General features: G+C 40.6%; 1 pseudogene; it reads right to left on the reverse strand.

The window, feature by feature from the left end:
• Positions 1 to 42,846: 42,846 nt before the first annotated feature.
• On the reverse strand, positions 42,847 to 43,953 carry LOC114506973 (annotated as a pseudogene).
• Between the last annotated feature and the right edge of the window lie 100,226 nt (positions 43,954 to 144,179).

Below are 144,179 nucleotides of genomic sequence, written 5' to 3' on the forward strand. Positions count from 1 at the left end.
GTCGGGGGAAGGTTTGGCGCGAAATCGGCACAAAAGCCATCGGGCGCGCAAGAAGGCAGCGGTGATCCCTGAGTACGCAAGCTGCGGCTGGCGGACCCAGAGGGGCAGCGATTGTGGACCAGGGCAGAGCTCGTGGCCCGGAAGCCCAGACAAGGGTCTGAGTCCAGGAGAACGGAACTACCGCCATTGTTTTCTCCCGCCCCACTCCCGCTCCCTCCCCGACCCCACATATAACGTCACAATCTAGTGACGGGGTGCCCAGCCCCGGTGAGCACCTAAGGCTCCACCCCCCCCACCGTAACAAGAGCAACCAGGCCAGAAAAAAAAAAAAAAAAGGAGAGAAAGGGGAAAAAAAAAACAACAACAACCATGTTTTCAACAGAGCAAATCAGTCCCCCAGGACTCATCCTTTTGAGCGACCAAGAATTAGCCAATCTATCAGATGCGCAGTTCAAAACACTGGTGATCAGAAAGCTCACGGAACTGGTGGATTTTGGACGAAATTTAGATGAAAGAATGCAGAGTACCATAAAACAAATGCAGGAAGACACACGGAGGAGAGCCAATAGTGAAAGGAAGGAATATGAGTCTCAAAACAATACAGTGGACCAGAAGGAAGATAGAATCAACCAAGCAGGAAGCATGATGAAATAAGAATTCAAAAAATTGAGGAAAAGATTAAGAGCATCCAAGACACCTTTAAACGTTCCAATATCCGAATTATAGGGGTACCAGAATCGGAAGGGGAAAAGCAACAGATTGAGCACGTATTTGAACAAATAATAAAGGAGAACTTCCCCATTCTGGCAAAGGGAACAGTCTTCCAAGAAATCCAAGAAGCTCAGAGAGCCCCAAAGAAGTTGGATCCAAGAAGAAACACACCAAGGCACATCATAATTACATTAGCCAAGGTAAAAACGAAGGAGAGAATCCTTGAAGCAGCAAGACGTAAGGGGACAGTCACCTACAAAGGAGTTCCCATCAGACTGTCAGCTGATTTCTCCAAAGAGACCTTACAGGCAAGAAGGGGCTGGAAAGAAATATTCCAAGTCATGAAAGACAAGGACCTACATCCCAGATTGCTCTATCCAGCAAAGCTCTCATTTAGAATGGAAGGGCAGATAAAGTGCTTCTCAGATAAGGTCAAGTTAAAGGAGTTCATCATCACCAAGCCCTTATTCTATGAAATGCTAAAGGGACTTATCTAAGAAAAGAAGATAAAGGAAAGACATGTATAGTAAAAGGACAGCAAACTCACAAATATCAACAACCACACCTAAAGCAAAACCAAAAGAAACTAAGTAAACAATTAGAACAGGAACAGAACCACAGAAATGGAGGGCACCTGGAGGGTTAGCAGCAGGAGGGTGGGAGGAGGAGAGAGTGGGAAAAGGTATAGAGAATAAGTAGCATAGAATGTAGGTTGAAATTAGATAGGGGGAGGGCAAGAATAGTACGGGAAATGTAGAAACTAAAGAACTCATAAATATGACACATGGACATGAACTATAGGGGGAAATGTGGGTGGGAGGGGGTACAGGGTGGAGGGGAGAGAAGGGGGGAAATGGGACAACTGTAATAGCATAATCAATAAAATATAAAAAAAAAAAGAAAAAAAACATTTCATATAATAAGGGCTTGGTGATTATGAACTGTTGGGAACCACCCTGCCTGGTTTCAGGAGCTATAACCCCACCATGGCTAAGGCTGAGTGAGTGACCTTCAGACCATAAGCCACTAAAGAGGCAAAGCTTATCTCCCAGGCAGGAGCACCGCTTCTGCTCCTCTTTTCATAACTGGCCCCCAATGCTTGATCAGTTAGCCCATGATGGGTAAGATTCCCCAAGTGGGGAATGATCTAAGACAGGCATGATCACTTGGAGGTCCCAGGGAAGGACTTGGGGGCTATGGAGAAAGGGAGTGATGGACCCTCGCCCCTCAGCTTTGACAAAGCCTGAGTCCTCATTCTGCCTGCAAGAAATCTCCTATCACTTGGCTGCCTTACTTCCCCTGCCTGAATTAATCCTAAAACAATGACAGAGGGCAGTGCAGCCCTGTGCTGGAAAGGGCAGGTTCCCCAGGTGATCAGGCCTGAGAAAGAATACATAAACTCCTGTGAAACCTGCTTCACTAAGAATGCTCTTAATTAAATGGTAAATGTCCAGGCAGGAAATGAGTTTGCTTCCCAGAGTTTTGTGGCCTGTTAGCTAACAGACCCTGGCTCAGAATACACCCTCAGAGTTCTTTGTATGTTGTCTATTGTTTGATCCTTACTGTCTGACAATGAATAATGAACTTTACCTGTATTCCTGGGCAAATTAAAAGCCAATAAAAACCCTGTAAAGGAAGGATCAGGGTGCTCTCCTTTGAGAGAGTGGCCAGGCCGCTCTGAGGCACTCTCCACTTGAGAGGGTAGCTGGGCTGTCCCTTTTCCTTCACAGAGGAGTTGGTAGTCCATGTGAATGTCTCATGTCTCATCCATGACACCACGGACAGTGTGGGTCTGTGTCTACATCAATGAACTTTTCAATTTTACCTTAACTAGGAAGCACTTTTTATCTGTCCTTCCATTCTAAATGATAACTTTTCTGGATAGAGTAATCTTGAATGTAGGTCCTTGCCTTTCATGACTTGGAATACTTCTTTCCAGCCCCTTCTCGCTAGCAAGATTTCTTTTGAGAAATCAGCTGATAGTCTAATGGGAACTCCTTTGTAGGTAACTGTTTTCTTTTCTCTAGCTGCTTTTAAGATTCTCTCTTTATCTTCAACCTTTGGCAATTTAATTATGACGTGTCTTGGTGTGTCCCTCTTTGTGTCCAACTTCTTTAGAACTCTCTGAGCTTCCTGGACTTGCATGGCTATTTCCTTTGCTGATTCAAACCCTGGCTTGTGGGGTCTGTGACATTGTGGATGATATATGACAAATTCACATGGACTATGGAGTCCTGTGGAGGAAAAGGGATGACACAGCCACTCTCTCAAGGGGAGAGCACCCTGACCCTTGCCTTAACAAGCTTTTATTGCTTTTCTGGGTACATTACATGATGGTCCTCATTTACTATGGAGGGATTTGCTTTAGGTGGTTACCTTTTACAGAAAACAAAGGAGAGGATGCCGCTAATCACATCACAGAAGAAGGATATTTGCAAATGCAAAGGGAAAAGTGGTTGAACTGGTTACACTTGTCTTTGGAAGGTTTAGCATGGATTTTAGGAAGTTACTTTGCACTAAATGTTTGCTGCCTTAATTCAGGGTGAGGGAGTTTTAGCAAAAGCAAGTCTCATAGCAGTCTAGGTACAATGCAGGCCTGATTCCCATGGGAGAAACTATCTATGGGAGTGGGTCCTGTCAGGGCCCAAACCACACAGAATGATTGCCTACACTTCGCCAGATTGGGGAAGTTTTCCTTCATTATTTGTTCAAATAAGTTTTCAATTTCTTGCTCTTCCTCCTCTCCTTCTGGCACCTCTATTATTTGGATGTTGGAATGTTCAAAGTTGCACTGGAGGTTCCTAAACTCTCTTCATTTTGAATTCTTGTTTCTTCATTCTGTTCTGGTTGAATGTTTATTTCTTCATTTTGTTCCAAATCATTGATTTGAGTCCCAGTTTCCTTCCCTTTACTGTTGGTTCCCTGTACATTTTCCTTTACTTCACTTTGCATAGCCTTCACTTCTTCCTTTATTTTGCATCTGTACTCAGTCATTTTGTGAGTGTCCCGATTACCATTGTTTTGAACTCTGCATCTGATAGGTTGGCTATCTCCTCATCACCTAGTTCTTTTTCTGGGGTTTTGATCTATTCTTTCATTTGGGCCATATTTCTTTGTGTCAGTGCACCTGTTGTGTTGTTAGGGGTGGAGCCCTGGGTACCAGGGTGGGGTAACCCACTTTGTTGCATTTTGGTGCTTTATGTGTGGGAGGGGTGAGAGAAGGAACAATGCCACTTGCTCAGCTCTCGCCCCACTTTCAGACACTTTCCCCACTACCCACAGGTGAATTGGGCCCTTCTGGTACTGATTCCTGGGTGGGTAGGTTTATGTACGTCTTAGGACCCTGTGGGTCCCTACAGTGGACTCTCCTGTGAAACTGGGAGTTTCTCCCTCCATTGCAACTCCCACAGATTTATCTCCTCACCAGAGGTTTTGATGCTTTATTTCCCCATACTGGAACCCTGGGTTTTGTGGTCTGTCTCACTCCCCAGTTGTTCCTCCAGGTTTATCTGCATGTGAATGTGGGACCACCTGGTTCACCAGCTGCTGCCTCATCCACCCAGTCCTCTAGCTGCTGCCTTGCCATTTGTCCTCTCTGCCTTGGCTGCCTGTCTCCACCCCTCCTAGACAAACAGTCTAGACAATTGTTTATCCTTTAACTCCTTGGTTGTTGAACTTCCATAGAGTTCAATTTTTCTTTAAGTTCTGGTTGTTTTTTGTTTTTAAATTGGTTGTTGCCCTTCTTTTGGTTGTGTGAGGAAGCCAAGCATATCTACCTAAACCTCTATCTTGAAGGGAAGTCTGATAAGAGCTTTTTAAAAAAAATTACCACAATAAAGTTATTGCCCTTTAAAAAATAATAATAATTACTTAATAATATAAAGTACATAGTCAGAACTTGAATATTCCTGATTCACAATTCTCATTTTACATCCTATGTGTTTGAAGTATTATAATGGGCTGATAAAGTTCTTGGATTTCTTTTAATCCATGCCACTCCCTTGATATTTCTTGCAATTTACTTGTTGAATTTTACTAATTTGCATCCCTGTGGGTTAAAAAAAAACCAAGTTCCTCTATTTTCCCTATTTCCTGTTAAGTCCCCATTATATCCAGGTTTGATTTTTGAGGGTTGTGGTAAGAGCCATAGGTAGTGCTGTGTACTTGCCCCAGAGGCACATAATGTCTGCTTGTCTCTCCTTATGTGATGTTAGCAGCCATTGATGATAGTTGCCTGGACCTACCACTAATGATTGCACTAATGTTTGTGATTGCACAGTGATGGTATTCTAATTCTGTGATTCATTTTTCATTCATTAGCTAAAATACTTCTATCAGGATACACTTCCAGCCCTGACCAGCATGACTTAGTTGGTTGGGCATCATCCTAGAAAGTGAAAAGTTGCTGGTTTGATTCCCAGTCAGGGCACATCCTAGGTTGTAGGTTCTGTCCCTGGTTGGGTTGCATAGGAGAGACAACTGATTTATGTTTCACTCTCACATTGATGTTTCTCTCCCTCTCTTCCTGTCTCCCTTCCCCTGTCTTGTTCTCTAAAAAATACACTTCCATTCATCAACTATTTTATTGCCCCACAATGAAGGTTATATGACAAGGAGAGGATAAATGCCTCTTTCTTTTCATTTGCCAGTTTTCAAAATAACAAGGTGGTTTCCTAGTGCTCTCCAATGGTGATAGGTTAGGTGGTGATGGTTGTTAAGTATTGGACCTGAGATAGAAGATACCTACTATTAAGGGCTCCTGGTGACTGATTGAGCTCAGATTAAGAAGCAGAGCTTAACAACCTTTTATAAACAGGGGCCTTTCATGCAAGTTATGCTATAGGGAGGACCTGCACTAAATTGCCTACCTGTACTCTGTTCCTGCCACCTGAGCCAGCCCTTACAATGGAGTTCCTGGAACTTTATTTCAACCAATAGGACTTGAGGCTTTTGCCCTGTTCATTTGGAACTGCACAACTATATTCCCATCAGCATCTTCACTGACAAATCAGAGTGGCTCCACTCTGACTAATTTGTAAGAATTTGGAGCCCTCATTTGCATGAGAATAAACCAATCAGGGACCATGGGCAAGAACTTCTCTCTATATATAAAGTCAGCTCCTCTCTGGCTTGAAAAACACATTACACCCTTTCTGCAGAAGACTCAGTACTGCATTTTCTTGGTGTGAAGCTGAAACAGAAGACATCTCCAGGGCTAGAGAAAGTTGGCACAGAGCAGGGTGTATTGGACCAGAGCAGGTGGAACATACCAGAGCAGAACTGTTTAGCCCAAAGGGGCATTGTTGCAGGGACTGCCTTGCCCCCAGGACCACATCACAGGCACAGTTTCATAGCTGTGCTATATCACAATTGAGCTATTTCCATTAAAGTTTCCTTCTTCACCACACCACAAACTGGGGATTCCTCTTAGTGTTGAATTAGTGCCAGTCACCACTGGTTGACAAATATCATTATGAACTCATGGACTTAGATATATTTGATGAGAAAATAAAATTTTTAAAAAGTTTAAAAATTATGAAATATGTGATCAAGCTTCCAGAAAAGCATGGAAAGTAATACAGTGAGTATCCCCTGTATACCTACCTCTCAGCTTTGTAATATATAAATTTTTTTCCATAGTTGCTTTGAAGTTTCTCATTTTGAAATAAAATACTAGGTATGAGAAATAAATTAATGAACTAAATATCAAATAAGCTCCATTCCCACTATCTAGAAAAAAGCTGGTATGTACTTGGTTCTCAAAAGGACAAAAGGTTTCTTGTATAACAGGACTCACACCCAAGCCCTCCAGAAAGAGAAACTGTCAACTGGAGTGTGGAGAGCATTGTGGAACCTGGTGCAAGGGATTCCACCAGTGCCAGACAATCCTATCACAAATGCCTCTTGTGGGCTGGCCAGGAAGGCTGAGCAACTACCATCCACAAACCTATTCACCTTTTAATTCATGCAGTTATTCATTCATTTATGATTCAAGGGAGGACACTGAAGGTTTGCAGTTGGAGAAACCTGTCTTTTTTATCTTTGCTTTGATACAAACCTCCCCAAACTTCAGTTTTCTCACCAATAAAATGAGAATAAGAATTCCTACTTCATGGGGTTGTTGTCAGAGTTAAATAATAAGGAAGTTACAACCAAGATAGAGGTGTAGGTAGAAACCCTTCACTTCCTTGCACAACCAAAAGGAGAATGATAACAATATAAATACAATAATAACCAGAAGTGCCAGAAAATCAAACTGCAGGCAGCCCTGACAATCAAGGAATTAAAGAACAACCAGACCAGTAAGAACCTGTGGCAAAGTGGCATATTGTGTGGGCAAGGCTGACTGAGAGAAACTGTGGTGAGGCAGTGGACTATGTGGGAGCGCAGGGGCTGGCTGAATGGGAAACTGAGGCTCACAGCTGACTTTGGACTACAGTGGTTGCCAGAGTGGGAGAAACTCCCAGTCTCACAGGAGCCTAGAGCCAAGCAGGCAAGCTGCATTGTTCCCTCTCTAGTCCCTCCCCTATAGGCAGTGCCACAACACAGCAAAGAGGATTGCCCTGTCCAGGTGAATACCTAAGGCCTGCCCCTTACTATTTATCAGTTGCACCAAGACAAATAAATATGGCCCAAATGAGAGAACAGAGCAAAGCCTCAGAAAGAGAGCTAAGTGATAAGGAGATAGCCAACCTATCTGATAGAGAATTTCAAGCCCTGGTAATCAAAATGCTCACAGAGCTGACTGAGCTTGGTCGCAAAATGGAAGAACAAATGAAAGATACCCAAAATGAGATAAAACTAAATATTCAGGGAATCAACAGTGACAGGAAGAAAATCAGGACTCAAAGCAACAATTTGGAACAAAAGGAAGAAATAAACATCCAACCAGAACAGTATGAAGAAACAAGAATTCAGCAAAATGAAGAGAGGCTGAGGAATTTCTGGGACAATCTGAAACATTCCAATATCCTAACTATAGGGGTGCCAGAAAGAGAAGAATAACAGCAAGAAATTGAAAAGTTGTTTGAACAAATAATGAAGACTTCCCCAATCTGGTGAAGGAAAGAGTTCTGGGAAGTCCAGGAAGCTCAGAGAGATCCAAAGAAGTTGGACCCAAAGAGGAACACACCAAGGCACATACATCATCATTAAGTTACCCAAAATTAAAGATAAAGAGAAAATTCTAAAAGAAGCAAAGGGAAAGGAGAGAGTTACCTACCGAGGAGTGGCCATAAGGCTATCAGCTGATTTCTCAAAAGAAATCTTGCAGGCAAGAAGGGGCTGGAAAGAAGTATTTGAAGTCAGGAAAGGCAAGGACCTACATACAAGATTATTCTATCTAGCAAAGCTGTCACTTAGAATGGAAAAGCAGATAAAATGCTTCCCAGATAAAGTCAAGTTAAAGGAGATCATCATCACCAAGCCATTATTATATGAAATGTTGAAGAGACTTATCTAAGAAAAAGAAGATAAAAAATATGAACAGTAAAATAACAAACTCACAACTATCAACAAATGAACCTAAATAAGAAAAGACAAACAATGAAAACAAAAACTAAGTGAACAACTAGAATAGGAACAGAATCAGAAAAATGGAGAGATTTCAGTGGGAAGGGGGAAGGAAGGATTAGCAGAGAAAAGGTACAGGGAAGAAGAAGCATAACTGGTAGGCATTAAGTAGATGGGGAGAGATAAAAATGGTATAAGAAGCAGAGGACTCAAAGAACTTGTTTGTGCAACCCATGGGCATGAACTAAGGGGGGAAATGCTGGAGGGTTGGGGGGTGCAGAGCAGAGGGGGGATAAAGGGAGAGACATTGGGAAAACTGTAATAGCATAATCAATAAAATATACTTAAAAAAGAATCAAATAATTTTTATTTCACACACACTGAGTATCTACTTTGTAAAAATGAACAGGTGCTGTCTCTGTAGCCTAAGACACTCCCACTCTCTTTGGAAAATAAGTCCCAGAGGCACAGAAAGTCAGTGAATGAAGCCAGGCATGTGGATCTGAGGTAACTGCAGGGACTATGGTGGGATGAGCTCCACTCCATTTTATCATATGGAGATCCAGTTGACAGGCTCAACCCTCTTCTAAAGGGATTTTTCAAGGTTGTCCCAGTGCATCAGTAATGTCCACTTTGACAGAAAGTAGAGGAATGGGATGAAGGCTTTTATGGGTGGGTAGTATCACTTCTGGCCCTGTTTCCTTGCCCAATACTTACTTTCATGGCCCATCTAACTGCAAGAAAGGCTGGAAAATAGAGTCAATCCAGTGTCCAGGAGGACACACAGCTGATGCAGACCCTGGCTTGTGGGGTCCGCCACATTGTGGATGAGATACGAGATATTCACATGGACTACTGAGCCCTGTGGAGGAAAAGGGACAGCAGGGATTTTCTCTCAAGGGGATAAAAAGCCTCAGCCCTTGCCATGACCAGCCTTTATTTCTTTTCTGGGCACATTACATGATGGTCCTCATTTACTATGCACAGGTTCGCTTTAGGTGGTTACCTTTTACAGAAAACAAAAGAGCTGATGCCACTAATCACATCATAGAAGGATATTTGCAAATGCAAAGGGAACAGTGGTTGAGCCAGTTACACTTGTCCTTGGAAGGTTTAGCATAGATTTTAGGAAGTTATTTTGCAGTAAATGTTTGCTGCCTCAATTCAGGGTGAGGGAGTTTTAGCAAAAGCAAGTCTCAAAGCAGACTAGGTACAGTGCAGACCTGATTCCCCATGGGAAAACCTATCCGTGGGTGTGGGTCATGTGCATCTTCAAGTGGGAGCTGGGCCCATGCCACACAGAATGGTCTCCTATACACAACTCAAGTATACCAGAGTCTCTTTAGTGACCAAGGCTAACAGGCAGCCAGTGGAAGGTGGATGTTGGAGTGCCTTGGGCCTTTTGTTGTCCTACCACCAGCCTTAGTACTTAGGGAAGTCAGTGATCATATGCAGCTTGGCTCTTCCCACAATTTCCCAGGCCCAGCAGAAGCCACAAACTGTGAATTGCTTTGTAGCTCACAACAGGTAGCCCAGGGCCAGTCACAGGCAATGTTTGATATTGACCTGCATTGAACTCCTTCCCAAGAGGCAACAGAACCAACACACCCAATGGTGCACCTCAGACCACATTAGCTCCACAAGTGCCTCCACATTAGCTTCCTTTTGGGCACATCCAAACGAAGATCTCAGCAGGCACTAACCCTGCTTGGTTGAATTCTGCTTCATGGGGTTAACCCCTACATAGTAGCTCATACACTGTGGTCAAGGTCAATCCCCAAGCTGAGGATCAACACAACTGAAGATGGACCAACAGTAATCAATAATTGGTTAGGATAAGAGGGCTCACATAGCACACAAAGGAATATTCTTGGAACACCTAGCTCAGGTGATCATGGAGACTGTGCCATTGAGCACAACAAGACAGCTAGTATAGAAGGCCACCATACCAAGACTGGGATACATAGAAGGTTTATATAACACAGAGGAAAAAAATAAAGAGCACACAGCCAAGATTGTGAGACAAAGAAACATACACCAAATAAAAGAACAGGAGAAATCCCAAGAAAAAGAACTAAATAAAATGGAGGCAAGCAATCTACCAGATACAGTGTTCAGTGCTATGGTTATAATGATGCTCAAGAAAATTAGAAGAAGAACAGGAGAACTCTATGAAAACTTAAACAATAAGAAAATAAACATTAAAATACACAGGCACCATAAAAACTATCAGAAATAAATAATACAATATCTGAAATGAAGAACACACTAGATAAATCAATAACACATTAGATGAATAGTAAAAAATTGAACCACTAAGTTGGAAGACAAGTAGCAGAAAACACCCAATCAGAGAAACAAAAAGAGAATAGAATTTGAAAGAAATGAAAATAGTTTAAAGAGATCTCTAGGAAACATGAAGCATAAAAACATTCAATTATAGGAGTACCAGAAGAAGAAAATAAGAGCAAGGAATTGATAACCTATTTTGAAGCATAGTGACTGAAACTTTCTAACCTGATGAAGACAAACAGACACAACTCCAGGAAGTCCAGAGTATACCAAACGAGATGAACCCAAAGAGTCCTACACTAAGACACATCATAATCAAAATGGCAAAGGTTAAAGACAAAGAGAATTTTAAAAGCAACAAGGAAAAGAGTTACTTTTTTCATTTTTTATTGTTGTTTAAGTACAGTTGTCTCCATTTTCACCCACCACACCCATCCCTGCCTCTCCCCCTCGAACCTATCCCCTTTGGCTTTGTCCATGTGTCTATTATACATGTTCCTTGATGACCCTTTCCCCTTTTCCCCTGTTATCTATTCCCACCTCCCCTATGGTTACTGTTGGTTTGTTCTCTAGTTCAATGTCTCTGGTTATATTTTGCTCCCTTGTTTGTTTTGTTGATTAGGTTATACTTATAGGTGAGATCTTATGGTATTTGTCTTTCACCACTTCGCTTATTTCACTTAGCATAATGCTCTCCAGTTCCATACAAACTGTTGCAAAGGGTAGGAGCTCCTTCTTTTTCTGCTGAGTAGTATTCCATTGTGTAAATGTACCATAGTTTTTTGACCCATTTACTGATGGGCACTTAGGTTGCTTCCAGCACTTGGCTATTGTAAATTGTGCTGCTATGAACATTGGGGCACACAGGTTCTTATGAATTGGTGTTTTAGGATTCTTAGGGTATAATTCAGGCAATGGAATTGCTGGATCAAAAGGCAGTTTCATTTTTAGTTTTTTGAGGAAATTCCATACTGTTTTCTGCAGTGGCTGTACCAGTCTGCATTCCCACCAACAGTGCACTAGGGTTCCCTTTTTTCCACATCTTCTCCAGCATTTGTTGTTTGTTGACTTGTTTATGATGGCCATTATGACTGATGTGAAGTGGTATCTCATTGTGGTTTTAATTTGCATCTCTCTGGCTGGCTAGTGATGCTGAGCATCCTTTCATATGTCTCTTGGTCCTCTGTCTGTCCTCCTTGGAGAAGTGTCTGTCTTTTAAATGTAAATGTAGTAAATGCTTCAATGAAAAGACAGGTAGCTGCATGGATTAGAAAAAAACATATACATGTTGTCTACAAAACCCACCTCATAATGAAAGACACACAGAGACTGCAATTACAGGATGGAAAAAGATATTTCATACAAATGGAAATGAAAAAAAAAAAACTGGGGCAGCAATACTTATACCAGACCAAAAAAAAAAAAACTTTTAAATAAGGCTATAAGAAAAGACAAAGGACATTACATAATGGTAAATAAAATACTCCAACAAGAGGATATAACCCTGATAAACATTTATGCACCCAACATACAGGCACCTAAGTATATAAAGGAAATATTGATGGGCCTAAAGAGTAATACAGCCTTCATAGTAATTTTAATACCCCATGAAACTCAGACAATCACAGCCAGAAACATATTTGTTTCTGGGGCAATGCACCAACCACAAGGAACATTTCCCAAAGCAAATTGGTGTTCAAGAGCAGGGCTCTTGGCTTTGAATTCAAGATAGTAGAGGAGGAAAATCCTGAACTTTCTTCCTCTCATTGACACCAAAACTACAACTACATATAGAAGAGCTATCTCTGAAAATGACCTGAAGACTAGTAGAACAGATTTTCTACAATTACTAAAATAAAGAAAAAGCCACATTGAAATGGATATGAGAGGTCTATGCTTTAGCCTGGGGGACCTCAACCAGGAAGAGGAGACCACATAACATCTGGCTTTGAAAACCACAGGGGCTTACATCTGGAAGAGCCAAAGAGCTGCAGGAAACCCAGATTGAGCTCTTTTTGTGTACTGGCACAGAGACAGCATTTTGAAAAGCACCTAGGTCACTTGTGAAGGTGATATTTTGACTAATTTTAAAGTGTGTACTGGTGGTACAGAAATATGTTGGAATGTTCTCCTACATCAGAGGTGCTGTTAGTGCCATTTTTCCCATTTCTTTAATCTTGTGGGTCTGACCATGGCAGGTGCCATTTCCAACACTCTCAATGGAGTTAACCTTGCTAACACTGTTTACCAACCCTGATGTTTTGCTGAGGACCCACCTAGGCTACCACCCTTCCAAAGCATCTCCTGCTCTGCTACATCCAGTGGGCAGCCTCAGTCAGTATCACCATGTAGCAGTGTGTCTGCAACAGTGTGGCTGGGTCTTGGAACCAGCCACACCAAAGGTTTGCCTCACACACCAGTGACCCTGCAACAGTTGTGCCCAGGCCTCACAGCCAGAAGGCGACGGACCAGCCTTGCCTAACTGTGTATTCATGTAAATTGTGGCCCAGCCATGACAAAAGGTCACACTGGTCCACCCAGAGAACACTTCTGAAGCACTTGGCTCTGGTGTAAATGGAGATTACCCCACTGCCCACATAGGACATTTTCTAAATAAGTCCACTTTTTCAAGACTGGGAGATTTAGCTGACTTACCTAATACACAAAAACAAACAGGTAACATGAAGAGAGAAAGGAATATGTTCCATACAAAAAATGACACCCCCCCAAAAAAACACTACATGAAAGTGTCTACTAGATAAATAGTGCAAATTAGTAGCCAGAAACATGCTCATCAAACTCAGAAAACAATTGGATAAACTCAGTGATAACATCGACAAAGAGATAAAATTTATGTATATTAAAATTGCCTCGGGCCAATGTGGCTTAGTTGGTTGGAGCATGGTCCCATAACCAAAAGGTTGTGGGTTCATTTTCTTATCAGGGGTGCATACTTAAGTTGCAGGTTTGTTCTTCAGTTCAGGCACATATGATCCTTGGTCCAAGTGTGTACCATACCTGGTCCTGGAACATGTGGGAGGCAACCAATCAATGCTTCTCTCTCATATCAATGTTTCTTCCACTCCTTTCAGTTCTCCCTTCCTTTCTCCCTAAAAAGCAATGAAAAAAGAATGAGAATAGCATAAGGGACTTTTGGGACAACATCAGGCATGCTAATATTTTAATAGTAGGAGTCCAGGAGAAGAGAGAAAGAAAAGGATAGAAAATCTATTTGAAGAAATAATAACTGTAAATTTCCTTAACCTGGTGAAGGAAACAGACATCTAAGTCCAGAAAGCACAGAGAGTTCCAAACAAGATGAACCCAAAGAGACCCACACCAAGACACATTACAATTAAATTGTTAAAAATTAAAGACAAAGAGAGAATCTTAAAAGCATCAAGGTAAAAACAACTAGTTACATACAGGGGAATATAAGACTAGCAGCTGACTTTTCAACAGAAACTTTGCAGGCCAGAAGGGAATGGAATGATATATTCAATATGATGAAAGGAAATACACACATACACTGAAATACTACTCAGCCATGAAAGAAATAAAACCTTGCCATTTTCAACAACATGGATAGATGAAGAAGGTATTTTGCTAAGTGAAATAAGCCAGAGAAAGAAAAATACTTATCATTCCATTTATGTGTAGAATAAAAAACTTAAAAAATGAACAACAAAACAAACTGACTCATAGATACAGAAAAACTGATAGTTGCCAGAGAGTTGGATAGTGGGGGCATGGGCAAAGAGGTAAAGGGGATTATGAGATACAAACTTATAGTTATAAATAAGTCAAAGGGATGTAAAGTATAGCAAGGTGAATAAGTCAGTAATATCACAATAATTTTGTAGAGTGACAGATGAATAGGGAACCTTTTGTGGTGATCACTATGTAAGGTATAGAAATGTGAAACTTCACTACATAAAACACCTGAAACTAATAAAATATTGTATGTCAACTACACTTAAATTTTAAAAATGTTTTACATTACAGACCTTGGCTGGTGTGGCTCAGCTGGTTAAAAGATTGCCCTGTACACCAAAATATCACAGGTTCAATACTTGGTCAGGAAACATACCTGGGTTGTGGATTCAGTCCCTAGGTTTTCCCCTGGTCAGTCTCTGGTGTGTCTGTGGTCAGTTCCTAGTCGGGGTATCTCACATTGATTTTTTCACTCTCTCTCTTTCTCTCTCTCATATGTATATGTATATGTACATGTATATGTAAGTAAATGTATATTTACATATGTATATAAAGCTCCACATTCAAGAATTTTAAAAAATAACTCATGGAACTCAATAGTGGATATTCCACATATAAAATCAACAAGTAAACATTAGCTTTCAATGACAAACTAGACAAGTTGTATTTAACTAACATTTCAGACCATTAAACCATAAACCAGCAGAATATACATTTTTCTCAAGTGCACATGAAATATTTTCCAGGGTTGATCACATGTTAGGACAGAAAACAAGCCTCAAAAATTTTAAGTTTGACATCAGATCCAGCATCTTTACTGACCACAGTGGTATGAAACTAGAAATCATTTATAAGAAAAAGAAAAACTAAAAAAACATGCAAACACATGGAAGTTTGCCGCAGTCCAGCCGCAGCTAGGTCCAGGGGTTCCTGAAAGGTGGGTAAGGCGTCGGCGATGGGAGACAGACAACAACACGCCTCAGAGGACAGTGATGCTCTGTTCCATTTATTGCAAGTACAAGCAGGTTTTATACTTTCATTTTTAGCAGTGATTGACACTTGCAATTAGGTAAAGCAGAAAAAAATTAATACAAAGGTAACCAGGAAAAATACAGAAATTCCCATAGATTCAGTTATATTAAACAAAGATTATTTTAACCAGGAGAGCCATAAATTAGACAATTAGAAATAGCTGTACATACAAAGTGTGAATGTCTTATTGTGTATTAAAGTTCTCAGAATTTGTCATGGGCCAAAAGGATACGATAAATTGAATAGAGGTTATAGGAAATTTATCATAAGGCCTTTGTGATGTCTAACTTACCCATTTACCTTTTCTGTCTAAAATATTTCTCTATGTACCATGGACTCTAACTCCCTGGTAACTGTTTCTACGTGCTTAATTTATAATAGTTAACCAGCTTTTCTTATTTCTTTGCCAGTCTAATTCTATTTGATATATATTCCTATTCAAGGTAAATGTGGGGCTGTTACTCCAACAACTTTTAGACACTCAGGGGCTATTTCATTAGAGGGGATTTTATTCTTTGGTCAAGAAATTATTTTATACAACTTCATTGGAATTATGCAAATCAATAAACCTGAGATTCAGATATCTAACAATCCCACCACCTTTTAATCTCCAAAACAAACAGGTAAGGAGAGATAAACAGGAAATTCAGCTACAGTAAACTCTTTTTATTTCTTAGTTAATAAACACCAGGGAGGTCTGCTTCAAGCTAGCCTTTCCCTGAAATTTAGACTATTATAAGGCACTTGAACTTCATCCTTATTGACCATTCTAATGCTACCCTCATTATATGCTCCTGTATAAGGCAATGGGAGATCTGGAACCCTCTGGAGACCATTAGCTCCTTTTGGGGGGATGCCATAATTTGTCAATAATCTAATATGCTACCCAGGGGTATCCCTGGGCTGTGGGTAAGGGTCTATATAGTTTTTTCTTGTTTTCTTGAAAGACTCTTTGTATTAATGGGTAAGGAACAGGTGTGGGAAAGTCTGCCAATAATTCAACCTATTGTAACTGATTTATGAATTCTTTTATGGGAACAATCGGGGAAAATTTCTTACTCAGGTTTATAAACACCTTATTTCAAACAATCTGGGCATGATTCAATAGTCTAGGGAGAACTAGTTGTCCCTTCAGAATTTCCCTCAAAATCAATATTGACTCTTTTCTAGCCTCTTTCTTCTCATGGCTTGCTCTTATGGGAATCAGGGTACAAAGTAAGACCATGATTAATATTAGCAAGGAAATTATTAAAATCAATCCCCAGAAAAATTACCGCCCCTCTTTGTATGCCACACTCTCTTCCAGGAAGATGGATTACTTGAATGCCCTCTTTCCATGTTCAGACCTTGTCAAAAAACATGGTTGGAAGAGGGCGTGGCAGAGGTTAAATAACATATTACTGAACAATAAATGGGTTAACAATGAGGTCAAGGATGAAGTCAAAAGATAAATTGAGACAAATTAAAATGAAAACATAACAACCAAAACTTTATAGGACACAGCAAAAGCAGTCCTAAGAGAGAAACTCAAAGCAATTTGGACCAACTTCAAGAAACAAGAAAAATCTACACTTCAATAATTTATATGGAACCACAAATGACCCCGAATAGCTGCAGCAATTTTGAAAAAGAAGAACAAAGTAGAAGGGATCACAATACTTGATATCAAACTGTATTACAAGGCCACTGTAATCCAAACAGCCTGGTACTGGCATAAGGACAGACACATAGACCAATGGAACAGAACAGAGAGCCCAGAAATAAACCCAAGTCTCGATGGTCAATTAATATTTGACAAAGGGGGAAGAAGAATAAAATGGAGTAAAAATAGCCTCTTCAACAAATGGTGGGGACAGTTGGAAAGCTACATGCAAAAAAAAAAAAAAGTGAAACTTGACCACCAGCTTACACGATACAAAAAATAAATTCAAGGTGCATAAAAGACTTAATATAAGTCATAACACCATAAAATTCCTAGAGGAGAACATTGGCAGTAAAATCTCAGACATTCCACACAGGAACATCTTCGTAAATATGTCTCCCAAAGCAAGGGACATAAAGGAAAGAATAAACAAATGGGACCTCATCAAATTAAAAAACTTCTGCATGGTTAAAGAAAACAGCATTAAAGTGAAAGAGAGCCAACTTTATGGGAAAACATATTTGCCAATGACACCATGGACAAGGGCTTAATCTCCAAAATATATAAAGAACTCACATAACTCCACTCCAGGAAGACAACAACCCAATTTAAAAAATAGGCAAAAGACTTGAACAGACACTTCTCCAAGAAGGACATACAGAGGGCCAGAGACACATTAAAAGATGCTCAGCATCATTAGCACATTAAAACTACAATGAGATATCACCTCACACCCGTCAGAATGACTAACATAAATGAATCAACAAACAAGTGTTGGAGAGGATACGGAGAAAAGGAAACCCTAGTGCACTGTTGGTGGGCATGCAGACTGGTGAAGCCAGTGTGGAAAACAGTACGGAATTTCCTCAAAACACTAAAAAGGGAACTGCCTTTTCATCTGGCAATTCCATTGCTGGGATTATACCCTAAGAATCCTGAAACACCAATCCAAAAGAACCAATGCACCCCAATGTTCATACCAGCACAATTTACAATAGCCAAGTGCTGGAAGAAATCTAAGTGCCCATCAGCAAATGAGTGGATCAAAAAACTATGGTAATTTACACAATGGAATTCTATGCAGCAGAAAGAAAGAAGGAGCTCCTACCCTTTGCAACAGTTTGTATGGAACTGGAGAGAATTATGCTAAGTGGAATAAGCCAGGCGGTAGGGACAAATGCCATATGATCTCACCTTTAACTGGAATATAATCAACTAAAGAAAAAGGCAAATGAAATATAACCAGAGTCACTGAAAATAAGAACAATGTATGATAGCCAGAAGGAAGGGGAGAGGGGATGGGCGGGGGGGTTTCAGAAACTACTATAAAGGACACATGGACAAAACTAAGGGGGAGGGTGGAAGCAAGGGAGGGAGGTGGGTTTGGAGGGGGTGGGAGGAGGGGTGGGGAGAAAATACAGACAACTGTAATTAAACAACAATAAAATAATTTAAAAAGAAACAAGAAAAATCTGTTCAGTCAAGATGGAGATATAGCTAAACATGCTTCACCTTCTCACAAAACTACAGCAAAAATTACAACTAGACTACCAAACAAATATTACCCAGATTCTTCAGAAAATCCAGCTCTATGGAAGTCTGACAATGAAGGATTTGAAGGAGCCACATTCATCTATACTGGTAGGAGGGGCAGAGATGAGGAGAGGCACAAAGAGGAGAGCTATGGAGAGGTGTGAAGACATGGAGTGGCATGGAATGGTGGAATGGGTGGTCCCACATTCATGTGAGGTGAATAATAATTAGGAGGGATACCTTGGAGTGAGCCAACCCAGCCCCAGACCAGACCACCTAAACAAGATTCCAGATCCAAAAAGGTAAGTCTTCATAACTTCTGGCTATAAAATCCAGTAGGGGTTTGGAGCAGCAGAGGAAACTACAGGAGTCTCAGGAGACTCCTCTTTTTTTTTTTTAAGATTTTATTTATTTATTCATTTTAGAGAGGGAAGGGAGAGAGAGAGAGGGCGGGAGAGAGAGAGAGAGAGAGAGAGATCAATGTGCTGTTGCTGGGTGTCATGGCCTGCAATCCAGTCATGTGCCCTGACTGGGAATCGAACCTGCAACACTTCGGTTCGCAGCCTGCGCTCAATCCACTGAGCTATGCCAGCCAGGGCTAGGAGACTACTCTTAAAGGGCCATAAAGGTCTCAGGACTTATGCAGATGCAATCCCTCTGGGATTCAGCACCACGGCAACAGCTGGAAAGTCACAAGTGGCATATAAAGAGAAAGTGAAATGACTAGCCACATGGTGAGTGCTAGGAGACAGCTTCATCCCAGGCATATTACCAGAGGACAGCAGCAGCACTGCCCCCCTTTGAGTCTTCCCCCATACAGAGCCACAAAGTGGTGAAACAGATAGCCCTACCCTGGTGATTACCTAAAGCTCCACTCCACAAAATTTACAGGTGCCTTTTCTACAGTGGGCCATGCTACTGAGTCAGGGAGTCATAGCAGCTTTACCTAATACACAGAAACAAACAGGGAGGCTGCCAAATTGAGGAGACAAAGAAATATGTCCTAAATGAAAGAACAGAACAAAACTCCAGAAAAGGAACTAAATAAAATGGAGTTAAGCAACCTATCAGATGCAGACTTCAAAACACTGGTTATCGGAATGCTCAAAGAATTCACTGGGTATTGTAACAGCATAAAAAAATACCCAGGAAGAGATGACTGGGAAGATGGCAATGAGGTAGGTGGGAGCAGAGCCCAGTTCTCCCTGTGCCCAGCTGCAATGCCCAGCCAATCTCTTGAGGAACAGAGGGAACAGCCAGTGGAATCCCAGCTCATATGAAGTTTAGAGGCAATAAATTGCAGAGGACACTGAAAAACAGATGGTTAGGAGATTGTTCTGGGACAGTAAGGTCCCTGGGATCTATGCTGGTACAAAGGCTGCTGCAGCCCCCAGCTTGGCACTGCTGCAAGATATGGGAGAAGAGTTAGATCACCAGCTACCTCCCCTACCAGAGCAGGGACAGCAGTCTGGCACCAGGAGGGATCTGGATACTGGAAGTCGCTGGGGAGAATAGAGATGAAATGGGAGACGTACAGAGGTGGTACACATCCACTGGGACTGTGGGTGCCTGCACTAGAGAAATTGGGGTGCCAGGTGACACCTGGAGAAGGGAGGAATTGGGCCTTATTAGACCCTGACTCAGATAGTCTCTGGACTGGTTGGAAAATGGGGCTGTGTGAAAAGCCATGCAGTTATTGGGAACTGCAGGCAGCTGCTTCAAGGAATGCTCCAGCAGTGGCTGGCATGCCCCGAGGTTGATTTCAGTGGCACGCACCCAAAGTGAGTGGCTAAGCAGGACCATGCACCCTGCTTTTCTGGCACTGTGTGCCCAGAAACAGGAGCTGAGCTGAACTGTGTACCATGCTTGTCTCACACTGCATGCCCAGAGTGAGGAGCTGGGCAGAACCATGCACCCTGCTTGTCTTGGGCTTGGTGCTGGAGTTTGACTCACACTGTAAGCAGCTGTGTGGCTGATTTGACCCTGGAAGCTCACAAAGACCTGGACCAGAGTCTGAGAAACTGTGAATATCATGACCCAGACCTGGTGCCCATCCTTTCAGAACCAAAGGAACAGAGAAAAGCAAAGCCCAGCCCCCCTCTCCCTATGGCATCTGGGAAGACCAACAGAACTTGCTGAACAGATTTAAAGTCAGCAGAAGGGTTTTTTTTTTTTTTTCCTTTTTGGATCCTTTCTCTTTTTTTTCCTTTTTTTTTCTTCCCCCAAATAAGACAATAAAATGTGGAGTTACAAAGGGTCCAGAGATGGATCAAAAGAGGGAACAAGGCTATCCCAAAAAGTGAGAAACTGAGACCAATGTCACTTTGCTGTCCCATATAGCTGGCATTTTATTGTGTATGTATTATTATTATCTTGTCATTATTTTTACCACTTTTATTTTATTAGTTTTTTAAAATTCTCTTCTTAAAAAAATTTTTCTTCTTTATGTTTAGTTTTCCTCATTTTATTTCCCTGTTTAATTGCATTGCATGACTGATTTTCCTTATTCTCTGTTGTATTTTAATTTTCCTTCTTTCACTTCACCTGTGTTCCAATAACACATTGGTTCTTCATCGGGTACTTTCTATTCTGGTGATCCAAATCATATATGTCTTGTCATATTATTGTTCTTCCATTACTACTGTAAATAATTGTTGTTCCATACAATTGTACATACAACACGCCAACACTCCCTGGTCTGAGCCCACTTCATTCAATCCTGAACATTGTTATTGCTGCATTTAACTCTACTCTCTCTTACACTATACCTACTTTCTATACTTTAATCTCACTATATTTCATCATCTAACCTTGCACAAGCACTCTGCCTTCTGAATTCAGCTCACATTCATCCTCCCCTCTAAAAAGAGTTTTATCTCTCTTTCACCTTTTATAAAAAAGGGCTACTTGGGTGAAATATCACAGTTAACTCTATACTAATCCAAAGAATCTCCTATCGCTTCTCTACTTGCTGGTACTTAAATCCCATAAAATACTCTCTTGCTGTTTTAATCCACTTTGCCTACCCACTGCCACTGAGCAAATACAAAAATAGGTGGGAGCTGTGAACATCAATATACCTGCTGGAAGAGAAAAGCCACCAATAAAGCAACCACCCAAAAGTAAAAATCCAGGTACAAGACAGCCCACACAAACAGAAGAAAGGGCAACTCTAGAGTGTCCAGACAAGGAGATAAGAGACTACACCACTGAACTTCATAGATTCCTACCATAGACATTTATACCCTACAAAGACAGCAAGCAAAATGAAACATCGGGAAGCCCAGAAAAAAAAAGAGTCACCTAAAATGGGAAGACAAAAAAAAAAAGAATATACAATCAAAAGGAATGGAAGACTCCCCACTAAAGGAGCTAAACAAAATGGAGGTAACCAAACTATCAGATATAGAATTCAAGTTAATGGTTATTAGGACGCTAAAGGAACTCACAGACAACTATAAGGAACTGAGAGAGAACTACATCAGCATGAAAAAGGAAATAGAAACTACAAACAACAAGCAGAAAGAAATGAACAATAAAACGTCAGAAATAAAAAACACACTAGAAGTGATTACAAACAGGCTGGATAAAGCATAGGATCAAATCAGTGAGCTAGAGGACAAAGTAGAATAAAACACCCAGAAAAAGTGGGAAAGGAAAGAGACTTAGAATAAATGAAGATATGGTAAGGAAACTGCAGGAAAACATGAAACATAATAATATCTGTACAAAAGGGATACCAGAAGGAGAAGAAGAGCAAGGGATAGAAAATCTATTTGAAAAAGTAATGATGGAAAACTTCCCTAATTTGATGAGACAAAAAGTCACACAAATACAGGAAATACAGAGAGTCCCAATCAAGAGGAACTCAAAGGGGCCCACTTCAAGACATATAATAATTAAAATGGCAAAATTCCAAAACAAAGAGAGAATCTTAAGGGCAGCAAAGGAGAAACAGGAAGTGTCATACAAGGAACCCCAATAAGACTAGCAGCTGACTTCTCAATGGAAATACTCCAAGCCAGAAGAGAATGGCAAGAAATGTTCCACGTAATGAAAACCAAAGGCCTGCAACCAAGATTACTCTACCCAGCAAGGCTCTCAGTTAAAATAAAAGGCCAAATAAGGAGCTTCCCAGACAGAAGAAATAAAAAAGAATACACTCCCACCAACCCAGCTCTGCAAGAGACGCTAAAGGGACTGCTTTAAGAAAAGGGGGGAAAAGGAGTGAAAGAGAGAAAAACACAAGTATGAAGGCTATAAAATGGCAATGAACATGTACCTATCAATAATAACCTTAAACATAAATGGATTAAATGCTCCAATCAAAAGACATAGAGTAGCCAAGTGGATAAGAAAGCATGACCCACACATATGCTGCCTACAGGAGACCCACTTCAGAACAAAAGACACACACAAACTAAAAGTGAAGGGCTGAAAACAAATATTCCAAGCAAATGGACGGGGCAGGGGGGAGCCGAAGTTAAAATACTCATATCAAACAAAATAGACTTCAAAAAACAAAAGCCATAAAAAGAGACCCAGAAGGTCACTTCATAATACTCAAAGGAAGAATCCATCAAGAAAACATAAACATTATAAACATATATGTATCCAACATAGGAGTACCCAAATACATAAAGAAAATCTTGGAGGACTTCAAGAAATATATTGACAGCAACACAATTATAATAGGGATTTCATCACCTACTGTCAAAAATGGAGAGATCTTCCAAACAAAATATCAACATAGATATTGCAGCATTGAACAATGTCCTAGATCAAATGAACTTAACTGATACATATAGAGCTTTTTGTTGGGAACTTCTGTGCCTGCTATCAGAAGCTGTAACCCCCCAATAGCTAAGGCTGAGTGAGAGACCTTAGGACCATAAGCCACTAAAAAGACAAAGCTTCTCTCCATGGCAGGGGCACCACCTCTGCCCCTTTTACTTCACCCTGCTTGGCCCCCAGTGCATGATTGGTTAGCCAGTGTTGGGTAAGATTCCTCAAGGGAGAAATGACCTAAGACAGGCACTATCACAGAGGGGCCCCAGGGAAGACTTGGGGGGCTATAACAAAAAGGGGTGATGGACCCTCACCCCTTGGCTTTCACATAGCCTGAGTCCTCATTCTCCTTGTAAGAAGTCTCCTAATCTCTTGGCTGCCTTACTTGCCCTGCCTGACTTAAGCCTGAAACAATGACAGAGGGTGGTGCAGCCCTGTGCTGGAAAGAGTGGGTTCCCGGGGGTGATCAGGCCTAAGAAAAAATACATAAAACCCTGTGAAACCTGCTTTGCTAAGAATGCTCTCAATTTTCTGATAAGGGTCCAAGCAGGATATGAGTTGTTTCCCAAAGTTTTATAGCTCTTTAGCTAACTGACCTTGACTCAGGATAAACCCTCATAATTCTTTATATGTTATCTATTGTTTGATCCTTACTGCCTGACAATGAATAATGAGCTTTACCTGTATTCCTGTGCAAATTGAACCCAATAAAAGCCCACTGAGGAAAAGGCTCTTGGCCCTGCTCCTTTGAGACACTGGCCACATTTCCTTCCCAAGCAGATCATGTCTTGTTAGACTTATTCTCATCTGTGGTGGCTGGCGGGGGGGCCTGTGGGCAGAGCACCCCCCCCCATCCTTTTATCCCAAAGAAGAAATATACACATCTTTTCAAATGCACATGGGACATTTTCAAAAAAGGACCACATGATAGGTCACAAAATAAGACTCAACAAATTCAAGAAAATTGAAATCATAACAAGCATTTTCTCTGACCACAAGGGACTGAAAATAGAAAATAACCCCAATGAAAAAACTCAAAAACACTCAAACTCATGGAGATTTAATGACATTGTTTATGTCGTTACACAATGAGTAGGTCAATAATGAGATCAAGGAGGAAATAAAAAAGTTTCTGGAAACAAATGAAAATGACCTTACAACAACCAAAAATTTATGGGACACAGTAAATGAAGTCCTCAGAGGAAAGTTTATAATGATACAGGCCTATGTAAAACATATAGAAACATTTCAAATAAGCAACCTAACTGTACCCCTACAAGAACTTGAAGAACAACAAAGACAGCCATGAGCAACTAGAAGGAAGGAAGTAACCAAGATCAGAGCAGTCAAACGACAGACAGACTGAAAGCACAATATTAAGGATCAATAAATCCAGGAGCTTGTTCTTTGAAAAGATAAATAAAATTGACAAGGCTTTAAGCAGTCTCACAAAGAAAAAAAAAAGAGAGGACCCAAATAAACACAATCAGATTAAAGAGGAGAGATTACAACTGATACCACAGAAATACAAAGGATTGTAATAAATTACTATGAAGAACTATATGCCAAGAAATTTGAAAACCTAGGTGAAATGGATAAATTTCTAGAAAAATATAATCTTTCAAATCTCAATGAAGAAGAAGCAGAAATCCTGAACAGACCAATAACAGCTGGTGAAATTAAGCAGTAATCAGAAAAACTCCTGACAAACAAAAGCTCTGGACCAGACAGTTTCACAGGAGAATTCTACGAAGCATTTAAGGATGAGCTAACCCCTATCCTTCACAGATCATTCCAAAAAATCCAAGAAGATGGAAGACTCCCAAACTCTTTTTATGAAGACAGCATCATTCTAATCACAAAACCAGATAAAGACACAACAAAAAAGAAAACTGAAGGCCAATGTTGCTGATGAACATAGATGCTAAAATCCTAACAAAATATTGGCAAACCACATCCAGCAATACATTAAAAAGATCATACACCATGACAAAGTGGGATGCTTCCCAGGGATGCAAGGATGGTACAATGTTTGCAAATCAATAAACGTAATACACCACATACACAAAAGGAAAGACAAAATCACATGGTCATACCAGTAGTCGTGGGAAAAGCATTTGATAAAGTGCAGCACTCATTTATGATAAAAACATGCATCAAAGTGGGAATAGAAGGAGAATTTCTTAACATAATAAAGATCATATATGAGAGACCTACAGCCAACATCATAATCAGTGGGCAAAAACTAAAATCTTGACCACTAAGATCAGAAACAAGACTAGGATGTCCACTTTTGCCACTTTTATTCAACATGGTATTGGAAGTTCTAGCCACAGCAATCAGACAAGAAAAAGAAATAAAAGACATTCAAATTGGAAAGGAGAAAACAAAACTGTCACTGTTTGCAGATGACTAGATAGTGTACATAGAAAATCCTATAGACTCCACCCCAAAACTGCTCGATCTAATAAATGAAATACACCAATAGCATATTTCACAGACATAGAACAAACACTTTAAAAATTTATATGGAACCATAAACAACCATTAATAAATCATTAATAAATGATTTGGCAAAACAGTGGGATATAAAGTCAATATTCAGAAATCAAAGGCATTTTTGTAGACCAACAGTTAAACATGAAAAAAAATCAGGGACAAAATCCCATCTCATAAAGCAGCACGAAAAATAAATACCTGGGAATAAACCTAATCAAGGATGTAAAAGACCTGTACTCAGAAAATTACACAACACTGAAGAAAGAAATCAAGGAAGACACAAACAAATTGGATACATACTGTGTTCATGGATCAGAAGAATTAATATGATGAAAATGTCTATACTACCCAAAGCAATTTACAGATTCAATGTAATACTATTAAAGTACCATGGCATATTTCACAGACATAGAACAAACACTTCAAAAATTTGTATGGAACCATAAATGACCCCGAATAGCTGCAGCAATTTTGAGAAAGAAGAACGAAGTAGAAGGGATCACAATACCTGATATCGAACTGTATTACAAGGCCATTGTAATCAAAACAGCCTGGTAATTGGCATAAAAATAGACAGATGGACCAATGGAACAGAACAGAGAGCCCAGAAATAAATCCAAGTCTCTATGGTCGATTAATATTCTACAAAGAGGGCAGCAGCATAAAATGGAGTAAAAATAGCCTCTTCAACAAATGGTGTTGGAAGAGTTGGGCAGCTACATGCCAAAAAATAAATAAATAAATAAAACTTGACCACCAGCTTACACCATAAACAAAAATAAATTCAAGGTGTATAAAAGACTTAAATATAAGCCTTGACACCATTACAGTCTTAGAAGAGAACATAGGCAGGAAAATCTCAGATATTACATACAGCAATATTTTCACTAATATGTCCCCTAGAGCAAGAGATATAAAAGAAAGAATTAACAAATGGGATCTCATCAAAGTAAAAAGCTTCTGCACAGCTAAAGAAAACAGCATTAAAATTAAAAGAGAACCAACTGTATGGGAAAACATATTTGCCAATGTTACCTCAGACAATGATTTGATCTCAAAAATATATAAATAACTCACACAACTCCACTCCAGGAAGACAAGCTACCCAGTTAAAAACCGTGCAAAGGACTTCAACAGACAATTCTACAAGGAGGACATACAGAGGGCCTACAGACATATGAAAAGATGCTCAGCATCGATAGCCAGCAGAGAGATGCAAATTAAAACCATAATAAGATACTTCACACTGGCTAAAATGGCCATGATAAACAAAGCAACAAACAATAAGTGTTGGAGAGTTTCTGGAGAGAAGGGAACCTCACTGCATTGTTGGTGGGATTACAGACTGGTGCAGTCCCACCAACAATTGACCAGACTTGTCAATTTCCCTATTGTGGAAAACAGTATGGAATTTCCTCAGAAAACTAAAAAGGGAACTGCCTTTGGACCTGGCAGTTCCACTGCTAGGACTATACCGTAAGAACCCTGAAATACCAATACAAAAGAACCTATGTACCGCAATGTTCATAGCTGCACAATTTGCAATAGCCAAGTACTGAAAGCAACTTAAGTGCTCATCAGTAAATGAGTGGATCAAAAACCTATGGTACATTTACACAATGGAATACTACACAACAAAGAGAAAGAAGGAGCTTCTTCCCTTTGGGACAATTTTTATGGAACTGGAGAGCATTATGCTAAGTGAAATAAGCCAGGCAGTGAAAGACAAGTACCACATGATCTCATAATTAACAGGATCTTAATCAACAAAACAAAGAAGCAAGCACAATATAAGCAAAGACACTGAAATTGACAACAGGCTGACAGTGACCAGAGGGAGAGCAGAGGGGATAATGGGGGGAAATGGTGAAGGGTTTACAGGAACTATTATAAAGGACATATGGACAAAAACAAGGGGGGTGGAATCAGGGGAGGGAAGTGGGAAGGGCTGGTGTGGTTGGAGGGGTTGGGGGAAAAAGCATAAAAATGTACTTGAGCAACAATAAAAAATGTTAAAAACATAAAGAAAACAAACAAATACCCAAGCATAAATGAAGGTTGTATTAAATGAAATAAAAAATATATACAAGGAACCAACAGTGGAAGGGATGAAGCCAAGAATCAAATCAATCATTTGGAATATAAGGAAGAAAAAAGCATTCAATCAGAACAGCAAGAAGAAAAAAGAAATAAAAAAGAAAATAAGGATAGGTCAAGGGGCCTTTAGGACATCTCCAAACATACCAACATCTGAACCTTAGGGGTGCCAGAAGGAGAAGTAGTAGAGCAAGAAATTAAAACTTATTTTAAAAAATAATAAAGAAAGCTTCCCAAATTTCATGAAGAAATGGACATACATGTCCAGGAATTACAGAGAGTCCCAAAGAAGTTGGATGCAAAGAGAACCACAATAAAATACATCATATATAAAATGCCAAGTGTTAAAGAAAAAGAGAGAATCTTAAAAGCAGCAAGAGAAAAGCAAATAGTTACCTGCAAAGGAGTTTCCATAAGACTGTCAGCTGACTTCCCAAAAGAAACTGCAGGCTAGAAGTGACCGGAAAGAAGTATTCAAAATGATGTAAAGCAAAGATCTACAAACTACCATACTTTGCCATGTATGTTGTGCACTTTTTTGCCCAAATTTTTGAGAGAAAAATAAGAATGCACATGATACATGGGTAGTACTAATTCTGTATCTACATAAATGTTTTATTGTGTTTATTTATGCTTATGTGTCAAAAGTGCAACTCTAGAAAGCAGTAACAATATCTGTATGCAAAATAATACTCTGAAATATGATCATCTGATTTGTCATACCAAATTTCTTGTACCCTGTATCTCTTCTTGTGTTTTGTAATTATTTGTTACATGAAACTTCTGGTACAATCATATGTTGAAAAATAAATGATAAAACTTCTTTATTATACAAAAAACAAGTATCTAAATATTAATTAATTAAAATTAAAATCATTTTAAAAGATATTATCTATTTATTTATAGACAGAGGAGAAGGGAGGGAGAAAGAGAGGGAGAGAAACAACAATGTGTGGTTGCTTCTCGCATGCCTTCCACTGGGTACTGGGGCACCCCGGCATGTGCCCTGACTGGAATCAAACCGGTGACACTTTGGTTTGCAGGTTGGCACTCAATCCACTGAGCCACACCAGCTGAGGCAACATCATTATTATATAAAATGTGAAAAGGACATACATATTTAAGAAAAAGAAGATTAAAACTATGGATAATCATAGCAGCACAATTTACAATAGCTAAGTGCTGGATGCAACCTAGGTACCCATCAGTAAATGAATGGATCAAAAAACTATGGTACATTTACACAATAGAATTCTATGTAGCAGAAAAGAAAGAAGGAGCTCCTACCCTTTGGGACAACATGGATGGGACTGGAAAGTATTATGTTAAGTGAAGTAAGCCAGGCAGAGAAAGACAAATATCATATGATCTCACCTTTAACAGGAACCTAAACAACAAAACAAACAAGCAAAATATAGTCAAAGATACTTAAATAGAGGACAGGTGACAGTGACCAGAGGGGAGAGGGGAGGGAAATTCAGGGAGAATGGAAGGGTTTACAGAAACAAATAACAAGGACACATGGACAAAAACTAGGAGGGTGGCAATGGGAGTGAGGTGGGGAGGGATTGGTGGGTGGGCTGGAATGGGATAAAGGACAAAAACTGTATTTGAACAATGACTAAATAAAATTTTAAAAACTATGGACAATAAAATGGCAAAAAAAAATACATATCTGTCAACAATCAATCTAAAAGACAAACTAGCAAACAAAAGAACAGAGACAGATCATGGATATGGAGAACATTTTGATGGTTGCCAGATGGGAAGGGGGTGTGAAAGACTTGGTGAAGGGGTGAGGGCATCAAGAAGTACAAACAGACAGTTATAGAATAGCCATGGGGATGTAAAGTACAGTATAGGACATGGAGTAGCTAAAGAAGTTAAACACATGATCCATGGACAAGAACTATGATGGGGAGATTGTCTGAGGGAGTACAGGGTGCTGAGTGGAGGGTGACAAAGAGGCAAAATCAGGACAACTGTTATAGCATAATCAATAAAATAAAGACAAAAATAAAGCAAAAATGCAATTACACAAAAATAAAATGAAAATTAAAATAAAAGGGTTTTTTTTTCCTGAAAGTTGGAACCAACAATGTGGTAAGCATTATACACAGCAAAACACAGTAGATTACTCTATCCAGCAAAGCTATCATTTAGAATGGAAGGGCAGATAAAGTGCTCCCAGACAAGGTAAAACTAAAGAAGTTCCTCATCACCAAGCCATTATTATATGAAATGTTAAAGAGAACTATATAAGAAAAAGAAGATCAAAACTATAAACATTAAAATGGCAACAAATTCACAACTATCAACAACTGAATTTTAAAAACAAACCAAACAATTAAGGCCAGACAGGAACAGAATCATAGATATGGGAATCATTTGGAGGATTGTCAGCTGGGAGGGGAAAGGGGGAAAATGGGGGGAAAGGTGCAAGGATTAAGAAGTACAAATTGGTAGGTACAAAATATACAGGGCAACATTAAGAACAGTATAGGAAATTGAGTAGTCAAACAACTTATATGCATGACCCATGGACACAAACTGAGGTGATGGAAGCAGATTGCTAGAGGGAATGTGGATACCAGGTAGAGGGCGACAAAGGGAGAAAATTGTAATAAATGTAGAAGCATAATCATTAAAATATATTTTAAAAAAGAAAAAAGAAAGATCTAAAACAAACATTCTAAACTCGACACACAAAGGACTACGAAGAGAAAACAAGGACAGCTCAAAGTGAACAGAAGGAAGAAAATAATAAGATGAGAGTGGGAAAAATAGTCTAAAATAATAAACAACTGATCAATGAAACAAAAAACTGATGCTTTGAAAAGATAAAAGAGATTGATTAACCTTTAATCAGACTCTTCAAGAAAAAGAGAGGATCTAAGTAAATAAAATTAGATATTGAAAGAGGAGAAGTGACAGCTGGCACAATAGAAATACAAAGATTTAAACAAAAATATTATAAAAACTATATGCCAACAAACTGGACAATCTGGAAGAAATGACTACATTTCTAAAAACATAGCATATAATCTTCCAGCACTAAATTCTTTTTTTTTTCAGGTATAGTTTCTTTTTTTTTTAATTTAATCATTGTTCAAGTACAGTTTTCTCCCCCCTTCTCCCATTCCCGCCCCACCCACCCAACCCTCCCCCTTCCCCCCATTATCCCCACCCCTAGTTTTTGACAATGTGTCCTCCAAATTTGTTCCTGTAATCCCTACCCATTCCCCACCTGAATTCCCTCTTCTCTCCCCTCTGGCCACTGTCAGACTATCCCCTATTTCAGTGTCTTTGGTTATATTTTGCTAGTTTTTTTTGTTTTGTTGTTTAGATTCCTGTTAAAGGTGATATCATGTGGTATTTCTCTTTCATTGCCTGGCTTGTTTCGCTTAGCATAATGCTTTCCAGCTCCATCCATGCTGTTGCAAAGGGTATGAGCTCCTTCTTTCTTTCTGCTGCATAGAATTCCATTGTGTGAATGTACCATAGTTTTTTGATCCATTCATTTACTGATGGGCATCTAGGTTGCTTCCAGCACCTAGCTATTGTAAATTGTGCTGCTATGAACATCGGGGTGCAAAGGTTCTTTTGTATTGGTGTTTTAGTGTTCTTAGGATAGAGTCCCAGCAATGGAATTGCTGGGTCAAAAGGCAGATCCATTTTTAGTTTTCTGAGGAAGTTCCAAACTGCTTTCCATAGTGGTTGTACCAGTCTGCAGTCCCACCAACAGTGCACTAGGGACCCCCTTTCTCCACATCCTCTCCAATACTTGTTGTTTGTTGCTTTGTTTATGATGGCCATTCTGACTGGTGTGAAGTGGTATCTCATTGTGGTTTTAATCTGCATCTCTCTGATGGCTAGCGATATTGAGCATTGCTTCATGTGTCTTTGGATTTTCTGTATGTCCTCCTTGGAGAAGTGTCTGTTCAAGTCCTTTGCCCATTTTTTAATTGGGTTTCTTGTCTTCTTAGAGTAGAGTCGTGTAAGTTCTTTATATATTTTGGAGATTAAACCCTTGTCTGAGGTATCATTGGCAAATATGTTTTCCCATACAGTTGGTTCTCTTTTTATTTTGATACTGTTTTCCTTAGCTGTGCAAAAGCTTTTAATTTTGATGAGGTCCCATTTGTTTATTCTTTCCTTTATGTCCCTTGCTGTAGCAGACAAGTCAGTAAAAAAGTTTCTGTATGAAATATCTGAGATTTTCCTACCTACGTTCTCTTCTAGGACTTTAATGGTGTCACGCTTTATATTTAAGTCTTTATCCACCTTGAATCTATTTTTGTATAAGGTGTAAGTTGGTGTTCGAGTTTCATTTTTTTGCACGTAGCTGTCCAGTTTCTCCCAACACATTTGTTGAAGAGGCTATTTTATTCCATTTTATGTTGCTGCTTCCTTTGTCAAATATTAATTGACTGTAGAGGCTTGGGCTTATTTCTGGGCTCTCTGTTCTGTTCCATTGGTCTATGTGCCTGTTTTTATGCCACTACCAGGCTGTTTTGATTACAGTGGCCTTGTAGTATAGTTTAGTGTCAGGTATTGTGATTCCTCCTACTTTACTCTTCTTTCTCAAACTTGCAGCAGCTATTTGGGGTCGTTTATGGTTCCATATAAATTGTTGAAGTGTTTGTTCTATGTCTCTGAAATATGCCATTGGTACTTTAATAGGTATTGCATTGAATGTGTAAATTGCTTTTGGTAGTATGGACATTTTAATGATATTAATTCTTCCAATCCATGAACACGGTATATGTTTCCATTTGTTTGTGTCTTCCTTGATTTCTCTCCTCAGTGTTATGTAGTTTTCTGAATACAGGTCTTTTACCTCTTTGGTTAGGTTTATTCCTAGGTATTTTATTTTTCTTTTTGCTATTTCAAATGGGATTTTTTTCTTGATTTCTGCTTCTGCTGTTTCATTGTCGGTGTACAGAAATGCCTTTGATTTCTGGATATTGACTTTGTATCCCGCTGTATTACCAAATTCATTTATTAGGTCAAGCAGTTTTTTGGTGGAGTCTATAGGATTTTCTATGTACACTATCATGTCATCTGCAAACAGTGACAGTTTTGTTTCCTCCTTTCCGATTTGGATTCCTTTTATTTCTTTTTCTTGTCTGATTGTGGTGGCTAGAACTTCCAGTACTATATTGAATAGAAGTGGTGAAAGTGGACATCCTTGTCTTGTTCCTGTTCTTAGTGGAAAAGATTTTAATTTTTGCCCATTGAGTATAATGTTGGCTGTAGGTTTCTCATATATGGGCTTTATTATGTTGAGGAATGCTCCCTCTATTCCCACTCTACTGAGTGTTTTTATCATAAATGGGTGCTGTACCTTGTCAAATGCTTTTTCTGCATCTATTGATATGATCATGTGGTTTTTGTCTTTGCTTTTGTTTCTGTGATGTATTACATTTACTGATTGGCGAATATTGTACCATCCTTGCATACCTGGAATGAATCCCACTTGGTCATGGTGTATGATCTTCTTAATGTACTGTTGGATGCGGTTTGCCAGTATCTTGTTGAGGATTTTAGCGTCAATGTTCATCAGCGATATTGGCCTGTAGTTTTCTTTCTTTGTTGTGTCTTTATCTGGTTTTGGAATTAAGATGATGTTGGCCTCATAAAAAGAGTTTGGGAGTCTTCCATCTTTATGGATTTTTTGAAATAGTCTGTGAAGGATAGGTGTTAGTTCTTCCTTAAATGCTTTGTAGAACTCTCCTGTGAAACCATCTGGTCCAGGGCTTTTGTGTGTTGGGAGTTTTTTTATTACTGCTTCAATTTCTTTTGCTGTTATTGGTTTGTTCAGGCTTTCTGCTTCCATTTTATTGAGTTTTGGGAGGTTATATTTTTCTAGAAATTTGTCCATTTCATCTAGGTTTTCAAATTTCTTGGCATACAGCTCTTTGTAGTAATTTGTTACAATCCTTTGTATTTCTGTGGTATCTGTTGTAATCTCTCCTCTTTCATTTCTGATTGTGTTTATTTGGGTTTTCTCTCTTTTTTTCTTGATGAGTCTGCTTAAAGGCTTGTCGATTTTGTTTATCTTTTCAAAGAACCAACTCTTGGATTCATTGATCTTTAGAATTGTGCTTTTAGTCTCTATGTCATTTAATTCTGCTCTGATCTTGGTTATTTCCTTCCTTCTGCTTGCTCTGGGCTGTCTTTGTTGTTGTTCCTCAAGTTCTTGTAGACGTAGGGTTAGGTTGTTTGTTTGAAATGTTTCTAACTTTTTTAGGTGGGCCTGTATCACTATGATCTTCCCTCTCAGGACTGCCTTGGCTGTGTCCCATAAGTTTTGGGTTGTTGTGTGTTTGTTTTCATTTGTTTCCAAAAACCGTTTGATTTCTTCCCTAATATCATTCTTCACCCATTCATTGTTTAATAGCATGCTGTTTAATCTCCATGAATTTGAGTGTTTTGGGTATTTTTCCTTGGGGTTGGTTTCTAGTTTCAGTCCCTTGTGATCCGAGAAACTGCTTGATATGATTTCAATTTTTTTTGAAATTGTCGAGCCTTGTTTTGTGTCCTATCATGTGGTCAACCTTTGAAAATGTTCCATGTACATTTGAAAAAAATGTGTATTTAGTTTCTTTGGGATGGAGTGTTCTGTAAATATCGGTAAAGCCCAGTTCATCTAGTGTATTGTTCAATGCCTCAATACCTTTGTTGATATTTTGTTTGGAAGATCTGTCCATTTTTGATAGAGGGGTGTTAAAATCCCCCACAATAATTGTGTTGCTGTCCATATCTTTCTTGAAGTCCTCTAAGATTTTCTTTATGTATTTGGGTGCTCCTATGTTGGGTGCATATATATTTACAATATTTATGTCTTCTTGGTGAATTCTTCCCTTGAGTATTATGAAGTGACCTTCTGGGTCTCTCTTTATGGACCTTGTTTGGAAGTCTATTTTGTCAGATATGAATATTGCTACCCTGGCTTTTTTTTTCCAGTCCATTTGCTTGGAAAATTTGTTTCCAGCCCTTCACTTTCAACCTGTGCAGATCTTTTATCCTGAGGTGGGTCTCTTGTAGACAGCAGATATGTGGGTCATGTTTCCTTATCCAATCAGCTATTCTATGTCTTTTGATTGGAGCGTTTAATCCATTTACGTTTAAGGTTATTATTGATAGGTACTTATTCATTGCCTTTTATGTACGTGTGATCCTCTCTGACTCTCTCTTTTCCTTTCTTTCCTTACAGCAGTCCCTTCAGCATCTCTTGCAGAGCTGGTTTAGTGGAGGTGTATTCTTTTAGACTTCTTTTGTCTGAGAAGCTTCTTATTTGGCCTTCTATCTTAATTGAGAGCCTTGCTGGGTAAAGTAGTCGTGGTTGCAGGCCTCTGGTTCTCATTACTTGGATTATTTCTTGCCATTCTCTTCTGGCTTGGAGTGTTTCCATTGAGAAGTCAGCTGTTAGCCTTATTGGGGCCCCCTTGTATGTTACTTCCTTTTTCTCCCTTGCTGCCTTTAAGATTCTCCCTTTGTCTTGAAATTTTGCCATTTTAATTACTATGTGTCTTGAGGTGGGCCTCTTTGGGTTCCTCTTGATTGGGACTCTCTGTGTTTCCTGTATTTGTGTGACTTTTTGTCTCATCAAATTAGGGAAGTTTTCCATCATCACTTGTTCTACTAGGTTTTCTATCCCTTGTTCTTCTTCTTCTCCTTCTGGTATCCCTATTATGCGGATATTATTACGTTTCATATTGTCTTGCATTTCTCTTAATCCCTCTTCATTTTTTCTGAGCCTCTTTTCCTTTTCTTGCTCTTTCTGGGTGTTTTCTTCTATTTTGTCCTCTAGCTCGCTGATCTGATCTTCTGCTTCATCGATCCTGCTTTTCATTCCTTCTACTGTGTTCTTCAGTTCAGAAATTGTATTCTTCATTTCCTCTTGGCCCTTGTTGAGAGTTTCTATTTCCTTTTTTATGCTGATGTAGTTTTCATTGAGTTCATTGTAGCTTCCCTGTAGTTTCTCATAGCTCATTGTGAGCTCATTGAGCTTCCTGACAATCACTGCTTTGAATTCAATATCTGATAGTTGAATTGCCTCTGTTTCATTCAGCATTCTTTTTGAGGCTTCCTCCTTTCCTTTCATTTGGGGATTATTTCTTTGTCTTCCCATTGTTTGTGGGACTCTTCTTGTTCGTCTCAGCTTCTTATATTGATCTGTTCTGGCTCCCTGGGTTTATGATGTGAACTTCTTTAGTAGAATAGCAGTCAGTTTCAGTGGTGCTGTTTCCTTGATCTCCCAAGTTCACTGGTCTTGGGCTGTCGTTTAAGTTGGCTTTGTGTTTGCCTTTTGGTTTTGATTGTTGTTGAGTCTTTCTTTGGTGGTTCCTTCCAGCCAGCTGGTTAAATGTGGGTCACTCTGTCCACCACCTTCTGTATTTTGCTGTGCTGGTGAGGGCAGGTTGTGTGAAGCTGGATCTTTTGTGTGTACAAGGTTTAAAGAAATCTTGTTCAGTTGTTTGTATTGGGTACTGTCTCTACTGTTTAGTTGTATTTCCAGATAAGTCCTGGATTGAGGTTTGTGTGGTTACTACTCCCTCCTTCACCTTCTTCTGCTGCTATCTGTTAGTGGTTCCTTTGTTGTTGGGTTTCCTCTTCCAGTGGGTATCCTGGTGTTCACCTCCTCCACCTATTCTTTTTTGTCATCAGTTGGAGGGGGAAGGCAAAATGGTTTAAGACAGCAACAGAGAATTCTATGCTATTTACAATAGTAGCAAGTAGGGAAAACATAGGAGATCCTTTCACTATATATAGTGTTAACCGTGGTCTTCCACCCAGCTAGCTGATTTTTAGAAAGGATGGAAAGAAGATAAGACTCTTGTTGGGGGAGGAAGGATTGTGAGTTAGATCTATAAAGCGGAGAGGTTGTGGGCAGTCAGATTCTGGGGTAAGGTGAGAGTAAAGGATAGTAAATAGGTGTAGTTTGTGAGAGAATAGAGTTAACCACTACAGTAATAGCATTCAGGAAACTTTGAAATGGGCTAAGATCTGGGGGGAGGGTGTTGTGAAGTAATTACAATTGTATGGAACAGCAGTTATTTACAATAATATTATGGCAACATTTGTATGGCAGAGTCTATGAGATCTAGATAACATGGATAGGGAGTACAGTACATCTAGTAGTGTGCTGATGGGCCACAGGTGAGTTAATGGACAGTAGATTAGTAATACAGTATAGAAAGAGATATCAGGGCAAAGCTGTCAGGTCATACAATAAAACCAGCCTAGCAAAGCAGGCTATACAAAAATAAGAGGGATATACAAATACTGTTTTAAAAAAAAGAAGAAAAGAAAAAGAAAAAAAAAGATGTAGGAACACTGGACAAATAATAATAATACAAATATGCAATAACTTGCAGGTTCTCTGTAATAGCAGAGTGACATTTATCTCACTGTCCCAGCTGTTGTGATGCCCCTTCTTTGGGTTCAACTTTGGTCTTTTCACCGATCCAGGATTTTGTCACACTTGTAGGTATTTAGGAAAAAATTTAAGAAAGTAAAAAATAGAAAAGGCAGACGAAGGCAGGAAGAAGAGATAAAATTGGAGGACAGGAAGGAGGAAGGAATAAAGCAAGAAATCAGGTAAGAGAGGAAAAAGAAATCAAAAGAGAATAAAAACAATAAAACTTAAAAAATTAAAAATTGTTAAAAAAATAGAATCAAATTAAAAAGTCTCTTGGTTTCAAAGTGGCCAAACCGGTTTTTCTGCTCTCGCTGGATGAGGCAGACTGAAGGATGATTTGTTTGGCTTTTCTTCCTTGGCCAGTGGAGTTCGCACTGGCTCCTCAGCTTTGGGCCCTGGGTGTGGGAATCAGGTCTTTCCCCAGGGTTACTGCTGTGGGTTGCTGCGCGGGGATGCTCTCCTTGCAGGCACCTCCCCTTCGCCAGTGCTCCTGCGAGCGGGCTCGGCCCGTCAGCCGTGGGCGCGGCCATCCGCTGCGGGCCCCGACCGTCTGCCGCCGGTGCTACCGGTGCTGGCGCAGCCATCGCGCCCGCGCTCTCACAGCTGGGAAGCAGACAGGCTAGAGCCACTAATCACTTTAGGAGAATTCCCCAAACAGTGTCTGTGTCTATTCACTCCTTCCTCTTGAGAAATTCCTCCCGATCGAGCCCGCCGCTCCCCACAGTGGCCTGGCTTCTCTCACCACCAAAGCTCCAGCCAGACCGGTGACCGCGGGAGTCCGGGTCCACTGCACGACTCAGCTCTGGTGTCCACCGCCTCTAGGGCACCGTCTCTGCTGCTCACCACCCCGGTGTGTTTGCCAGCACCTGGATTCCTCCCAGAGCCGCTCAGACCTTGCTCGGCTGGGGAGGGAGCAGTTGATCTGGCTCTCTCCCACTAACCCTATGGTAAACACAGCCACGGCCCCCGGGCCTGGGGCTGCAGCCCCAGGACCACACACTTGTCCTGGGACCTTACCTTGTTGTAGCACTCCCCTTAGGATCTGTTCTTTGTTCTTTCGGTTCTGCCACAATCCTTGGTCCTCTGTTTTCAAAAATGCTGAAATATGTTGGTTGCTTGCCTTTCTACTCCATAGATTGGTCAGGATTTTCTCCCCTGAGCAGAGGAAAGCCAAATCTGCTCCTTCCTACTCCGACGCCATCTTAGATCCCCTAATTCATATTTTTTTATTGTTATTCAAGTACAGTTGTCTCCATTTTTACCCCACCATGCCCTGCCACCCCACCCTTCCTGGCCTCCCACCCTTGAACCTACTACCCTCTTCAATTTTACCCATGTGTCCTTTATACATGTTCCTGGATGGCCCTCTGCCTATTTTTCCCCATTATGCCTATCCCCCCTCTCTTCTGGTTACTGTCAGTTTGTTCTTTATTTCAATGTCTCTGGTTATATTTTGCTTGCTTGTTTGTTTTGTTGATTAGGTTCCACTTACAGGTGCGTGTCTTACAATTTTCTGAGTACAGGTTTTTTACCACCTTGGTTAGACTTATTAGTAGGTATTTTATTCTTTTTGTGTTGGGAACCACCCTGACTGGTATCAGAAGCTGAAACCCCCGCCTAGGCTAAGGCTAAGGGAACGCCCTTGGAACCGTAAGCCAGCAAGGAGACAAAAGCTTGTCTCCCTGGCAGGAATGCTGCTTTATTCATAACTGAACCCCAAAAAGCTTGGTTGGTTAGACAAAGACGGGTAAGATTCCCCATGGGGGGGAACGACCTAAGCCAGGCACGATCACTTTGGGAGGCCCGCCAAAAGAAGGACTTGGGGGGCTTCAGCAAAAGAGGGTGACGGACCCTCGCTCCTCGGCTTTGACATAGCCTGAGAAAAATCTCCTTATTGCCTTAGTTCCCGTGCTAAGCCTGAAACAATGACAGGGTGGTACAGCTCTGTGCTGAAAAGGGCAGATTCCCTGGGTGATCAGGCCTAAGAAAGAACATATAAATTACTGTGAAACCTTCTTTGTTTAGAATGCTCTCAGTTGAATGAGAGGGGTCCAAGGAGGAAGTTTGTTCCTCAAAGTCTTACAGCTCTTTGACCCTGACCCAAAATAGACCGGCAGAGTTCCTTGTTTTCTATAGTTCCTTACTTCCCCCTGATAAGTACTGTACTTTACCTGAATTATTATGCAAAATGAGCCCAATAAAAGCAGGTATGGACTGTAAATCAGCGCCCCCCCCACTAGGGGGGGTGGCCATTTCGTCCCTACTTCCCCACAGAAACTGGTTTGTCTCTGTGCATGTTTGTGTTTTTTCTCGCGTGTTTTTCTGCGAGCCATCCACAGCGTTCCGTGGTCACTGCTGGCCGGTGACCCACGCGCAACATTTTTGAAGAAACTGTTAATAAGAATATTTTCTTAATTTTCCCTTCTGATAGTTCATCATTGGCATATCAAAATGCAACTGACTGAATGGCCATCATAAACAAAGCAACAAACAACAAGTGTTGGAGAGGTTGTGGAGAAAAAGGGACCCTAGTGCACTGTTGGTGGGACTGCAGACTGGTACAACCACTATGGAAAGCAATATGGAACTTCCTCAGAAAACTAAAAATGGATCTGCCTTTTGACGCTGCAATTCCGCTGCTGGGACTCTATCCTAAGAACACCAAAACACCAATACAAAAGAACCTTTACACCCCTATGTTCATAGCAGCACAATTTACAATAGCTAAGTGCTAGAAGCAACCAAGATGCCCATCAGTAAATGAATGGATCAAAAAACTATGGTACATTTACACAATGGAATTCTATGCAGCAGAAAGAAAGGAGGAGCTCCTACCCTTTGCAACAGCTTGGATGGAGCTGGAAAGCATTATGCTAAGCGAAACAAGCCAGGCAGTGAAAGACAAATACCATATGATCTCACCTTTAACAGGAACCTAAACAACAAAACAAAGAAACAAGCAAAATATAACCAAAGACACTGAAATAGAGGACAGAATGACAGTGACCAGAGGGGAGAGAGGAGGGAATTTCAGGGGAAAATGGGAAGGGTTTACGGGAACAAATTTAAGGGACACATGGACAAAAGCTAGGGGGAGGGTGGTAATGGGAGGGAAGTGGGGAGGGTTGGGTGGGTGGGCTGGAATGGGAGTAAAAGGGAGAAAACTGTACTTGAACAATGATTAAAATAAAATTTAAAAAATGCAACTGACTTCTGGATATTCCTTTTGTAACCTGATATTTTGCTGAATTCATTTATCATTTCTAGTAGTTTCTTGGAAGAATCTTTGGAGTTCTTTATGCACAGTATCATGTCACCTGGTAATAAAAACAGGTTTACTTAATCTTTTCCAATTTGGATGCCTTTTATTTCTAGCCTCTTTGTCGTGGCTAAGACTTTCAGTCCTATGTAGAATAAGAAAGGGAAAGCAGACATCCCTGTCTTGCTCCTTATTTAAAGTGAACACTTTTATATTTTTCCCATTGATTATGATGCTGGCAGTGAGTTTGTCATATATGGCCTTTATTATGTTTGGGTATGTTCCCTCTATTTCCACTTTGCTAAGGGTTTTTATCGTAAATGGGTGCTGGGTTTTATTCAGTGGTTTTTCTGAAGCTATTGATATGATCCTGTGGTTTTTATCCATCATTTTACTTATGTGGCAAATCACATTTATTGATTGGTGAATACTGTGCCAAACTTTCATTCCTGTGATAAGTCTGACTTAATCATGGTGTATGATCTTTTTGGCATATTGCTGTATTAATTTTCCTAATATTTTGTTCAGAGTTTTAGCATCTATGTTCATCAGGGATATTAGCTTATAATTTTCTTTTCTTTTTGTAGTGTCATTATCTGGTTTTGGAATTATAATGCTGGCCTCTAGAATGTGCTTTGGAGCTTCCCCCATCTTGAATTTTTTGAAATAGTTTGAGAAGTAGAGGTGTTAGTTCTTTCTGGAATGTTTAGTAAAATTCACCTGTGAAGACATCTGGTCCAGGGCTTTTGTTTGTTGGCAGTTTTTTAATTACTACTTCAATTTCACTGGGTGTAACCTGTCTATTGAGATGCTCTGATTCTTCCTGATTTGCCTTTGGAACATCAGTTTCTGTAAATTTATCCATTTTGATTAGGTATACGACTGGTTGGCATGCGGTTGTTTGTACTATTTTCTTATAATCCTTTGTATTTCTTTAGTGTCAATTGTTACTTCTGTCATTTCTGATTTTATTTATTTGGGTCCTCTGTATTTTTTCTTGATGAGTCTGGTTAAAGGTTTGTCAATCTTGTTTATCTTTTCAATGAACCAGCTGTCGGATTCATTGATCTTTTGTATCATTTTTTAGACTGTATTGTGCTTATTTCTGCTACAAACTTTATTATTTCTCTCATTCTATTCACTTTAGGCTTTGTTGTTATTTTTCAAGTTCTTTTATGTGTAAAGTTAGATTGTTTGTTTGAGCTTTATCCTGTTTTTGTTTTTTTTTTTTTCAAATAGGCCTGTAATGCTATGAATCACCTTCTTAGGGTTGCTTTACCTGTGTTCCACACATTTTGGATTGTTATGTTCTCATTTTTACTTGTTTCAAGATATCTTTTGATTTCTTCTTTGATGTCATTGTGGATCTATTGAGCAATAGATCATAGCATTGTTTCATAGCACTGTGGTCAGAAGAGATGCTTGATAAGATTTCAATCTTCTCATATTTAATGAAACTTGTCCTTAACATGTGGCCTGTCATAGAAAACATTTCATGTGTACTTGAAAAGTATGTATCTCCTGCTGCATTTTTGGGTGAAATTCTCTGAAGATATCAATTAAATCCATTTGATCTAGTGTGTCATTTAAGGCTGTTGTCTCCTTGTTGATTTTCTGTCTGGAAGATCTATCCATTGACATCAGTGTAGTGTTAAAATCCCCTACTGTGACTGGTTGATCTCTCCTTTTATGTCCATCATGATTTGCTTTACATATTTAGGCACTCCTGTGTTGGGTACATAAATGTTTACTAGGGTTATATCCTCTTGATGAAATTTTTCCTTTATCATTATGTAGTGTCCTTTTGTGTCATTTACTATAGCCTGTTTTTTTTTAATAATTGGCAAAGTTTATTATCAAGAAGTTTAGTAGGCTTTTTAAAAGACTGTTTTGGTTTTAAGTATACTGAAAGATGACAATCCATGACAAAACATATGCAAACAAGAATAATTACAATATTAAATACTATCTAAATTAAAAGGCCACACTTCAAATTGTTAACTGTAATCTTTGTGTCTTGTTAGAAGTAGGTGAAAAATTGCCCTTCACAAAATTCACCCCTTCAACTCATGAACACTACAAAGCCTCACTGAAAACTCAATTATGTAATGTACAGTTATCAATGCTGAGTTTTTTATGCTTAAGCATGCATTACCATAGAAAGCACAAAATCCTAAAGGGATTTTTTGTTCCTTTAAAACATCTCAAGCTTCTTTTAAAGTGTGAGGATAGGAGTAAAAGGAATGTACTTGAACAACAATTAAAATGAAAAAAAAAATAAAGTACGAGCTACAAATATACTGTGTCCTTGGAGAAAAAAAAAGTCTTCTAAAAGTATGAGATAGCTATCAAATATGGCCAAGAGTGGTTATATAACTAACTGAAGGACTCCTGTCAGTGCTATGCTGTTTTAGTATAGCAGCCTGCTCCTTTGTTGTTGATTGAGTTCTTAGCTCTTACTGTACTACCAGCCAAACATGTACTCTGTTGCTTTGGATACAATACTTTCACCTTCTTTTGGCATCTGTCTGTCAGAAATTACCTGATAGTCATTAGTAGAAGCCTTGTACATTGTAGCAAGAGGTCTCATGGTAGAAATCCTAGCAGTACTTTCAGGTTGGGCTGATGTACCTAAAGTTTTGATTGGTTGTGTAAAGGCTAGAGTTGAAGATGTTAAAGCACACCTGTCACTGCTTTTCCATAACACTTTTATCCGTACATGGTTTTACACCAAGCATGGTGGATTCTCCAAAAATCCTCCCATCTTTGCTTAAGGCTTTCTGGGCCTGCAATTTAGATTGATAATGGATATGCATCCAATTTACTGTGTTAGACATCACATGTTTTAAGGTATTCCCATATTGTGCAAATGGTACTAATGTATAGGAAGCAGATGCTTGAGGAAACCTGAACACAGTTACTCAGGTGTCATCAAGGTGATCATCAGAAGTCAGAGAATCTTCTTGGGTATAAAAAGTATCCAAACAAGCAGGAGATAATGTTGTCTTTCATGGTTGACCAATGTTTGCTGGACAAAACATACTTTGCCCTATTCTAGGAGTCTTTGTCCTAACCCCAACTAGAGGACACTGCATTACTGGATGTTTGGCTGTCTTCTTGAAGTTAAAGGTGTTGATCCAAGTCCTGGGCTGGAAATGTCATCATATATACTTCTAATTGGTGGAGCTCCACTTTTATCTTTATGAGCTGGTATGTCTGGTTGTGCTGGTGACCCACCTGCAAGTAAAGGTAATTTCATTTCCATTACTCCTATTGAAGGGCCACTAATTGATGGAGGTTGTAGAGTCACTGGAGCTGGCAAATCCCTCATTAAAAATCGAGGTAAGAACTGGGCATTAAGCCCTGGTTTTGGAGATGTGGAAGAACCCAGCATCATTGGTTTAGATCCAACGAGGGCACCTGGGGTTCCACAGCAAGGGCTGTCATCGAGGTGGCAATTATACTTAGCTCTGGACCTTCCCAATATTCAAGAATGGCAGAAAAAACCCTAGCTTTGGTTTTAAGGTCTGTTTTGTCAGATACGAGTATAGCTACCTCAGCTTCTTTACATTTGCATAAAATATCTATTTTCATCCCTTTACTTTCATTTTTTGTAATTTTCACATACTCTTGTTTTATTTGTTTCCTTAGTTACCATAATTTAGTATTTCTTTTTTAAATTATATCTTATTGATTACGCTATTACAATTGTCTTGATTTTTCCCCCTTTGGCCCCCTCCACCCAGCGCCCTCTGCTCCCTCAGGCAATCCCCCCACCATTGTTCATGTCTATAGGTCATGCATATAAATTCTTTGGCTACTCCATTACCTATATTTTGCATCCCCATGGCTATTCTGTAACTACCTATTTGTACGTCTTAATACCCTCACCTCTTCACCCATTCACCCCCACCCACATCCCACCTGGCAACCTTCTGGTAACTAACTCTTTTCTCTTGCTTTTAAGAGTCTCTCTTTCTCTTTAATCTTTGGCCTTTTAATAGTGTTGTGTCTTGGAGTGAGCCTGTTTGCATCCATCATAATTGGGACTCTCTGTGTTCCCTGGATTTGCTTGTCTATATCCTTAATCAAATTAGGAAAATTTTCTTTTATAATTTTTTGAAATAGATTTCCAATTTCTTGCTCTTTCTCTTCTCCTTCTGGCACCCCTATGAGGTGAATGTTGGACCTCTTCAAGTTGTCTCATTGGCTATTTGTTACTACCCTCATTTTTTAAATTTTTTTTTCTTGTTCTGATTAGTTGATTTTTGCTTCCTTATGTTCCAAATCATTTATTGGGTTCTCTACATCATCAATTCTACTGTTGTTTCCCTGTAAATTGTTCTTTATTTCAATTACTGTATCCTTCATTTCTGAGTCTTTTTTTTATGCTGCTGAGATCCTTACTAAGTTCCTTGAGCATCCTTATAACCATTGTTTTGAACTCTGCATCTGATAGATTGCTTGTCTCCATTTTGTTTAGTTCTTTTTCAGTAGTTTTGATCTGTTCTTTCATTCAGGCCATGTTTCTTTGTCTTCTCATTTTGGCCACCTCCTGCATTTGTCTCTATGTATTAGGTAGAGCTGCTTTGACTATATGTCTTCTTAGTGTGGCCTAATGTAGTAGGTCTGTAGGGTCCAGTGACACTGCCTCCCCTATCACCCAAGCTGGGTATTCTAGGTGTGCCCTCTGTGTGAGCTGAGTACACCTTCCTCTTGTAGTTGAGACTTGATTGCTATTTTCAGATCAATGGGAGGGATTTACCCAGGACAGTCACCTGCAAGGACTGGCTATGACCACTGACCTCCATCCTCTGCCCTCTGTGGAGAATCAGCTATGCATGGGGAGGGTGGTGATTCTCTGACATGGTGTGTAGCTATCCAGTGTGTGGGTTGGCCCTGGTGTTTCCTATGTTGTGCAGGGCAAGGTCAGCCACTTCCTGTGTTTTGCATGGGTCACTCTGCCTGAGTTGTAAAGCAATCTGAGATGGCTGCTACGTGTACTGGGCTTGGAGATTCCCAGGCAAAGCCAAACTGCAATTCTACTCTAGCTGCTGCTAAGACTCACTGAAGTCAGATGTTGCTTGTTTGATAGGACCAGCAATTATTATAGAAAAGCAGCTTGGGTGGCCCATAAGTTGGGTGGGGTAAAGCCTCTGTTGATCTCCAAGGTGGGTCACACAGTGTTAGGCAGGTTAATGGAGTCTCAGATATAGCACCAGCCTACCAGCTTTGTAGGGGGAGGACTCAACAAAGGAGCAATAACCTCTGCTCATCCCAATGCCAACCATTTCAGTCTCTTCCTGTATACCACTGGAACCCTTCAAACTGCCATTCTGGTGCTGGAGCTCAGATGAAGTGAGTCTGAGTAAGTGAATCTGTATTTGGGTTCCCCAAGAGGAACTGCTTAGGACTTGAGCAGCCTCCTCCACAAACTCAATCCCTGCTGGGTTTTGCAGACAAAAGCTGTGAGAACTTATTTCCTGGCACTCAAATCCTGGGCTGGTGGGCCTGGTGTGAGTCTGGGACTCCTCACTCTCAAGATACTCCTCCTGAATTTTTTGTCCACATGGGTGTGGAACCAGCCTGTGCCCCTCTTACCAGTCTGGATGGGTGTGGGGGTTTTTATTCCATAGTTGTCAGACTTCCATTCAACACAATTTCTGATGATACTGAGTGATGGTTGTTCTATATTTTATTTGTTTTTCACCTCTTTACTGTTAGTCTGTGTGTACCTTTTGATCTGAGGTGCATCTCTTGGATACAGCATATATATGGGTCTTATTTTCTTATCCATTCAGCTACCCTAGTTTGTTTGTTATTGGGTTTTTTGTAGCATTTAAGCTATTTACATTTAAGGTGATAATTGATAGATACATATTTATCTCATTTTATTTTTAAACTATTTTCCTTTGTTTTCTTTTTCTTCTTTCTAAAGCAAGCTCTTGAACATTTTGTTGCAGCAATGGTTTGGTTTTAACAGACTTTTAGCTTTTTCTTGTCTGAGAAGCTTGTTATTTCACCTTCAATTTTAATGATAACCTTATTGGGTAAAGTAGCTTTGGTCATAGATCTTTGCTTTTCATTACCTTGAATATTTCATGCCAATCTCTTCTGGCCTGAAATGTTTCTGTTGACAAATCAGATGACAATCTGATTGGAGGTCCCTTGTAGATAACTACCTGCTTTTCTCTTGTAGCTTTCAGGATCTCATCTTATATTTAAGCTTTGCCATTTTTATTATGATGTGTCTTGGTGTGGACCTCTTTGGGTTCATCTTTTTGGGGATTCTCTGTTCTTCCTGGACTTGCATGTCTTTTATTTTCTTTTTCACCAGAGTAAAGAAGTTTTCAATCACTATTTCTTCAAATAGGCTCTCAATCCTTTGCTCACTCTCTTCTCTTTCTGTTATTCCCATGATATGGAGCAGATGTTGTTACATGTCATATTTCCCGAAGGATTCTTAAGCTCTCCTCATTCTTTTTTAAATATATTTGATTGATTATGTTATTACAGTTGTCCCAACACCACCTTCATTCCCCTCCACCCTGCACACCCTCTCCCACCCACATTCCCCTCCTTTAGTTCATGTCCATGTGTCATAAGTTCTTTAGCTTCTACATTTCCCATACTACTGTTGCCCTACCCCTATTTTCTACCTACCATCTATGCTACTTATTCTCTGTACCTTTTCCCCCTCTCTCCTCCTCCCACTCCCCTGTTCCTAACCCTCCATGTGATCTCCATTTCTGTGGTACTGCTCCTGTTCTAGTTGTTTGCTTAGTTTCTTTTTGTTTTTGTTTTTTAGGTTCAGTTGTTAATAGTTGTGAGTTTGTTATTTTACTGTTAATATTTTTTATCTTCTTTTTCTTAGATAAGTCCCTTTAACATTTCATATAATAAGGGCTTGGTGATGATGAACTCCTTTACTTCACCTTATCTGAGAAGCACTTTAGCTGCCCTTCCATTTACTGGATAGAGCAATCTGGGATGTAAGTCCTTGCCTTTCATGACTTGGAATACTTCTTTCCAGCCCCTTCTTGCCTGTAAGGTCTCTTTTGAGAAATCAGCTGACTGTGTGATGGGAACTCCTAGGTAGGTGACTGTCTCCTTATCTTTTGCTGCTTCTAGGATTCTCTCCTTCATTTTTACCTTGGCTAATGTAATTATGATGTGCCTTGGTGTGTTCCTCCTTGGGTCCAACTTTTTAGGATTCTCTTAGCTTCCTGAATGCCAGAATGGGGAAGTTCTCCTTTATTATTTGTTCAAATAAGTTTTCCACTGGTTTCTCTTCCTCTTCTCCTTCTGGTACCCCTATAATTCGGATGCTGGATCATTTAAAAATGTCCTGGAAGTTCCTAAGCCTCTCCTCATTTTTTTGAATTCTTATTTCTTCATTCTTTTTTGATTGTTTTCTTCTTCCTTCTGGTCCACTCCATTGATGTGAGACCCAGCTTTCATTCCATCACTATTCATTCCCTGTGCATTTTTCTTTATTTCACTTATTGTAGACTTCGTTTCTTCATCTAATTTGAGACCAAAATCAACCAACTCTGTGAGCATCCTGATCACCAGTGCTTTGAACTGTATATCTGATAGGTTGGCTATCTCTCTGTTGCTTAAAAAAACTGCTTGCTAGGCTCTCAATTCTGTTTTAGCTATCTTTTCCCCCGCCTTTGGTCTGGTCACACCTGTTATGTATGAGGGGCAGAGCCCTAGGTGTTAACCAGGGTGGGGCACCCAGTTGCTAGGTCGAGATGTTATATGTGGGGGCCAGGTTCAAGAGGGAACAATGGTGCTTGCTCCACTCTCCCTCAGACCTCAGCCCCTTCCAGCACATCCCCTGAGTAAACTGGGCCCCTCTGGTGCCAATTCTCGTGTGGGTGGGCTTGTGCACCCCATGGGACTTTTCAACGACCTCTCCTGTGAGGCTGGGAGTCTCTCCCTGAGCCTCAACACCCACAGGTGTTTTCAATCAGTGCCCCAAGGCTCTATTTCCCAGCGCTGTGATCCTGGGTTGTGTGCAGTGCCTTGCTTCACAATCACTGCCTCACTGGGTCTGCCAGTTGCCACCTCTCGGCCAGGGTCTACCGGCTGCCACTTGTGTGCTCAGGGTCCACCCGCTGCAGTCTTGTGCACTCTGGATGCCTTATGTGCCCAGTCCCAAAACTTTCTGCTCTCTGCACCGCGACCCATGCCTGGCTGCCCAACTTTGCCTCTCCTACCAGTCTGGATGAACGTGTCTATTTTAACTCCTTGGTTGTCTGATTTCCATACAGTTCAATTTTCTGTCAGTTCTGGTTGTTATTCTGTTTCTAAATTGTTGTTGTCCCTATCTTGGTTGTGTGAGGAGGCACAGTGTGTCTACCTATGCCTCCATCTTGGTCGGAAGTCTCCTCATTCTTTTTAATTCTTTTCTTTTTTTCTGTTCTCCTTGGGTGTTTTATCCTAATTTGTCTTCCAAATCACTGATTTGATCCTCTGCTTCATGTAACCTACTATTTATTATTTTCAGTATATTATTTATTTCAGATATCACATTCTTTATTTCTGACTGGTCCTTTTTTATGGTTTCTATGTGATTTTTCCATACTGTCGAGTACCCTTAAAGTCATTACTCTATATTCTATATCTGATAAATTGCTTGCCTTTCTTTCATTTAGTTCTTATTCTGGAGGGTTCTTTTTTTCTTTCATTTGGGTCCTATATCTTCGTCTTTTCAGTTTGGCTGCCTCTTTGCGTTTATTCTATGTATTGGGTAGATCTGCAAAGTCTCTAGTTCAGACCTATGTCAGACACTGCCTGTGACTGGGCAAATTGTTTGGAGCTATCAATGATCCACAGCTTTTGGATCCTTCTACTGGGCCTGATCGTATGCAGAAAAAGACAAACTACTCACCAAGTCTGGCTTTACAAGCACCAGGCCCAGAAGAGTGTCAGCTAAAGTCTCAGAGCTTCCAGAGATCTTCCTTAGTTGTTAAACTTAATCCCTGAGATAAACCCCAGCCATACTCCTCTGCAGCCCAGTTTAAGCTCCACAGGTGGGGCAGAGAAATTCCTGGGGACAATTCCTATTGTTTTCCCTCAGGCTGGTGCCTCTTGGAGGGGAGTGCTCTACCTGAGAAACAGCTTCTGTGGTATGGGGACTGACTCAGAACAGGGATCCTGGTGGCTTTTCTTTCATTCCGGTCCCCAGAGCCACCTGCCTCAGAATCTCATGTGTCTCTAGTCCACACTGCATTCCCCTCCTCCAGAGTCCAGGGTAAGTGACTGCAAATGAAATTTTGTGCATTGGGTCTTTAAGAATCTCTCTGCATCTAGCCATCTCTTCCTGGTGGACAGACATCCTGTGGCTTTTCACAGCTGGGTATTATCTGGGTTCCTTTTCCAGCTCTGGTGCTGTAGGCTGAGGAGCTCTGCTTGGGGTTTGGATCCCACATTCTCTGGGGAAACCCCTGGATGTTGAAATATCCTTCTGGAACTTTGGCTTCCACTAGTGGTTCCCAGCTAGCCTTCTCACACATCCCCCGCATTTCCTACCAGTCTCATTGTGGTGAAATAGTTTCTTCTGTCTATCCTTGGTTATAAGGCTTCTCTTTAGCTAATATTCAGTTGGTTATTCAGGATGATTTCTTTACAATTTAGTTGTATTTCCAATTTGGTCCTGAGAGGAGGTTTTTGCAGTTTCTGCTTACTCCTCCACCATCTTGGATCCCCAGCCAAATGTAGTGACTTTTTTATCCTTCTTAGGCATCAGAACAAGATTGTCCAACCACTCTTGGCTTTCTCACCAGAACACAGTTTCCTGACAGTGAATCTCCTAATTTTAGCATATGTTAAAATCTGCATAGGCTAAAAATTTCCTCAATCTTCAAGTCTTGATTCAGTTTTACTTCACAGTTCTTCTCTCAATTTGTCTATTTTCTCTCATATTTTGCTATAAGCAGCAAAAAAAAGTGTTGCCACATTTTCAATACTTTGCTTGGAAATCTCTACTAAATATTTTACTTTACTTACTTACAAGTTCAGTTTTACATATAATTGTAGGATACAATTCAGCTAAACTTTCTAACATTATATAAAAAGGATCACTTTTCTTCTAGTCTCTAACAACATGTTTCTCAATTCCTTCTGGGCTCTCACCAGTAGCATCTTTAATGTCTGTGTTTTGACTAACAGGGCACTAAAGGCACTCTAGACTTTGTTTATTATGCTCCTCAAAATTCTACTAACCTCTATTTATTACCCAAGCCCAAAGTTGCTTTCACATTTTAAGTTATTTTGTATAGTAGCATCCCACTTCTAGTACCAAAGTCTGTATTATCTATTGCTGTTGTAACAAATTACCACAAACTTAGTGGCTTAAAACAGTGCAAATTTATCCTCTTACATTTTTGGAGATCAGAAGCCCAAAATCCGTTTCACTGGGCTAAAGTCAAGGTGTTTGTAGGACAATTCCCTCTAAATGCTTTGAGGGAGAATCTTGACTTTTTCAGCTTCTAGTGGCCACCTATAATTCTTGGCTTGTGGGTTCTTTCTTTCTTTCTTTCTTTCTTTCTTTCTTTCTTTCTTTCTTTCTTTCTTCTTTTATTGATTTTAGAGAGAGAGGAAGGGAGGGAGAGAGAGAGAAACATCAATGTGAGAACCACCAATTGGTTGCCTCCTGTACACCCCCTGACGAGTAATTGGACCAACAACCCAGGTATGAGTCCTGACCAGGGATCAGACCCACAACCTTTTTTGGTGTATGGGACAATCCTTCAAACAACTGAACCACCTGTCCAGGGCCCTTTCTTTCACCTTTAAATTTTATCACTCCAATCTCTGCTTCTGTCATCATATTGCCTTCTCCTCTGACTCTGATCCTTCTGTGTCCATCTTATAAGGACCATGTCATTACATCAGATACTGTGATTACAACAAGCCTATCTGAATAGTTCAGGAAAATCTCCACATCTGAACATCCTTAACTTTATTACATTTACAGAATTCCATTTGTCATATCAGTTAATATTTATGGATTTGGGGGATTCAGAAGTGGACATATTTAGGAGGCCATTATTCTGCCTACCACACTTATCAACCATCATTCTTCTCCATCTACTTTTCTGACCAAATCCCAATTTTGCCTATGTATTTGGCAGCTATGTGTTTAAGAAGGGTTGATCTTCTTTCCAGTCCCAGGGTGTGAATCCTGATCAGTCTAGCCTGTATCAGTCTTTATAATAATTCCATTATGGGGCATAGACTGCTCATTTTTAAAAAAATATCCCTTCTGTCTTCTTCTCTTAGTAACAGAATTGTCCAGAATAAAGCCTACATTGCCCAGTGTACTTTGCACCTAAGAGTGGATATGTGATTAAATTGAACCAATGGAAAATGAGCAAAACTTACACCCAAACTTCCAAGCCATTACTTTAAGGGCAAGTGGAATGCCTCCAGCACCTTATCACTTCCCAGCTAGCTGAAATGAAGACATGATGGGATGATTGACATACCTATCTTTGATAACAAGATAAAAGCTCAAAATTAAAGATGGCAAAGGAATAAAATAGAAGGTCTTTTTTCATTGTGGACACAGTCATCAGCCCTTGAGAGAGAAATAAATATCTCCCTTGTTTAAGCCATTGCTACTTTTGGATATTCATTACAGCTACCAAACTTGAGTCCTATATTGATTAGGGATGATCACGTGCCACAATTATGGCCAAATGAATATGGCAGGTATTCTTCTGGGGGACTGATGGGAAGTGTTTTTCTCCTTGTAAAGGTACATAAAGGAAGGGACTCTGCCTCCATCTGGCTTTCAGACATTTCTGTGTAAAGATATGAATCCTGGGTCTCATGCAACCATCTTCTGACATTGAAGAGCCAATCCTAGGGATGAAAGCTAACCTGCCAAGTTGGGCAGAGGTAGGCGGCCCAAGGGTACTGAATCATGTCCCTTAGGTATGTATAAACCAACCTACGAATGCCTGTATCCAGTCCCTCTGTTACATGAGATAATAACTCTTTGATGTTTAAGCCACCTGTAGCCAGGTTTTCTGTTACTTGCAGCCAAATAAATTCTAACTATTTAGAGAGCTTCCTCAGGGCTCATGAGTCCTCAACAAAACCATGTTGGACTCATGAGCCCTGAGGTTGGACAAAACCAATGCTGAAGAAAGATTCAAGATTTTGGATCTTCCTGCCTTGGTGCAAGGTGCTATGACTCTTCTAGGATCTCCAATCTTCTTGTCTCTCTTCATCCAGGCCTGCTGAAAGCTGTTAAAGTTCCACTCCTCCCGTTGTCAGTTCATCCTACTAGAAAGTCAGTTCTTGGGGAAAAATGAATAGCCACAATATCTATGTAATTCCAGAACTTATGACAGGGTCTAATACCAACCAGATACTCAGTAAAACCATTAAAACCACAATGTGATACCACTTCACACCAGTCAGAATGGGCACCATAAACAAAGCAACATACAACAAGTGTTGGAGAGGTTGTGGAGAAAGAGACCCTAGTGTACTGTTGGTGGTACAACCACTATGGAAAACAGTATGGAATTTTCACAGTATGGAATTTTCACATTTTGGTTTTAATATGCATCTCTTTGATAGCTAAGGATACTGAGCATCTTTTCACATGTCCCTGAAACACCAATCCAAATGAATCTATGCACCCCAATGTTCATAGCAGCACAATTTACAATAGCCAAGTGTTGAAAGCAACCTAGGTGCCCATCAGTAAATGAATGGATCAAAAAACTATGGTACATTTACATGATGGAATTCTATGCAGCAGAAAGAAGGAAGGAGCTCCTACCCTTTGGGACAACATGGATGGGACTGGAAAGTATTATGCTAAGTGAAGTAAGTCAGGTGGTAAAAGACAAATACCATATGATCTCAGCTTTAACAGGAACCTAAACAACAAAACAAAGAAACAAGCAAAATATAAGCAAAGACACTGAAATTGAGAATAGGCTGACAGTGACCAGAGGGGAGAGGGGAGGGAATTTCAGGGGAAAATGGGAAGGGTTTTTCAGGAGCAAGTATAAAAGACACATGGACAATAACAAGGTGGGGTGGAAATGCGAGGGAGGTGGGGAGAGCTGGTGGGGTGGGATGGGATGGTAGTAAATGCAGAAAACTGTACTTGAACAACAATTAAAATTTTAAAAAAGAATCCAGGGAGGGTTGGGTGGAGGGGCTGCAACGGGAGTAGGGGGGAGAAAACTGTACTTGAACAATGATTGAAATAAAAAAAATAAAAATAAAAAATAAAAAAAATAAAAAAATTTTAAAAAGAATCCAAATAAATAAATAAATAATGAAGGAAAACTTCCCTAATTCAGTGAAGAAAATAAACATACAAGTCTAGGAAGCAGAGTCACAAACAAGATGAACCCAAAAAGGGCCACACCAAGACATATCACAATTAAAATGCAAAAAGTTAAAGACAGCGATTCTTGAAATCAAGAGAAAAGTAGTTGGTTACCTACAATAAATCTCCCATAAGATTACCAGCAGATTCCTCAATAAAAACTTTGCAGGCCAGAATGAACTGACAAGAAATAGTCAAAGTGATGAAAAGCAAGGACCTGCAACCAAGATTATTCTACCCAGAGAAGCACTGAAGGACAGATAAAGAGCTTCTCAGCAGGAAAAAGCAATAGGAGTTCATCACCACCAAACCAGTATTATATGAAATGTTAAAGGGTCTTCTTTAAGAAAAAAAGATTACAAAATATGAACTATAAAATGACAATAAAAACATATCTATCATCAATTAAATCTAAAAAAAAACATAATAAGCAAGCAGAGCAAAAACATACTCAAAGATGCAGAGGTTGCCTGATAAGAGAGGTGTTGGGGTGTGTGAGACCTCCATCCTGCAGAGCTCTCCCAGTGGCCACAGATGAGAATAAGACTACCAAGACATGATCTGCTTGGGAAGAAAAGGCTGGCTAATCTCTCAGAGAAGAACAGCCCCAAGCAACTTTTTCCTGGGGCTTTTATTGAGTTTAGCTTGCACAGGGGTACATATCAAAGAAAGGAGATATGGTTTACAGATAATATTTCTGGGATCATAAGGATCCTTTTGAGTCAGGGTCTGGTAGACAGAGTGATGCCAATTGGCCATAAAACCTGGGGAAACAAATTCATTTTGTGCTTGGACCCTAAACATTTAGTATCCATAACCTGAGGGCATTCTCAGCAAAGCAGGTTTCACAGGATTTAATGAATTCTTTCTCAGGCCTAATTGCCTCTAGAAACTGCCCATTCCAGTGCAGGGCTGCACCCATCTCTGCCATTATTTCAGGACAGAATCAGGAGGGGGAAGCAAGACACCCAAGAGATTAGGAGACTTTTTACAGATAGAATGAGTATTCAGGGTATGACAAAGTTAAAGGATGAGGGTCTTTTGCCCCTTTTTTATAGTCCCCTAAGTCCTTTCCTGATGGCCCCTTTGAGACTGTGCCTGTCTTAGGTTGTTCCTTCCTTGAGGAATCTTACCCATCATTGGCTTTCCAGCCATCCTCCAGGGGCCAATCAGGGTGAAGTAAAGGAGGCAGAGGCTGTGCTACTGCCAGGAGGATAAGTTTTGCCTCCTTAGTGGCTTCTAGTCCCAAGGTCTCTTTACTTAGTCCTAGCCATAGGACCTTCTCACCCGTCAGCAAGGTTATAGCTCCTGAAACCAGGCAGGATGGTTCCCAACATCTCCCATTTTCTTGTTTATGAATGTAATTGCAGTTGTTAGGCCTGTGAAACCCACTATTTGCTGTTCCTGCATGTGGCTTAGAGAAAATAATCTCCATATACATCAAAAAGCACAAATAGGAGAAAGACAAAGAGGCATCCAAGGGCTGCACAGTGCTCAGAGGGCTTGGCCTGGAGGCTGGACACCTGTGAATATTGGAGCCCTGACTAAGTCCCCAATGCAGAACCACAGGAAAGGAGGGCAAAATAAACAGAGCCCACAGCCCCTCTGCCTGCAGCATCCAGGAAGACCAGCAGAACCTACTTGGTGGGTATAAAGTCAGCAGGAGGCTTTTTTTCTTTTCTCTTCCAAATGTAAGACAGTAAGATCTGGAGCTGTGAAAGGATCAAAGACAGATCCAGAGAGAGATCAGAAGACTAATGCCAAAAACTGAGACAAAATTCACTTCACTATCCTACAGAACTCGCATTTTATCTCTTACTTTTATTTTATTTTTTGTTATTATTTTTAATTATTATGTTATATTTTTATTTCTCTTCCTTCCAAAGGTTTCTTTGTTTTGTTTGTTTGATTTCATGGTTTGACTGGTTTTCTTTGTTCTCCCTTTCATATTGCAATTTAATTTCCCTTCCTTCACTTCACTCATATTCTTATAACACACTTCTCTTGGTCTTTTACTTTTTATTCTTTTTATTTGGAACATATATTTATTTTCAAATTATTGTTGTTCCCATTCACACACAGCACCCATCCTTTGTCTTGGTCCATTTACTATCCTCCTGAGCTTTATTACTGTTGTGGTTAACTTTATTCTCTTGCACACTTTGCCAAGTTTCTATCCCTTACTCTCACTATATCTCACCATCTCACCTAGCATAAGTGCTCTGCTTTCCAAAGCCAACTCACATTCTTTTTCTTCTCTAACAAGAGTCTTATCTCTTTTTTACCTTTTATAAAAATAGCTAGTTGAATGAAATATCATGGTTATTTCTATACTTCTCCAAAGGATCTCCTATCTCTTCTCTACTTGTTGGTACTTTAAATCCCATAGAATACTCTCCTGCTGTCTTAACTGACTCTGCCTTTTCCCTGCTCTAGGTCAAATACAAGATAAGGTGAGAGTTGTGAATACCAGTAAACTCACTGGAGAAGAAAGCCCACCAACAAAGGAGACACCAATGGGTAAAACCCAAGTACAACAAGAGGGCCCACTCAAATGGACAAAAAGGACAACCTTAGAGCATCCGACAATGACATCAAGGAGACCACCCCACTGAGTCCCACAGAGCTCCTACCATAGAAACTCAGCATACAAAGATAGCTAGCAAAGCATCAGGAAGCCCAGAAACAAACAACAACAAAAAAGACTTGCCTGAAATAGGGAGACAAAAAAAGAAACTGTAATAGAAAGGAATGGAAGACTCCACACTAAAAGAGCTAAATGAAATGGAGACAAGCAAACTATCAGATATAGAATTCAAAAGAATAATTATAAGGATGCTTGAGGAAATTACAGACAACTACAAGGATGTGAGTGAGAATTACAATGGTATGAAAAATGAAATAGAAAATATAAACAAGAACCAGGAAGAAATGAAGAATACAATCTCTGAAATTTAAAAAAAAAAAAAAAAAAACGCTAGAAGGAATCACAAGCAGGCTGGATGAAGCAGAGGACCAAATTCCTGAGCTAGAAGGCAAAATAGAAAGAAATACTGAGGTAGAGCAGCAGCATGAAAAAAGACAAAAAAAATGTGAAGATAGTTTAAGGAAACTGCAAGACAACATGAAACACAACAAAATTTGAATGATGGGAATACCAGGAGGAGAAGAAAATGAGCAATGGATAGAAAGTTTGAAAAAAATAATGATTATCTGGACTTGGAGAGGGAAAAAAAAACATACAAATTCAGGAAGCACAGAGGGTCTCAATCAAGAGCAACACAAAGAGGCCTACTCCAAGACACATCATAATCAAAATGCCAAATCTTAAAGACAAAGAGAATCTTAAAAGCAGCAAGGGAGCCCTGGCTGGTGTGGCACAGTGAATTGAGTGCCAGGATGCAAATCAAAGGGTCACTGGTTCTATTCCCAGTCAAGACACATGCCTGGGTTGCTGGCCAGGTCCCCAGTGGGGTGTGCTCAAAAGGCAATCACACACTGATGTTTCTCTCCTTATCTTTCTCCCTCCTTTCCCCTCTAAAAATAAATAAATAAAATCTTTTTTTTAAGCAGTAAGGGAGAAGCAAGAGGTAACATACAAGGGAGTTCTGATAAGGCTAATAGCTGATTTCTCAACAGAAACTCTACAAGCCAGAAGAGATTGGCAAGAAAAATTCCAAGTGATGAAAATCAAAGGCCTGCAACCAAGACTACTCTACCCAGAGAGACTCTCAATTAAAATGGAAAGCAAAATACGGAGTTTCCCATACCAAAAAAAAAAGCTGAAAGAATACACCTCCACCAAACCAGCACTGCAAGTTATGCTAAAGAGATGGCTATAAAAACAGGAAGAAAAAGAGTGAGAGAGGAACACAGGTACAAAGGAGATAAAATGAATAAGTATCAATAATAACCTTAAATGTTAATGAATTAAGTACTCCAATCAAAAGACATAGATAACTGAATGGATAAAAAAAAAAAAAAGATGACCTGCACATATGTGGCCTACAAGAGACCCACCTCAGAACAAAAAACCTACACAAACTGAAAGTGAAGGGTTTCAAAAAAAATATTACAAGAAAACGGACAGGAAACAAAACCTGGAGTAGTAATACTTATATCCCACAAAATAGACTTCGAAACAAAAGCCATAAAAAGATACTCAGAAGGACACTTCATAATACTCAAGGGAAGAATCCATCAAGAAGACATAAATATTGTAAACATACGCACCCACACAGAAGCACCCAAATATATAAGGGAAATCTTGGAGGACTTCAAGAAAGATATAATCAGCAACACACTCATACTAGGGGATTTTAACACCCCACTGTCAAAAATGGACAGATCTTCCAAACAAAACATCAAAAAGGATATTATGGCATTGAACAATGCCCTAGATCAAATTGACTTAACTGATATATATGGAAACTTTTATCCCAAAGAAGAAAAATTACGCTTTTTTTTCCAAATGCACAAAGAACATTTTCAAAGATAGCTCACATGACAGGACACAAAACAAGCCTCAACAAATTCAAGAAAATTAAAATCATATCAAGCACTTTTTTGGACCATGAGGGCCTTAAACTAAAAAACAACCTCAACAAAAAACTCAAACACATAGAGATTGAATAGCACTCTATTAAAAAAAAAAAAAAAAGATGAATGGGTTAGAAATTAGATCAAGGAAGAAATAAAAAATTTCTGGAAACAAATGAAAATGAATTCACAACAGTCCAAAGTTTATGGGACACAGCAAATACAGTACTCAGAGAAAAATTCATAATGATACAGGCCTCCCTAAAAAAGATTTCAAATAAACAACCTAACCCTACATCTATGAGAACTGGAAAAACAGCAACAAACAAAGCCCAGAGCAAGTAAAAAGAAGGAAATAACCAAGATCAGAGCAGAATTAAATGACATAGAGACAAAAAAAAAGGCACAATTCTAAGGATCAGTAAATCCAGGAGTTCGTTCCTTCAAAAGATAAACAAAATTGTCAAGCCTTAAACTATATTCATCAAGAAAAAAAGAGAGAAGACCCCCAAAACGAAATCGGAAATCAAAGAGGAGAGATTACAATTGATACCACAGAAATACAAAAGATTGTAAGAAATTACTCTAAACAACTATGTGCCAAGAAATGTGAAAACCTAAGTGAAATGGACAAATTTCTAGAAAACTATAATCTTCCAAAATTGAATGAAAAAGAAGCAGGAAGTCTGAAAAGACCAATAACAGCTGGTGAAATTGAAGCAGAAATCATAAAACTCCCAGCATACAAAAGCTCTGGACCAGATGTTTTAACAGGAGAATTTTACAAAACATTTAAGCAAGAGCTAACCCTTATCCTTCACAGACTATTAAGAAAAAATTCAGGAAGACAGAAGACTACCAAACTCATTTTATGAAGCCAGCATCATCCTAATTTCAAAATCAGAAAAAGACACAACAAAGAAAGAAAACTACAAACCAATATTGCTGAAGAACATAGATGCTAAAATCCTCAACAAAATATTGGCAAACCGCATCCAGCAATATTTTTAAAAAATCATGCACCATGATTAAGTGAGATTCATCCCAGGAATGCAAGGGTGGTACGATATTTACAAATCAATAAATGTAATACATCACATAAACAAAATGAAAGAAAACCACATGATCATACCAATAGTTGTGGGAAAAGCATTTGATAAAATGCAGCACTCATTTATGATAAAAAGCATTCAGCAAAATGGTAATAGAGGGAACATTCCTCAGCATATTAAAGACTATATATGAGAAACCAACAGCCAACATCATACTCGATGGGCAAAAACTAAAAGCTTTCCCACTAAGATCAGGAACAATACAAGGATGTCTGCTTTCACCACTTCTATTCAACATAGCATTGGAAGTCCTACAACAATCAGACAAGAAAAAGAAATAACAAGCATCCATACTGGAAAGGAGAAAGCAAAACTGTAATTGTTTGCAGATGATATGGTAGTGTACACAGAAAACCCTATAGACTCCACCAAAAAACTGCTTGACCTAATAAGTGAATTTAGCAAAATGGTGGGATAGAAAGTCAGTATTCAGAAATCAAAGGCATCTTTGTATACCAAAAATGAAATGTCAGAAACAGAAATCAGGGAAAAATCCCATTTCATATAACAACAAGAAAAATAAAGTACCTAGGAATAACCTTACCAAGGACATAAAAGACCCGTACTCAGAAAACTATACAACACTGAAGAAAGAAATTAAGGAATACACAAACCAATGGAAGCATATACCGTGTTCATGGATTGGAAAACTTAATATCATCAAAATATCCATACAACCCAAAGCAATTTATAGATTCAACACCATCTCTATTAAAATACCAATGCCATATTTCAGATATAGATCAAACATTTTGAAAGTCTATATGGAACCATAAATGACTCTCAATAGCTGCAGCAATTTTGAGAAAGAAGAACAAAGTCAGAGGAATCACAATATTTAAATCAAACTATATTACAAGGCCACTGTAATCAAAACAGTTTGGTACTGGCATAAGAACAGACACATAGAACATTAAACACAATGGAACCCAGAAGTAAACCCATGTATCTATGATCAACTAATATTTTACAAAGTGGGCAGAAGCATAAAATATAGTAAAAATAGTCTCTTCAACAAATGGTGTTGGGAGATCAACACTGGTGATCAGGATGCTTACAGAAATGATTGAATATGATCACAAAGTAGAGGAAGAAGTGAAGGCTATGCAAAGTGAAATAAAGAAAAATATACAGGGAACTAACAGTGAAGGGAAGGAAACTGGGACTCAAATCAATGATTTGGCAGAAAAAGAAGAAATAAGCATTCAAACATGACAGAATGAAGAAATAAGAATTAGAAAAAAAATGAGTTCATTATATATTTTGGAGATCAAACACTTGTCCGAGGTATCATTAGCAAATATGTTTTCCCATATAGTTGGTTCTCTTTTCATGTTAATGCTGTTTTCTTTAGTCATGCAGAAGCTTTTTAATTTGATGAGGTCCCATTTGTTTATCCTTTCCTTTATGTCCCTTACTTTAGGGAACATATCAGTGAAGATGTTGCTGTGTGGAATATCTGAAGTTTTCCTGCTAATGTTTTCTTAAAGGACACCTGGACAAAACCAAGGGGGAGGGTGGAAACAAGGGAGGAAGGTGAGTTTGGCTGGGGTGGCAGGGAGTGGTGGGGAGAAAATGCAGACAACTGTAATTGAACAACAGTAACTAATTTAAAAAATATGTTTAAAAATGAGGAGAGGCTTAGGAACCTCTGGGACAATTTTAAACATTCCAACATACAAATCATAGAGGTGCCAGAAGGATAAGAGGAAGAGCAAGGATTTGAAAACTTATTTGAACAAATAATGAAGGAGAACTTCCCCAATCTGGAGAAGGAATAGACACATGATTTTCAGACACATGAGAAGTCCAGGAAGCTCAGAGAGTTCCAAAGAAGTTGGACTCAAGGAGAGGCACACCAAGACACATCATAATTAAATTGCCAAAGATTAAAGATAAGTAGAAAATCTTAAAAGCAGCAAGGGAAAAGAACAAAGTTACCAACAAAGGAGTTCCCATAGGACAATCAGCTGATTTCTCAAAAGAAACCTTGCAGGCAAGAATGGGCTGGAAAGAAGTATTCAAAGACATGTAAAGCAAGGACCTACAACCTAAATTATTCTATCCAGCCAAGCTATCATTTACAATGGAAGTGAAGATAAAGTGCTTCCCAGATAAGTTAAAGTTAAAGGTGTTCATCATCACCAAGCCCTTATTATATGAAATGTTAAAGGGACTTATCTAAAGAAAAAAGAAGATCAAAACCACGAACAGTAAAATGATAGCACTCACAACTATGAGAAACTGAACCCCGCCCCCCAAAAAACTAAGCAAACAACTAGAACAGGAACAGAATCACAGAAATGGAGACCACATGGAGGTTATCAGCAGGGAGGGGTTGGAGAGAATGGGGCAGAAAGGTACAGGGAATAAGAGGCATAATTGGTAGGCACAAAATAGACAGGGGGAGGTTAAGAATAGTATAGGAAATAGAGAAGTCAAAGAACTTACATGTAGAACCCATGCACATGAGTTAAGGAAGTGGGGGGATGGGGGAGGGAGGAAGGTGCAGGACAGACAAGGATTAAGGGGAGAAAAAATGGGACAACTGTAACAGCATAATCAATAAAATATACCTAAAAAAAGAAAGACAACAACAAAAAAAGGAAGGATTTGCATTTGCTTCTAGAGGACATTTTCTAGGACAGATGCTAGGCTAGAAACAGTTATAATCAAGAACATCTAAATCCAGCTATGGAGATGTTCAAAACAAAGCATCAATCCTGTGAGGTATAGCCTATAACCAGTTCACTTTTGTTTTGTTTTAATAATAATTCAATTGAGTACTAATTCACATACTCTATAATTTATGTATCCAAAGTGTAAAATTTGATAGTTTTTAGAATATTCATAGACATGGGCAACCATTACTGTTGTCAACTTTAGAAACTTTGTATTATTTAGCTATCACCTATTTTATCACCTCTATCCCTCCCCTAGCCATAAGCAACCACTAATCTTCTCTTTGTCTGTATATATTTGCCTATTTGGACATTTTATATAAATGGAATCATATTATATGTGGTCTTTGTGACTGCCTTCTTTCACTCAGCACAGTGTTTTCAAGGTTCATCTGTGTTGCAATATGTATCAGTGCTTCCTTTTTATGTCTGATTAATATGTATTGCATTGTATGGATCAACCATTTTTTATTTATCCATTCATTATTGATAAATAATTGGGTAGTTTCTACCTTTTGACTATTATGAGTAGTACTTTTATAAACATTTGTGTACAAGTTGTGTGAACATGCATTTTCATTTCTTCACTAGGAACCTAAGAGTGATATTGCTGAGTCACACAGTAATTCTGTGTTTAATCATTTGAAGAATTACTAGACTGTTTTCCAAAGTGACTGCACTATTTTACACTTAAACCAGCAGTGTGTGAGGGTTCCAATTTACCAACATTATTATCTGACTTTTTGATTATAGCCATGGTTTTGGGTAAAAAGTAGTATCTTGTAGTTTTCATTTGCATTTCCCTGATAATTAATGATATCAATAATATTTTCATATGTTTATTGGACATTTGTATATTTTCTTTGTAAAATGCTTATTCAAGTCTTTTGCCAATTTTTAAAGGTTATTTTTCTTTTTATTATTAAGTCCTAAGTTTTTTATATATTCTCTATACAAGTCCCTTATCAGATACATGATTTTCAAATATTGTCTCCCATTATTTGGGATGTATTCACTTTATTGATAATGTCCTTTAAAGCACAAAATTTTAAATTTTGTTGAAGTCCACTATATCTCTTTTTTTCTGATTGTTATTTGTGTATTTGGTGTCATATCTGAGACTCTATTGCCAAATCCAAGGTTATTAAGATATATCCCTATGCTTATTTTAGTAGTTTTATGATTTTAGACCTTATATTTCAGTTATTGATTGATTTTGAGATAGTTTTTGTGTATGGTGTGATGTAAGGTTCAACTTCATTCTTCTGCATATTGCTATCTAGTTGTTTGGTATCATTTGTTGAAAAGACCATTCTTTCCCCATCTTAGAACATTGCCAAAATAGGTTAACCACAGACACATGAGTTTTTATATTGAATTTCAATTATTTTTAAAGTATTTTTATTATGCTATTACAGTTCTCCCAATTTCCCCCCATTATCCCCCCTCCTCCCTGCCCTCCCCAACCCTCCAGCATCCCCCTCCCTGCTTAGTTCATGTCCATGGATTGTACAAAGAAGTTCTTTGAGTCCTCTGTTTCCTATACCATTTTTCTCTCTCCCCATCTATTTTATGCCTACTAATTATGCTGCTTCTTCCCTGTACCTTTTGCCCCCATTCCTCCTGTCTGCCCTCCCCAGTGAAATCCCTCCATGTGATGTCCATTTCTCTGATTCTGTTCCTGTTCTGGTTGTTTGCTTAGTTTTTGTTTTTGTTTTTCTTTTCTTCCAGGTTCATTTGTTGATAGTTGTGAGTTTGTTGTCATTTCACTGTTCATATTTTTTATCTTCTTTTTCTTAGATAAGTCCCTTTAACATTTCATATAATAATGGCTTGGAGATGATGGACTTCTTTAATTTGACCTTATCTGGGAAGAACTTTATTTGCTCTTCCATTCTATATGGAAGGCCACTCTGCGTGGTGTGGGCCCAGCTCCCACTGGGAGATGCACAGGACCCAGGACCACCGATAGGTTTTCCCCGTGGGGAATCAGGCCTGCAATGTACCTAGGTAACTATGAGTCTTGCTTTTTGCTAAAATTCCCTCACCCTGAATTGAGGACATTTAATGCAAAGCAGCCTCCTAAAGACCATGCTAAACCTTCCAAGGATGAGGATAACCGGTTCTACTTTTGCCTTTTCATTTGCAAATATCCCTCTTCTGTGATGTGATTACCAGCATCCTCTCCTTTGTTTTCTGTATAAGGTAACCAGCTAAAGTGAGCCTGTGCATAGCTAATGAGGATCTTCTTGTAATGTGCCCAGTAAGTCAATAAAAGCTCATTGGAGCGAGGGTCAAGGCTTTTGCTCCCCTTGAGAAAAAAGCCATGCCTTCCCTTTTCCTCCACAGGACTTGGTAGTCCATGTGAATTTGTCTCGTATTTCATCCATAATGACATGGACCCCACGAGCTGGGGTCTGCATCATTCTAAATGAAAGCTTTGCTGAATAGAGTAATCTTGGATGTAGGTCCTTGCCTTTCATGACTTCAAATGCTGCTTTCCAGCCCCTCCTTGACTGCAAGGTTTCTTTTGAGAAATCAGCTGATACCCTTATGGCCACTCCTTTGTGGGTAACTCTTTCCCATCCTCTTGCTGCTTTTAGGATTCTGTCTTTATCTTTAATCTTGGGTAACTTGATGATGTGCCTTGGTGTGTTCCTCTTTGGGTCCAATTTCATTGGGACTCTCTGGGATTCCTGAACTTCCTGGGAATCTATGTCCTTCACCAGATTGGGGAAGTTTTCCTTCATTATTTATTCAAATAAGTTTTCTATTTCCTAGTCTTTCTCTTCTCCTTCTGGCACCCCTATGATTCTGATGTTGGAATGTTTAAAGATGTCCTGGAGGTTCCTAAGCCTTTCCTCATTTGTTCTGAATTCTTGTTTCTTCATTCTGTTCTGGTTGGATGTTTATTTGTTCCTTTTGTTCCAAATTGTTGAGTTGAGTCCCGGTTTCCTTCTCTTCACTGTTGGTTCCCTGTATATTTTTTCTTTATTTCACTTTAGGTAGCCTTCATTTCTTCCTTCACTTTGGGACCTAGCTCAATCAGTTCTGTGAGCATCCTGATTACCAGTGTTTTGAACTCTGCATCAGATAGGTTGGCTATCTTCTTGTCACTTAGCAGTTTTTCTGGAGCTTTGATCTTTTCTCTCATTTAGGCCATATTTCTTTCTCTTGGCACACCTGTTATATTGTAAGGGGCATGGCCTTAGGTATCCACTAGGGCCAGGCAACCCATGTTGCTGGATTCTGGTGCTGTCTGTGGGGGAAGTGTCAGAGAGGGAACAATGCCACTCACTTGCTGTGCTTTAGCCCCACTTTCTGATGAACTCTCATGTGAGACTGGGAGTTTCTCCCACTGTGGCCACCCCCACAGTAGTTTAGAGCTAGCTTTGAGTCTTTAATTCCCCATTCAGCCAGCCCTGCCTCACCTGCATGGCCAGCCACATTTCAGTGCACCCTCTTCACTCAGTGGTCCATTTCCCATCTCCACCCCTCCTACTGGTCTGGGTGAATGTTTCTTTAATTCCTTGGTTGTTAGAGTTTCATGCAGTTTGATTTTCTGGCACTTATGGCTGTTTATTGTTTTTGGATTTGTTATTCTTCTTTTGGTTGTGCAAGGAAGTAAAGCACTTCTAGCTATGCCTCCATCTTGGCTAGAACCTGAATTCCTCCAGATTTTGTTGCAAATAACATCAGTTCCTTTGGAAACAAATTTGGAGTTTTCTGTTTTATGGTCTGCTTCTTTTTGAAGACAAAATCTCAAAGCAATGGCTCTAGTGCTTTGGGTGGAGACAATCGCATGATTTTCCCTGATGGCACCCCATTTGTAGGTGCTAAGCACTCAGTGCAAGGAAGTAACAGCAGCCCCAGGTTTCACTAGATTTCCATTCTAATGTGGATTCCCCATCCCACAAGCTGGTGAGAGGACAATAGGGAGCCCAATATTCTCAGTGGTGACATACCCTAGACAGAGTGTTTTTCTCATAGGTGAAACCTGAGAAGAAGAAGGGACTCCTACTTCTTATTTGCATTTGGCCATAATTTAGCCTGTCAACAGGTATCTAAGGGCAAGATGAGAAAATCTGAAACCCCTTCTGAGAAGAAAGACCTTTAACTGGGAGCAGGGGAGAAGAAGGCCTATATTCTTTGCTTTATCAATCAGGTATGAAGTTTCAGTCTCATTGAGTTAGAAGGTAGATGGAGAAAAGGGGGTCTTTTAAAAAACACAGACTATCACTGATTTTTTGTATGTTTTGTTGAATAAACATTATTTTTATGTGCTGTATGCCCTTAGGATCAATTCCAGATACTTTAAATGGTTTTGTTAAAATAATTTTGGGGGAGACTTCTGGCCAAGATGGAGGCATAGGTGGACTCACTGTGCCTCCTTGCACAACCAAGATAGGGACAACAACAATTTTGAAACAGAATAACAACCAGAACTGACAGAAAATTAATCTGAATGGAAGTCAGACAACCAAGAAGTTAAAATAGACACGTTCATCCAGACTGGTAGGAGGGGTGGAGTCAGGCAGCCAGGTGTGGGTCATGGCGCTGAGAGCAGAGTGTTGAAACCAGGCGTGTAAGGCATCCAGGGTGCACAAGACTGCAGCGGGTGGACCCTGACCACACAAGTGGCAGCTGGCAGACCCCAGCCAAGGGGTGGCAACTGGCAGACGCAATGAGGCAACGATTGTGAAGCAAGGCACTGCACACAACCCAGGATCACAGGGCTGGGAAATAGAGCCTCAGGGCACTGATTGAAAACACCTGTGGAGATTGAGGCACAGGGAGAGATTCCTAGCCTCACAGGAGAGGTCGTTGAAAAGTCCCATGGGGTGGACAAGCCCACCCACACAGAAACTGGCACCAGAGGGGCCCAGTTTGCTTGTGGGAAGCAGCGGAAGGAACTGAGGTCTGAGGGAGAGTGGAGCAAGCACCATTCCCTCTCGGACCCCGCCCCCACATATGGCATCACGATTCAGCAACTGGATGCCCCCCCCCTGGTGAACACCTAAGGCTCTGCCCCTCATACTAACAGGTGAAACCAGACCAAAGGGGGGAGGGGAGATGGCTCAAACAGAATTGAAAGCCCCACAACAGTACTTTTAAGTGACCAAGAGACAGCCAACATATCAGATACACAGTTCAAAGCACTGATGACCAGGATGCTCACAGAGTTGGTTGATTTTGGTCACAAATTGAATGAAAAAAATGAAGGCTACAATAAGAGAAATGAAGGAAAATTCACAGGGACCAATAATGATGGAATGAAAGCTGGGTCTCACATCAAAGGAGTGGAGCAGAAGGAAGATAGAAACATACAACAGAAAAGAATGAAGAAATAAGAATTCAAAAAGATGAGGAGAGGCTTAGGAACCTCCAGGACATCTTTAAATGTTCCAACATCCAACTTATATGTGTACCAGAAGGCAAAGAAGAAGAGCAACAAGTGGAAAAGTTTGTTGAAAAAATAATAAAGGAGAACTTCTCCCATTCTGGCAAAGGAAATGGATTTCCAGAAAGTCCAGGAAGCTCAGAGAGTCCTAAACAAGTTGGACCCAAGAAGAAACACACCAAGGCACATCACAATTACATTAGCCAAGATAAAAATGAAGGAGAGAATCCTAAAAGCACCAAGAGATAAGGAGACAGTCACCTACAAAGGAGTTCCATCAGGCCCTCAGCTGATTTCTCAAAAGAGACCTTGCAGGCAAGAAGGGGCTGGAAGGAAGTATTTCAGGTCATGAAAGGCAAGGACCTACATCCCAGATTGCTCTATCCAGCTCTCATTCAGAATGGAAGGGAAGATAAAGTGCTTCTCAGATAAGGTCAAGTTAAAGGAGTTCATCATCACCAAGCCCTTATTTTATGAAATGTTAAAGGGACTTATCTAAGAAAAGAAGAAAGAAAAAACATGTATAGTAAAATGACAGCAAACTCACAATTATGAACAACCACATCTAAAACAAAAACAGAAGCAAACTAAGCAAACAACTAGAACAGGAACAGAGCCACAGAAATGGAGATCACATGGAGGGTTAGCAACAGGGGAGTGGGAGGAGAAAAGAGGGGGGAAAAGGTACAGAGAATAAGTAGCATAGATGGCAGGTAGAAAATAGACAGGGGAGGGCAAGAATAGTATGGGAAATGTAGAAGCTAAAGAACTTATGACACATGGACATGAACTAAAGGAGGGGAATGTGGGTACAGAGGGTGTTCATGGTGGAGGGGAGTGAAGAGGAGGAAATGGAACAACTGTAATAGCACAATCAATAAAATATGCTTTTTTAAAGATTTTATTTTTATTTATTTTTAGAGAAAGAGGGGAGGGAGGGAGCGGGGAGAGAGAGAGAGAGAGAGAGAGAGAGAGAGAGAGAGAGAGAGAGAGAGGGAGAGAGAGAGAGAGAGAGAGGGAGAGAGACACCAATGTGCGGTTGCTGGGGGTTATGGCCTGCAACCCAGGAATGTACCCTGGCTGGGAATCAAACCTGGGACACTTTGGTTCCCGGTCCGCGCTCAATCCACTGAGCTACGCCAGCCAGGGAATAAAATATACTTTTTAAAAAAGAAAATAATAATAATTTTTTACCATGTTGCTGGGGGTGGGTCTCTGGAGATCTCCTGCTGTCATACAAGAAGTGGGACCTTCTAGTTCACCTTTAGTTCCAAAGTGTAGCCCTTTGATATCTGAACCTAGAGAGTTTATTAAGGCTCCTTCTCCTTGAATGTATCTGAACTTTAATTTTTATTTTGCCAGGCTACAAATTTGTTGAAAGATCAGTTTACTTCTTAACTTTTCAGACTTTCAGAATCACTTATTGCTTTGAGAGAGAAATGGTGCCAAATGCCAGGTACACCTCTCTGGGTGCCCCCTATCTCCCATATCTTAGCCCTGCACCCCTCATTGCCATGGTAGTTCTTCAAATACATGATTTTTAAGTATTTAATCCATATTTTCTAGTGATTTTAAGAGGACAGGTTGTCTGGAACAATATAATCTGCCATTGATGAAAGTTCAAACTGTAGTGGTTAACAATGAATATGAAGATAAAGATGTGAGTGGTCTAATCATTTAGGAAGTAAGCTAATCAGATTTCAGGCCAAGATGGCTGCATAGATAAACATGGCTCACCTTTTCACACAACCACATCTAAAATTACAACTAAACTATATTACAACCATCACTCAAGACAATCAGAAATCGAGTTGAGAAGAAGTCTGACAACTATGAAATTAAAGAAACCACATCCATCTGGACAGGTAGGAGGGGTGGGGACACAGAATGGGCTGGGCCACACCCACATGTGGTAGATAAAAATTTGAGAGGGATATCTTGACAGCCAGGAGTCCCAGCCCCACACCAGGCCTCTCAGCCCAGGGTTCCATATCCAGGAAGACAAGTCCCCATAATTTCTGGCTGAAAAACCAGGCAAAATTGAGTTGATGGAAGAAAAGTATGGAGTCCCAAGCAGTTCTCCTTAAAGAACCCACACAAAAAATTGGCCTCACTCCCTTTGAGCTCTATCACTGGGGTAGCAGCTTGAAAGGTACCAGTGGCATACAGGGAGCAACTGAAGTATCTGACATCAAGGCAGGTGCTGTGGAACAGCTTTCTCTTAGACGGAAAGGTGAGCAGAAGCCAGTCTCCCTTTTCAGAGCTCTTTCCCCATAGAGCCACAAGGCTGGCAGGCAAGTACCATATCTGAGACTAGAGTCTCAGCTTGGCTAACACTGTGCTCCACCCTGGATATCTCTGGAGACTAACACATCCAATTTACTGGCCCACTCAAGCTGATGATAACCATTACTTTTGCATATCAGTAGCTGGCCTTGGCTCATGCTACACAACTTCCTAAATCCTCTAAAACAGTCAAAACCTGGCCTTAGTGAGCCACCAGCACCTGTACTTCTTGCTAAGTGGCTCCAGGCTTCACTAGCACTAGTCAGCCTAGATTCTCAGCTTGGCTTTGCCTGGGAACTTCCAATCCCACAAGTAGCAGCCATCCCAAATTGCTTTATAGCGCATGCAGAGTAGCCATGGGCAGAACATATGTGGGAGCTAACATTGACCTGCACCACCTAGGAAACATCAGAGCCTGTGCACCCAGAAGACAGCTACAGACCACATCATAACACCACCACTCTGCCTCTGCACAGCTGATCACCCTCAGAGGGCATAGGTTGGTGGTAAGTGGTCACAGTCAGTGCTTGCAACTGACTGGCCTGGGTAAATCCCTCCCATTGACCTTCCTTCCAGCAGCAGTCAAGGCTCAAGAAGTACATGAACAATGGTGTGGGAGATTACCTGAAGGAGTGGGGGTACTCGGGGGAGTGGGGCAAATGGGGAAAAATTAGGACAACTGTAATAGCATAATCAACAAAATATAATTTAAAAAAACAAAAGGTAAAATAGAAATTATTTGGACAACAAAATGAAAATATGACAACTCCAAATATGAGGCATTTCAGATCAAGTAAGGCTTACTAAGGTGCCTGTGTATTTTATTTCAGGGACACCATGATAAACTAGTCACCATGGAAGATTTCTGTGAATGAAGCTATCCTAATTGCTGCTCTGGCCCAGTTTCCCATACTCTCCTGCTATGTTGAATCAGTTAACTTCCCTCAAATTAGTGGCTGAAATACCAAACTTTCATTTTGCTCAGCTGAGTAGTTCCGGTATTTATAAGCTCACTGAGCCTTTTCATGTACATGTAGTCATCTGGGAGATCATGACCTAGCACACTCTCAGTTACATATCTGGCAATTGGCTACCTGTTGGACAGAGTAACAAGAAAAATGGGATTTCAATTTTTAAATAAATATTTTATGTTTTTGCTATTACAGTTGTCAGTTTTCCCACTTTGGTCCCCTCCACCCAGTGCCTCTCAACTCCCTCAGGAAATCCCAATATTGTTGTCCACATATCCATGTGTCATGCATGCATGTTATTTTCATTCTTTGTCAAATATATGTTATTGGCTAGTCCCTTCACAATCTTTCAACCAGTTCCCACTACCTCTCTCCCCTCTTACAGCTGTAAGTCTCTTTTATGTTTCTGTGTCTCTGATTCTATTTTGCTCATTAGTTCATTTTGTTCACTACATTCCACATATAACTGAGATCATATGGTATTTGTTTCACATTGCACAATAGTCTCCAGGTCCATCCATGCTGTCACAAAAGAGTTCCTTCCTTTCACTGCTGTATAGTATTCCATCATGTAAATGTATTATAGCTTTTTTTATCCACTACTCCACTGATGGGCACTTAAGCTGTTTCCAGAACTCGGCTATTGTAAACAATGCAGTTATAAACATAATGGTGTATACATTCTTTAGAATTGTTGTTTTGGGATTCTTACCACATATTATCACAAGTACCATCATTGAGTCAAAAGGCAGTTTGATTTTTAATTTCTGAGGAAACTCCACAGTGTTTTCCATAGTGGCTACATCAATCTGCATTCCCATCAACAAGGTACTAGAGTTTCCTTGTCTTCACATCCTCACCAGCACTTATTGCTAATTTATTGATGATACCCATTCTGGAGGTGTAAGGTGATTTCCCATTGTGGTTTTAATTTGGATCTCTCTGATGATTAGTGATGATGAACATCCTTTCAAATGTCTATTGGCCATCTGTACGTCCTCCTTGGAGAAGTTTTTTCAGGTCCTTTGTACGTTTTTCAACCAGATTGTTTGCCTTCCTGATGTTGAGTCAAAACAATTCTTTATATATTTAGGAAATTAAACCCTTATCAGATGTATCATTGGCAAATATGTTCTCCCATACAGTGGGTTCCCTTTTCATTTTGATGATGGTTTATTTTGCTGTGCAGAAGCTTTTTAATGTGATATAGTGCCAATTGTTTATTTTTTACTTTGATCCCCTTACCCTAGGAGATATATCAGCAGAAATCTTGCTGTGTGATATTTCTGAAATTTTACTGTCTAGGTTTTCCTCTAAGATTTTTATGCAATTGCAACTTACAATTAAGTCATTATCCATTTTGATTTTATTCTGTTGTAACCATACACCAGAAGTTGGTGGTGTAGTTTCATATTTTTGCATGTATCTCTCCAGTTTTCCCAACACCATTTATTGAAGAGACTGTCTTTACTCTGTTGTATGCTTTTCCCTCCTTTGTCAAATATTAATTGACCATTGAGGTATGGGTTTATTTGTGAGCCCTGTGTTCTGTTTCACTGACCGATAGGACTGGTCTCATGCCAGTACCAGGCTTCTTTGATTGCAGTGGCCTTATACTGTAGTATATCAGGTATTGTGATACCTCAAACTTTGTTCTTTCTCAAGATTGCTAAGGTTTTGGGGGGTCTTATTTGATTTCATATAAATTTTTGAAATATTTGTTCTAGACCTTTAAAATATGACATTGGTGTTTTAATAAAAATTGCATTGAATCTATAGATTGCTTTGGATAGTATGGACATTTTAATGATGCTACTTCTAAACAAATAGGACCTAATCACAATAAAAAGTTTCTGCATGGCTAAAGAAAACAGCAGTAAAATGAAAAAGTAAACAACTCTATGGGAAAATATATTTGCCAATGATACCTTGGACAAGGGTTTTGATCTTCAAAATATATAAAGAACTCACACAACTCCACTCCAGGAAGACAAAAAAAATTTAAAATGGGCAAAGGACTTGAACAGACACTTCTCCAAGGAGGATATTCAGAGGGCCCAGAGACATATGAAAAGATGCTCAGCATCACTAGCCATCAGAGAGATGCAAATTAAAACAACAATGAGATGAAACTTCACACTGGTCAAAATAGCTATCAGAAACAAATCAACAAGCAACAAGTGTTGGAGAAAATGTGGAGAAAAGGGAATCCTAGTGCACTGTTGCTGGGAATGAAGACTGGTGCTGCCACTGTAGAAAACAGCATGGAATTTCCTCAAAAAAACTAAAAATGGAACTGCCTTTTGACCTGGCAATTTCACTGCTTTGTTTATATCCTAAGAAAACTGCAACACCAATTCAAAATAAGCTATGCACCCCAATGTTCACAGCAGCACAATTTACAATAGCCAAGTGTTGCAAGCAATCTAAATGCCCATCAGTACATGAATGGATCAAAAAACTATGGTACACCTACATGGTGGAATACTTCACAGCAGGAAGAAAGAAGGAGCTCCTATTCTATGTGACAGCATGTATGGAACTGTCACATTATGCTAAGTGAAATCAGCCAGGCAGTGAAAGAAAAATACCATATGATCTCACCTATAAGTGGAACCTAATCAACAAAACAAACAAGGAAGCAAAATATAACCAGAGAAATTGAAATTAAGAACAAACTGACAGTAACCAGAGGGGACATGGGAAGGGATAAATGGGGGGAACAGTGAGAAGGGATTTCAGGAACAACTATAAAGGACACATGGACAAAACCAAGATGGGTGGAATCAGGGGAGGGAGGTGGGGATGGCTGGGATTGGGGGGTAGTGGTAGGGGGAAAATGCAGACAACTGTACTTGAACAACAATTAAATAAATTTAAATAAATAAATAAATAAATGTTGTTAATTCTTCCAGTCTGTGAATGCATTATATGCTTCCACTTATATTTTCCTCCATTTCTTTCTTTAGTGTCCTATACTTTTCTGAATGCAAGTCTTTTCTCTCCTTGGTTAAATTTATTACCGGGTTCTTATTTTTTTTTGTCACTGTGATAGTAAATAAGATTGTTTTCTTAGTTTCTCTTTCTGGTTGTTCATTTTTGGTGTATAAAAATGAAATTCATTTCTAAGTATTGATTTTGTATCCTGCTACTTTGCTGAATTTATTTATCAGGTAGTAGATTTTTGTTGGAGTATTTAGGATTTTCTATGTATAGTATCATGTCTGTGAATAATGAGAGTTTTACTTCTTCATCTCTAATTTGGATGCCTTTCATTTCTTCTTCTTGTCTGATCACTGTGGCTAGGTGTTTCAGTACTGTAAGTTGAATAAGAGGCGAAAGCAGACATCGGGGTCTTGTTTCTGATCTTAAAGGAAATGCTTTTAGTTTTTGACCATTGAGCATGATGTTGCCTGTAGGCATTTTTTACATAACCTTTATTACATTGAGGTATGCTACCTCTAGTCAGAGTTTCTATCATAAATGGAACTACCTTTTGACCCAGCAATACCACTGTTGGGATTATACCCTAAGGATCCTGAAACACCAATTCAAAAGAACCTATGCACCCCAATGTTCATAGCAGCACAATTTACAATAGCCAAGTGCTGGAAGCAACCTAGGTGCCCATCAGTAAACGAATGGATCAAAAAACTGTGGTACATTTACACAACGGAATTCCATGCAGCAGACAGAAAGAAGGAGCTCCTACCCTTTGTGACAGCATATATGGAACTGGAGAGTATTTAAAATGCTAAGTGAAATAAACCAGGCAGTGAAAAACAAATACCATATGATCTCACCTATAAGTGGAACCTAATCAACAAAACAAACAAGCAAGCAAAATACAGCCAGAAACATTGAAACAAAGAACAAGCTGACAGTAATCAGAGAGGAGGGAAAGGGATAATAGGGGATAATGGGGTACCATCAAGAAACATGTATGGACACATAGACACAGCCAAGGGAAGTAGGTTCAAGGTTGCAAGTTGGGGATGGGTGGGATAGAAGTCATGGTGGGGTGAAAATGGAGACAAATGTACTTGACCAACTATAGAAAAAGACCAAAAACTTTTTTAAATTTTAAAAAACTAATATAAATTAGTGCTGAAATTTATCAAATGTTTTTCTGCATCTATCAGTATTATCATGTGATATTTTTCATTTTGTTTATGTAATGTTTCACATTTACTGATTTGTGAATATTACATAAACCTTGCATCCCTAGATACATCCCACTTGATCTTTTTAATGTATTGCTGGATCTGGTTGGCTAATATTTTGTTGAGGAATTTAGCATATATGTTCTTCAGGGATATTGGCCTATAATTTTCTTTCTTTGTTATGTCTTCATCTGATTTTGGAATTAGTATAACACTGGCCTCATAAAAAGAGGTTGAAAGTCTTCCTTCTTGAATTTTTGGAATAGTTTGAGAAGGATAAGAGTTCATTCTACTTTGAATGGTTGGTAAAATTCACCTGCAAAGCCATCCAGTCCAGGATATTTGTTTGCTGGGAGGTTTTTGATTACTGCTTCAATTTTGTTAGTTGTGATTAGTCTATTCAAATTCTCTGATTCTCCCTGATTCAGTTTTGGAAAGTTATTCTAGAAATTTATCAATTTATTTGAGATTCTCCAATTTCTTGGCGTGTAGTTTTTCATAGTATTTTCTTACAATCCTTTATATTTCCATGATATCAGTTTTTTATATCTCCTCTTTCATTTTTAATTTTATTTGAGTTCTCTCTTTTTTGACAAGCCTGGTTAAAGGTTCATCAATTTTGTTTACCTTTCCAAAGAACCAGTTCCTGGATTCATAGATCTTTTGAATTGATATTTTAGTCTCTGTCATTTTTTCCACTCTGATTCTCATTATTTCCTCCCTTCTACTTAATCTAGGCTTAGTTTGCTGTTGTTTTTTGGGAACTGCCCTGCCTGGTATCAGAAGCTGTAACCCCTGCCAAGGTTAAGGCTGAGGGAATGACCTCGGAACCGTAAACCACCAGGAGACAAGCTTATCTCCCTGGCAGGAGCACTGCTTTTGTTACTTCATCCATAACTGTCCCCCAATGCTTGGTTGGTTAGCCAATGATGGGTAAGATTCCCCAAGGAGGGAACGATCTAAGACAGGCACGATCACATGGGAGGCCCCCAAGGAAGGACTTTGGGGGCTACAGCAAAAGGGGGTGATGGACCCTCACCCCTTGGCTTTGACATAGCCTGAGTCCTCATTGTCTGCGAGAAAATGTCCTAATCTTTTGGCTGCCTTACTTCCCTTGCTCCACCTAAACCTGAAACAATGACAGAAGGAGGTGCAGCCCTGTGCTGGAAAGGGTGGGTTCCCCGGGTGATCAGGCCTAAGAAAGAATATGTAAAATCCTGTGAAACCTGCTTTGTTTAGAATGCTCTCAGTTGAATGATAAGGGTCCAGGGAAGAAGTAAGTTTGTTCCTTAAAGTTTTACAGCTCTTTGACCCTGACTCAAAATAGGCCCTCAGAGTTCCTTGTTATCTATTGTTTGATCCATACTTCAATGAGTAATGAGCTTTACCTGAATTCTTATGCAAACAAACCAAATAAAAGCCATTGAGGAAAAGGCTCTTGGTCCTTCTTCAGTGAGAGATCGGCCACCTTTCCTCCCCAAGCAGATCATGTCTGGGTAGACTTATTCTCATCCATGGCAGTCAGGGGGTCCCTGCGGGCGGAGTCCCCACCCCCACAGTTGTTGTTGTTGTTGTTGTTGTTAGTTTTTTTAGGTTTAGGATAACATTGTTTATTTGAGATTTTTCGTGATTTTCGAGATAGACCTGTAATGCTATGAACTTCCCTCTCAGAACTGTTTGCATTGTGGCCCATAGATTTAGGGTTGTTGCTTGTTCATTTTCATTTGTTTCTAGGTAATTTTTTATTTCCTCCTGGATCTCATTGATAACCCATTTATTATTTAATAACATGATATTTAGGCTCCGTGTATTTGAATGTTTTTGAGATTTTTAAAAAATTTTATTTATTTATTTTTAGAGAGGAAAGGGAAGGAGATAGAGAGAGAGAGAGAGAAACATCAATGTGCGGTTGCTGGGGGTTATAGCCTGCAACCCAGACATGTACCCTGGCTGGGAATCGAACCTGGGACACTTTGGTTCCCAGCCCACGCTCAATCCACTGAGCTACACCAGCCAGGGCTTGTTTTTGAGATTTTTTTTATTGAGGTTGATTTCTGGTTTTGTGCCATTGTGATCTGAAAATATGCTAGATATGATTTCAATCTTCTTGAATTTTTTAAGGTTTATTGTGTGTCCTAACATATGGTCTATCTTTGAGAACTATCCTTATGCACTTGAGAAGGATGTATATTCTTCTGCTTTAGAATGAAATGTTTTGTAAATATTAATTAAATCCATTTAATCTAGTATGTCATTTAAGGTCACATTTTCCTTGTTGATTTTTTTGTCTGGAAAATCTATCAATTTGGGACAATGTGGTGTTAAAATCCCCTAGTATCATTGTGTTCCTTTCAACCTTTTTCTTAAAGTCCATCAAGATTTTCTTTATATATTTATGTGCTCCTGTACTGTGGTATATATATTTACAAAACTTACAGCCTCTTGTTTAATCAGTCCCTTTATATTAGGTAGTGACCTTCATTATATTAGGTAGTGACCTTCATTGACCTTATTATGGCCTTTGTTTTGAAGTCTATTTTGTCAGATATAGGTGTTGCTACCCTGGCTATTTTTTTCATCTTTATTTACAGGGAAAATTTTCCCCAGTCCTTCACTTTCACCTTATATAAATCTTTTCTTCTGAGGTAAGTCTCCTGTAGAAAGTATATATAAAAGTCATGATATTTATCTATTCAGCTACCCTATGTCTTTTGATTGTAGAATTTGATCCATTTGCATTTAAGTTTATTATTAATAAATACTTATTTATTGCCATTTCTTCTTTTTAATTATGTTCCAATCTCTCTCCCTTTGTTCTTACACCAGTCCTTTTAAAATTTTTTGCAGTGCCAATCTGGTGGTAATGAGCTCCTTTACTCCATTTTCTTTTTTGTCTGTGAAGCTCTGTATTTCACATTAACTTTTTGAAAAATGTATTTTATTGGTTACGTTATTACAGCTGTCCCATTTTTTATCCACTTTATTCCTCTCCACTTGCAATGCCCCTCCTACCAGCATTCCACCCCTTAGTTCACGTCCATAGGTCATACATATAAGTTCTTTGGCTTCTACATTTCCTATACTATTATTAACCTACCCCTGTCTATCTTGTACCTACTACTTATGCTTCTTATTCCCTGTACCTTTTCCACATTCTCTCCTCTACCCCTTTCCACAGGTTATCCTCCATGTGACCTCCATTTCTGTGATTCTGTTCCTGTTCCAGTTTGTTTACTTAGTTTGGTTTTGGTTTTGGTTTTTTAGGTTTGGCTGTTGATACTTGTGAGTTTGTTGTCATTTTACAACCCATAGCTTTGATCATCTTTTTCTTAGATAAGTCCCTTTAACATTTCATATGAGAAGGGATTGCTGATGATGTACTCCTTTAGCTTTACCTTGTCTGGGAAACACTTCATCAGCCCTTCCATTCTAAAGGATAGCTTTGCTGGATAGACTAATCTTGGTTGTAGGTCCTTGCTTTTCATCACTTTGAATATTTGTTGTGAGTCCCTTCTAAGCCTGAAAAGTTTCTTTTGAGAAATTAACAGATAGTCTTATGGGAAGTCTTTTCTAGGTAACTCTCTTCTTTTCTTTTGATGTTTTTAAGATTCTCTTCTTATCTTTAATCTTTGACAATTTAATTATGATGTGTTTTGGTGTGGTCCTCTTTGGGTCCAACTTTTTGGGACTCTCTATACTTCCAGGACTTCCATGTCTATTTTCTTCATCAAATTAGGGGACTTTTCTTTTGTTATTTCTTCAAATAAGTTTCCAATTTCTTTTTTTTCTTTTTTTTTCTTTTAATCATTGTTCAAACACAGTTTTCTCCTTTTTACTCCCAATCCAGTCCCCCCTCCCACACCTCCCCATTTCCCTCCCATTACCACCCTCCCCTTAGTTTATGACCATGTGTCCTTTAAGTTTGTTCCTGTGAACCCTTCCGACTGTCCCCTGAAATTCCCTCCACTCTCTTCTGTGGGCACTGTCAGCCTGGCCTCTATTTCAGTGTCTTTGGTTATATTTTGCTTATTTCTTTGTTTTGTTCTTTAGGTTCCTGTTAAAGGTGAGATCATATGGTATTTGTCTTTCACTGCCTGGCTTGTTTCGCTTAGCATAATGTTTTCCAGCTCCATCTAAGCTGTTGCAAAGGGTAGGAGCTCCTTCTTTCTTTCTGCTGCATAGAATTCCATTGTGTAAATGTACCATAGTTTTTTGATCCATTCATTTACTGATGGGCATCTAGGTTGCTTCCAGCATCTAGCAATTGTAAATTGTGCTGCTATGAACATTGGGATGCATAGGTTCTTTTGAATTGGTGTTAGTATTCTTAGGATAGAGTCCCAGCAGTGGAATCGCAGGGTCAAAAGGCAGATCCATTTTCAGTTTTCTGAGGAAGTTCCATACTGCTTTCCATAGTGGTTGTACCAGTCTGCAGTCCCACCAGCAGTGCACTAGGGATCCCTTTTCTCCACAACCTCTCCAACACTTGTTGTTTGTTGCTTTGTTTATGATGGCCATTCTGTCTGGTGTGAAGTGGTATCTCACTGTGGTTTTAATCTGCATCTCTCTGATAGCTAGCAATATTGAACATCGTTTCATGTGTCCTTGGATTTTCTGTATGTCCTCCTTGGAGAAGTGTCTGTTCAAGTCCTTTGCACACTTTTTAACTGGATTCCTTGTCTTCTTAGAGTGCAGTCGTGTAAGTTCTTTATATATTTTGGAGATTAAACCCTTGTCTGAGGTATCATTGGCAAATATGTTTTCCCATACAGTTGGTTCTCTTTTAATTTTGATACTGTTTTCTTTAGCTGTGCAGAAGCTTTTAATTTTGATGAGGTCCCATTTGTTTATTCTTTCCTTTATGTCCCTTGCTCTAGGGGACAAGTCAGTAAAAAAGTTTCTGTATGAAATATCTGAGATTTTCCTACCTACGTTCTCTTCTAGGACTTTAATTGTGTCACATTTTATATTTAAGTCTTTTATCCACCTTGAATTTATTTTTGTATATGGTGTAAGTTGATGCTCAAGTTTCATTTTTTTTGCAGTGGCTGTCCAGTTCTCCCAACACCATTTGTTGAAGAGGCTATTTTTACTCCATTTTATGTTGCTGCCTCCTTTGTCAAATATTAATTGACCATAGAGACTTGGGTTTATTTCTGGGTTCTCTGTTCTGTTCCATTGGTCCATGTGCCTGTTTTTATGCCAGTACCAGGCTGTTTTGATTACAGTGGCCTTGCAGTATAGTTTAGTGTCGGGTATTGTGATCCCTCCTACTTTACTCTTCTTTCTCAAACTTGCAGCAGCTATTCGGGGTCATTTATAATTCCATATAAATTTTTGAAGCGTTTGTTCTATGTCTATGAAATATGCCATTGGTATGTTAATAGTAATTGCACTGACCGTGTAAATTGCTTTGGGTAGTATGGACATTTTGATGATATTAATTCTTCCAATCCATGAACACAGTATATGTTTCCATTTGTTTGTGTCTTCCTTAATTTCTTTCCTGAGTGTTACATAGTCTTCTGAATACATGTCTTTTACCTCTTTGGTCAGGTTTATTCCTAGGTATTTTATTTTTCTTTTTGCTATTTCAAATGAAATTTTTTCCTTGATCTCTGCTTCTGCTGTTTCATTGTTGGTGTACAGAAATGCCTTTGATTTCTGGATATTGACTTTGTATCCCGCTGTTTTGCCAAATTCATTTATTAGGTCAAGCAGTTTTTTGGTAGAGACTATAGGATTTTCTATGTATACTATCATGTCATCTGCAAACAGTGACAGTTTTGTTTCCTCCTTTCTGATTTGGATGCCTTTTATTTCTTTTTCTTGTCTGATTGCTGTGGCTAAAACTTCCAGTACTATATTGAATAGAAGTGGTGAAAGTGGACAGCCTTGTCTTGTTCCTGACTTAGTGGAAAAGATTTTAATTTTTGCCCATTGAGTGTGATGTTGGCTGTAGGTGTCTCATATATGGCCTTTATTATGTTGAGGAATGCTCCCTCTATTCCCACTTTGCCGAGAGTTTTTATCATGAAGGGTGCTGTACCTTGTCAAATGCTTTTTCTGCATCTATTGATATGATCATGTGGTTTTTGTCTTTGCTTTTGTTTATGTGATGTATTACATTTACTGACTTGTGAATATTGAACTATCCTTGCATCCCTGGAATGAATCCCACTTGGTCATGGAGTATGATCTTTTTAATGTATTGTTGGATGCGGTTTGCCAGGATTTTGTTGAGGATTTTAGCATCAATGTTCATCAGTGATATTGGCCTGAAGTTTTCTTTCTTTGTTGTGTCTTTATCTGGTTTTGGAACTAGGATGATGTTGGCCTCATAAAAAGAGTTTGGGAGACTCCCATCTTTTTGGATTTTTTGGAATAGTCCATGAAGGATAGGGGTTAGCTCTTCCTTAAATGCTTTGTAGAATTCTCCTGTGAAACCATCTGGCCCAGGGCTTTTGTGTGTTGGGAGTTTTTTGATTACTGCTTCAATTTCTTTTGTTGTTATTGGTCTGTTCAGGCTTTCTGCTTCTTTTTCATTGAGTTTTGGAGATTATATTTTTCTAGAAATTTGTCCATTTCACCTAGGTTTTCAAATTTCTTGGCATACAGCTCTTTGTAGTAATTTCTTACAATCCTTTGTGTTTCTGTGGTATCTGTTGTAACCTCTCCTCTTTCATTTCTGATTGTGTTTATTTGGTTCTTCTGTCTTTTTTTCTTGATGAGTCAGCTTAAAGGCTTGTCAATTTTGTTTATCTTTTCAAAGAACCAGCTCTTGGATTCATTGATCCTTAGAATTGTGCTTTTACTCTCTATGTCATTTAATTCTGCTCTGATCTTGGTTATTTCCTTCCTTCTGCTTGCTCTGGGCTGCCTCTGTTGTTGTTCCTCGAGTTCTTGTAAATGTAGGGTTAGGTTGTTTGTTTGGAATGTTTCTGACCTTTTTAGGTGGGCCTGTATCGCTATGAACTTCCCACTCAGGACTCCGTTTGCTATGTCCCATAAGTTTTGGGTTGTTGTGAGTTCGTTTTCATTTGTTTCCAGAAACCTTTTGATTTCTTCCCTTATATCATTCTTGACCCATTCCTTGTTTAATAGCATGCTATTTAATCTGCATGAATTTGAGTGTTTTGGGGTTTTTTCCTTGGGGTTGGTTTCTAGCTTCAGTCCCTTGTGGTCTGAGAAAATGCTTGGTATGATTTCAATTTTCTTGAAATTCTTGAGGCTTGTTTTGTGTCCTATCATGTGGTCTATCTTTGAGAATGTTCCGTGTACATTTGAAAAGAATGTATATTTAGCTTCTTTTGGATGAAGGGCTCTGTATATATCAGTAAAGCCCATTTCATCAAGGGCATTGTTCAATGCCACAATATCTTTGTTGATATTTTGTTTGGAAGATCTGTCCATTTTTGATAATGGGGTGTTAAAATCTCCCATTATAATTGTGTTGCTGTCCATATCTTTCTTGAAGTCCTCTGAGATTTTCTTTATGTATTTGGGTGCTCCTATGTTGGGTGCATATATATTTACAATATTTATGTCTTCTTGATGGATTCTTCCCTTGAGTATTATGAAGTGACCTTCTGGGTCTCTCTTTATGGACCATTTTTGGAAGTCTATTTTGTCTGATATGACTATTGCTACCCCAGCTTTTTTTTCCTGTCCATTTGCATGGAAGATTTGTTTCCATCCCTTCACTTTCAAGTCTGTGTAGGTCTTTTATCCTTAGGTGGGTCTCTTGTAGACAGCATATGTGTGGGTCATGTTTTCTTATCCAATCAGCTATTCTATGTCTTTTGATTGGAGCGTTTAGTCCATTTACGTTTAAGGTTATTATTGATAGGTACTTATTCATTGTCTTTTATGTACATGTGTTCCCCCCCCCTCTCTCTCTTTTCCTCCCCTTCCTTAAAGCAGTCCTTTTAGAATCTCTTGCAGAGCTTGTTTGGTCGAGGTGTATTCTTTTAGACTTCTTTTGTCTGAGAAGCTTCTTATTTGGCATTCTATCTTGATCGAGAGCCTTGCTGGATATAGTAACCTTGGTTGCAGACCTCTGGTTCTCATTACCTGGAGTATTTCTTGCCATTCTCTTCTGGCTTGAAGTGTTTCCATTGAGAAGTCAGCTGTTAGCCTTATTGGGGATCACTTGTATGTTAGTTCCTTTTTCTCCCTTGCTGCCTTTAAGATTCTCTCTTTGTCTTGAAATTTTGCCATTTTAATTATGATGTGTCTTGAGGTGGGCCTCTTTGGGTTCCTCTTGATTGGGACTCTCTGTGTTTCCTGGATTTGCATGACTTTTTCTCTCATCAAATTAGGGGAGTTCTCCTTCATTACTTGCTCAACTAGGTTTTCGGTCCCTTGCTCTTCTTCTTCTCCTTCTGGTATCCCTATTATACGGGTATTATTACGTTTCATACTGTGTTGCATTTCTCTTAATCCCTCTTCATTCTTTCTGAGCCTCTTTTCCTTTTCTTGCTCTTTCTGGATGTTGTTTTCTACTTTGTCCTCCAGCTCTCTAATCCAACCTTCTGCTTCATCAATCCTGCTTTTCATTCCTTCTACTGTGTTCTTCAGTTCAGAAATTGTATTCTTCATTTCCTCTTGACCTTTGTTGAGAGTTTCTATTTCCTTTTTCATGTTTATATAGTTTGCAGTGAGATTGATGTAGTTTCCCTCTAATTTCTGAAAGCTCAATGTGAGTTCATTGAACTTCCTGGTAATCATTGTTTTGATCTTACTATCTGATAGTTGAGTTGCCTCTATTTCATTTAGCATTTTTCCTGAGGCTTCCTCGTTTCCCTTCAATTGGGGGTTGTTTCTTTGTTTTCTCATTGTTCGTGGGTTTCTTCTTTTTTCTTCTTGTTTGTTAATTTGATCTGTCCTGATTCCCTGTAATTATGGTGTGAACTTCTGTGGTAAAATATTTGTGAGATTCAGTGGTGCAGTCTCCTTCATGTATCCTGGTGTTCACAGCTTCCCCCTACTCTTTTTTGTGATCAGTTGGAGGAATAAGGCAAAATGGTTAAAACAGCAAGACAGTGTACTATGATATTTACATTAGCAGCCAGTAGAGAAAAGATGGGTTATCCTTTGGCTCCTTATAGTGTTAACCATGATCCTCCACCCCACTATCCATGTTTTAGAAAGGATGGAAAGAAGGTAAGACTCTTATTGGGGACGAGAGGATTGTTAGTTGGATCTAGAAAGCTGTGAGGCTGTGGGAGGTCAGATTCTAAGGTAGGGTTGGATTAAAGATTAGTATATAGGAGTAATGTGTAAAAGAATAGAGACAACCCCCACAATAGTATAGTTCAGAAAATTGCAAAGTGGGCTGAGATCAGGTAGGGGTATTGAGAAGTATTTACAATTATATGGACTAAGTCTTACTAACAGTAATAGTAAAGTGACAGTCTTGTGGCAGAATTGATGAGGTCTAGATAACAAGAATAAAGAGTATAGAACCTTGAGAGGTGTATTAATGGAACACAGATGAAGGATAGTAACTTATCAACACCTTGTGACTGAGATACCAGGGGGAACCTATCAACTGACAGTATAACCAGCCAAGCAAAGAAGATTATACACAAAGAAAAAGAATACCAAAATATTATTAAAATAAAAAATGTCGGAAAAGTGAGAAAAAGATAATACAAATTTACAGTAATTTGCAAGATTAAAAAAAAGGAAAGAAAAGCAGAAGATGTAGTGCAGGAGAGATAAATTTGGAGTGGAAAGAATAATATTAGGATGAATGGAAGAGAAACATAAGGGATTTCGAGATAAAAATAATAAGAATTGAAAACTAAAATGTCACATAAAACACAAGATAAAATCAATTAACTAACAACAGCCACAAAAACCAAACCAAACCAAACCAAACAAAAAAACAAAAACAAAACAAAAACAAAAAACTTCTTGCTGGTTTCTAACTGGCCAGACCAGTTTTTCTGATCTTGGTGGCTTCAGCTGGCTGAGGGACCTTTGAAATGCTTCTCTCTCTCCCAGCCAGATCTCAGCAAGTCTGTCAGGTACCCTGGGTGCTCCCAAGCACACTGGCTCTCTGGATCTCACTTCCACATTCTTCCAGACTCCGGGGTCCTGCAGGGTTCCAGCTCTATGCCCTCAGGAGGCACCTGCGACATTTTGGGATTCACTGCGCCCTCCCTGGGAATCATAAAAGGGTGCACCCCTCCCCCAAACTTTTGAGATTCGGGGTCTAGGATCGCCCTAAGTGCCTCGCCGCGACCCTTCCGGGTTCACAGCGGGCACGAGTCAGTCATCCTGATGGTGTGTGAGCCGAGCCCTTTCCAGCTCCGTGATCCCTGCCGAACCGCACTCCACCGAGTGTTGGCACCTTTCCAGGCTCCCCCGGTTGGGCTGGCTGGAAATCTCTGAGCCACTACTGTGTGAACGCACCAAGCGCCACCTCCCTCCCGGGATCACGGCCGCGCAATTCAGGCCTCCCTATGGGGCGCGAGCCAAGCGCGGCCCGGCTCTGTGCTCTCCACCGATCTGCACTTCCACCAGGCTACGGGTGTGGGCACTCTTCCAGGCTGCCCCTGGTCCTGTCGGCTAGAGGCCCTCACTTCTTCCAGGTCTCTGGGGGGGTGTTCATAGTCCCTGGGCAATTTTTTCCCAGTCCAACTGGCCAATCTGTTCCTTCTAGCAGCACGTTCTCCCCTGGAGTTGCTCACCCCCCATATTCAGGGGAGGGAGCAGTGATTCCCCTCTCCTGGGAGCCCCGAGGCAGACCCGGGAGCACCGAGCCTGGAGACTGCACACCCCTAGTCCCCAGGCTGATCCCTGGGCCCCTATTGTCCTGAAGCAGTCTCCTTACCATCTGGTTTTTCTGTGATCACAATAATTTTTGATGTCCTGCTTTCAAAAGTGATTCGGTAACCTAGTCCACTTGCTCTGTTTCTCCACCGATCCAAGAGTTTCCCTCCTCTTCACAGAAGCCGAGAAAAATGCTGCCTAGAGTAAAGCCGCCATCTTCCCGAAACCCCGTTTCCAATTTCTTGCTCTTTCTCTTATCCTTCCTTTATCCCTATGATTTAGATTTTGGCACTTTTGGAGATGTCCCACAGTCTTCTTTTTTCCTTCCTCACTTTGTAAAATTCTTGTTTCTTTATTTTGAACTTGTTGACTGCCTATTTCTTTTTTTATAGTATTGTATTTTTTAACCATTTTTATTTTTGGTCAAATACAGCTGTCTCCATTTTCCCACCACCATTTTCCCCTGCCTCACCCACCCCCACCTGTTACTCTGAATCCTACCCTCTTTGGCTTTGTCCATGTGTCCTTTATACATGTTCCTTGATGGCCCTTCCCCTACTTTCCCCCCATTATCCCTCTTCCCTTCCCCTCTGCTTACTGTCAGTTTGTTCTTTATTTCAATGTCTCTGGTTACATTTTGCTTGCTTGCTTGTTTTGTTAATTAGGTTCCACTTGTAGATGAGATCATATGGTATGTCTTTCACTTCTTCTCTTATGCATTTGCCGTATTCGTTCAGTTCTCTGAGCATCCTTATTACCAGTGTATTGAAATCTGCAATTAATGGGTCAGCTACTCCATTTTTGCTTAGTTCTTTTTCTGTAATTTTGATCTGTTCTTTCATTTGGGCCATATCTCTTTGTTGCCTCAATTTAGCACTTTCCCTTTTTTGTTTCTGTGTATTAGGTAGAGCTGCTTTGTCTCCCTGTCTTGGCACATCTTTATGATAAAAGGGGTGGAGCCTTAGGTATTCACCAGGGCAGAGCAAGCCACTTCACTTTTTAATACTGTATGTTGGGGGGGGGGGGCGTCTGAAAAGGAACAATGCCACTTGCTTGGCACTGGCCCCATTTCCAGTCACTTCACCCACTTCCTGTATGCAACTGGAGCCTCTCTAGCTGTTGAGCTAATGGTGGTACCCAGAATGGGTGGGTTTGTGTACATTCTGGAATGGGGCTAGCCCTTTAAGCACTCTCCTGGGAGACCATCAGTTCCTCTTGCTACCCCAACGACCACTGGTTTTTACAACCAGAAATTATGAGGCTTTATTACCCAGAGCTGGAACCCTGGACTGCATGGTGTGGACTGGGGCTGGGATCATTCACTCCCCAGGCACCCCTCTTGTTTTTCATTCACCATATGTGAATATGGGACTTCCTGTTCCATCAGCCAAGCCTCCACTGCCTTGCCACTGCAATTTCTCCATCACCACATCACTTCCACTCCATCCCAGCTCCCCAGCTCCAACCCTCCTATCCATCTGGATGCATATTTTTTCTTTAAATCCTCAGTTCTCAGACTTCTATATATTTTGATTTTCTGGAAGTTCTGGTTGTTGTTTGTTTCTAGGGTAGTTGTGATCCTTCTTATGGTTGTGCAAGGAGTCAAAGCATGTCTACCTATGCCTCCACCTTAGCCAGAAGTCCTATTTATAATTCTTTTTTTCCAGGGCACTAGGGAGTCTTTATTTTTTTAAGTATATTTTATTGATTATGCTGTTACAGAAGTCCCATTTTTTCCTCTGCTTTATTCTCATCTGCCTGCATATGCCCTCCTACCAAAATCCCCTCCTCCCTGCCTAGTTCATGTCCATGGGTCATACATATAAGTTCTTTGGTTTCTACATCTCCTATGCCATTCTTAAACTCCCCCCATCTATTTTGTACTTACTATTTATGTTTCTTATTCCCTGTACCTTTTCCCCCATCTTTCCCCATCTCTCTCCCCCTCCACGCTGATAACCTTCCATGTAATCTCCATTTCTGTGATCTTTTCCTCTTCTAGTTGTTTGCTTAGTTTGTTTTTCTTTTAGTTTTCTTAGGTTCACTTGTTAAAACTTGTGGGTTTGTTGACATTTTACTGTTCATAGTTTTGATCATGTTTTTCTTGGATAATTCCCTTTAACATTTCATATAATAAAAGCTTGGTGATGATGAACTCCTTTAACTTGACCTTATCTGGGAAGCACTTTATCTGCTCTTCCATTCTAAATGATAGCTTTGCTGGATAGAATAATCTTGGATGTAGGTCCTTGCCTTTCATGACTTTGAGTACTTCTTTCCAGCCCCTTCTTGCCTGCAAGATTTCTTTTGAGAAATCAGCTGATGGTCTTATGGGAACTCCTTTGTAGGAAACTATCTCCTTTTCTCTTGCTGCTTTTTAAGATTCTCTCCTTAACTTTAATCTTGTAATTATGGGAAATGTAATTATGATGGGCCTTGGTGTGTGCTTCCTTGGGTCCAACTTCTTTGGGACTCTCTGAGCTTCCTGGACTTCCTGTAAGTCTATTTCCTTTTCCAGATTGAGGAAGTTCTCCTTCATTATTTTTTCAAATAAGCTTTCAGATTCTTGCTCTTCCTCTTCTTCTGGCACCCCTATAATTTGGATGTTGGAGCATTTAATGTTGTCCTGCAGGTTCCTCAGCCTCTCCTCATTTTTTTGAGGTCTTATCTCTTCATCCTGCTCTAGTTGAATATTCATTTCTTCCTTCCTTCTGCTCCAATTCATTGATTTGAGTCCTGGTTTCTTTCCCATCACTGTTGGTTCCCTATACATTTTCCTTTATTTCACTTTTCATAGCCTTCACTTTTTCCTCTATTTTGCAACCATACTCCACCAATTCTGTGAGCAATCTGATTACCAGTATTTGAACAGTGCAACTGATAGGTTGACTATCTTTTCATTACTTAGTTGTACTTTTTCTGGACCTTTGACCCATTCTTTCGTTTAGACCATTTTTTTTTTCTCAGCACACTTGTTATGTAGTAAGGGGCAGGACTTTAGGTATTTGCCAGAGTGGGGCAACCCACATCACTGCATTGTGGTGCTGTATGTGAGGTAGGTGTCCAAGAGGAAAGAGTGCTGCTTATTCATCTCTTTGCCAGGTTTCAGTCACTTCTACCACTACTCACAAGCAAATTGGGCCCTTCTGGTGCTGATTCCCAGGTGGGTGGATTTGTGTACATTCTAGAACCCTTTGGGTCTCTTCAGTAAGCTCTCCTGTGAGGCTGGGAGTTTCTCCCACCACCGCAACCCCCACATGTTTTTTTCAGTCAGAGGTTTTCAGGCTTTCTTTTCCTGCACTGGAACGCTGTGTTGTACAGTCTGTCTGACTCACCAGTTGTTCCTCCCAGTTTGTTCACATGCAAAAGTGGGACTTCCAGCCACCACCTTACCCACTTGGCCCTCCAGCTGCCGCCTTGCTGAGCATCCTCTCCACCTCAGCTGCCCATCTCCACCACTCCTACAAGTCTGGATGAATATTTCTTCTTTAACTCCTTGTTCGTCAGAATTCCATACAGTTTAATTTTCTTGCAGTTCTGGTTGTTTTTTGCTTTGAAATTTGATGTTGTCCTTCTTTTGGTTGTGTGAGGAGACAAAACGTATCTACATACACCTCCATCTTGCCCAGAATTTACAATTTCCCACCCATTTACTTTTAATCTGTAGGTATCTTTTGTTGTGAAGTGGTTCTCTTGTAGACAGCATATATATGGCTCTTGCTTTCCTACCCATTTAGCTATCCCTATGTCTTTTGTTTGGAGCATTTAAATTATTTATATTTAAAATTATTATTGGCAGGTATGTATTTATTGCCATTTTATTCTTTTAACTGTGTTCCTTTGGATTTTTTCTTTTTTATTCTTCTTTTACTTCTTAAAGCACATCCTTTAACATTCTTCCTAATACTAGTTTGGTGTTAACAAACCCTTTTATCTTTCTCTTTTAACCTTCACAAGGTTAAAAAAGTTTTCATTCTTTCTTCAATGAGGTTCTCAATTCCTTTCTCTCTCTCTTCTTCTGGTACCCCTCTAATGCAGATGTTGTTACACTATATGTTGTCCCAAAGGTCCCTTAAGCTGTCTTCATTCTTTTTAAATCTTTTTCCTTTTTTTTTCTTATTGGGTGTGTATTCTACTTTGTTTTTCAAACAGTGATTTGATCCTCTGCTTCATCCAACCTACTGTTTATTCCTTTCAGTGTATTTTTAAAGATTTTTAGAAATGTAATTATTTAGAGAAAGGGGAAGGGAGGGAGAAAAGGAGGGAGAGAAAGTTCAATGTGAGAGAGAAACATTGATCTTTCACCTCTTGCACAGGCCAAAACTGGGGACCTGGACTGCAACCCAGGCATGTGCCTTGACCTGGAATCAATCCAGTGACTTTTTGCTTTCCAGTACAATACCTAACCAACTGAGCCATGCCAGTCAGAGCCTTCCAGTGTGTTTTTCATGTCATATATTGTATTTTAAATTTCTGACTGGTGTTTTTTTATGTTTTCATGCTGTTATAATTTTCAATATGTTCCTTGAACATCCTTATAACATTATTCAAACTCTATACCTAGTAAATTGCTTGTCTCCATTTCACTTAGCTCCTTTTCTGGAGAGCTCTCCTGTTCTTTCATTTAGGCCCTATTTTTTGTGTGTAGCCATTTTTGCTGCCTCTTTGTGTCATGTTTATGTATTATATAAATCTGCTATGACTCCCAGTCTTCATGGCATGACCTTACATAGGTGTCTTGTGGGACCTAGTGGCACAGTCTCCTTGATGAGCTGAGCTGGGTGCTCTAGGAATGCTCCTTGTGTGGTTTATGTGGGCCATTCTTTTGTAATTGAGTCTTGATTGCTATTGGCCTACTTATATGTGGGTTTGATCCTCATGTTGGCTGACTGCGAGGCTCAACCTGACCCACAGTGTGCGAGCTGCTGTACAGGTGCTCACCACATGAAGCAGAATTTGCCTCAGCATAGTATTGTGACTGCTGAGATGTACCATTTGTACATATCTATACTGTTTGTGAAGCTTATTGAATCCTGCTCTAACATTGTCTGAAGCTGGTCACTGGATCTGTTGCTTCTGGGCCTCTTGGGAGGAACTCTTGTTCAGACCAATATCAAATACTGTCTTTGCCTAGCCCTCAGCAACATGTTTGGAGCTACAAGTGATCCACAGTTTTTGGCTGCCTCTGCTGGGCATAAGTACATGGAGGAAGGACCAAGTTGTGCACTAAGGATGTCTTTTTCCAGCACTGGGTTTAAGGGCAAGTAAACGAAAGTAATAAGTCACCCCAATGAGTCTACCTCTGCCTGCCTCCACATGCTGGCTGCCTGTTAGGCTGTCACTGCGAGGTTCTGGCAGAGTTGGGAGAATGAGGCTAGTGGATCACCTGTGAGGGAAGGTGCCATTCAGGCTTCAAGGAAGGTAGTGTGTGTGGTCCCTGCCCCAGAGCCAAATGACTCAGTCTGTCCCAGATTTTGCCCCAACCTCATCAATACAAACCCACTAGAAGTCAGGTAGGTGGGACCTCTGAGGCTCAGGGCTTGGGTCTGCCAGAAGCCAGGAGGGTAGTTCTTTCAGATCTCCAAAGAGACAGAGGCACCAATCAGGTTAGTGGGAAACTGGGGGAAAGGGCCCCCATCCCAAAGCCAAGTCACTGTCACCTTTTGAGTCTTCCCAGACCTCCACACCTTGGCCAAGGCAGATGACTTTCTGGCAGGGCCTGAGCTCCACAGGTTGGGGAAAGAGAGAGTCCAGGGAGTGGGGCAATTGCTTCCCCCTAGGCTGATACCACACAGAGGGGAGTGCTTCACACAAGAAAGATGGCCTCTGCAGTATAGGAATCCTGGTGGCTGTCCCTCCCATATCCCTCCCCTAGAGCCACAAACATCAGTATTTCCTCAGACAACTCTAGTCCACTTTGTTTTTCTTCTGTCATAGCCCAGGCTGAGTGACTGTCAGTGAAATTTTGTTCATTGGCCCTTCCATAGGGTGCCTATATCTCTAGGGGTCTCCATCTCACCCTAGCAAATGGTAACCCCACTACTATTCAAAGCTATATATCAAGTGGTTGTCTCTTCCTGGCTCTGGTGCTCTGGGCTGCAGAGCCCAGCTTGAAGTTTAGGCCTCAAGCTTCTGAGGGGGAACCTCCTGCAGTTGAGATAACCCTCCAGAACTCAGATGAATGCCATGAAAGCAGACATAGCTTTTTTTGTGTCTCCACACTTCCTACAAGTTCAATGTAGCTTATTCTGTAAATCCATGGTTATAAGATTCTGCTTTGGCTAGTCTTCAGTTGATTATTCAGGGTAACCTTTAATTTAGTTATAATTCCAGTTTGGTCCTGGAAGGAGGTGAGTGTAGTTTCTACCTACTCTGCCACCATCCTGAAATCCTGCTTTTTGTCTCTTGATCTGAAGTGAGTTTCTTATAGGGTCTTCTCTTGTTATCCATCCAGTCACCATATGTCTTTTTATTGGAGCATTTAATCAACTTTCATTTAAGGTAATTGTTGATGAATATGTATTTATTGCCATTTTAGTATTTATATTTTTTTACCCCCTCCTCCTCCTCCTTCTCAATCTCCTTCTCCTCCTTCTTTTTCTAGAAGACCCTTTAATATTTATTCCAATACTGGTCAAGTTCTTTACCTGTCCTTGATTCTAAATAATAGCATTGCTGGGTAGAGTAATACTGGTTATCAGTCCTTGCTTTTCATCACTTTGAATATTTCATACCAACTACTCTGGTCTGAAATTTTCTGTTGAAAAATCAGCTGACAGTCTTATGAGAGCTCTCTTGAAGATAAATGCTTTTCTCTTGCTGCTTTTAAAATCCTTTCTTGTCTTTGACCTTTGCCATTTTTTTAAAGATTTTATTTATTTATTTTTAGGGAAGGAAGGGAAGGAGATAGAGAGAGAGAGAGACATCAATGTGCGGTTGCTGGGGGTTATGGCCTGCAACCCAGAAATGTACCCTGGCTGGGAATCGAACCTGGGACACTTTGGTTCCCAGCCCGCACTCAATCCACTGAGCTACGCCAGCCAGGCTGACCTTTGCCATTTTAATTATGATGTGTCTTGGGGTGGGCCTCTTTGGGTTCATCTTGTTTTGGTCTCTCTGCACCTCCTGGACTTGTGTGTCTATTTCCTTCATGAGGTAAAGAAACACTTCTGTCATTATTTTGTCAAATAGTTTTCAATTTCTTATTCATTCTCCTCTCCTTCCAGCACTTCCATGATGTAAACTTTGGTACACATGAAGTTCTTTTGAAGGCTCCTTAAACTATCCTAATCAGGGTGGGGGGTTTTTCTTAATTTTTTCATTTTGCTGTTTTGACTGTTTTCTGCCTCCTTCTCTTCCAAATCACTAATTTAATCCTCAGCTTCATCTATTCTCTACTACTCAATCCTTGTATTGTATTCTTCACTTGAGTAAGTGTATTCTTTTTTTCTTTTTTTATTGTCATTCAAATACACTTGTCTCCATTTCCTCCCCCACTGCCCCCCACCTCAGCCATCTCCACTTTCCACCCTTGATCCTACCCCTCTTTGGTTTTGCCCATGTGTCTCTTATATGTTCCAGAAAACCCTTCACCCTTTCCCCCCAATTATCCCCTCTCACCTTCCCCCTGGTTACTGTCAGTTTGTTCTTAATTTCAATGTCTCCAGTTATATTTTGCTTCCCTGTTTGTTTTGTTGATTAGGTTTCACTTATAGAGGAGATTATATGGTATTTGCCTTTCACTGCCTGGCTTATTTCACTTAGCATCATACTCTGCAGTTCCATCCATGCTGTGGCACAGGGTAGGAGCTCCTTCTTTCTTTCTGCTGCATAGTATTCCCTTGTGTAAATGTACCATAGTTTGTTCATCTACTCATTTACTGATGAGCACTTGTGATACTTTCAAAACTTAACTATTGTGAATTGTGCTGCTATGAACATTGGGATGCATAGGTTCTTTTGAATTGGTGTTTCAGGATTCATATGGTATAATCCCAGCAGGGAAGTTTCTAGGTCAAAAGGAAGTTCCATATTTAGTTTTCTGAGGAAATTCCATACCAGTTTCCACAGTGGATGCACCAGTCTTGCCTTCCCACTAACAGTGCACTAAGGTTCCCTTTCCTCCACATCCTCTCCAAAACTTGATTCTTGTTGATTTGTTTCTGATAACCATTCTGTCCAGTGTGAAGTGGTATCCCATTGTGGTTTTAATTTGCATCTCTTTGATGGCTAGTGATGCTGAGTATCTTTTCAGCCCTTTCTATGTTCTCTGTAGGGAAGTGTCTGTTCAAGTCTTTTGCCCAATTTTTTAATTGGGTTGTTTGTCTTCTTAGAGTGGAGTCATGTGAGTTCTTTATATATTTTGAAGCTCAAACCCTTGTCCAGTGTATCATAGGCAAATATGTTTTCCCATATAATTGGTTCTCTTTTCATTTTAATGCTGTTTTCTTAAGCTATGCAGAAGCTTTTTAATTTGATGAGATCCCATTTGTTTATTCTTTCCTTTATGTCCTGGCTCTAGGGGACATATCAGTGAAAATATTGCTGCATGGAATATCTGAGATTTTCCTGCCTATGTTCTCCTCTAAGACTTTGATGGTGTCACGACTTATATGTAAGTCTTTTATCTACCTTGAATTGATTTTTGTGTATGGTGTAAGTTGGTGATCTGTTACATTTTTTGCATGCAACTGTTCCGATCTCCCAAAACCATTTGTTGAAGAGGCTATTTTACTCCACTTTATGTTGCTGCCCCCTTTGTCAAATATTAATTGATTGTTGAAACTTAGATTTATTTCTGGACTTTCTATTCTGTTCCATTGATCTATGTATCTGTTCTTATGCCAGAACCAGACTGTTTTTATTACAGTTGCCTTGTAATTATAGTTTGATATCAGGCACTGTGAACCCTCCCACTTTGTTCTTCTTTCTCAAAATTGCTGTGGTTATTCATGGTCATTTATGGTTCCATATAAGTTTTTGAAATGTCTGTTCAATGTCTGTGAAATATGCCATTGGTATTTTAATAGGGATTGTGTTGAATCTATAAATTACTTTAGGCAGTATGGACATTTTAATAATGTTCATTCTTCCAATCCATGAACCCAGTATATGCTTCCGTTTGTTTGTGTCTTCCTTAATTTCTTTTGTCACTGTTGTATAGTTTTCTGAGTACAGCTCTTTTACCTCCTTGGTTAGCTTTATGCCAAGGTGCTTTATTTTTCTTGTTGCTATAGGAAATTGGATTTTTCCGTTGATTTCTGTTTCTGATATTTCATTGTTGGTGTACACAAATGCCTTTGATTTCTCAGTATTGACTTTCTATCCCACTGTTTTGCCAAATTCATTTAATAGGTTGAGTAGCTTTTGGTGCAGTCTATAGGATTTTCTGTGTACACTATCATGTCATCTGCAAACAATGACAGTTTTGTTTCCTCCTTTCCAATTTGGATGCCTCTTATTTCTTTTTCTTGTCTGATTGCTGTGGCTAGGACTTCTGATACCATGTTGAATAAGAGTGGTGTAATTGGACATCCTTTTCTTCTTCCTGACCTCAGTGGGAAACCTCTAAGTTTTTGCCCATTGAGTATGATGTTGGCTGTAGGTCTCTCATATATGACCTTTATTATGTTGAGGAATGCTCCCTCTATTCCCACTTTGATAAGTGTTTTTACCATAAATGCATGGTATACCTTATCAAATGCATTTTCTGCACTTATTGATATGACTGTAATTTTTGTCTTATCATTTGTTTATGTGATGTATTACATTTATTGATTTGTGAGTATTATACCATCCTTGTACCCCTGGGATGAATCCCACTTGATCATGATGTATGATCTTTTTAAAGTATTGCTGAATGTCGTTTGCCAGTATTTTGTGGAGGATTTTAGCATCTATATTTATCAGCGATATTGGCCTGAAGTTTTCTTTCTTTGCTGTGTCTTTATATGATTTGGGGATTAGGATAATGCTGGCTTCATAAAAAGAATTTGGGAATTTTCTGTCTTCTTGGACTTTTTGGAAGAGTTTGTGAGGGATAGGGGTTAGTTCTCCATAACTGTTTTGTAAAATTCTCCTGTTAAACCATCTGGTCCAGGGCTGTTGTGTGCTGGGAGTTAATTCATTACTGCTTCGATTTCATCTGTTGTTATTGGTCTGTTCAAGCTTTCTATTTCTTCTTCATTCAGTTCTGGAAGATTATATTTTTCTAGAAACTTGTCCATTTCATCTAGGTTTTCAAATTTCTTGGCACATAGTTCTTCATGGTAATTTCTTACAATCCTTTGTATTTATGTGGTATCAGTTGTAATCACTCCTCCTTCATTTCTGATTGTGTTTATTTGGGTCCTCTCTTTTTTTCTTGGTGAGTCTGCTTAAAGGCTTCTTGATTTTGTTCACCTTTTCAAAGAACCAGCTCCTGGATTCATTGATACTTAAATTGTTCTTTTAGTCTCTATGTCATTGAATTCTGCTCTGATCTTGGTTATTTCCTTCTTTCTACTTCCTCTGGAGTCTCTTTGTTGTTCCTCCAGTTTTTATAAGTGTAGGGTCAAGTTGTTTATTTTCAATGTTTCTATCTTTTTTAAGGTAGGCCTGTATCACTATCAAATTCCCTCTCAGGACAGCCTTGGCTGTATCCCATAAATTTTGGACTGTTGTTGAGTTCATTTTCATTTGTTTCCAGAAACTTTATTTCTCCCTTGATCTCATTCTTGATCCATTCATTGTTAAATAGCATGCTATTCGATCTGCATGAATTTAAGTGTTTTTGAGTTTTTTCCTTGAGGTTGATTTCTAGTTTCAGTCCCTTATGGTCAGAGAAAATGCTTGACATTATTTCAATTTTCTTGAATTTGTTGAGGCTTGTTTTGTGTCCTGTCATGTGGGCTATCTTTGAAAATGTTCCCTGTGCATTTGAAAAGAATGTGTATTTTGCTTCTTCAGCATGAAAAGTTATATATATATGTATATATATATATATATCAGTTAAGTTCATTTGATCTAGGACATATTGTTCAATGCCACAATATCTTGTTGATGTTTTATTTAGAAGAGCTATCCCTTTTTGACAGTGGTTTGTTAAAATCCCCCACTATAATTGTGTTGCTGTCAATATCTCTTCTGAAGTCTTCCAGGATTTTCCTTATATATTTTGGTGCTCCTGTGTTGGATGCATATATATTTATGTTTATGTCTTCTTGATGGATTCTTCCCTTTTTGAAGTCTATTTTGTCTGATATGAATATTGCTTCTCTGGCTTTTTTCCCCCATCCATTTGCTTGGAATATTTTATTCCAGCCCTTCACTTTCAGTCTGTGCAGGTTTTTTGTTCTGAGGTGGGTCTCTTATAGGCAGCACATGTGTGGGTCATGATTTCTTATCCATTCAGCTACTCTAATACTTTTGATTGGAGCATTTAATCCATTTATGTTTAAGGTTATTATTGATAGGTACTTATTCATTGCCATTTTATATCCTTCATACCTGTGTTCTTCTCTCTTTCGCTCTTTTTCTTCCTTTTCTTAAAGCAGTCCCTTTAGTATATCGTACCATGCTGGTTTGGTGGAGGTGTATTCTTTGAGTTTTCTTTTGACTGGAAAGCTCCTTATTTGGCCTTCCATTTTAACTGAGAGCCTTGCTGGATAGAGTAGTCTTGGTTGCAGGCCTTTGGTTTTCATTACTTGGAATATTTCTTGTTATTCTCTTCTGGCTTGTAGCATTTTCATTGAGAAGCCATCTGCTGGCCTTATTGGGGCTCCCTTGTATGTTACTTCCTGTTTCTCCCTTGCTGTCTTTAAGAGTCTCTCTTTGTCTTGGAATTTTGCCATTTTAATTATGATGTGTATCTTGGAGTGGGCCTTTTTGGGTTCCTCTTGTTTAGGACCCTCTGTGCCTCCTAGATTTGTGTGGCTTTTTCTCTCATCAAATTAGGGAAGTTTTCCATCATTATTTTTTCAAACAAGTGTTTGAAAAACACCTTGCTTTTCTTCTTCTCCTTCTGGTATCCCTATTATACAGAAATTATTACATTTAATGTTGTCCTGAAGTTCCCTTAATACCTCTTCATTCTTTCTGAGTCTTTCTTCCTTTTCTTGCTCTTTCTAGGTGCTTTTTTCTACCTTGTCCTCTAGCTCATTTATTTGATCCTCTGCTTCATCTAGCCTGCTTTTGATTCCTTCTACTGTGTTCTTCAGTTCAGAAATAGTATTCTTCATTTCCTCTTGCCCTTGTTGATAGTTTCTTTTTCCTTTTTCATGTTGATATAGTTTGCAGTGAGTTCATTGTAGTTTCCCTGTAGTTTTTGGCAGTTCTCTGTGAGCTCATTGAGCTTCCTGATAACCATTGCTTCGAACTCAATATCTGATAGTTAACTTGCCTCTGTTTCATTTAGCATTCTTTGGAGGCTTCCTCCTTCCCTTTCATTTGGAGATTGTTTCTTTGTCTTCCCATTGTTTGTGAGACTCTACTTGTTACCCTCTGCTTCTTTAATTGATCTTTTTTGACTCCCTGAGTTTGTGGTGTGAACTTCTATGGTAGGAGACTTGTGAGATTCAGTGTTGCAGTCTCCTTGATCTTCTGAACTTGCTGGTTGGCTCTCTGTATGTCTTTAGGCTTTGATTTGGGGGGGGGGGTCATTCTTTGGTGGGCCCTTCCCTCCACCTAGTTGACTGAGTATCACTCTGCCCACCACAACCTGTATGCTGTTGTGTAGGTGCAGACAGGTTGTGTTGAAGCTTGTTCTTCTGTCTTTCCAAGGTTATAAGGCTTCTCTCTCACTATTGTTCAGTTGTTTGTTGTGGGTAATTTTTCCACAGTTTAGTTGTAATTCCAGATTGGTCCTGGGAGGTTAGCATGGTTTGCACTCACTCCTCAACCATCTTGCCCTCCAGGTTATCTGTTTCCTTTTGAATAAGCTTTGTGGTTGGAGGTTAAAACATCCCAAGATCTGCAGCTGGCCAGCTAGAGACCTGGGAGAGCTCCGTGGTGTAGTTGCAGCCAGAGTCCAAAAGCCTGAGAAGTAGAAAGGTTGATGGTGTAAATTCCAGTCTGAGTTTAAAGGCCCAAGAACCAGGAGAGCCAATGTTCCAAGTTTTAGTCCAAGTCTAGTTCCTCCAAGGGCCAGAAAAGACCCTCCAGGTCACACATGGGGAGAGAGAGAGTAAATTCCCAGTTAGTGTATTCTTCATTTCTAATTTATTCCTCCAAATCAGGTAAATTATTTATCACTCCAGATCAGGTAAAACACTGAGGGCTACATGCACACTCATTTTGTCATTGAGCCTTGATTGATGATATCATGTTAATGGGAAATATACCCCCAGACCAATGGGCTACAAGGACTGGCTATGAGCACAGTAGAGGAGCTGCTGTGCAGGGGCTGACCCCATGGGGCTCTTGTGCCTGAAGAGTTCACCCCTTGATTGTGTTGCTGATGGAGGTAGTTGGTGGTACTCCAGTGCAATCTGAAGCTGGCCACCTCCCAGGAGATCCCAAGAACCTCCTGGGAGGTGCAGGCCAAAATCACCCCTGCCTGGGGCCACCTGGCATGAGCTGCAGAGCAATCTGCAGGTGGCTGATACTTGTGTTGTGTTGGATGTACCCAGGAGAGGCTAAGCTGAGAAACAAGGCCAACTATCACTAGTGTAGCTGGGAATTTTTCACCAGAGGCTGGTTGCAAAGCAGAAGGAAAGGACAAGCAAGCCCCAATGCCCAAGCATTTTTCAAGCCTTAGTTCAGGATTTTGTCACTGTTCCATTGTCCAAAGTGGTCACACATTCAAACCTGGAAATAAGATGTTCAGAAATAGACATCACCTTGGAAGAGCTGCAAAGTGCTGTGGATACAAGGATGGGAAGAATTCAGGGCTATTTCTACAATATATTCAGGGAGCTCATTTCAATGGGCACATCTCCCACTGTCATCACTGGCCTGAAAAGAATAGTCATGACACAGCCTTTCAAGTTCTGATGTTCCCTCACCAATGTATTATTTAAAGCTCTTGTCAAGAAAATGTCCTTTGCACCCCTCATCCCAGAGTTCATTGTAAGGGCATAAATGATTATTTAATGCTCAAATCTCAAGTACTTCCAGGGTGCTAGCCACAAAGGAATCTGGAAATGTTTCCGTTTTGCTTTCTACCTTCTGCTATACAGGAAGTACACCAGAAGATGATTATAGAGATGCTGAGCATCAGAGCACCATATCCACTCATGCTGAGGTTTCATAAGAAGGGACTTTCTCTCAGAGGGTTAGCGCTACAGCCATGGGAAAAGATAATATGGCAAGAGTTCCCTCTGTGTCATCTCCTACCTCTAGGCCATGAACCAGTCTCTCCCATCTGCTGACTCAGACCAACCATAGCTACTGTCTGAATCATCCCAGCAGGACCTAGGCAGCCAAAATGCACTGGCCACACCCTTCCTGAAACACACTCCCTAAGCACAGTGCCTGTCACCTTGGTCAGCAGCCTTACTGTGTGCCTGGAACTGTGTTTTAAACTCTAGACATATTATCTTGTTTAATCCTCAAAACCATCCTGGGTAGAGAAAGCATTTCATTTTATATAGGATAAAACCAAGGCTCAGAGAGGTGAAACAACTTACTCAAGGTAACCCATAATACAGTGACTGAGCTGGGATTTGAACCCAGAGCTAAGTAATAGGAAAGTCTTCCCACTGGATTACACAGCTATCCTGCCTCTCATTTTCGAACTTTTGTAGTCCCTAGCTCCCAGGACCAAGAACCTAAGGAGGACCACACTGCCCCATTCCTCAGCCACAAGCCATGAATACCTGCCCAGTTCTTTGCAGAGGCCCTACCAACTCCCCTCTGGTGCCCACAAGTATGTTATTGAGTAAGAAGAATACATTCATTCCTCCAAAATACACAAATATGTAATTAGTGGAAATATGCTGCAACAACAAGACATCCCTGAATTGAGCTATGTAAATGTAGGGATCATTGTCCCAATTCTTTCCCCTTCCCCAGAAACAGGAGAATCCCTTAGGATATAATGAGGGGTTTACACTGCACTTCACACAGGAACTAAGACTATATCATGAGACAATGCCAGGCAAGTCAAAGTCACTGTGATTGGCATATGACCCAGTGTGAGCCAGTGGTCAGTTAGCCCTCCTTTCCTGCCCAAAGGCATATCCTCCTTTCCTCAATATTCACAGTCTGATCTTCTGGTCCACTTTATCTCCCTGGAGGCACAGGTCCCTTCACCCTCACAAAGGAACATGGTCTCGGGGTGCGACGCTAAGCAGAAATAGCTTTAAGCTTATGGCCACCAAAGTACTGATCATGTACCTTATCATTAAAAACCTTTTGAGGAATAGAGGGACCATTCCTTAACATAATAAAGGCCATATATGAGAGACCTACACTCAACATCATACTCAATGGGCAAAAATTAAAATCTTTTCCACCAAGGTCAGGAACAAGACAAGGTTGTCCACTTTCACCACTTCTACTCAACATAGCATTGGAAGTTTTAGCCACAGCATTCAGACAAGAAAAGGAGATAAACGGCATCCAAATCGGAAAGGAGGAAACAAAACTGTCATTGTTTGCAGATGACATGATAGTGTACATAGAAAATCCAACAGACCCCGCCAAAAAACTGCTCAATGCAATAAATGAATTTGTCAAAACAGTGGGATAGAAAATCAATATTGAGAAATTAAAGGCATTTTTGTATACCAACAATGAAATATCAGAAACAGAAATCAAGAAAAATTTCCCATTTGATATAACAATGAGAAAAATAAAATATCTAGGAATAAAGCTAACCAAGGAGGTAAAAGACCTGTATGCATAAAACTATACAACACTGAAGAGAGAAATCAAGGAAGACACAAACAAATGAAAGCATATACTGTGTTCATGGATTGGAAGAATTAACATCATCAAAATGTCCATACTACCCAAAGCAATTTACAGATTCAATGCAATACCTATTAAAGTATCAATGGTATATTTCTCATTGAACAGACATTTCAAAAATTCATATGGAACCATAAATGACCCCAAATAGCTGCTGCAATTTTGAGAAAGAAGAACAGAGTAGGAGGAGTCACACCACCTGATACCAAACTATATTACAAGGCCACTGTAATCAAAACAGTTTTGTACTGGCATAAAAACAGGCACATACAATATTAAACACAATGGAACCCAGAAGTAAACCCATGTATCTATGATCAACTAATATTTGACAAAGTGGGCAGAAGCATAAAATATAGTAAAAATAGCCTCTTCAACAAATGGTGTTCGGAGATCTGGACAGCTACATGCAAAAAAAAAAAAAAAATGAAACTCAACCACCATCTTACAGCATACACAAAGTTAAATTCAAAGTGGATAAAAGATTTAAATATAAGTCATGACACCCTCAAAGTCCTAAAGGAGAACATAGACAGAAAAATCTCAGATATTCCATGCAGCAATATTTTCACTGATATGTCCCCTAGAGCCAGGGACATAAAGGAAAGAATAAACAAATGGGATCTCATCCAAATAAAAAACTTCTTCACAGCTACAGAAAACAGTATTAAAATAAAAAGGAAACCAGCTATATGGGAAAACATATTTGCCAATGATACCTCAGACAAGGGTTTCATATCCAAAATATAAAAAGAACTCACATGACTCCACTCTAAGAAGACAAGCAAACCAATTAAAAAATGGGCAAAAGACTTGAACAGACACTTCTCCAAGGAGGACATACAGAGGGTCCAGAGACACATAAAAAGATGCTTAGTATCACTAGCTATCAGAGAGTTGCAAATTAAAACCACAATGAGATACCACTTCACACCAGTCAGAATGGCCATCATAAACAAAGCAACAAACAAGTGCAGAGAGGCTGTGTAAAAGGTAACTCTAGTGCACTGTTGGTGGGATTGCAGGCTGGTACAGCCATTGTGGAAAACAGAATGGAATTTCCTCAGAAAACTAAAAATGGATCTGCATTTTGACCCAGCAATTCCACTGCTAGGATTATATCCCATGAACACTAAAACACCAATTTAAAAAACCCTATGTACCCCAATGTTCATAGCAGCACAATTTACAATAGCCAAGTGCTGAAAGCAACCTGAGTGCCCATCAGTAAATGAATGGATCGAAAAACTATGGTACATTTACACAATGGAATTCTATGCAGCAGAAAGAAAGAAGGAGCTCCTACTCTTTGGGACAACATGGATGGAACTGGAAAGCATTATGCTAAGTGAAATAATCCATGCAGTGAAAGACAAATACCATATGATCTCACCTTTAACAGGAACCTAATCACCAAAACAAACAAACAAGCAAAATATAAGCAAAGACACTGAAATTGAGAACAGGCTGACAGTGACCAGAGTGGAGAGGAGAGAAAATTTCAGGGGGAAAGGGGAAGGGTTTGCAGGAACAAGTATAAAAGGCACATGGACAATAACAAGGGCAGATGGGAATGGGAGGAAGGTGGGGAGGGCTGGTGGGGTGGGATGGAATGGGAGTAAAAGGCAGAAAACTGTACTTGAAGAGCAATTAAAATAAAATAAAAATTTTAAAAAACCTTCTGAGCAAACACCCCAATATCCATACATTTATTTTTAATTTACATACATTGAAAATCTATTAGCATTTTATGTATTAATAAAGGTTTGTTAATTCCATTTAAATAAACATTTAAAGAGAAATTCTTAGATTATCCTCCCTCATTTTCATACCATCTTTAAATCTCAGGGTCAAGTGGGATTAGGGATGGAAATAAAAGTGGGGCTATGGCCTGAAGACTCCTGCCTGCCCCAAAGTTGATTTTTAAACTTTCAATGTCATGAGTAAAAGGAGGAGCTCTGGACCTCTAGTCAAGATGGTGGTGTAGGCAGACATGGAGTGCCTCTTCACACAACCACATCAAAATTACAACTAAAATATAGAACAACCATTATTCAGAACTGTCAGATATCGAGTTGAATGGAAGTCTGACAACTATAGAATTAAAGAAACCACATCCATCGAGATTGGTCGGAGGGGCACAGAAAAGGAATGGGCTGGTCCTTTACCCACGTATAGTGAATAAAAATTTAGGAGAAATATCTCATGAGTGAGAAGTCCCAGAACCTCAGCAGGCCCCCCATACCATGGTCCCAGTGCCAGGAAGATAAGTCCACACAACTTCTGGCTGCAAAAACCAGTGGGGATTGAGTCTTTGGAAGAAACTTCTGGAGACCCAAGAAGTTCCTCTTAAAGAACACACACATGGATTCACCTACTCAGATTCACTCCCTCTGAACTCTAGTACTAGGGTGGTAGCTTGAAGGGCACCAGAGGCATATTAGGAGAGGCTGAAGTGTCTGGTATCAGGGCAAGTAAAGGCCATTGTCCCTTGTCTGAGCCCACACCCTGCAGGGCCATAGAGCTGGTGAGTTATTGCCATATTTGAAATTCTATCAACCTAGCTAACATTGTTTGACCTGCCTTGGAGATCCCCAGAGACTCCACCCCAAACAACTTATGGGCCCATCCAAGCTGCTTTTCCATTTGAATGGATGGTCTTGTCTCATGCTTTATGTTTATGACTTCCTAAATCCACTCAAACAAGAAACAGCTGGCCTCAGTGAACCCGAAGACCAGACTAGCAGCAGCCAGACTAGATTCATAATTTGGCTTCACCTGGGAATCTCCAAGCCAAACAAAAGCAGCAGCCTTCTCATATTGTTTTATAGCTCATGCAGGGTAGCCCCAGGGCAAAACACAGGTTGGGCTGACCTTGGTTTGCACCACCCAGGAAACATCATGGCCGGTGCACCAAGTGCACAACTACAGACCACATCAGACCACCATCACTCTGCCCCTGTACAGGTGATACTCCACAGAGGGCAGAGATTGGTGGTAAGTGGTCACAGCCAATCCTTGCAGCTGACCAACATGGATAAATCCCTTCCATTGATCTGCCAAAAGCAACTAAGTCTCAACTACAAGAAGAGAGTGTACTCAGCCCACACAAAGGATGCTCTTGAAAACCCAGCTTGGAAGGCTGTGTCACTGGCCCCTACAGGACACCCACTACATTAGGCAACACTACCAAGACATGGATTCACAGCAGCTCTACCTAATACATAGAAACAAACACAGGGATACTGCCAAAATGAGGAGACAAAGAAACATGGCCCAGATGAAAAAACAGATCAAAACTCCCGAAAAAGAGCTAAACAAAATGCAGATAAGCAATCTACCAGATGCAGAGTTCAAAACACTGGTTATAAGGATGCTCAGGGAACTTAATGGGGACCTCAACAGCATAAAACAGATCCAGTCAAAACAGAAGAATATACTAATTGAAATGAAGAACAATTTACAGGGAAACAACAGTAGTGTGGATGAAGCTGAGAATCAAATCAATAATTTGAAACATGAGGAAGCAAAAAACAACCAATCAGAGCAACAATAACAAAAAAGAATCCTAAAAAAGGAGGATAATGTAAGCAGCCTCTGGGACAACTTCAAGCAGTCCAACATTCATATCATAGGGGTACAAGAAAGGGAACAGAAAAAGCAAGAAACCAGAAATCTATTTCAAAAAATTATGAAAGAAAACTTCACTAATTTGGTGAAGGAAATACACATACAAGTCCAGGAAGCATGGAGAGTCCCAAACAAGAGTGAATAAAAGAGGCCCACTCCAAGACACATTATAGGTAAAATGCCAAAGATTAAAGGTAAAGAGAGAATCTTAAAAGCAGCAAGAGAAAAGAAGTTAGTTGCCTGCAGGGGTGTTCCCATAAGACTGTCAGCTGACTTCTCAAAAGAAACTTTACAGGCTAGAAGGGATTGGCAAGAAGTGTTCAAAGTAATGAAAATCAGGGAACTTCAGCCAAGATTGCTCTATACCTCAAAAATATCTTTTGGAATCAAAGGGCAGATAAAGAGCTTCCCAGACAAAAACAAACAAACAAACAAACAAACAAAAACTAAGAGTTCATCATCACCAAACCATTACTATATGAAATGTTAAAAGGACTTATTTCAGAAAAGGAAAATCAAAACTATGAACAGTAAAATGGCAAAAAAAAACCCCCACAAATCTATCAACAATTGAATCTAAAAACCAAACTAAGCAAACAAGAACAGAGACAGAATCATGGATAGAGAAGGCATTTTGATGGTTGCCCGATGGGAGAGGTTTGGGGGAGAAATGAATGAAGAGGTGAGGGAATTCAGCAGTACAAATAGGTAGTTACAGAATAACCATGATGATGTAAAGTACAGTACAGGAAATGGAGTAGCCAAAGAACTTATACACATGTCTCATGAACAATGAACATGAACAATTAACATGAACAATGGTGGGGGATTGCCTGAGAGAGTGGGGGTGCTTGGTGGAAGGGGACAAAGAGGGAAAAATCAGGACATTTGTAATAGCATAATTGATAAAATCTAATTTAAAAAATAAAGAGAAAGTTACAGCACAAAAAAAGTGGAGGAGCTCCCCTCAGGGAAGGCTGGCTGAATCACCCCTGAATCGTGGAAATATTGGTGTAGTGGGGTGGGGGCAGGGTAGGCCCATTTTCTAGGAAGTCCTTTGGCAAGGTTTCAGGAAGGAAGGGGCTGGGAGTTTCTGGAAGGGCAGCCTGGTCTCACCTGGGTAACACATCTGGCCTTCTCTCGCAGAGATTGGGAATCCTTGGCACTTCCTGGCATGTGGGGTTGGGGTGGGGAGAGCAGGAGAGTTCCTGTGCTGGTAATAGAGATTGAGGTAGCAAGCAGCTCCTTAGTGGGTCTCCAGGAGGGTTGGCCTTGGACAGAGAGAAGGTGGGTGAATTTGGAGGGGCACTAACTGGGGGCACTGGGTCTTATTCTAGGCCTAGTTCAACCATCCATAGCTTGTGCCTCAGGCCCAGCAAGGGAGCTGTCCCACTGTATGAGCCGTACTTCAACCCAAGAAAGTGCTTTGAGTAGAGGGAGACAGAGAGGAGAGCCACACGGGCTTTAATTGGTTCAGGGTTGGCAGTAGATTAGAAAGATCCCAAGCACAGAATCCCACTAGTGGGTTTGATAGGAGCTGCTCCCTGAGGGACCACTCTCAGACTTCTGTGGTCCTCCATGACATCTAGCTCAAGAGGTTCCTCCTCCCTATTTTAGTTCAATTATAGGACAAAAAAATCCAAAATAAGAGTAGCATAAACAATACAGAAGTTTGTTTCCCCACACTAGTATGGGCATAAGCCTCTTGGGGCTGATATGATGTTTCCAGGGTTTCAGAGTCCCAGGCTTTCTTTGCCTTGTTCCTCTACCACCCATACAAAGTCCATTATGGCCCATCTACATGACTACCTTCAGAAAATAGGATGGAGAGAGGACAGAAGATGGTTCAGAACTACCACATAGCCACACCTAACTGAAAGAATGTGGGGATTTAATTTTAGAAAGTGGTCATGTGCTTTGCTGCAAGATCTCTGACCATGGAAAGAGGAGAGCAAATATCAAGGGGTAAGGTGGTAGATAGCAGTCTGCCCCACACATCTCCAACACTGGAGCTTGCACAGAAACAAAACTGTTCCCCTTAGTGTCCCACAAACAAGGGCTTTGCTTAATATAATGGGGAGGTGATCACAGGATGGTCACAGCAGGACTTGTGCATAGTGCAGAAAAAGCCCAGGGGTCCAAGCTCAGGACTCTTACCTGAGGGAAGAAGTAACTCCAACAGCCTCTTCACATGCCTGTGACTTCTCTTGCCCTAGCCTACAACTCTTACCCAGGTGCCAGCCCCAACTGTAGGATCTCCCCAGTATAGGCATTTGCAATTCATCTCTTCTTAGCATCTGAGGCTGAATGGTTTGTTTGTTCAGTCATTTATCCATTCACTCATCCAACAAACATTTACCAAGTGGCTCCTAAGCTCTAATTTGCATTCAGGGGTCCTGCCACTTCCACAGATCCTGTGCTCTTCTTCAGGGTGAAAATGCTATCCCAACTAGTCCAATTGAGATAAATATCAGGGTGTTGGCAGGCAGTGCCATACAAAAATTTGAACTTAGGAGATAGAGGACCCTGGAGTGGCTAAGGGCCATTCATGTCATGATGGGTAGGTAAAACCTTACTGAGAGTGGACCCAACAGAAAAGGAAACAGATCCAAGAGTTGTGGAGAGACTGGCTCCTGTGATGTCTGAGCCCCTTGAAGCAAGTGCTGCTCCTCCCCATCTCTGTATAGGAATTTCCATGTATGCCAGGTTGATGCTGGTTTTCCATTGCCTGCAACCCAAAGCATACTAGTTGGTAGAGACAAGGCACAGAGGAAAGCCAGAACTGAATAAGTGGGAAGAGAGTGGAAGAGCAAAATTATGGTGGGGTGGGCTGTTGGCTTCAGGCTCCATCCTACCCCATTCCCTCTCCTTGAAGTAGCCACTCACCCATATCAGTGAAACTCCAGAAAGAAATGGACTCTTCTCTACTTCAGGCCAAAATCCAACTACAAGAGCCACTAGGGTGGCCTGGTGATCAGAGGCAGGTGAGGGCCATGGCTCTTCTCACTGACCCAAGTAGAAAACATGTGTATATGTTGGGAGGCAGTGGGTGTTGGGGTTTTTTATTCTGAATTTTAACCAGCTAACATCAAGCACCACTTGGGCTTAGTTCTCATATACTGGTCTCATATCCAAAGCCCAGAGTCCAATTATGTCCAGAGTAGAACACAAGTCAAGGTTCTTGTTCCGGCCACTGCCTAGGCCACCTTGGTGGACACCCTGGTGTTTCCTCCTTACATTTTCTTGGAGTTTAAGCCAACCTCTCTTCTCCACTGGATGTCCCCCCTCACAGCTGTGTGACATTCAGGGTTTTTGTGGGGGGGTGGTATTTCTTTCTTGAAAATTTGTATAACTGAAAGGATAAACTCCACAACCTAGTAAGCATCTGGAAAGACCAGAGGTAAAAGTCAAATGTGCTTACAAGGGGCTCTGACAGAGAAGGCAGATGCCCCCAAAACAGGAAGCAGTTCAAAATAGCATGTGGGAGCTGTCGTAAAAGCCTTCCAAGCAGGAAATGCTTCAGGAGTGGGGAGAAAGGCTGTGGAGTTCCTTCAGTAATACTATCTGCTTGATGCCCTTTCCCCTGTTCCAGGCCCACCTCTCACAGGAGGATAGCATCCCTGCTTCACAGGCAGGCAATCTTGTGGAAATCTTGTGAAATCAAAGTGTGTGCCTGAGAAAAATGTGTGTGCCAAGAGGGTATATGAAAGGGAGACCCAGCCCTACACACTGATTCATCAAGAAGGCTTCCCTGAGCTGGAACAGAAAAATCGAGGTTCAGTTGCTGGCCACAGCTGATGGGGCCCCAGCATCTATTCCCACTTCCTTCTGTGGGTCACACTGTAAATGCAGATGCTGGCAAACTTATAAACATCACTTCCCAGATACCTTTACAACAAGGTTCAAATTATGTTCTACCAATTTGGTTCACTCACATGTGATTTGGAAGACAAACAGAAGAAAGAGGCCATCTCCAGAGGCATTTGGGGACTTTCTGCTCATTAGCATAGTTGGAGAGGTGCTAAGTCTCTTTACAATGACATCCTAGGGTCCAAGCTCAAGTTTCTTGAGGTTTCACTGGTAGCTGTAGCAGCTGACACTGCCTCTGATTGCTGGATCACAGATAAAATGCTATGTTCTTGAACTAGCAGTTTCAATAGCAACCTCATAATTCCCTATTCCTTCATGGTAGCAGAATTCAGGCCATTTCTGCTGTTTTTCTGGGATCATTTTGGAGATTTAGCCTAGATCCATTCCACCAGTCCCTCCACAGGGGCTCCCAAGTCCCTGCATTTAATCTCCTCCTGCTTAAAACACCTACAGTGACTTCTGTTGCTGACACCTGAGATACAAGGCAAAGAGGAAATAAAAGAATGTTCCAGATGAAGCAACTAACCTGAGTATGATGGCTTAGCTAAAGATGTAGAAAGGGGATATTGAGATCCTTCTACATCTTTAGCTAAGCCATCATACTTAAGTTAGTTGCTTCATCTGGAACATTCCCTTATTTCCTCTTTGCCTGGTATCTCAGTTTGAAATTAAGAACAAACTGACAGTAACCAGAGGGTAGGTGGAAGGGGATATTGGGGGGAAGGGTTGTCAAGGAACATGTATAAAGGACACATGGACAAAGCCAAAGCGGGGTAGGATCAAGGGTGGGAGGTGGAGATGGCTGGGGTGGGGGGAAGTGGGGAAGGGGGAAAGTGCGGGAGGGGGAAATGAAGACAACTGTACTTGAACAACAATAAAAAAATTGATTTTAAAACAGATGCAGAAGAAAAGGGGAAAGGCAGGGCCTAGGTAGAGGTTACTGCATAATGTGAAGGAGCCCAAACTAAGGCAGAGAAAATAAGATGGAGCAGAAGGTTTGGAGCAGGAGGTGAAGGATAAGCCATTTAGTAAATGATTGCCTGTGGGCATAAAGAATGACCTTGAGGTCTCCAACAGAGGTGGCTGGGACGAATGAGATTCCATTTATCTAAAAAACCAAATAAGGCAATTCGACACATGGGGAGACATGGGAAAGACAGATAGGACCCCTGACCTTGTGTCTTATATTTCAGCAAAAGAGATAAACAAGTGGATAAAATACTTTCCAAAAGTGCCCTGGCTGGTGTAGTTCAATGGACTGAGCTCAGGCCTGTGAAACAAAGGGTCAACAGTTCAATTCCCAGTCAGGGCGCATGCCTGGGTTGCTGGCCAGGTGCCCCATAAGGGGCATGCAAGAGGCAACCACACATTGATGTTTCTCTCTCTCTTTTTCTTCTTCCTTTCCCCTCTTTCTAAAAATAAATTAATAAAATATTTTTTAAATACTTTCCAAAAGTGGTAAGTGCTGCCAAAAAGGAGGCATTGAAATAAAAAGGGGTAGCCTCTCCTCTAACAATTGAGCTGAGAACTGAAGGATGAGAAGGAAGCATCATAAGAAGATAGAAAGGAAGGACAGTCTGACAAACGGAACAGCCAGTACAAAGTTCTTGATGCAGGATGGGATTTGACATGCCCAGAGGCAGATGGTTACCATGGAGTAAGCAAGGAAAGACTAAAGAAGTCAGGTGCTGGAAGAGGTTAGAGAAGGTGTGAAACCCTCCATAAACCAGAATCTTTGATTAACAAAATTCCCCCACTCCCTGTTCTATGTTCACTAAAAAACGTTCTTGTCTTTAATTTGGCAGAGGAGTGAATAATGTGTTAAAACTCATATATCTTAAGTTCTGGTTCCCCCAAAAGACAGGAACCATACCCAACAGCCACAGAGGCCAGACAAATAGCATGAAAGAATAATGGAGATAGAGATGAAAATCAAATAAATACAGGAACCACTGGTTGCCAAATGCCAGGCAGAGGGACCTAAACAGAGAGAAGGATAAGGATGAAGGAAGACAACTTCCAGAAGGTTTCAGATCAAATTCTAGGTTAAGCAGGAATTTTCTGGTGATAAGTGTCAGTGATCTAACCTGAACTGTATTAACTAAAATGAGCCTTATTGACATAAATAGCTGAAATACCCAGATGTGTACCAGGTCCAGACTTAGAGGTTTCTAAATATCACCCCTGTGGAGGGCCAAGCAGGATAATGTGTGCCAAGGGAGTTGGAAGCAGGCCTCCGGTTTAGCACAGCTGCCCTAGGACACAGAAGACTACCTGATAGATTGTTGTAAGAAAAGAATGACTTGGCTGCCTGCTATATACTGTACCAAGAAGGAGCAGCAAATGCTCTTAAAAAATAAAATGTACCTTTACATTTTATTCGTGGTTTGTCTTTCTCACACTCTGCTTTAAAGCTGGCTCAATATATACAGCCTGACTTCACCTATAAACAGTTCCCTCTTCTGCATCCCAGAAAAGGGACTTCACCTGACCCCACTTTGACTCTGTCTCTTTATTTCTCAATCCCCCGACGCCTTCCCTTGGGACCTGACTGATCTAGCCACACTGTCACAGCAATCCCAATTGCCCAGTTCTTTCAGCTTGACTCACCTTCTCTGATGGCTTCAGTCTCCTCTTGAGTGAAGAGGTGGTTGCAGTAGTTCCAGCCCTTACATCTGCTTGATCTCAAAGTCATCAGAAAACAGGAATGTCTCTTATTGACTGAATCATGCCCATCTCTGAGCCCATTGCTATGGGCAAGAGAATGTAGGGCACTGACTAGCTATGGCTAAGGTGGCCCATTCCAGAGCCAGATGAGGCCAGCCTCAGATAAACACATGGGCCAAGAGTGGGTGATGGGTAGTTCTGGGAGGGGATTGGGTTGAGTTATCAATGAAAGAGGAAATGGTTGCTAGTTCACCAAGGACCTCCAACAAACAGCCATCAGAACTACAATAAAACAACAACTACTACTACTAAGTATCATCCACCAAGTACTTTCTCCATGTCAGAACTGAGGACTTGACAAGCATTATGTGTGTCAGTTCTCATAACAGCCTATTAAGGCAGGTACTCTTCTTTCCCTCATGCAACAGTTGTTTAGAAGCACCTCTAAGGACCAGGCCTCGTTCTTGGTGTTAGAACTCAGCAGTTACCAAAGTAGCAAGCATTACTACTTTCCACCTTTACACTGACATTCCAGCTAAATAAGCAAAGTCCATGGAGCTGTAAAATGCCTGGGAGACAGTGAAGTAGGGAGTTGGGAGAGAGGAGAGTTTAAAAAGAGAAGTTGACTTTTGAGTAGAATTTCAAAGGACATAAGGAAGCAAATCTTTTTCTTAAAGATTTTATTTATTTATTTTTTAAAGAAAGGGAGAGGGAGGGAGGAAGGGAGGGAGAGAAACATCAGTGTATGGTTGCTTCTCATGCATCCCCTACTGGGGACCTGGCCTACAACCCAAGCATGTGCCCTGACTGGGAATCAAACCAACAACTCCTTGCTTCACCGGCCAGCACTCAATCCACTGAGCCACACCAGCCAGGGCTAAGAAAACAAATCTTTGCTCTATACCTGAGATAAATGCCTTTCAGGAAGATGGAGCAGCCATTGGAAAGACCCTGGGGCAGGTATGTGCCTGTGGATGTGAGAAGCAGTGAGGGAGTCACTGTGGCTGGGGTAGAGGTAGTGAGGTTGCAGGAAAGGAGAGAGGAATTCTTTTAAAAATATATTTTTTTATTTATTTGTTTGTTTGTTTATAGAGGAAGGAAGAGAGAAGGAGAGGGAAAGAAACATCAGTGTGTGGTTGCCTCCCACAGACCACCCACTGGGGGCTTGGCCCCAACTGGGAATCAAACCGGAGACTCCTTGGTTCACAGGCCAATGCTCAATCCACTGAGCCAAACAGGCCAGGGCAGGGGAGGACTTCTTTTTGAATGGCATGGAAGCCTTGGGAAGGTTTTGAGCAAAGAGGAAACTGGTTTAAATAGGATCCTGATGCTTGTCATGTAGAGAAGAGGTTATATTGGGGCAAAGGGAGCCTAGGCAGGGACTGGGATCAAGTGGCCAGATTCTGAATGCTTGGTGAAAGTAGAACTGGCAGGATTTGTGAACAGATTAGATGAAAAAGTGAGGGGGAAAATGATTCTCATAAACAGATAAGAAAACTGGGGCACAGGAACTGAAGAAACTTGCTCTGGACTCAGTCAGCCTCAGCAGGCTGTGGGAACACCCAGGAAAAGAAACTGACTCTTTCTGTTAGAATTTACTGGTGGCTGCCCTGCTTGTCTCTGAAAGCCCGGGTCCTGCAGCCTGATATCATCAAGGACAGGTCACCTGCCCACAAGTAACTGCTGACTTTTCCTATGTCCCTGGAGCTGGTTGTCCAGGTGGGCTGGGCCCACAGCTGGGGGCTAAGAAGCAGAGGCTGCCCAAGCTCTCTGAAGAGAAACACATAGAGACAAAAAGTAGAGGCTGGTGTGTTTTTCAGGAAGGAAATCTTTGCTGCTGTGACAGCCTCAGTGTCTCTGCTCAGCCCAGCAGTCAGGCCCAGCCAGGAAGCACCCCCTCCCACTGCCCTTACCGGTCAGAGCAAACACTTTTGAGGACAGGAAGTGGGGAGGGGAGGGGAGCATCAAAGCAGTTTTGCAATTTCAGAGGTAGACCCAGTAAGAGGGTCCTTGCCATCTTAAGTGCTGGTGATGATTTCGAGGCCCCCAAATTGTAAACAATGGTGGGGGTGAGTTGGCCTGGCAGGTTGCCAGGCTCCACAATGCATTGCATTACCCAGCCAGAATTCCTGTAGAATACTTTGTTCCCAGAAGGCAGCTAGACTAGGGTGATCAGGCCTGGCAGCAGACCAGAACAACTCCTAAGGAAGCCTCAGCCAGCCATACTGCCTGCCTTCCCTCCTCCTGGCACCCTCCACCTCAGCAGTGCCAGAGCCCTTCCTGGGCTCCTGTCCTCCAGCCACCTGGAAATTGGGCCAGGTCCAGCTAGATAGGCTCTGTTTAACTCTAGCTGGTGGGCTTCACTGAGGCCACCTAAGTTTCCTGTGGTCATACCCACTGTCTACAACAGAGACCACTTGTCCTGCTTCCTCTCAGAAAGACCCATCTCCAACTGCCATGGCCCAGCCTCCACACGGCAACCTACTGGGCACTGTGCTGGGGGCATCCTCTGGACAGTTAACAATGGAAACTCTGAAGACCTGCCCCATCCCCAGCAGGCTGTGTGACATCAAAAATGAGACTTAACTTCTCTGTGCTTCAGCTTTCTCTGCTTTACAGAAGGCCTCAGTTTCTGACATAGGTACAGCAAAACAAGGACATCCATGAAAGGAGAAACATTAAATTTCAGGGAACTGATTCAGAATTATGCAATCAGGAAAATCATGTTAATATCAGTACTGAATTTGGTGTCACTTTTATTTTGTTGCAATTTTTAAAACAAACATATGGCACTTAACTTGTGCTAAGCATTGTTCTAAGCACGTCTCTGTATGAAGATGCTGGCAGCAGCAGCAGCCTTCTCACTCTTGAGCAAAAGAGGAGACTGAAGCATGGCAAATGAACAAGTTGCAGAACTGGTGGTGGGACTGCAGACTGGTACAACCACTATGGAAAGCAGTTTGGGACTTCCTCAGAAAACTAAAAATGGATCTGCCTTTTGACCCTGTGATTCCATTGCTGGGACTCTATCCTAAGAACACTAAAACACCAATACAAAAGAACCTTTGCACCCCGATGTTCATAGCAGCACAATTTACAATAGCTAGGTGCTGGAAGCAACCTAGATGCCCATCAGTAAATGAATGGATCAAAAAACTATGGTACATTTACACAATGGAATTCTATGCAGCAGAAAGAAAGAAGGAGCTCATACCCTTTGCAACAGCATGGATGGAGCTGGAAAGCATTATGCTAAGCGAAACAAGCCAGGCAATAAAAGACAAATACCACATGATATCACCTTTAACAGGAATCTAAACAACAAAACAAAAAAAACTAGCAAAATATAACCAAAGACACTGAAATAGGGGATAGTCTGACAGTGGCCAGAGGGGAGAGAAGAGGGAATTTCAGGAGGGAATGGGTAGGGTTTACAGGAGCAAATTTGGAGGACACATGGACGAAAACTAGGGGTCGGGGGTAATGGGGGGGAAGGGGGGAGGGTTGGGTGGGTGGGCTGGAATGGGAGTAGGGGAGAGAAAACTGTACTTGAACAATGATTAAAATAAAAAAAAAATGTTAAAAAAGTTGCAGAACTGGGATTCAACCCTGGCTCTAGGATCTTTGCTCATAAATATTGCTCCATAGACCATGTTTTTAGGACAACTACTGCCTTAAGATGAACCTTGTCCTGCCAACCTCAAAGAAGTAAGTAGGTTATTCTTCAGAACTATGTATAAAGCAATGTGTGTGAATGTGTATGTGCAAATGTATGACTTGTAACAGTATCTGTGTGTATATGTGTATATGCATATGGGAGTGTGTGTGAGTGTGAGGGTGTGATGTGCATACATATGAGTATGTGGGAGTGTTTTTGTGTGTGTGGTATGTGAGTATGTGGTATATGTGTATGTGAGTGGATGTGTGGGTTCAGGTAAAGGTATAGGTGAGTGTGTGTATATGTGGGTGCACTGTGTGTGTGTATGTGTGTGGTGCATGTGTGAGTGTATAAGTGTGTGTGTGTGTGCATGTGTATGTGGTGTATGTGTGAATGTGTGTAGGGGTAGGGATGGGGTGACTACATGTATAGGTGAGTGTGTGTGTGTGAGTGTGTTATTTATGCATGTGTGCCAGCCTAGAGAACTCCTGAGAAGGGCTAGAAGGGAAGAGGCAGTGGGGCAGAGGTGAGACTTTGGGATGTGCCTGAAAAAATTAAAAAGTGATTAGTCAAAGTTGAATTGTTTTTCTAAACTCCTAATGCAAACAGCATGTGGAGCAGCGCCCAGATGGTGCCTGGGAGCTCCTGACAGGGTCCTCAGGAAACAGGTGCTCTTGGAATGTTTCCTGCCACTGGGTTGTGGCAGGCAAGTGAAGTCTCCATGTTCTTTATTACTGTCAGTCAGGGCCCAGCTGCAACCCTGTGCAACTGGGTGGAAACCCATGGCCATCAGTTGGTCACAACAATGCAGACCTCAGCTAGGACAGGCCTCACAGCTTCCCTGTGCCTAGCTACCTTCACCAACCAGTATGAGGTGTATCTATGGGCTAGGGTCAGGGTATAGGGGCTAAGTCTTCTGCTGACTCCATGGAATGAATTGTTGGCAAGAAGTTTATGAGCATCTTTAATTTGGATAGTTATTACCCATTATTCTCCCAAAGTGCTATACCAACGTATAGCATTATCCTCTGTGAATATTGGGAATTGTTTCCCCTCACTGTTTACAAGCATGGAGTATGCTCAGTCTTTTCATTTTACTAGTGTAAATGGTATTTCCCAAGGGAAGGAATTCAAGCAGAAAAGGTTCACAATCATGCTTATATTTTCATAAGTATATTTTATTGATCATGCTATTACAATTTGTCCCATTTTCCCCTGCTCATTCCCCTTGGCCCTGCACTGCCCCCTCCCACCTTAGTTCATGTCCATGGGTTCAACATCTAAGTTCTTTGGCTTCTCCATTTCCTATACTATTCTTAATCTCCCCCTGTCTATTTTGTACCTACCATTTATGCTTCTTATTCCCTGTACCTTTTCCCCCATTCTCCCCACTCCCTGCTAATAACCCTCCATGTGATCTCAATTTCTGTGATCTGTTCCTCTTCTAATTGTTTGCTTAGTTTGTTTTTGTTTTTTTAGGTTCACTTGTTGATAGTTGTGAGTTTCTTGTCATTTTACTGTTCCTAGTAAAATGTAAGGTAAAGGTAAAGGTTTTGATCATCTTCCTTTTCTTAGATGAGTCCCTTTAACATTTCTTATAATAAGGGCTTGGCAATGATGAACTCCTTTAGCATTACCTTTTCTGGGAGGCACTTTATCTGCCCTTTCATTCTAAAGGATAGCTTTGCAAGATAGAGTAATCTTGGACATAGTTCCTTTCATGTAGTCATTTCATGACTTTGAATACTTCTTTCCAGCCCCTTCTTGCCTGCAAGATTTCTTTTGAAAAATCAGCTGATAGTCTAATGGGAACTCCTTTGTAGGTAACTGTCTCATTTTCTCTTGCTGCTTTTAAGATTCTCTCCTTATCTTTAATCTTGGGTAATGTAATTATGATGTGCTTTGGTGTGTGCTTCCTTGGGTTCAACTTCTTTTGGACTCTGAGCTTCCTGAGCAAAGATTGGAATAGACTTTGCTCCAATCTGGCAAAGTCTATTTCCTTTGCCAGATTGGGAAAGTTCTCCTTCATTATTTTTTCAAATAAGTTTTCAGTCTCTTGCTCTTCCTCTTCTTTTTCTGGCACCCCTATGATTCAGATACTGGAATATTTAAAATCGTCCTGGAGGTTCCTAAGCCTCTCCTCACTTTTTTGAATTCTTGCTTCTTCATTCTGTTCTGGTTGAATGTTTGTTTATTTCTTCCTTCTGCTCCAAATCATTGATATTAGTCCCAGTTTCCTTCCTGTCACTGTTGGTTCCCTGTACATTTCTCTTCATTTCACTTTGCGTAGCTTTCACTCTTTCCTCAATTTTGTGACGATACTTAACCATTTCTGTGAGCATCCTGATTACCAGTTTTTTGAACTCTGCATCTGATAGGTTGGCTATCTCTTCCTTGTTTAGTTCTATTTTTGGAGCTTTGATCTGTTCTTTCACTTGGCCCATCAGTGAAGCTGTTATGTTGTAAAGGATGGAGCTTTAGGTATTCGCCAGGGTGGGGCAACCCACAATGCTGCGTTGTGGTACTGCATGTTGGGGAGGAGTCTGAGAGGAAACAGTCTCACTTGCTGGGCTCTCTGCTGGCTTTCAGTCACTTTCCCCACCAACCCCAAGCAATTTGGGCCCTTCTGGCACTGATTCCTGGGCAGTTAGGTTTGTGTACATTCTAGAACCCTCTGGACCTCTGCAACGAACTCACCTGTGAGGCTGGGAGTTTCTCTCACTGCCATTGCAACCTGCACAGATATTTCCAGTCAGAGGTTTTGAGGCTTTCTTTCCCTGTGCTGGAACCCTGGATTACACCATCTGTCTCACTCCCCAGTTGTTCTTCCCCAGCTATCAACACACAAATGTGGGACCCCCTGGTCTGCCAGCTGCCGCTTCACCTGTCCAGTCCTCCAGCCACTGCCTTGCCACTGTGCATCCTCTCTGCGCTGACTGCTTATCTTTTCCTCTCCTAGCAGTCTGAATGAATGTTTCTTCAAGTCCTTGGTTGTCAGACTTCCATATGGTTCAATTTTCTGGCAGTTCTGGTTATTTGTTTTGAAATTTGTTGTTGTCCTTCTTTTGGTTGTGTGAGGAAGAAAAGTGTATCTATCTACACCTCCATCTTGGCCAGAAGCTACAATCATGCTTATGTTTTAAGAAAATTATTATAAGGTAGCTAAGTTTGTGATAGACTGAGGGACAGTTAGAATTGTGTTCAGTCACACACACACACACACACACACACGCACACGCACACACACACACACAAAAGCCCCTCAGTTACTTAAACAACTAGGGATTTATTTTTCTCACATAATGAAAAATCTAAAATGTTGTTCAGTGGTTGAAGCATGCCTTGGCTAAAATCTCTGTGATTGATTCTCTTTCCTCATTGTTACAGATGGCTGCTGTAGTTCCAACCATTAGATCCTCATTCAAGGCAAGGAGAAGGAGGAAAGAGAAAGTGTTAAACCAGTTAAATCCATCTCTTTTTATCAGGAAACAAAAAGACTTCCTCAAAGGCCTTCCTCAAAGCCACCTCCTACAGACATCTGCTAATATATCACAAGCAACAATTGAGTCACATGCCACTTCTAGCTATAATGGAGTCTGCAGAAGTATTTGACTTTCCAGCCTCCACAGTGGAGGGTCCCAAGGGAACAGAGGGTTGAGAATAGATATTAATTTTAGTTAGCTTTCACCACCCCACTTCCTTTCAGTTTTAGTATTTTGATTCCTGCATCACAGAGTTCTCAAGCACCAGACATTCCCATACCACCTTCACACTATTTCTTTATTTGTCTAACACCTGTATTATCATTTACTTACTATTTATCCTTTAGATTCACTTGTTTTTAAAAATTAAAGCATTTTTTAAAAGCTTGTATGTCACTATTATTTTTACTCTTATGCTGAAACACCTTTAAACAAATATCCTTGTCCATTGGCATTCCACCTAAAACCTTCTCTCACATGGCCTGAGATGTACTTGTCCCACAGGCTCAACTTTAAATAATGATCTTAAACCTCAATTCTTCCTAGACACTTTTTAACAGCTCTTGGTGGCTACCACTTCTCTTTCCAACCATTCTAACATGTTTTTCCCTCATATTACCTATTCTGGTTAACATCAACTCCTCCTTCCCAATGTTCATCACCCCACAACCACCTGGAGATCTAAATGGGTATTGCAACTGTAACCTGTCCAAAAGTGTGGAGTCAGCAGTGGGATAAATGAGTCTGGAGTCATGAGAGAAATTAGTATCAGAGATGCTTCATTTGGAAGTCATCCCTGTTTAAAGACAAAGTGAGATCACCAAGGGAGTGAGAAGATGGAAGAGTCAAGGTCTGAGGACTGAGTCCTGGGGAACTCTGAAGTTTATCATTCTAGAGAAGAATCAGCTCTGGACACTGATTAAGAGCAGCCAGTGAAGTTGAGGAGAAGCAGGAGAGAGTGGTGTTCTAGTAATGTGTTAAAACTGGTATACATGCTTACTGAAGTTAGATAGATGGATAGATAGATAATCAATGATTGGCAGAAGGATGAGTAGATAAATAGAAGATCATAGGTAGATAGATAGATAGATAGATAGATAGATAGATAGATAGATAGAAGATAGATTAAAAAGATATACTGGTTTGTATTGTTTTCCTATTTCCATAGTCCATTTCAAGTGCCAATGTGATGTTACTGAACAGGTTGTTGGCACACAATCAACTCTTGCAAGCTGATATGAGCTGGTCCTTCTCACCACTATGTGGAAACCGAGTGAAGAAAGAGTTACAAGAAAGAATTAGAAGAATGAACAAGTGATCGACCATATTAAATGCTGTTGACATGTGAGATTAGATGAGGGCTGCTGTGGTGATGTATATAGCATTTTGCCACACAAAAATATTAAACCTGAAATAAGCAAGAAGCAAAAATAGCATGCCCTCATTTACCTGTTTGTAAAGTCAAGCTCTCCAAATGCACCTTAAAAACTAGAAAGAGAGAGAGAAACAACTACTTAGTTCATTTATTTTCAACCTTTCCTCTATTGTAATATATGTATTAAGACTATAATTTTCTGGACTTCCAGCCAAGATGGAGGTATAGGTAGACACACTGTGCCTCCTCCCACAACCAAAATGAGGACAACAACAATTTAGAAGCAAAAAACAACCCTGAACTAACAGGAAATTGAACTGTATGGAAGTCTGACAACCAAGGAGTTAAAGTAGACACATTCATCCAGACCAGTAGGAGGGGCAGAGTCCGGGAGCTGGAATGGAGAGGGCTTGGTGGCAGAGCAGCTGGCAGACCCTGGGCATGCAAGGCAGCAGCAGGTGGACCCAGGTAATACCCTAGGGTGTACCCATAATGGCAGTGAATTGTGGAGGGACATGGTGTGCAAGGCAGCTGGGCAGTCACACACTCATGTGCGAATAAACCAGGCGAAACTGGGGAGTGAGACAGATCGTACAACCCAGGGCCCCAGTGTGGGGAAATAAAGCCTCAAAACACTGATAGAAAACACCTGTGGGTGTTGAGGTGCTGGGAGGAAACTCCCAGACTCACAGAAGAGGTCATTCGAGAGGACCACAGGGTCCCAGGATGTACACAAACCTACCCACCCAGGAATCAGCACCAGAAGGGCCAAATTTGCTTGTGGAAAGTGGGGGAAGAGACTGAAATCTGGCAGAGAGAGAAGCAAGCACCATTGTTTCTTCTCAGGCCCAGCCCCACATACAGCGTCACAACCCAGCAACATGGGTTGCCCCACCCTGGTGAACACCTAAGGCTCCACCCCTCACTAGGTAACAGGTGCGACAAGACAAAAAAAAAATGGCCCAAATGAAAAAACAGATCAAAGCTCCAGATAAAACACAACTAAGTGACAAAGAGATAGCCAACCTATCACATGCATAGTTCAAAACACTGGTAATCAGGATGCTCACAGAATTGGTTGAATTTGGTCGCAAATTGGATGAAAAAGTTAAGGCTACCCTAAGTGAAATAAAGGACAATGTACATGGAACCAATGGTAATGGGAAGGAAACTGGGACTCAAATCAATGGAGTGGACCAGAAAGAAGAAAGAAACATCCAATCAGAAAATAATGAAGAAACAAGAATTAAAAAAAAAAAAAATGAGGAGAGGCTTAGGAACTTCCAGGACATGTTTAAATATTTCAACATCCAAATTATAGGGGTACCAGAAGGAGAAGAGGAAGAGCAACAAGTGGAAAACTTATTTGAAAAAATAATAAAGCAGCCCTGGCTGGCATAGCTCAGTGGATTGAGCGCAGGCTGCGAACCAAAGTGTCGCAGGTTCGATTCCCAGTCAGGGTACATGCCTGGGTTGAAGGCCATGACCCCCAGAAACCACACACTGATGTTTCTCTCTCTCTTTCTCCCTCCCTTCCCTCTCTAAAATTAAATAAGTAAAATATTTTTTAAAAAAAGAAAAAATAATAAAGGAGAACTTCCCCAATCTGGCAAAGGAAATAGACTTTCAGGAAGTACAGGAAGCTGAGAATCCCGAAGAAGCTGGACCCAAGGAAGAACACACCAAGGTACATCACAATTACATTAGCCAAGATTAAAGATAAGGAGAGAATCTTAAAAGCAGCAAGAGAAAAGGAGACAGTTACCTACAAAGGAGTTCCCATTCGACTATCAGCTGATTTCTTAAAAGAAACTTTGCAGGCAAGAAGGGGCTGGAAAGAAGTATTCCAAGTAATGAAAGGCAGGGACCTACATCCAAGATTGCTCTATCCAGCAAAGCTTTCATTTAGAATATAAGGGTAGATCAAGTGCTTCTCGGATAAGGCCAAGTTAAAGGAATTCATCATCACCAAGCCCTTAATATATGAAATGTTAGAGGGACATATCTAAGAAATAGAAGATAAAGGCCCTGGCTGGTGTAGCTCAGTGGATTGAGCACGGGCTGCAAACCAAAGTGTTGCAGGTTCGATTCCCAGTAAGGGTGCATGCCTGGGTTGCAGGCCATGACCCCCGGCAACCAACCACACATTGATGTTTCTCTCTCTCTCTTCTCCCTCCCTTCCCTCTCTAAAAATAAATGGGTGAAATTGTTGAAAAAAAAGAAATACAAGATAAAAAAATATGTATAGTAAAATGACAGCAAACTCACCATTATGAACAACCACACCTAAAACAAAAACAAAAACAAAGTAAGCAAACAACTAGAACAGGAACAGAACCACAGAAATGGAGATCACATGGAGGGTTACCAACAGGGGAGTTAGAGGAGCAGAGAGGAGGAAAGGGTACAGAGAATAAGTAGCATAGATGGTAGGTAGAAAATAGACAGTGAGAGAGTAAGAATAGTATGGGAAATGTAGAAGCCAAGAACTTATAAGTATGACACATGGACATGAACTAAAGGGAGTGAATATGGTGGGAAGGGGTGTACAGGGTGGAGGGCAGTGAAGGGGGGAAATGGGACAACTGTAATAGCATAATCAATAAATCAATCAAAAATATATTTTTAAAATATATTTTTAAAAGACTACAATTTTCCCTTTAAGTATCACTTTAACTGCATTCTGCTCATTTTTATATGTGGTATTTTAAATATCATTCATTAAAAATATTTTTAGTTGCTACCATTTTTTCTTTGGCTCTTAGGGTTTTCTTTTGTTTTTGTTTGGTTTTTAGTATTAATATTTTTAAAAAATTGAGACTGGGGGAGAAAAAATATTTGAAAAGATGACGATTCAATCCCAAGCTGATTAATTTTTACCTGATCCCACTTTTTTTCTTCAGTTTCTTGATTGAGGCACAGAGACAAGATCACATGAATAAAAACCAGAAGAAACAACAGCAGAAAACAGACAAGGAGAAATGGTCAAATCCATATATTAATACACTCCCACCTTTCTCAGTAATTTACAAAACATTCCTTTTCTTTTTGATGGAATTTCTCCTAGAATCTCATACTTAGTTAAACATTTAGAACTTTTGTCAGATCGAAAATTACACACTCAGCCCTGACTGGTGTGACTCAGTGGGTTGAGTGCTGTCCTACAAACCTAAAGGTTGCTGGTTGGATTCCCAGTTTGTGAAAGAGTACCCAGTTGGGGGGCAAGTGAGTGGCAGTGCATCAGTGTTTCTCTAGAAGTTTACACAATCAAATATTTCTCTAGAAATTTCTCCATTTCTCTAAATTGTTTTAGGATGTACTGTTTTACTATTGCAAAGACTCTAAACTTCTCTACTGTAAACATTAATAAAATTTTAGCAGCCCAAGTGTCCACCCATAGAAGAGTGAATAAAACAACCATGAAACATTTACACAATGGAATACTTTTCAGCCATAGAAAACAAAATTTAACCCTTTGTGACAGTATGGATGGGCCTGGGGAACATTACGCTAAGTGAAATAAGCCAGTCAGAGAAAGGCAAATAATATATGATTTCACTCATATGTGGAAACCAATGAACAAACTGAACTAGCAAGCAAAATATAGATAGCCTGATAGACAGCAGGATGACATCTAAGGGGGTATAGGGACTAATGGGATTGAGCAAAAAAGTAAAAGGATTTGTCGACATGGAAAGCAGTGTGGTGACTGCACAGGGGGAGGTGGGTATAAGTGGACTAAATGGTAAAGGAAAAAATACAATTAAATAAATAAATAAAGCAAATTTTAATTACATAGGTATCTACATAATACCTGCATAACATCTCAATTTTTAAAAAAGTGTTTCTTAGTTATCTTTTAAGTCATTATTTCTAACTTAATTATATTGTGGTCAGAGAACGCATCTACATTATTTCATTTCTCTGAAATTTTATGGGCCTTGCTTCCCAAATTCATGCATATCACTTAGTCATCTTTACAAAAATAAAAACTCTTACCTTATTTTTTAAGAGAAAAATCCATGACCTCTGATTCCACAGAAGAAAGACTACCTTATTTTATTTTATTTTTTAAATTATTTTATTGTTGTTCAATTACAGTCATCTGCATTTAACTCCCCAGTGCTGCCACTCCAGACATCCCCACCTTCCTCCCGTATTTCCACCCCCTTTTAGTTTTGTCCATGTGTCCTTCATAGTTGTTACTGAAAACCCTCACCTCCTTCCGCAACCCCCCCAATTATCCCCTCCCACTTCCCCTCTGGTTACTGTCAGATTGTCCTTAATTTCAATGCCTCTGGCTATATTTTGTTTGCTTTTTTCTTTTGTGGATTATGTTCCAGTTAAGGGTGAGATCATATGGTATTTGTCCCTCACCACCTGACTTCTTTCACTTAGCATAATGCTCTCCAGTTCCATCCATGCTGTTGCAAAGGGTAGGAGCTTCTTCTTTCTTTCTGTGGCATAGTATTCCCTTGTGTAAATGTACCATAGTTTTTTGATCCACTCATTTACTGATGGGCACTTAGGTTGCTTCCAATACTTAACTATTGTAAATTGTGCTGCTATGAACATTGGGATGCACAGGTTGTTTTGGATGGGTGTTTCGGGGCTCTTAGGGTATAATCCCAGCATTGGAATTGCTAGGTCAAAAGGCAGTTCCATATTTATTTTTCTGAGGAAATTCCATACTGTTTTCCACAGTGGCTTCACCAGTCTGCATTCTCACCAACAGGGCACTAGGGTACCCCTTTGTCCACATCCTCTCCAATACTTGTTGATTTGTTTATGCTGGTCCTTCTTACCGGTGTGAGGTGGTACCTTATTGTTGTTTTACTTTGCATCTCTCTGATGGCTAGTGATGCTGAGCATCTTTTCAGATGTCTCTGGACCCTCTGTATGTCCTCCTTGGAGAAGTGTCTGTTCAAGTCTTTTGCCCACTTAAAATTTTTTTTTCTTCCTGGATTGGATTCATGTGAGTTCTTTATATATTTTGGAGATCAAACACTGGTCTGAGGTATCATTGGCAAATATGTGTTCCCATATAGTTGGTTCTCTTTTCATTTTAATGCCGTTTTCTTCAGCCATTCAGAAGCTTTTTTAAAAATTTATTTTATTTTAATTGTTGTTCAAGTACAGTTTTCTGTCTTTTACTCCCATCCCAGCTCACCCCCCAACTCTCCTCACCTCCCTCCCATTTCCACCCCTCCTTGTTATTGTCCATGTGTCCTTTATACTTGTTCCTACAAACCATTCCCCTTTTCCCCTGAAATTCCTTCCCCTCTCCTTTCTGGTCACTGTCAACCTGTCCTCTATTTCAGTGTCTTTGGTTATATTTTGCTTGTTTGTTTTGTTGATTAGGTTCCACATAAAGGTGAGATAATATGGTATTTCTTTCACCACTTGGCTTATTTTGCTTAGCATAATGCTTTCCAGCTCCATCCATACTGTTGCAAAGGGTAGGAGCTCCTTCTTTCTTTCTGCTGCATAGAATTCCATTGTGTAAATGTACCATAGGTTTTTGATCCATTCCTTTACTGATGGGCCATGCAGAAGCTTTTTAATTTGATGAGGTCCCATTTGTTTATTCTTTCTTTTATATCCCTTGCTTTAGGGGACATATCAGTGAAGATGTTGCTGCATGGAATGTCTGAGATTTTCCTGCCTATGTTTTCCTCTAGGACTTTTCTGGTATCGTGACTTATATTTAAGTCTTTTATCCACCTTGAATTTCTTTTTGTTTATGGTGTAAGTTTGTGATTGAGTTTCATTTTTTTGCATGTGGCTCTCCCAACACCATTTGTTGAAGGGGCTATTTTTACTCCATTTTATGCTTCTATCCCCTTTGTGAAATATTAATTGGCCATCAAGACTTGAGTTTATCTCTGTATTCTGTCGTATTTGTCTATGTGTCTGTTCTTGTGCCAGTACCAGGCTGTTTTGATTACAGTGACCTTGTAATACAGTTTGATATCAAATATTGTGATCCCTCCTCCTTTGTTCTTTTTTCTTAAAATTGCTGCAGTTCTTTGTGACATACAGGGGGCCCAGAGACATATTAAAAGATGCTCAGCATCACTAGCCATCAGAGAGATGCAAGTTAAAACCACAGTGAGACACCACTTCACACCAGTCAGAATGGCCATCATAAATAAAGCAACAAACAAGTGTTGGAGAAGATATAGAGAAAAGGGAACCCTGGTGCACTGTTGGTGGGAATGCAGACTGGTACAGCTGCTGTGGAAAACAGTATAGAATTTCCTCAGAAAACTAAAAATGGAACTGTCTTTTGATCTGGCATTCCCACTGCTGGGATTTTATCCTAAGAACCCTGAAACACCAATCCAAAAGAACCTATGCACCCTAATGTTCATAGCAGCACAATTTACAATAGTTAAGTATTGGAAGCAACCTAAGTGCCCATCAGTAAATGAATGGATCAAAAACCAAGGGTACATTTACACAAGGGAATACTATGAAGTAGAAAGAAAGAAGGAGCTCCTGCCCTTTGCAACAGCATGGATGGAACTGGAAAGCATTATGCTAAGTGAAATAAGCCAGGCAGTGAGGGACTAATACCATATGATCTCACTCTTAACTGGAACATAATCAACAAAAGGAAAAAATAAACAAAATATAGCCAGAGACATTTAAATTAAGAACAAGCTAACAATAACCATAGGGAGGTGGGAGGGGACAATGGGGGAAGGGTTTTCAGGAACTACTATAAAGGACACATGGACAAAATCAAACAGTAGGGTGGACAAGGAAGGGAGGTGGGATAAGCTGGGGTGGGGGGAGTGGTGGGGGAAAATGAAGACAGCTCTAATTGAACAACAATAATTTTTTTAAATGGGCAAAAGATTTGAACAGGCAGGTTCTGCAAGAGTACCTTATTTAAATCCCCAAAGAGTTCTCATCCATGCTTTAATATCCCGTTTGATAAGAATTTGAAGGAAGGCAGACAGTGTTAAGAACACAGTTGGTGACTTCTAGCCAAGATGGAGGCATAGGTAGACACACTATGCCTCCTCGCACAACCAGAAGAAGGACAACAACAAATTTAAAAACAAAAATCAACCAGAACTGACAGAAAATCGAACTGTATGGAAGTCCAACAACCAAGGAGTTAAAGAAGAAACATGCATCCAGACCAGTAGGAGGGCAGAGAGAACTGATGGCTAAGCAGTGGCTTGTGGACTGGGTGGTCCCACATTCACATGTGGATAAACTGGAAGGAACAACAAGGTATTGAGACAGACTGCACAACCCAGGTTTCCAGTACTGGGAAATAAAGCCGCAAAGCCTCTGACTGAAAACACCTGTAGGGGATGAGGTGGCAGTAGGAGAAACTCCCAGACTCCCAGCCTTTCTTCTGTCGCTGGAGAAACCCACAGGGTCCTAGAACATACACAAACCCACCCACCTGAGAATCAGCACCAGAAAGGCCCAATTTGATTGTGAGTAGCCAGGGAAGTGACTGAAAACTGGCAGAGAGCAGAGCAAGCGGCACTGTTCCCTCTTGGACCCCTCCCCCACATGCGGTGTCACTATGCTGCCATGTGGGTTGTTCCACCCTGATGAACACCTGAGGCTCTGCCCCTTACCACGTAGCAGGTGTACCGAGACAGAAAAAAATGACCCAAATGAAAGAACAGTTCAAAGCTCCAGAAAAAATACAACTGAGCGACAAAGAGATCGCCAACCTATCAGATACACAGTTCAAAACACGGGTTATCAAGATGCTCCAGGAACTCACTGGGTACTTCGGCAGCATAAAAAAAGACCCAGGCAGCAATGAAGGTTACATTATGTGAAATAAAAATCTACAGGTAACCAACAGTGAAGGGAAGGAAACTGGGATTCAAATCAATGGTTTGGAGCAGAAGGAAGAAAGAAACATTCAACCAGAAAAGAATGAAGAAACAAGAATTCAAAAAAACTGAGGAGAGGCTTAGGAACCTCCAGGACATCTTTAAACATTCCAACATCTGAATCATAAGAGTGCTAGAAGGAGAAAGGGAAGACCAAGAAATTGAAAACTTATTTGAACAAATAATGAAGGAGAACTTCCTCAATCTGGAAAAGGAAATAGACTTTTAGGAAGTCCAGAGAGCTCAGAGAGTCCCAAAGAAGTTGGATCCAAGGAGGAACACGCCAAGGCACATCACAATTACATTAGCCAAGATTAAAGATAAGGAGAGAATCTTAAAGGCAGCAAGAGAAAAGGAGACAGTTACCTACAAAGGAGTTCCCATTTGACTATCAGCTGATTTCTTAAAAGAAACTTTGCAGGCAAGAAGGGGCTGGAAAGAAGTATTCCAAGTCATGAAAGACAAGGACCTACATCCAAGATTACTCTATCCAGCAAAGCTATCGTTTAAAATAGAAGGGCAGATAAGGTGCTTCCCAGATAAAGTCAAGTTAAAGGAGTTTATCATCGCCAAGCCCTTATTACATGAAATGTTAAAGTGACTTATCTAAGAAAAAGAAGATCACAAATACAAATAGTAAAATGACAACAAACTCACAGCTGTTAACAACTGAACCTAAAAAAAAAAAAAACAAAAATAAACAAAAATAAAAAACAAACTAAGCAAACACCTAGAACAGTAACAGAATTACAGAAATGGAGATCACAGGAAGGTTACCAGTGAGAGAGGTAGAGGGAGAAAATGGTACAGAGAATAAGTAGCATAAATGGTAGGTAGAAAACAGACAGGGAAGAATAGTTTAGGAAATGTAGAAGTCAAAGAACTTATATGTACAACACATGGACATGAACTAAAGGGGGGAATACAGGTGAGAGTAGGTGTGCAGGGTGAAGGGGAATAAAGGTGGTAAAATGGGACAAATGTAATAGCATAATCAATAAAATATATTAAAAAGAGAAAAAAGAACAGAGTTGGCAACTATAAGCCAAAATACTAATGCAGTATTCTGTTTCCACACATACAAATTCTGGCAAACCACAGCTACCATTAAACCCTGAGACTGTAGGCCAGAAGGAAATAGCACTGCCACTTAGTGACCCCATATTCTTATTTTTTTTCTTCTGATTTTATTTTAATCATTGTTCAAGTACAGTTTTCTGTCCTTTACTCCCATCACAGCCCACCCACCTATCCCTCCCCACCTCCCTCCCACCTCCACCCCCCTTAGTCTTCATTCATGCGTCCTTCATATCTGTTCCTGCAAACCTTTCCCCTTTTCTCCTGAAATTCCCTCCCCTCTCCCCTCTGGTCACTGTCAGCCTGTTCTCTATTTCAGTGTCTTTGGCTGTATTTTGCTTGTTTGTTTTGTTGTTTAGGTTCCTGTTAAAGGTGAGATCATATGGTATTTGTCTTTCACTGCCTGGCTTATTTTGCTTAGCATGATGCTTTCCAGTTCTATCCATGCTGTTGCAAAGGGTAGGACCTCCTTCTTTCTTTCTGCTGCATAGTATTCCCTTGTGTAAATGTACCATAGTTTTTGATCCATTCATTTACTGATGGGCACCTAGGTTGCTTCCGGCACTTGGGTATTGTAAATTGTGCTGCTATGAACATTGGGATGCATAGGTTGTTTTGGATTGGTGTTTCAGGGTTCCTAGGATATAATCGTAGCAGTGGAATTGCTGGGTCAAAAGGCAGGTCCATTTTTAGTTTTCTGAAGAAGTTCCATACTGTTTTCCATAGTGGTTGTACCGGTCTGCAGTCCCACCAACAGTGCACTAGGGGGTGACCCCATATTCTAACAGGAGACAATGGACCTAAATGGAAAGCAAAGGTACAAAATCAAGTGACACATTAGGACAGCATCACTATAGAAGGTGTGTTTGCCAAACTTCTGCCTCAAAATAAGACAGAGAAGGAATGATAAGAAAGCAGATTCTGTAGATCTGCTGAGGAAGAAAGACCCAGAACAGCCCCTGGTCAGCACCTCCTCTTCCTTACTCCTAGGCCCAAGCTCAGACTATTTGCTCACTATCTTCACCCCTTAGTTCTCACCAAAGGGAACAATAAGAACTTCAGTTAAAACTCTAGGATCTCAGGAGAAATGTTAGTCAATATTTTACCCACTTCCTTATATTCAGTCTCTTCCAAGGTCTCTCTTCTTGAGTGTATTGTCCTAACCCACTCTCACCAATATAAATACTATTTCTAGTTCTTGTCCTAACAATCAGAGAAATGGTTGTTGGAATTGCTATTGGGAAATCTCTAGTGACCCTTCATGTTAAAAAGGGAGGGAGGGGCCCTGGCTGGTGTGGCTCAGTGGACTGAGAACTGGCCTGCGAACCAAAGGGTCACCAATTCAATTCCCAATCAGGACACATGCCTGGGTTGCAGGCCAGGTCCCAATTGGGCGTGCGAGAAGCAACCACACATTGATGTTTCTCTCCCTCTCTTTCTCTCTCCCTTCCCCTCTATAAAGAAATAAATAAAATCTTTAAAAACAAAAAAAGGGAGGGAGGGTCAATTCAAAGAGCTTAACCAACTTGCCCAAAGTCACAGCCATTGGAAGATAGGCCAGGGTAGAACTGCTGTCTCCTGACTTCCTACCGCTCTCTACATTGCCTCTTGGTCCCACCATTTCACATTAGTCCAGGGCTCTAGTATCCTGAGCTGTGGTTATTGAAGCTGGGGAATGAAATTCCCAGGGTCTGCAGAGACTTAGACAGTGGTGCTGGCAAGAGCAAAGGGGACGTTTCAAACTCTTCCTGAGCCAGTGAGTACCTTCCATTCCCAGAGAAACTAAGGTCTGGCATCCTCGTGCTACCTGCCAAAGCTGCAAAGGGGATGCAGCTGAAAATCAGGCATCCAGTCAGCCAAGCAACCTACAAGTCTACAGATTGATTCTCTCTTTAGCAAAACCTTTGCAGTCAGAAGACCAAGATTCAAACCCTGGCTTGGCCATTTAACTAATTGTGTGACTCTGAGCAAGCCACTTCATTTCTCCAAGAGTCGCTTTCCTCCTCTGTGTTGTAAAGATAATATACTGCCCATACACAGGGTTGTGGAGAGAATAATATGAGTTATTTTATGTAAGTCACTTAGAACTAGGCCTGGAAAATAGTAAGTGCTCAGAAAAAGTTAGCTGTTGTTAGCAAAAAAAGGAAAATTGAAGAAAGTTTAATGGCACATGGGAAAGATTTGGCTAAGCCTGGATTAGTCATTTGTCAAGGCCCTACCCTATGCCAGGTATATCTCATAGTGGCTACCAATGTCACAATGACCATGTCCTCGTGGTAGGTATCATCCCCCAATTTCATAGTTGAAGGTACTGACACTCAGAATTTAGAGACTTGACACTCAGAGTAACTGTGACTTTCCCAGCCAGTAGGTGATAGAACTGGTGTCAAGTTGCATACTGACCACTCTACATGTTTTATCCCATTTCATCCTCTCAACAACCCCAGCTGATCAGTACTATTAGTTTCATTTGGCAGGCACAGAAAATGCCAAGTATTGGCACCTTGCCTAGGGTTAAACTCCTGGCCAGTGGAAAAGCTGGGATTCAAATTCAGTACTTGATGGCTCCAAAGCCCTTGCTCTGCTGACTGGGCAAGTCTAGTGAAGGTGTCATAAAACACTTTGTAGAACAAAGCAGAGGTGTGTGCTAGCTGAGATGGAGAGTCAGCATGACAACCCAGCATTTGCAGAGGGAGTGAGAGAAGCTAAAAACTGACATTTGGGTGGAAATCAAAGGTCCTGTAGCCCAAGCTTCCCTTCGTCCTGTACATCCTCTTCTTCAATAGCTCACTTTAGCTTCAATATTCTCAATAATAGAGAGCTCACTACTGGTCTGTTCCATTTTTGAACAGCTCCTTGTATCAGAAATGTATCAATTGCAATTCACTGGTCCCAGTCCTGCCATCCTGAGCCACACAGATGATGCCTTTACATGAAATAACAATAATAATAATGATAATTTAACAGGGACTACTTTTTTGAGTGTCTACTAGTCACTGTGGAACAGCTTTTTGTTTGTATTATGTCATTCAGTGTTTGAAACTATCTATTGTGTTCATTCCCTCCACCTTAGCAAAGACAGGAAGTTCCCAATTTATGAACTAATTGTGTTCCTAAAATTCTTTTGTAAGGCTGTTGTTTGGATGGTGAAACTGCTTTTCCACATAAATAATATTATAAGTGTCTATGGGTGCCCCAAGGAGTGACCCACCAAAGCTTGGTTTACCTTCCACACCCATATGGGCCACCATGCACTTACAGTGAAAAAGAATAGATCTAGTCAAATTATACCAGAGGTGTCAAACTCATTTTCACTGGGGTTTCAGCCTCATGGTTGTTTTCAAATGGCTGAAATAATTTTAGAACTGTATAAATGTAACTACTCCTTAACTGTTAAGGAGTTGAAATTACATTCAGGCCTTTGAAAGCAACCGCGAGGCTGATGTGGCCCCCAGTGAAAATGAGTTTGACAGCCCTGAATTATACTGTAGTTGCACATATTATACATTCAGGGGAAAACTGTTATCAGGAAAAAGATATTTGTTTGCCTTCAGTGCCAACTGCTTGAAAAAGTGCTGGCCTGGAAGAGTACAGCTAACTTTACATGATGGGGCAGGCACATCTGGGAACTGGCTTCAAAGCCAGTTCTATCCTACTGATAGAACCAAACAGCAATGGCCCAAGAATTTTACCCAAATTGCCCCTACTGACAAGGATGGTGTGGAGTCCCAGAGGAGTCAACCAGTCCTGGCTTTGCCACTTTCTGTACATGCAGCCCTGAGCAAACTACCTGAAGTCTATGAGGGTCCCATATGAAAAGTGGGGACACCATGGTTCCTCCTGGAGGGCAGTGATGATTCAAAGAGACAATGTGTATTGAGAACTTGGCTTTAGCCAAGTGGATGCTCAATAAATTGTGGCTTGTATCACTAAAAACAATCAAAGTTCTACAAGGTCCATGCATGGGGGAAAAAGAAAAGAAAGATATGGGGAAAGGAGAGGTCCAGATGCACAGGGCATGGGTAGAGCTTATGATCTAATGAGCTGGGTTTCTCTAATCTCAGATCTCACCCAGCATCTCTGCTCAGCAATGAACTAACAAAGGTAGAGAAGCAAGAACTAAAGAGAAGTCTCAGAGAGACTAGGGATTTTAAAATAGGATAGGAGACTGTCTTCAGTCAGCCAGGACAGCCTAGAGGCCTGCTGAGAACCTGGGAGACTAGATAATAACTTCAGGCAACAGCCAACATCACAAACAAGTAGAAGCAGCCTGAACAAGAGTCTAAATTACTGTTTCTCAAACTGGGGCAAATGAGTGTAGTCTCCAGATTCTACTAGTTCACCAAGAGCTTTTAACTAGGAAGTCACAATAATTTTCATGGCTCACTTCTACCCAAGGGCAATCACATTACCAGCATTCAGGTCTGTCATCACCTGATAGCCATCAGGCACTACTTTAATGGCCATAGGATACTAAGAAAAGAACAAAGGTGGGCATAAGATGTAAAGGATTCTTTTGTGACAGCAGAAGGGCAAACAGCATTTGTGTGTGATATAAAAACTAAGGCTTTGAAATAGTTCAAATAGAGACAAATGTAGGAAAATTGTGTCATCACAGTAGTTAAAGGATGTGCCAGATTCCATGGAGTCTACACCGAGACCACCAGCACCCTCTTCCTGTCTTAACAAGGTTTCAGTAAGACAATGCCATCCACTGATGTACACTTATGTTGTTTATTTAAATTTCACTAGTCTTATTTTTATTGTATTTAATTTATACACTTGTTTTGATTTTATTGTTGTGGAAGTAGATAGTACACGTTTCGTTTGGGGTATACAAAAATTTATATAATGTTAAAATAAAGCTAAAGGAATCCAAGTGTCTATCAAAGCATGAGTGATAAACAAAATGTGATGTACACATACAATGGAATATTGTTAAGCCTTAAAAAGAAAATTCTGATACATGTGATGACATAGATAAAACTTGAAGACACTATGCCAAGAGAAATAAGCCAGTAATAACATGACAAATACTGTATGATTCCATTTATATGAAGTCCCTAGAAGAGTAAAATTCATAGAGACAAAAAGTAGAATGGTCATTGTCAGGGGTTGGGGCAGGGTGTGGGGAGTTAGTGTTTAGTGGACACAGGATTTCAGTTTGGGAAGATGAGAAAGTTCTGGAGATAGACGGTGGTGATGGTTGCACAACAACATGAATATACTAAATGCCACTGAACCGAACACCTAAAAATGGTTAAGATTGTAAATTCTATCTATATTATGTATATTTCCCAATGGTAAAATAATTACTATATTTTGCCATGTATAATGCACACTTTCCTGCCCAAATTTTTTAGGGAAAAATAAGGATGTGCATTATACACAGGTAGTATTAATGCCATATCTATATAAATGTTTTTAGCACTTTGTTTTATTGTTGTTCAAGTACAGTTGTCTCCATTTTCCCCCCACCATTCCCTCCCACCCCAGCAATACCTACTTCCCACTTTTGATCCTACTCCCCTTTGGTTTTGACCATGTGTCTTTTATACATGATCCTGAAAACCCTTCCCCCTTTCCCCCCCATTATCCTCTCCCACCTCCCCTCTGGTTACTGTCAATTTGTTCTTAATTTCAATGCCTCTGGTTATATTTTGCTTGCCTGCTTGTCTTGTTGATTAGGTTCCACTTATAGGTGAGATCATATGGTATTTGTCTATATTATTGTTTTTAATTCTTTTACTTATGCCTATGCATTAAAAGTGTAACTCTATAAAGCAATAACAGTACCCATATACAAAATAATACCCTGGAATATGATAATCAGTTTTATATATAAATTAAAAATTGAATTAAAATTAAAATGAAAAATTTCCTTTTTTGAAAGTTTGGGCCAAACATCTGGGTGCGCATTATACATGGCAAAGTATATAAATAAAATTAAGCTAAAAGTTGACCACGCATAAGACTTTTTGGTTTATCTCAGGGTAAAATAGCCTGGGCCCTAGGACTCACCCTTCTGGATAGGATTTTTGGGATTAGAGAATAGATTGCTTTTCCATTAGCATTATTATCTCAGCCAAACTATGGAAGCAAAGCAACCTTCCATGCCTAAGCCAGGAGAGCTGATTTAGACAATGAATCATCTACCAGGAGTTTACAAAACTGCCCCAGTGTGGCAATCACCTGGACAACTATCAGAATGAAGATTCCTAAACCCTGCTCCCTGCCTGCTAAATCAGAATCACCAAGAGTGAGGCCTGAAATCTGTGTTTTTCCACAAGCTCCCCAAATCCTTCTGAATGCCTGACTTATTGAGGTATCAAAGCTGGGCATCTTAGAGGCCTAGGAAGGCCAGGGTTTGCAGTCACCAGGTTGTGTGACTTTGAGCAGGTCATCCAACCTCTGTTATGTAAGGCTTATTTTGAAAACTGTCCATAACATACACCAGGCACCTTGCATAGGTCCCAGAACATACTAGACATTCAAAATATAGCTGTGGTTGGGATTCAAGGGACAGGAGAGATCCAAGCAGAAAGGAGAGAGCTGAAAACTGCCAGGCAATGTGACCCTTTCCTGTGGAGCAGCTCCTGAGCAGATAGCTCTGTCTAAATGCACATTTCCTGGAGGGGGAGCACTTTTAACCAGGGATGTGGACATGGCTTGTCATTTTTACTCTAAAAAATGGGACAGAAGTTATCAAGGAGAAATCCTTTCTTATCAGAAATCAGAATAGTGCTGTGGGAACACCAGCCATCTTTCTTCCCATAGTCCCCATCCCCATAACAGCAGACACTCCCAGGAAGAGAAAAACCTGGGGTTCAAATTGTGCTCTGTGTTTTGAGAAAATCACTTACCCTCTCTGAGCCCGAGAGGAAGATGACAACTATTTATTCATTCAGGAGAGCTTTATTGAGAGCTTACTAGGTTAAGCCCTCAATTAGGGGCCCAGAGACTGCAGTGACACAGTAGATATGGCACTCGTCCTCCTGGCTGACAGTCCAGTAGAAGAGTCAGGCTTTAGTTAAACCATTCAAAAATATCTAATTGCAAAATAAAATGTTTACCTTAGAAAGTTGTGGTCAGGCAGTGGTTCTTCCGATGACTTTTTAAATAGCAAATCCTTTATTCAAATAGTCTTACAAAGAAAGTGCTCATGGAAAATAGATTAGGACCCTGGCCAGGTAGCTCAGTTGGTTAAAGCATTGTCCCCGTATGCCCAGGTTGCTGGTTTGATCCCCAGTCAGGGCACATACAAGAATCAATCAATGAATGCATAAATAAGTGGACCAACAAATCAATGTTTCACACGCTCTCTCTTTCCTTTTCTCTCTCTCTAAAATCAATAAATAGAAAAGTTTTAATTTTAAAAAAAGAAAAATAGATCAAAAGTAAGATGCTCAGAGATCTCTGGGAATATCTCCAGGAACCTGGGGCTTCAAAGAGCCTAACTGGAAACTGGTACTGAGAGGGAGAGGTGAGGAATGTCTGAGGTGGCCGAGCAGAGTCCTGTCCTATTGTGGGATGACTCAAGAAAGGGCTCTCTCCTTCTCTCTCAGAAAAGGAGTCTGTTTTTAATGGTAGTAGGGGGCAAGGGCAGTGGAGACAGGGTCCAAACTCAACCTGGACCCCTGTGTCACTCAGGTGGCAGAGCCCTTGACTACCCAGAACCCCTGTCCGTACTGGCTGAGAGTGCCCCAGTGGCTGCAAGTTTGAGGGTCACTCAGGAACACATTGACTCTAGGCACACTCACTCATGTTGGAAACCAATTCATTGTAGCAGCCAATTATCTGATGGAATGCTTCCTTCATCAGTGCTAATACCCATGTAGTAAAACAATGAAAGGGTTTCCTATCAGTTCCAAATAGGACGTGAAAAACTCTCAGTACTAAGAGTAGAGGATGCTGGAATAGGGCAATGGGAAATGCCTGAGTCACCAGAGGGCCTCTTTGATTCCAACAATCCAATCATTGACTAGGAGAGAGAGGGGAGAAAGAGAGAGGGGGGCAGAAAGAGAAGTTCATTATTGGTCACACAAAGGGGATAGGAAGGACTGGCCCTTCAAATGTGGCCTCCTTGTGGGGCTGAGGGTGAGAGAAGGTATGAGAGCCAGCTGTAGGGATGACACCGGAAAAAAGAAACAGAGCCCACAGCGTCAACTGCCTCCACCCAGCCTCAGCATCACCACAAGCCATGCTCAACAGGCAGTCCCAGTATCCACAAATAACAGCTTCTTTTAAGGAAGAATTTTCAGGGCACATTTGCCTCAGGGCACCTGCTCACCCAGGAGCTGGACAACTGTAGAGCTGACCCAGGACTGCTCACCCTTGTCTCTGGGCTCCAGGCAGGTCCCTTGGCCTCACCTGCAGCTCAGATTTTGTGCAGGAAAAATGGAAGAGTCACACATACAGAGAGTTCCTCAGACCCAAATCCAGCCCAAAACCTTTCGGAAAGGATCTCCCAGCTCCCCTCTGGTTGGACACAAGCCATCTCCTTTTCTGTTCTCTAAGAATGCAAATAGACAAAATATAAACACACCCCAGGCCAGGAAGAATGACTATTAATTCCTTGGCCAGTGCATGCACTCATGCCCATATTCCCAAAGCCAATTGTCTGTTGCACTCAAGCCACATGACCCTGGTTAATCTGCCTGAGGAGTTATAAAGGAGCCTTGTGTTCCTCTAACCTGTAGGACTTTTACTTTACTCAAGAAGCCAGCCTCCACCAGTGCTTGCATTGGCCCAACAAAACAATTCAAGTCAGTCTTGCTCACATAATGATTACCTTTGGGGAAAATTATTGTAATTAATAACTTTCCTAATTGTCCTTACTTGCTGGTGATGTAAAACAGCACCTAGGTTTAAGCCTCCCAAGTAAAATGGGAATATTTGAACCTGTCCATGTGCATATAACTTAACTTGAGTGCCTGCTTCATAGCATATGTATGTAATACTCTGGTTAGACAGCAGGTTTTGATGATATGCTGAGAAGTTTACAGGCCCTATGCATAGTAGGGGCTTTGTGAATGCAATTAAATGAAACTGAACCAAAGGAAGCTTATTCAATACATGTCATGTAGGGGTATAATTCCACAGGAAATGTATGTCTTGGAGGAGGAGTAAAGGATCCTTGGGCTCAATTCCAGAATGAGTTGGAGATTCCTGAGAGAAAGAGGCCCAGCACAGCTCCAAATTTAGAACAATGCTGAGTGCTATGCACATAGCAGGTGTGTGTGTGCTGGAAAATTCTTCCCTGAGCCTCTGAGGTCAGGGGGCGTAGTCCAGAGAGCGGATTGCATTTATTGTCCATTGTCCCAAACTGGACAGGAAGCACTTGCTTGGGTGGATTTATTTACAGTTGGGAGCTCTTAATTGGCATCCAGCACCTCTTTTCCCCTCTGAGAGGATAGCTTCTTGGTACAGGGGGTTTTCAGGAGTATACACCTCTGCATAGACACAGCTTCCTGCAGAACCCCTCTGGCTGCCCCTCTGCTGTGTTTCCCTGTGGACTGAAGCTGAGACCCTGGGAGCCCAAGAGCCTGCCTGACTCAATACTATACTGCCCTCTGATCCACCCATGGGAACAGAAGGAGTCTAGTCCCATGGGGTACACACCATACCAGTCCCATAACAAACAATGACAATCAAACTTCAGCAACAGCATCTTCCCTTTTGTTACAGATCCACTCTTTGTGCCAGGTGCAAAAGTTAGGTGATGTATACATGCTCCTTTAGTTTTCCTTTGATGGGGGTGTAAGTCCAACTTTATAGATGAGGAAACTGAGGTGCAAAGAAGCAACGCAGGTCATAGAGAGCAGTGGTGGGTCTAATCTAAGACCAGAGCTCTCTTAGATGCCTCTAGGGACCAAGCCAGGAACAAAACTGGACAATGCTGGCCAAGTGTGCAAAGGTAAAAAGCAGTGGGAGCTGAGGAGAGCTGGGCATACCTGTGCCACCTCCAGAAGACAAGCACCACCCAACTTCAGCCTGCTGTTACCTTGAACTAAGGTGTGGTCAGATATGCAGTGTGATCTCCACATTTTTCCATGTTAATAATTTGTATAATAAATTCTTAAACCCTGGGTAGGTCAGAGGAAGCCACTCGGAAGGACCAGCTTTCCACTTCTGCTCTATGCCACTGTCTGATAGTAATAGTGAGCACCTACTCTATGCAGGTGCTGCCACACTGTGTTCCCCTTTGCACAGATGAGGAAACTGAGGAGAAAAAGGCAAACCAGCTGTCATGGCCTCCAGCCAGTCTCGTTCAGCTCACTGCATTCCTGCCTCTCTCTACCATATTTTCATCACTGTTGATCCAGAAGGCAGAGGAAGAGTTGGGAAGTCTGGTGGAGGATGGAGCTGCTGGCCCTATTTCTAGAGGTCATTTCTTTTTCCTACAGTGGCCCTGAGACCGTCACCAGGTCCCTCCCCCCACTCCCCTCACTAACCACCAGCTAGTCGGTCTATCATTTCACTTGGTATGTAGTGCTATCATATTTCCCCAATATACGCTTGGTTGCATGATTCTGTTAGCCCAAGATGACTTGGCAATGCCTCTCTCTCTGCCCAGTGCCCCTGCTCCCTTCCCCAGCAGCCTGTCCTTTGAAGGACTTTGGCTGCTCTGCTAACCCTGCTTTCTCCTACCTGAGGAGGGGTGGATGGCAGTCCCTCTGAGTGACAGGGCTGCCCTTTGTGGAGGGGGAGATTAAAGGTGGGCTAGGGGCTGCACAGCCCTCTCCCAGATGATAAGAGACATCAGCCTGCACTCTGAACAGACCAGAATGAGGAAAACCTTAACAGGCTTGGAGGGGATCCAAGAGGGAGTAGAGGGAGGAGGACACACTTTGCACACACAAAGGCAGGGCCTGTCTTCACACCTGCAGAATGAATGAGCAGGGGCTGGGAAAACAGTGGAGGCTGAGAGGGCATGAATAATTTGCTCTGAAAGAAGCATGTCACAAGGAGATAGCTCAGCCAGGCACTTCAAATAAAGGCAAGCAGCCATGGTGATAGGGGACATTTTTTGCCAGCTTTGTTCTTCTGGAACCTAAGTGCTGAGATGTCATTAAAGAAAGGCATCTTGAACCCTTCCTAGTTATTTTTACATTTAAAAAAGTTGAGAGCAAGCAAGAAAGAAAAAGACTCTACCACAGAAGCAGGTATGAGTCTGCGAGCCCTTAAAAAGGACAGATAATGAGTTCCAGCACCTAAAAGGTAATTTTACCTTTTTGTGGAAGAATGATGCTTCCCAGACACCCTGGGGAGTGTCTGGAGAACCAAGTTCGCTCATTCTCCTTGCCTCTGCTATCCTACCTAGGAGCCTCCCCTGCCACTTACCCAACCTTCCAAATTCAGCTCCAAAGACTTCTCCTTCATGTGAGGACCACCCCACCCAAAAACCTATTCTAACTCCCTCTTCCCAAACTTACTCATTCAGTGCTCAGCCATGACCTTATCTTTTGACATATTGACCCACCCAAGCCCTCAGAGCAAGGATCCTGTCTGGTTCTGGTCCATGTCCTCCAAAAGAGCATAGTGTCCTGTATACAGTGGCCACCCACTAAATGTTAAATGATGAGGACAATGACAGTGGCTCCTTTTTTCTTGGGAATAGGCAATGAAGGGAAAAATAACATTAGTTAATCCCCTCAATGTCCATTCATAGAGGAGTAACTAAATAAACTATGATACAGCCCACCATGGGACTTCTCTGGAGCCACTTGAAATAATAAGGCTGACTTATGGTGTGTTCATCTGGATGGAGGTCACAGAATTCAGCTAGAAAAGTTTCAGCATAGCCTACAGAGCCCAGGAAAAGGTTATAGGATTTCTCCCCAGTCTGTTAACTGGGGCTACCTCTATAGAGTTGGGACTGGAGGAAGAAGGGGGCTGAAGGACTTTCACTTTTTATTATACATACCTGAATATTATCTTAATTTTTACAGTGAGTGTGTATTACTTTTATAATTAAAAAATGTATTCTTACTCCATGTGGTTTAGGGAGAGCCTTTCCCAAACTGGGACTCCCAGACATGTCTTCACTCAAGGAAGAAAAAAGAAGGTTCAGAAGATGGCCACCATAGCTCCTGACTCAAGGAAGGAAGCAAGGGAAGAGTGAACACTGGCTATGGTTGCCATAGCCCTTTCCAAGGACAATAAAAGCTTTGCCTGAAATCCTCCAAGCAGATGGCTGCTTATGTCTCATTGACCAGACTGGTCACGTGGTCATCCTAGCTGCAAGGTAGTCTGGGAAAATGAAGGCAAGTAAGGAAGACCCATGCAAGACTTAGACTCAGAGAAGCCCTCTTTTAGCCTAAATGCCTTCCACCCACTTATTTTTCCTCTTGCCTCAACTCTACTGCAACTTCTCCTTTTCTCTTGCAATAAGGGGTCTATCTGCAAAGGCAAAGGCTCACAGCTAACCTCTGTCCCTGCTTACAGGAATTCCCTCCGGCTACACCCTGCCCACAAGTTTCTCTTGGCATTATTCATCAATATTTCTTTTTTTCTTCTTCTTTTACATTTCTGAAACATTTCAAAATTCTGCATTTCAGTCTTGTCACCAAGGGCTGGGGGCTGCGGGGTATGCATCTGTCTGAGAATACAGCCAACAGCAAAGAAAACAGGAGCCAAGAGCTAGAGAAGCCTGGAGTCTTGCTGTAAGTGAATCACATCCCAAATTTCAGGCATATGTGTCTGATGCACTAGTAAGCCAAACACTAGTAAGTCAAGCTTGTAAACACAGAAAGGTTTATTCAATTTAGCCAAAGCAAGAGGATGGGAGCGCAAGATCTCTCAAATTTGTCTCCCCCAAAAAGCAAACGTTGGAAGTTTTTATGTAGCTATGGAGTAAGAGATGGCAAGTTTCAGAGAATTGAAGGGAAATCTGTTTCTTCAGTCACAGATAATATTTTGTACAACGAGACTTCTGGACAGCAGCAGCTAGTCACAACTTTCCTAAAGGAATAACTATCCCTTCTAGAAAACAAACTTATAAATTCTCTTTGTGGCCCTGGAGTTATCTCCTCCTGCTGACAAACAGCACATCAGCAACACAAAATTGTGAGAACAAAGGGCTTTGGGCTGAAGAATCAAGATTTCACTAGAGGGGGCTGGACTGGGAGTAAAAAGGAGAAAACTGTATTTGAACAATGATTAAAATAAAATTTTAAAAAAAGATTTCACAAAATATCTCATAATTGTGTGCCAGTAACATTATCTTTAGAGTAAAAGGCAGAAACTAGACATCTTGTGACTATCGCCATTGTTTAAGCCAACAATTTTCAACCAGTGTGCCAGGGAAGGAGCACTGACCTCTTTTCCCTCAGATTGTCAAATTTTTTAAAAAATGACAACAAACACAACAATAGCCAACTAGTGTGAATGAATCAAAATTATACCTATTTTTTGTCAGATCGGAAAAAAGTATAATTTTTGGTGTGCCACAGAGTTTTAGTAATTAGTTTATGTGTGCCATGAGATAAAAAAAGGTTGAAAATCATTGGTTTAAGCTATCATGTTTTGTACTTAACTAGCTATATTTTTCTGTTATCTCAAGCAAAGAATACTTCTAAACATTTCTCCTAGAACTCCTTTATAGGCAGCCATTCAGAACATGGCTGATATATTTTCTTAATCTTTGACTATAATCTACCTGACAACCAAAGCAATTGAAACATTTAGTTAAAGCCTGTGCATATACCTCTAGATTATATGATCTAAACCTAAACATGTTAAGGTATTGGTTTCACTGCTAACCCATGGGCCCCTAAGTCAGTCATGTCTGAAACTACCCCTGGCTTTTTAAATGAATGAACCATAAGTCATTCTTCCCCACCTTATGTCAGTGTGGGTTGAGTTTCTGTGTCTTAAAACCAAAAAAATACCTGACTACTAAAGAAATTATCTGAGAGCTGAGTTTATTTTACTCATGTGCCCTAACACATGGCTACCTCACCCTGTGGGGTGTGGATGTGGTGGGTCCTACATATGTCTATATTGCCCCTATACTCAGGAGCTCAGTAGCATTGGGTCACATCACCAATCCTTCATCTTGTGGCCTGACCAATACTCCCCCCGAGATTTCCATAGGTGCCCCAGGATTCTTATTCTCTTGACCATTTGTGACTCCACATTGACTCTGTTCTCACTCATCCCTCTGTACCCTGTGTCTTCCCTCATCTCCGAACTGATTTGGAGATGGAATTTTGACCTTTTCTTTAACCCACTCCCCTGTACATCCAAGACTGCTCACGTAAGACACTAGAACCCTGGATTTTTCTGAAGATTTAGGGCAGTTTAAATGACAGCAATGTAAACCTCAATTGGATAGGAACACCCTAATTAAGAGTAATTAATAAGAATAAGAGGCTTCTGGTCAAGATGGTGGCATAGGCAAACATGGTTCACCTCTTTCCCCAACCACATCAAAATTGCAACTAAAATATAGAATAACCATCACTCAGCACTGTCAGACATCAAACTGTCTAACAACTACTGAATTAAAGAAACCACATCCATGAAGACTGGTAGGAGCAGCATAGATATGGAGTGGACTTGTATCTCACCCACACGTGGTGGACAAAAATTCAGGAGGGATATCTCAGGATTGAGGAGTCCCAGCCTAGAGCTCCAGTGCCAGGAAAATAAGTCCCCATAACTACTGGCTGCAAAAAACAGTGGGGATTGAGTCTGTGAAAGAAACTTCTGGAGATCCAAGAAGTTCCTCTTATAGAACCCACACATGGATTCACCTACTCAGATTCACTCCCTCTGAGCTCTAGTACTAGGGTGTCAGCTTGAAGGGCACCAGAGGCATACTGGGAGAGGCTGAAGTATC

This window comes from Phyllostomus discolor, chromosome 9, assembly GCF_004126475.2.
Source record: "Phyllostomus discolor isolate MPI-MPIP mPhyDis1 chromosome 9, mPhyDis1.pri.v3, whole genome shotgun sequence".
NCBI lineage: Eukaryota > Metazoa > Chordata > Mammalia > Chiroptera > Phyllostomidae > Phyllostomus > Phyllostomus discolor.